Raw genomic sequence first — 144,179 nt, 5'->3', positions numbered from 1 at the left:
GACTAGTTGTCAGACCAAAAAACTAGCTGGCGGGAAGAAAAATGGTCTCCAAGGGGAAATACTGGTCTCCCACCCTTGTACCACCTTCCAAACAAGGAAAACAAGGTTTATACCAAAAACAAACCAAAACGGATGCAAGACGAAAGTTCGGGAGGCAAAGCGCACAACCGGAAGCCTCGAAAACTAGTCTACCAACACCAAAAGTGGTCTCCCGGACCACAGTGTCCCTCTAGGCAGAGGTAACAAGGCATGGTTCAAAAACCAAGCCAAACGGGGAACGTTAAGCGGTCCCGAGACAAGGCACACGGCCGAAGGCTCCAAAAATAAAAAACTAGTCTCCAAGCGCGAAAAGTGGTCTACGACCACGAAAAGGGGTCTACAACCACAAAATGGTGGTTTACAGACCACTCCCTCCCTTCAGGGAAGAGAAACAAGGCTTGGTCCACAGACCGAGCCAAAACACAAAGAGTTCAAAGGCCCGGAGGCAAGGCTCTCGGCCAAAACTCCGGAAACCTCAGAACGAGCACAACATGCACAATCACCGAGCACTCAATCGATGACGTCTGAGTCTTAAGGTCAGTAAAAAATGGGGTGTCTACAGTTGCCCCTCTTTGACAGAACTCAAAAGTCGAGAAGTGACGGGAGTGAGTGTCAAAGCCCAGAGACGACCCATTTTTGACAAGGCCGAAGACTTAGACAAACAGGCAAGATAACGAAGAGATGTGCCCGCAGGCAGGGGCAAGATGCAAAGGACATGCAAGATGCCAAACATAACTTATGATCATGTAAAGAAAGCTGTAATGAAGCAATTATGCAAAATAAATGCAACAGTTTAAGTGAGCAAATACGAACCAAACTACATTACATGTAGAAAGGATGTAAGAAAATTATACAATTCTCGCTACGTCTCATGCGGAGTAAATACAATACCGTCTGGTCGCGCCAGCCTCAAATGAACCGTACATACGATATCGTCTGGTCGCGCCAGCTTCAGATGAACCGTACATACAATATCGTGCCTGCATAAGAAAGAAACTTAACGGGTACAATATAGTTAGAAACACATATTCCACATTACATCATGGTACAATTCCAATGCGAGATAAACGCGTGCACATATGATGCCGATGGAAACATGCATAGCAATACAAGTGAAAAGTGTGTGACAACACAAGTGAAATGTGCATAACAATGCAAGTAGTGTGCATAACAATACAAGTGAAACGTGCATAACAATGCAAGCAGTGTGCATAACAATGCAGGTAAAGTGCACAAAATAGTGCAATGCGCAAAATAGCGCAATAAAATGCATGCACAATATAACAAAACAGTGTAAATGATATACAATGTAACGAAGCAATGCAAATGATATGCAATGTATTTGAGATGATCAAACCATAAGCAGTACAAAACCACACAAATATCATAAGGGATGGAGATGCAACATCAGACTACTTTTAACACAGAAAAGGCAGTGGGCACGAGCCGAACGACGCCTAACACAGGCTAAGTGCCTATATCCTCAGTACTGGCCTCAACCCAGCATGGATGCTTTCACATAACAGAACCGTGTTTCAACGTGAAAGGGGTGCAAGCACATGCAAAACTATGTGTTTCGCAGAGAGACCACAAAGTACAAGTAATTGGGTGGTATGATACAAGTGAGGAATGATCTGCTGAGGAAAGATCATGATCCTATATGCTGAATGCAATAAACTAAAATATGATGCAATTGATGCAACGGATGAAGTGAAAAAGGCGCGCGGCCAAACCACATTTTGCCTAGAAAAGGCATAGACACAAAACAAACCACGTCTAACACAGAAATGATGCCGTCACCCTCAAACCACAATTCCCTTAGTGGAATAGGCGCGTACACATAATCACATAACCATGCTTTAACTCGAAAAGTATGGGCACATGCCAGACTAAGCTCAACATGGAAAAGCTGCAGGCAATACAATGGATATGCAGTGAAAGCAACAAACTACAATGCAATATACTCTATATGGAGTGAATAAGGCACGCGGCCAAACCACATTTTGCCTAGAAAAAGCATAGACACAAAATAAACCACGTCTAACACAGAAATGGTGTCGTCACCCTCAAACCACAATTCCCTTAGTGGAATAGGCGCGTACACATAATCACATAACCATGCTTTAACGCGAAAAGTATGGGCACATGCCAGACTAAGCTCAAAATGGAAAGGCTACAGGCGATACAATGGATATGCAGTGAATGCATGCGATAGATGGACAATGCAACGTAATAGCAAAAATGCAATGGACACAACAAATGTGATGCAATAGATAGTACAATAGATGCAAAGGGGAACATATTCCAACGACGCTGGAATCACGAGAGGAGGAAAAATAAATCTCAAAACAACCAATCAGGAGCGTGCTCAACGCAACCTGAGACAAATTCCAAACACGCTAAAATCGTGTGAGGAAAAGAACACTCTAACCATGCTAAAATTATGAGAGGAGGTCCGAAAACAACCCGCCTAGGTGTGTGCACGACACAACCTGAGATAAATTCCAAACACGCTGAAATCGGGTGAGGAAATGGACACTTAAACCACGCTGAAATCGTGAGAGGAGGTCCGAAAACAAACTGCCCAAGCACGTACACGACGCAACCTGTGATAAATTTCAAACACACTGAAATCGTGTGAGGAAAGGGACACTCAAACCACACTGAAATCATGAAAGGAGGTCCGAAAACAAACTGCCCAAGCGCGTACACGACGCAACCTGAGATAAATTCCAAACACGCTGAAATTGTGTGAGGAAAGAGACACTCAAACCACGCTGAAAACGTGAGAGGAGGTCCGAAACAACCAATCAGGCGCGTACACAACGCAACCTGAGACAAATTCCAAACACGCTGAAATCGTGTGAAGAAATAGACACTCAAACCACGCTGAAATCGTGAGAGGAGGTTCGAAAACAACCCGCCCAGGTGTGTGCACGACACAACCTGAGATAAATTCCAAACACGCTGAAATCGTGTGAGGAAAGAGCCACTCAAACCAGACTGAAATCGTGAGAGGAGGTCCGAAAACAAACCACCTAAGCGCGTACACAATGTAACCTGAGATAAATTCCAAACACGTTGAAATCGTGAGAGGAGGTCCGAAAACAACCCGCCCAGGTGTGTACACGACACAACCTAAGATAAATTCCAAACACGCTGAAATCGTGTGAGGAAATGGACACTCAAACCACGCTGAAATCGTGTGAGGAGGTCCGAAAACAAACCGCCCAAGCGCGTACACGACGCAACCTGAGATAAATTCCAAACACGCTGAAATCGTGTGAAGAAAGGGACACTCAAACCACGCTGAAATCGTGAGAGGAGGTCCGAAAATAACCCGCCTAAGCTCATACACGACGCAACCTGTGATAAATTCCAAACATGCTGAAATCGTGTGAGGAAAGGCACACTCAAACCATGCTAAAATCATGAGAGAAGGTCCGAAAATAACCCGCCCAAGCCCGTACACGACGCAACCTGAGATAAATTCCAAGCACGCTGAAATCGTGTGAGGAAGGGGACACTCAAACCACGCTGAAATCGTGAGAGGAGGTCTGAAAACAAACCGTCCAAGCGCGTACACGACGTAACCTGAGATAAATTCCAAATACACTGAAATCGTGTGAGGAAAGGGACACTCAAACCACGCTGAAATCGTGAGAGGAGGTCCGAAAACAAACCACCCAAGCGCGTACACGACGTAACCTGAGATAAATTCCAAACATGCTAAAATCATGTGAGGAAAGGGACACTCAAAGCACGCTGAAATCGTGAGAGGAGGTCCGAAACAACCAATCAGGCACGTACACAACGCAACCTGAGACAAATTCCAAACACGCTAAAATTGTGTGAGGAAATGGACACTCAAACCACGCTGAAATCGTGAGAGGAGGTCCGAAAACAACCCACCTAGGTATGTGCACGGCACAACCTGAGATAAATTCCAAACACGCTAAAATTGTGTGAGGAAAGGGACACTCAAACCATGCTGAAATCGTGGGAGGAGATTCGAAAACAAACCGCCCAAGCGCGTACACGACGCAACTTGAGATAAATTCCAAACACGCTGAAATCGTGTGAGGAAATGGATACTCAAACCACGCTGAAATCGTGAGAGGAGGTCCGAAAACAACCCGCCCAGGTGTGTGCACGACACAACTTGAGATAAATTCCAAATACGCTGAAATCATGTGAGGAAAGGGACACTCAAACCACACTGAAAACGTGAGAGGAGGTCCGAAACAACCAATCAGGCACGTACACAACGCAACCTGAGACGAATTCCAAACACGCTGAAATCGTGTGAGGAAATGGACACTCAAACCACGCTGAAATCGTGAGAGGAGGTCCGAAAACAACCCGCCCAAGTGTGTACACGACACAACCTGAGACAAATTCCAAAAACGCTGAAATCGTATGAGGAAAGGAACACTCAAACCACGCTGAAATCGTTAGAGGAGGTCCGAAAACAAACCGCCCAAGCGCGTACACGACGTAACCTAAGATAAATTGCAAACACATTGAAATCGTGTGAGGAAAGGGACACTCAAACCACGCTGAAATCGTGAGAGGAGGTCCGAAAACAAACCACCCAAGCGCGTACACGACGCAACCTGAGATAATTTCCAAACACGCTAAAATCATGTGAGGAAAGGGACACTCAAACCACGCTGAAATCGTGAGAGGAGGTCCGAAACAACCAATCAGGCGCGTACACAACGCAACCTGAGAAAAATTCCAAACACGCTGAAATCGTGTGAGGAAATGGACACTCAAACCACGCTGAAATCGTGAGAGGAGGTCCAAAAACAACCCGCCCAGGTGTGTGCACGACACAACCTGAGATAAATTCCAAACACGCTAAAATCGTGTGAGGAAAGGGAGAGAGGGTGAGACATAGGGACGTATCCCAGTGTTTCGGAATGGCTCGAGCATTGGAACATATTCCAAATGCTCTTAATCGAAAAGAGAGAAACATAGGGACGTATCCCGGTGTTTCAAAAAGAAGGAGAAATTTCGCAGCGTATCATACGCGGGAGAGGAAAGGGAAAACCTCTCAGCGTATCACACGCGAGAAAGGAAAGGGAGAACCTCTCAGCGTATCACACGTGAGAGAGGAAAGAGAAAACCTCTCAGCATATCACACACGAGAGAGGAAAGGGACTGTGCAAGGAAACGGAGTCATCCAAACGCGTGTCAAACGCGAGAGGAGAAGGGTAGGTCCAAACGCGAAAGGAGAAAGGTATCCAAACGCGCGTTAAACGCGAGAGGAGAAAGGTATCAGTCAAACTGAACCAGAACTTCTTTGAATGAACAGTACATACAATACCATGCATGCATGAGAAAGAAACTTGATAGGTAGAATGCAAGATGTTTAAGGAATGCAATGAACAAACAAAGCGGCGCTTTAGAAAGCACCTCATGAGGTGAGTGGCGGTGAACCGCTCTGCTCCGACGGGGATCTCCCCTTTGTGTTCTTCGAACTCTTACCTTCAACTCGCAGTACAAAGGTCCTGAAATGCTGACAAGGAGCAACACCTACTGGGGAAACCACAGATGCCATTTTTCTTCATGATCACATTCACAACTTTCCCTATTCTTCAACGGGGTGACAGACTAGGTTGGTTCAGTATCCAGAATTAAGACGCGCATACGCTATCTCAACCTATGGGGCTTCCATACAGATTTCAAGCCGAGGATACACCCCTGGGTATTTAAACCAGACTTTAGTCTCGGAAATTCCAAACCTTTGTGTTCTAGGCATCAGCCATTCGAACTCTAGTTTCCACCGTCGCGGTTGATCTCTTAGGAACTCATTGCAAATACAACCAAGATGCCTTTGGCAGGGATTGGTACTCAAGAAGAGCACTTCTGATCACCGTTCTGGTATCAAAATAGTCAGCACAGTATTCTGTTTACTTTGAATACACAGCTCGTACAGCACACTGCTTATTCTGAACACACAGCTCATAACACAGCATTCTAGTTTATTTGGCACACAACTCATACAGCGCACTGCTCATTCTGAACACACAGCTCAAAACACAGTACTCGGCTTACTTTGAACACACAGCTCATATAGCACACTGCTCATTCTAAACACACGGGCTCATAACACAGTACTCGATTTATTTTGGCACACAGCTCATACAGCACACTGCTCATCCTGAACACACAGTTCTTAACACAGCATTCTAGTTTATTTTGAACACACAGCTCATATAGCACACTGCTCATTCTGAACACACAGCTCATTTTGATCATACGGGATGTAGTGACGAAACTTGCAGGAGTTGAAGCAAACTCAGATGCTCCAAATTTTCCCTCTTTTCTTTTGCTTTGCAGCCCGGAACCCATACAGCTTCAGATAAGTCCTGGTTTTACTGTTCTCACATGACCTGGGTTGAACCCTGTAGTTTTATGAAAGAACAAATTCTGTTTTGCACAAATGTGGAGAATGGCATAGCACTCTGAGCACAAAACGATTTTTTTTTAATTGAGAAATGAGTTATCGATCAGGTATTGAGCCTACCGACCACAGTCAAAACGACTCAGCAACGGGAAAGACAAGGGTAAACAACCTAAATACATCGAGAAACACTCGAAATGACTCAAAATAAGAATCGAGACAAACAAAAACACACACACAACACTCATATGTGTTCTAACAGCGAGAGACCTTTCAGTCCACGGGGAGCCCACAGCTTCTCCGGGTATTGTTTTCCACCATTTCTTATTTGTGATTCTCATATCACTTTGGCACTCAATCTCTATTTTTCTGAAAAAGCCCTTTTCTCACTTTTTCTCTGAGCACACATCTCTCTATTCTTCAATCTCTCATCTTTTTTTTTTTTATCCCTTCCCTGGGTGGTTGATGGATAAACAGAAAATTACGGGCCCTTGCCCTTAGCATTCCGCTAGACTCTTCTTCTTCTGCTCACAACAGTGAACTTCTCCCACAGGGGGGTTGCGACAGGATGTGCAGCAGATCCACAACTGACAGCAGTTGACAACGCCCTTGGCCAATATGGATGTGATCAGACCTGTCTAGGTGAGGGAGTAGAATATCCTGATCCATTCCAATTCGTGCTTCGCACTTGACTTGATACCTCGTTGCTCAGAAGATGAGAGAGCTTTCGGCCCTTTGCTGTTAGCTTCAGTTGTGCCTTTTTTTGGCAGATAGAGTGCCCTTTCTGGCAAGTAGAGTGCCCTTTCTGGAAAATGCATTGACAATGGGGAAAAGACAGAACACCTGACTCAACTGTGCCCCTAGTTCATCATTTTGACCATTTTTTGTTTTTGCTTTCTACTAAAACAATTTTGACCAATATGAGAGTTAGATTAACATACTTGTTTGATTTTCTTATTTAAAATCATGCAAGTCAGGCTATGAGCACTGGAAATTTTCCTTTTTTGGGTCCAAGAAATGGTCCAGTTTTGGAAAAAATGGAACAATTTTCGAGAGAAAATTAGTCAACCTTAGTAAAAATTCTCAAAAACTATTTTTGCAAATGGCCACTGCTCGACCAATACAGAATTTACTCTTGAGATGCACAACCTCAGATCCAAAACAATAGAAAATTGCCCCTTGTCTAAATGGCACTGCATGGCAACGGAAAGTTGGCCCTTGTCTGAATGGCACTACAGCACACTGTATGGCAATGGAAAGTTGCCCCTTGTCTGAATGGCACCGCAGCACATTGTAATCAGTCCTCAAAGTGACGATCACAACCGAATTCTCAGATACAGCGAAGACAAAGATGACCAGAACCATCACATGGACACAATCGATTTGGAAGTGTTTATGGCTAGACTTCATAATGAAATTGCCTACGTATCCCAAACATGGGAATCAAGCCTTACGTAGTTCGAGGTTAAGGTAAACTCGGGTATTTAATCTCTCCTTTTGCGCTCTAACTTTTGCCAAGGCCGCCCTTCCGGGTTTTCAACCTTGTAAGCTATGCTCTTCTTTTCTTTTCAATTCTTTTCATTTCTTTTTTTTATCTTTTCTATTTTTTTCATTTCTTTTTCTTCATTTTTTGCATTTTTCTTTTCTTTTCATTTTTTTCATTTGCTCTAACTTTTGCCTGGGTCGCCCTTCTGGGTTTTCGGCCCAGCGAGCCTCTCAAGGGTAAAAGTGTAGCTTTGTCCATGTCAAATGGTTTTAGGATCTCGAAGCCATCTGAATCCAGGAGAACGGCTGTTGTTCACTGATGATGTAGAAGTCCATCCAATGGGGGCTGAATTTACCCCTAGTGTTGTGGATAGGAACTTAGTTGTCCTTCAGCAATACTTTCTTCTTTCTTCCCTTCTGGGATTTGGCAATCTTGCCAATCTTCATTGATTTGCAGAATGATCCATCTTTGGCTCTTCGAGCACGTCTGATATTTTTTGCCCTTAGTCCGAGGGGTGCCTTTGATCTAGCTTCGCAAGCTTCTTTTGATGACATCTGATCTTCTTGATCTGACTTTTCTTGCCCCTAGTCCAAGGGTTGCTTTTGATCTGGCCATACAAGCCTCACATTGTGGTTGACCGTTGAACATTCTGAATCCAAGTTCAAGGTTTGAAAACAAGGGGTCGAGTCTCGAGGCTGAGAGTGATCCTAAGCTGCACTATCTCAAGAGCGATTCCACACAGACCTTCGCAGGACCGCGCAAAACATTTTTTGAAATCTTTTAAGAAAGCGACTAGTCGCTCACACTGAAGACAATGTAGAACCAATCTGGATCAAGCCAGGATCCTTCTCAGTACTCACATTAACACGCATGATTTCATTCATTAAGGGCTTAGCACGCCTTTCTTTCTCCCAATTGATCAAATTTTACAAAACCCGAGGAATTCCTTCCTCTTTGTTTTCATCACAATGTTTGAAAAAAGTTTTGAGAAAACTTAGGTCAAAAGCAATGATTTAAAGACACAGAAAAGTCAGGTGAAAAGCACTACCGTTCCATTCAGATTTGCTGGCACAACTAGCTCAAGGCAGAAACCAAACACAAAAGCATGAAAACCACTGCTGTTTCATTCAGATCTTCTGGTGTAACTGGCTCCACGGCAGAAACAGACTCAAAAGAAAGGGTGCAAAAGACAAACACCAAAACAAGCAAGTGATGTCCGAGGTAACACTCCCGGAATCACCCAACTCCTATACAACAGGACTAACTTGATACAACAAGACAAATCCCAAACAAAAAGACTGACTCAAAACAAAGAGACAGACTCAAAACAACACAACAGAACTGACTTAATACCCAAGCCAGAACGTAAAATACACAGCATTCGCAAATGCTCAAAACAGTGTGTGCCATATGCTACATCTGGAGTAAATTAAACGCTGCTATCATGACCCGAACCCGCCCCCGTGAGTTAAGGACATAACCAGCCAGTAATCATGAGATTACCTACGGCCTCAGACCAAAATAAATGTATTTTTAACAGAGATATTGGGGGCCAAACGGAAGCAGTTCAAAACTTTGTCCATAGAGCTGTGCTTACATGGCACATCCATACAACCAAACACATATACATTAATAACTCACAACAGAAATGTAGTAGCATAAGTTCTGTACAAACAGGATCATCCAAAACTAAGTCAACCCATGACAATTATATACAGACATATGTAAAGTCCTCGCCAACATGACAAAAATAAAATAGTATAGTAGAAAGGCGAAGACAGGTCTCGTGCGTGAGACATTAGGGCTGACTCTCCAAAACTCGATTGTTCCACACAGACTTCACTGGGGCTGGGTCTGGACCTCTCTTGGCTCACCTACAAACACATGAATGAGCGTGAACGATAGCTCAGTGAATAATATCAAATAAGAAGATACAAACAATATCTAGAACAACATACTCCGAACGGCCTTGGGCCCAATTCACATTTTTGTTTCACATTTATATTCGCAATTTAAGTCAAGTGACTGTGCCCATTTATCTTTCATTCCTGTCAAACGGCCTCTGGCCCACTCATTTATATCAAAACGGCCTCTGGCCTATCCATTCATGTCAAAATGGCCTTGGGCCCATCCATTCATGTCAAGACGGCCTTCGGCCCATCCATTCATGTCAAAATGGCCTTCGGCCCATTCATTCATGTCAAAACGGCCTTCGGCCCAATCATTTATGTCAAAACGGCCTTCGGCCCAATCATTTATGTCAAAACGGCCTCTGGCCCATCCATTCATGTCAAAACGACCTTCGGCCCAATCATTTATGTCAATCAGTTGTCCATAATTCAAACTACTGGACTGGTAGAGAAATAAGCAATTGGACAATTAACAAACTTCAAAATATCGATGTTACTCACAGTGATCGGTTGGTTGGTTTGCCTTGGAGCTCAACCCTACACAGTCCATGAACACAAAAGGGTCACCAACAATTCAATCCGTTCTTAAATTCACATTTTTCTCTTTAGGCTTTATTCTTATCTCTTTAACTCAATTACAATGCTCAATGCATGCCTAAGAGTACTTAGAAGTGAAAGAGAACAGAAAACGGAACTCAGAATGCATAAACAAAATTTTAGAAAATAGGGTCCTCGCTCGAGCGTGGACTTCCCCGCTCAAGCGGACGCTTGAGGCCTGCAAAAGTACTGGGAGCATCAAAATTACGCTCGAGCTTGAAGTCTAGCGCTCGAGCAGAAGGCCTCTCTTCGTGGCTCCCCGCTCAAGCGGACGCCATGTCTGCAAAAAGTGCTGGATGCATCATTTTTACGCTCGAGCGTGAACTCGGACGCTCGAGCTGAAGGTCTATCTACATAGCTCCTCGCTCGAGCGTAGACTTTCCCGCTCGAGCGAATACCCAAGTCTGCAAAAATACTGGGAGCACGAAATTCACGCTCGAGCGGCGGTTTCCCCGCTCGAGCGGACATCAAAATTCTGGAAAACCCAAAATTGTTCTTGGGCTTCAATTTCGATGTTCAAGGGGTTCAATTCATGATTTCAGTTCCAAAAACATAAAAACACATTATATTACACGAGAGTGTGAGGATATTACATCAAATTGTTCAAAGTCATCATCTCATTCTCAAACAACTCTCATTTCTTTATCATGAACAAAACTCATATATTTCAAACTTCACATAGGCTCCATTTCTTCAAAAATCAAACATGCAAGTAGGTTGGCTTCCAATTTGAGTTCAAATGGTACAAATAAGGTTCATGATCATGGAACTTATGAAAACCATGCATGCATGTGAGATTTGGTGCCCAATTCCTCTTGTTCAACATGGTTCATGCATGAATATGCAAAATTATAGCAATCATGCACATGCATGCTCATATAAGCCCCCAATTCAACAAATTCAACTCAAATTAAGCTCTTGATCACAAGTGAACCTTGAACCTACAAAATTACAAATTCAATTTATGAATTCAAGATCAATTACCTACCTAGAGGCTCAATTTCTCCAATCAATAGCAATTTCTTGAGTATGGCTTCAAAGTATCATGCTTCAAGACCAAAACCTTGATTCTCTCCCCTCTCTCTCTCTCTCTAATTTTGGGTCTCTCCTCCTCTAGAGAGTTAAATCAGCCAAGAGTGAAATAAAAGAGGGAATTGCACATATAATGGTCCCATATATAAGCCCACTAGGCCTCATTAATTTAATATTACATATTTGAGCACTTAGCACTAATTTAATCTAGTTAATTTGATCCGAATCAATTTTCAATTAAATTTCACCGTAGGCTCTAAAAATTATGCCAATCACAATGGCGCAACCAATTTTGGTTTCGGTGGCCGATAGGGCCTTCAATTTAATTCCCAAAACAGATAGTCAAACAGATATTCCTACGGTGAACAGATAGAAATTCAAAACCACATATTTTCACATAATGGCACACAAAATCATATTAAACACATAATCATACTCATATTATGGACCAATTAACATACTACGGAACAGGGATATCACAGCCGCCTACAGGTGGTTCATCCCCCGATCACATCACACTATCACCCAAGTTCATTGATCAAATGACGATAGACCTTGCTGAGCTGGTGGGAGGATGACCTTATTGTCAAACAAATCCTGTACTTCGTAACGAAGACCAAAGCAATTGTCGATGCTGTGACCGGTTTGTTGATGGTACGCGCAGTACTGGGTAGCATCATAACCAGGTAGAAAACGACCAGGGAGAGGTCAAGGCTCAAGAGGTTTGAGATGGCCTTTTTCAGTAAGGATTTGAAGTGCCTTGAACAAAGGCATATAGAGGGCATGGAAGACCCTGCGACTTGGGGGTAGATACTTCGAGGTTTGTGGATTTTTGCTGGGTGCACTAGAAAAGGGGTCAGCAGGTACTGGCTTGGTTTTCTAGTCTTTTCCGAGTGCAGGATTGGAGCTCAAAGGATTGTTTCTGGTACGACGACCCTTTTCCCAGTTTTTCTCTTGATTTGAACTGCTCTCATTTTGAGTGATGAAAGTGTCATCCACAGTTTTTGCAACAACTGCGAGCACTTGCTATTTGTTCAGTGTTTCGGCCTTCAAAGCCTCAACAAACCACAAAAAGTGTTCATAGGGATCGATGTCTGCCCCTACCTTGTTCCTTCCACTCGCCTCAGTTTGGTCAAAGGTTTGGGTCGCTGCATTGGAGCGGAGCCCTGTTATTGTCGACATGTCATTGCCCAAATTTGGGATGGCTTCAGGTTGGCTGAGTTCAATTACAATTCGCCCCAATAGTGGGGGCTCTTCTGGCATGAAATTTTCGGCATATGATGTGGTTGATGACGGAGCCGATAGCCCAAAGGCTAGATTAGCCACAGTTCTCTGAAGATCGCCGATCATGCCCATTAGCTCAAAAGTAGTGGGCTCATAGGTTTGAAATGATTGGGGTACCAAGATTGGATGTGTGGCAAGTGCCCCAGATAGGCGTTGTATTTCAGGGTTGGTCTCACCCTGCATGGCGATTCCCTGGTTTAATGCTGCTGCCATGACCACAATTTCTTCTGAATTCTGTGTCATCCTGACTCTGCTGGATTGAGCAGAGATAATGTAACTGGTGACTAACGGATCAGATGAACCGGTGAGCCTTGACTGGCCTTTCTCTGCCCTGCCTCAGCAAAAGAAAACACTGGCTGCTCTGAACTGAATCTCTAACCTGACAAAGTCTATCAGCACAGGTTTGGTGTACTTGGGGCATATTGGAGCCTTCTGAAGCTATGGTTCCAAGACTACCTAGCAAAAGAGAAAATAGGCAGCATCTCAGCCTAATTTCACCAGAACAGATATAAGCATAGCTGAATGACTGTGCTCTCTACTGAATTATGCCCCAAAAATTCTGCCTGTAAACTGATACCCTTAGGTAAAACTGATTCTCAAATACTGATGCCCGCAGGCCTGATACCCAGACTTGCAGACTGATATATGCATTCCCTGTAGAGGCACACTCTAACAGGAAATATCAAGTAAGTGAGAGCCAAAACACCCCTATGTTGGGGTAGGGTTTCCCTGTCCTATTTTGTCAGGAGCTAGGGTTTCACTATGCACACAGCGGTTTCAAACAACCTACAACTGGATAAGCAACCTGTCCTAGTTTGGAATGGTCACTATGGATTCCGACATGCACTAGGTCGAATGGTCAAAAAGGGTGCCTCGGTAACAACCGGGATTTGTGTTCCCATCGTGGCAGAGCCCGTAACCGGTCAACCTTATGGCACACAGCCTCAGGCTAACCGTTTAGGAATAGCAGGCGGCGAACACGGTGACTTAGGCGCACCAATGCAAATGTAATTCAAAGAGACACGTAAGTGTAAGCAAAACAAGATATCATGAGTTCAAGTCAAGCTCTCTAATTCCCCAACAGAGTCGCCAGAAACTATAGACCGCCCCGAGAACTCCCCGATATCCGCGCTGCGAGGGCGCGAAATCTCGTCTTGTTCTCTAGCTACTACAGTTCGGACTCAATGTCACGGTTCTGAATCTAATCTCGCAAAGTGCAATGCAAGACCAATAAATCACCAAAGAGTCTAAATCCAGCAAATCATTTTGGAAAACTGATTTTTATAAAAAAGTGCCAAACATGGACTACTTTGCCAGATACAGAGTCGCCACCTAAATATTTTATTTTGGGGGGAATTTAGGAAACCCTAACTCGTGCCTAAGGCCACGTGTCTATCATCACCAAAGTTGCCTCGGCTCGGGAACTTGGGTACGAGAGGGGAAGGTCATGCAATGAGCACCCCCGCTCGCCCGATCAAAAGATCGGCCTTTACTAAGCATGATATTTTGTTTTTGAAAACACATGTGCTCTTATTCCGGTTAATTAGCTAATCTTACTACGTGATGTGCACAACATACAAGTATAGACTAGATCGCCTAATTTGGAACAAAACATTGCATGTTCATTTATGAAAATGATTTGAAGTTTGCTACTCGTAAGTAGGCTGAATCGTGTTTTGATGAATTGTTCCAATTCAAGTAATTCAACCTTTACCTACAGGCATTCAGGCAGTTATATCAAATAAGCAGTTAGACTCATGGCAACATTAACACACATGCAGTATGCTAAAGCGTAAACACTCACAGTGTACTCCGAGCCAAAACAAAAAACTAGCTAGAAATTATGCATGATCCTAGTTTATGTCAAGATGGCTAATGCAACACATGTGAAAATGCAACTTAGATAGGCTCGACTATCCTAAGATGTCATGTGAAATGCAACTTGATAACATGCTGTTGAACACGTATTCAAGTAAATGCATTGAAATATAATACGGTTTGTATGATGCGCCGAGCCCAGTGCATGCAATACAGATGAATGGATGCACGCATGTAAGCATAAGGTATGCTAATCGAAATATGCCCTAAGACTAACCATCGTAAGCGGTTAAGTAAAAGGGAGAAAGAAATGGGGGTTGGAAGACATGCATCACACAGACGCACACTTATTACAACAATTAGCCCTCTCGACGGAGGGTCCGAATAAGAAGCTAACTAGCTAATCTAAGCTAATTAAATTAATTATTACAAACGAAACCAATTAACTAATCCTAGTTAACTAATTAAGCTATTACAAAACAAATAAGAAGCTAAACGCATTAACTACTTAATTACAAAACCAAAGCATGAACAAGCTACGTAAATTGGCTAAGTAAAGCAGTAAAATAGGAGCTTCAGAGGGAGAAGAGTGCATGCATGTCCGGTCGCCTCGTTCGGAAATCCAACGTGATGCCCCAACTTGCCTCTGTCTGCAACTGTTCTCAGAACCATGCACCAAGCTCCAGAAAGCTTAAACTCCACCATGGGAACCTGTGGGAGGATGGCTGACCAGAAAAGATGGCCCAAAGACCAAGGAGACCAGTTGTCAGACCAGAAAACTGGCTGGTGGGAAGAGAAGTGGTCTTCAAGAGGAAATACTGGTCTTCCACCCTTGTACCACCTTCCAAACAAGGAAAACAATATTTGTACCAAAAACAAACCAAAACGGATGCAAGACGAAAGTTCGGGAGGCAAAGCGCACAGCCAGAAGCCTCGAAAACTAGTCTGTTAGCACCAAAAGTGGTCTACGACCACAAAAATGGTCTCCTGGACCACAATGTCCCTCTAGGCAGAGGCAACAAGGCATGGTTCAAAAACCAAGCCAAACGGAGAACGTTAAGCAGTCCCGAGACAAGGCACACGGCCGAAGGCTCCGAAAACTAGAAACTAGTCTCCAAGCGCGAAAATGGGTCTACGACCACGAAAAGCGGTCTACAACCACAGAGAGGTGGTTTATAGACCACTCCCTCCCTTCGGGGAAGAGAAACAAGGCTTGGTCCACAGACTGAGCCAAAGCACAAAGAGTTCAGAGGCCCAGAGGCAAGGCTCTCGGCCAAAACTCCGGAAACCTCAGAACGAGCACAACATGCACAATCACCAAGCGCTCAATCGATGACGTCTGAGTCTTAAGGTCGGTCAAAAATGGGGTGTCTACAGGTATGTCCTCTCTCTCTCTCTCTCTCTCTTTGACTCCCTCTCTATGTCTTCTTCCATTCACATATACCTTCACACCCAACCCCAAATTTGACCCAGCCCCAAATCAACCCATCTTCCTAAAGTGGTGATTGGACTGCTCTTTGGATTTCACCGCTTGTACACCCGTAAACAATTAGAATGATGCTTCTAGTCGAGCTTGTTCATGCTCTCTAGACTTTCACCCCTTTATAGGGATGGCAATTTCAACTCAGCCCGACGAGGACCCGATCTCTCGACCCCGATTATAACGGGTTTTCCCCGAAAAGTATCCCTATAAGGCTGGGGATGGTATTAAAAATTAAATCCCCGACTATTTTCTGGCCGGGGACGGGGATAGGTACCCCAACCCCGGCCCCGGTCCCGGTCCCGAATTATCCCCGCATAACTCCCCGAATATTCCCCGGATATTCCCCATATATATATGTAATGTTTGACTCTGCCTCACTCTGAGTCACTCACATGCATTTCAAAACATGCATTTCGTTTCTCTCTCACGGTCTCAGCCTCCCTCCCTCTCTTTGCGCAGCTGCTCTCACGGCGTCGCCGTTGTCCCTTCATCGCTGATCTCCCTCCTCCCATCACCGCCGATTGTCAGCCTCTTCCCCATCGCCGTTGTCCGTTGTCCTTCCTCCCCACAGTTGTTGTCCTCATTTCCCCCTCCTCATCGCCGCTGTCCTCCTCTCCCCCTCTCTATCGCCGTCGTCCCTCCCCCCATCGCCGCGATCCTCTTCCCCCTCCCCATCGTCGTCCGTCACAATCACCCATCTTCCGCAGATCTAGTTCAAAACCCCCAGATCTAGTTCGATCTAGTACAAAAATTGACATTTGTTTGATTTTTTTTTTTATTATTTTTTGTTGGTGATAATGATGATGTTGATGATGATGGAGTCACTGATGTTGCCATGTTGGGTGGATTTTTTTTAGCTCATTTTACAGATTACTTAATCTTTCCTTTGAAAAATAAAATAAAATAAATCCGATATGCTATTTAATTCGGGGATTTTTTGGGATCGGGGATACCCGATCCCCGTTAGGGGGCGGGGATGAGGGCGGAGATGGGTTCCCCGCCGGGGATGGGGGGCGGGGGGACAGGGAATTTAGCACTTTCGGGGATCGGGGACGGGGAGTGTAGTCCCCGGCCCCAGCCCACCCCGTCGCCATTCCTACCCCTTGAACACTGTTAGTCTAATTAGAAGCAATACAGTAGCCTAATATATGATGTTTATGATGCCAACACCTCAATCTTTTAAATTGAATAAATGTGCTTCAATGCAAATGTTCCAAATCATATATATAGTTGAAATAGTTGAAATGGCATGAACAATATATATATATATATATTAATGTTATTTATCAATTAGTCAGTATAAACAAAATACTCAAAGTAGCCAACAATGGAAAGAAAGAGGAAGTGGAACGAAATCTCAATCTTTGACAAAGTTCTATGTATTTAAATGGTTCATTGCTATTTTTCAATAATTTTTGGTGGTATTAATATACTAATTGGGAAACTTCGAAATTGGGAGCTATGAATTAACCACAGAGATTACTTACACAGATGGGATGTAAAAAATTGTGTGTACTGAAAATTCTTCCCTAGGTTGGCATATCTAAGTTTATATTTTAAAGAAATGTACCCATGTGTTTTCTCTGTTTTCATTCTCTTCTCATTCTTATTTTATTGTTATTTTTGTAACTTTGTTGTGAACCGTGGAGAGACAGGTTGCTCGTTTATACTATGCAATTTGAATATGGGCTGCATGTAAGCGAGAGCCTTTTCTTTAAAAAAAAGAAAAGAAAAAAGATTCTGTTAGTTGCTAATGTGTTGTATATCAGAATAAGAATAGAGGCTATACATCAGATTTTGCAAATTGTTGCATAATAGGCGTAGATGGGTTCTTTGTATACCGAGGCCCACTCCGAGCCTTAGTCAGGCTTAGATAATGCATCCCTAACCTTCCTCTACCCCCAGTTAACTATACCCCAAAGCTACCTCCATCAGGGTTAGAGTAGGTCTGGGCAGATACATGGTAACCAGGTTGGATTGCCATCCCTGGTCATAGTATTAAAGTTAGAAGGATCAAAGGCATCTAATTCTGAAGAAGGTTTTCATTTACATACTTTCCTATACATATTGTTCTGTTGTCCGTTGCTCAACTGCTATCACCTTGTGCAGGTTCGGAAGTGGTGGATGGGCTTATGCAAGTATTATAGGAAATTTTGGACATAGAGCAGCCTAACGCACAAACAATGAACAACATCGTTACATCCTCTGTGGAACTAATTTATTGTTATGCCGAGTGTCTTGCTTTGCATGGAAAGGATGCAGGAGGGCATTTTGTTGCCCCTGCTGTTTCATTATTCAAGAAACTTATGTTCTCCAATGAGGCTGTTTAGACATCTAGCAGGTATACGTATGTCCTTAACTACTCGTTTCTTCTTTCTGTTTTCACGTTATTAACTTATTTTTTTTCTTTTTCTTTTACCTCACTTTCTCTTCAGCTTAGCTATATCTTCAAGGTTGCTTCAGGTTCCATTTCCAAAACAAACTATGTTAGGCACAAATGACATGGCAGAGAATGCAGCACCAATTCCTATGCTTGCCAATGTGACAACCTCAGCTACTGGAAATACTCAGATCATTGTTGAAGAAGACTTTTACATCATCAGTTCAATACTATTGTGATGGTTGTTCAACTGTTCCTATACGTAGGCAGAGGTGGCATTGCACTGTTTGCCCTGATTTTGATTTATGTGAGGCATGTTATGAAGTGCTAGATGCAGACCGACTTCCTCCACCACATTTTAGAGATCATCCCATGTTAGCAATTCCAATAGAAGTGGAAACATTAGGTGGAGAGGGCAATGAAATTCATTTCTGTACAGATGATTTAAGTGACTCAAGCTTGTTGCCGGTACACAATTCATTTCTCTACAAATATCACTACAATTCATTTCTCTACAGATGAATTGCAGGTACACACATTCACTGCCTTACTAGAATTAACAATTTTATTATTATTATGAAAATCTTGCTAATTCTTTGTAATGCACTAACAGAATCACATCGACAGAAATGCTGATATTACAATTTCATGTATACCAGTGGGGGATAGTTTAGTTGAGTCTTATGTTTATCCTTAATATACTTCAAAATTAGACATATCTTAGTCGCTTTTTATATTTAGGGCCATTTTAAATGTTCAAACTTCTTTGTCTACCTCACAACTATTGGATTCCATTTTAAGTTGAGTTTCACTTATTTTTCCAGTCATGCCTCGGATTATGGCTGGATGAAGATTGATCACCATGGACGAAGATGGACCATCTGAAGTGGAGTTTCACTTAGTTGAGTCTTATGTTTAATACTCTGTTATTATGGAATTATATTTTTGAGATTGGATTATACTTGGTTTGTACGAAATTTCTTTTGGAAATATTAATTTGATGTTAAATATGAATTTTTTTGATGGTTGAAAGTGAAATGTGTGCATGTTGTGGAATGGTTATTAATTTTATCAATATATGGATTATTTTGTTTATATACAGGGTATAGATTGTACTAATAATGGAATAAATACAGGTGATCGAGAAATTAATTAAAAAAAATTATAAAATTTTTGGCTACTAAATATTTTGGTAGCCAAAAATGCAAGTAAATGTTTTTCATGACTAAATATTTAGTAGTAAAAAAGAAACAAAAAACTTTTGGTGACCAAATAGTTAGTAGCCAAAATAAATCAAGATGAGAGAAGAAACTTTTGCCGACAAAAGATTTTAGTCACGAAAGAACATGGCATCCTTTGGCGACTAAAATGTTTGGTCGTAAATTACCATGAAATGAAAATATCTAATCTTTTGGCGACTAAAATGTTTCGTCGTGAAAAATAACGACTAAATATTTTGGTCGTTAAATGTATTATTATTAGTGAGTAAAATTGTTAGTCAGTAAATGTATTATTATTAGCGACTAAAATGCTTTAGTGACTAAATATTTTAGTCGCTGAAAGAGAATTTCATTTTGATTTAATTACTTTTGACGACTAAATATTTGGTCTCAAAAACGTTATGTTTGGCGATTAAGTTCATTTTAGTAGCCGAAAACCTCAGCACTTATTAGCGACTAAAATGTTTTAGCGACTAAATATTTTTGTCGCTGAAGGAGAATTTCATTTTGATTTAATTACTTTTAACGACTAAATAATTGGTCGCCAAAATGCTATGTTTGGCGACAAAGTCCGTTTTAGTAGCCAAAGATAAGATTATTAGCGACTAAAATGTTTTAGTGACTAAATATTTTAGTTGCTGAAAGAGAATTTTTTTTTGATTTAATTACTTTTGACGACTAAATATTTGGTCGCCAAAACGTCATGTTTGGCGACTAAGTCCGTTTTAGTAGCCAAAGATAAGATAATTAGTGACCAACGTAAATTTAGTCGCCGTTGACTATTGCTGGCTAGGCTTTGGCGACCAATGGGGCGACGAATAACTTTAGTCGCCATTGACTTTCGCCGACTAAAAAACAACCTTTGGCGACTAAAAATTTGGTCGCCAAAAGTGTAATTTCCTGTAGTGTAATCTACCATTGTATTGTTTTTAAGATGAAAAAGCGAGTAATATTTGACAAATGGCATGCACATGCATTCACCTTATAATTTTGCTAAGATTCATTTACTATGTTAGAGTATTTCTACTGGACTATGGCTTATACTATGTAAAAAACAACCTTTAGGTGCTGTTGATATGCCTCCACCAATGACGTAGCTTGGGACGACTTGGAGCTTAAGGCTTCATTTTTGGTTTCTTGATGTAATTATTTTTGTTTAAACCCAGGGCTTTATTGTATTGAGTTTAAACTCATTTTGTTGTAATCAAACATCGCCTTGGAAAGTTGTAGCCATTAAGGCATTTCATTAATTGGTTTTATTTCTCTTTTTACATTTGTATCCATGCCATATGCTATAGATTCAAAATCTAGAATTGGTGTATATATATTGCATATGTCATCTTTTGTACTGATCAAAGATATAATAAATAGAAATTATGAGATTATTGATTGATTGTAGCACTATTAAGAGTTGGGTTAATGTTAATTACTTTGGGGTGTTACACAATTCTTCTATAATTAAAGTTCATTTGTTAAACACACGATATGCTTTACTTGTTGGAAAATAACCAAGGAAAATAGCTTCATCAAATTTAGAATCAAATTTTTCCAAGTTATCTTTGCCATTGTTCAAAATAAAACATTTACACCCAAAGCCGTGAAAATGACTTACATTTGGTTTTCTTCCTTTCCATAGCTCATATGGGGTTTTCTTTAAAATGGGTCTAATCATAGCCCGATTTACAATGTAGCAAGCAGTATGAACGGCTACAGCCCAAAAATATTTTGGAAGAGAGTTTTCAAAAAGCATGGTTCTAGCCATATCTTCTAGAGTCCTATGCTTCCTCTCAACTATATCATTTTGTTGAGGAGTTCTAGGAGCCAGAAAATTATGGTCTATACCATTTTCATTACAAGAATTTTCAAAAATATTAATTATCAAGTTCTCTACCATGGTCCGTTCATATACTTGAAATAACAAAACCTTTTTCATTTTGAAGCTTCCTAGATTGTAACGCCCTCAAAAAAATACATAAAACCCATCATTTTAGACATGCAATGATGTACGAGAAATAAATATCTTTCATTAATCAGAGTAGCTCTTACAGAAATATTACATGCTACTAACAAACAAATGCCCTACGGGCTTACAGCTTTCCAAGTTAACACTTGGTTACAAAAAGAGAAGAGTACTAACTCAATACATTTTAAGCCCTTGGCTTGAATTTACATATAATACATCAAAGAAAGCAAAACAACAAAAGCAGTCTGTCTGCCTCTAGCCTCCCAAACTACGTCTTTGGAGGTGGCATGCTTCCTGTACCTGAAAATGGTGTCCCATATAGGGTGAGCCACAGCCCAGTAGAAATACACTAAACCAACTATAAACAATGACTAAGATAATAGCATTCAATGGTTGGTCCACACCTATATTCCAATTTATACCGTGTTACAGTTTCACGACAATCATGCCCATGTTATATTCACTTTCCGTTTCTTATCCAATTCTCAATTCATAACTGTGACTCAGAACCTGGTCAAACAACCTATATGAGACAGACACTCATATTAAGCACTTACATTTCGCAATAGATAAGCATACTAGCTATATCAATACATCAACAGATAATCATACAAGCTGTATCAATACATCAACAAATAAGCATATTAGCTGTATCTGCACTTCAATAGATAAGGATATGAGATGTATCTGCACTTCAATAGATAAGCATATGAGTTGTATCTGCATAACACAATTTCCGGTTTAGAGGTCCAGCCCCTTTCTTCCAATAAACCTTCCGGTTTAGAGGTACAGCCCCTTTCTTCCAATAAACCGTGGAGTACAGCCCCTTTCTCCTCCCACACAAATAATGTATATAAACAGTTATCATATACAATCAATCAATACATAAAGTTAATGTATCATTCCAATCGCTACATTCAACAGTACACTTAATCGATTAGTTTAGTTTGCCTAACCATCATGCATTGTCTACAACAATCGAGACTATCCTCCATCAATAGCCCAAAGTAGTTATTTCTAAACAGAAAATAAATGCGCCAAATGGGTAAAATATTGACATTTCAATTTGGTGAGTGATAAATAATCCAACTACACCATTTAATCCCGTATATTCCCAATTCCAACATTTTCAATTCCATTTCTCATTTCTCACATTTATTTCACAAATTAATTTAACAATGCAATTAGGGCATTTCCCATAATTAACAAAACAACCCTAAGGTTTCATTTCTATCAACAATCCAACATTCATCTCATTTCTCTATGCCCAACATGCATATAGGTAGTAATAAATAAAACCCCAACTTTTGTAAAAATTACACAGAGACCCAAACTTTCTCAAAACTACCCAACGACCCCCAACATATCAAAATGCTAAGATTCAAAGTCAAAACTCATAAGGAGGAGTAGGATATCCCTACCTCGAAGTTAGAGCTCAAACGGGGAAGATGACGAAACCCAAAGTGCTCCAAAACTCAATATGCTCAGATCAAAACGTAGCCCTCGACGATCAACACAACTTTTGTAAAGGCCAAAGGTGGGGGAAATCACTCCTACTAGATCAATACTTAGAGAGAAGTTGAGTTTTAGTGAGAGAAGCTCTCAAATGGCTTTTTCAGAAAAGTAAGAGAGAGAAAGGATGTTGAAATGTGATTCAAAAATGCACAGCTGCCAACTGATATACGCATGATCCGCTCGAGCGGAGAATAGAACGCTCGAGCGTCAAGCACAAAAACTGGACCCGCTCGAGCGGAAGAAGGCCCGCTCGAGCGCCAAGACACAAGAACAAAGTACATCCGTTCGAGCGCGAAAATCGGTTCGCTCGAGCGTAGATTACCCCCTCTCAGAACTTTCGCAGACAATGAACACCCCGCTCGAGCACCAACAGACCCGCTCGAGGGTTCCCCGCTCGAGCGTTCCCCGCTCGAGCGTAAGTAAACCCGCTCGAGCGTGAAAAACACATCTGTAGAAGTTTTGCAGAGGCACAGATACTGGAAGTGTGAAAACTCCGCTCGAGCGCAAGAATACTCGCTCAAGCGTACCACTAAAGAAATGAACTCCGCTCGAGCGCAGAATCATCCGCTCGAGCGTAACACCAAAAACCTAGGCAACAACACTAGAGGCCAAAACTCATCCTACCAGTTCGAAACACGCCCAACACATCCTAAAACTCAAACATACGGAATCTAAAGGATGACAACAAGACATACAACCACCAACTCCACGGAACCTACGACCGGAACACTGTACATAAAGGGGACAAACCCGGGATCGCTATAACCTCCCCCCCTTAAAGAATTTCGTCCGCGAAATTAAGGAAATAACATAATTACAAGGTCAACCGACCATAAAACACTCAACCCCCGAGCATTTAGGGAAGAAATTATACTCTCAACAAATTTGTAGTTAACTCTCACAAAAGAAAGGACTAACTAAGGAAGCACATTTCAAGACAACACTCAGGCACAAAAGACCTCAACAAAACTAAACTCTTCCCGAGATAAATCACCAAAACACCCGGCTAGTGCTCCCGTCTAAGTCACTTCTCAACAATTATAGTTCCAAATAAAACAACCAGCGCAAATCCTTTGTATAAATATAAGGGAAATCATTCTCTTGCTCATGAGGCGTATCTCAAAGAAAATCAAATTTTCAACGTTGGCATTCCAAAACAAACTTTGCATTTTCCATGCGAAACTTAAAAGTTTTGTAAACATTTTTCATAAACACGGCGTCATTCATAACACATGACCATCCACAATTTACTTGCCAAGTACCTCTCATTGAAATGTTTCATAACGTTTAGGTTAAATCAGTTTCTCAACAATATTACAATTTAATATTTAACAACCTGACCCATTACTGGTCACTTCATCCCCATTCAAGGGGCCATTTACAATATATGCTACAACATGCATTCCTTTCAAATCTAAAAACTTCCAATATACATGGTTCACAATTTCATACATATCATAGTCAGTGTTCATGATATATTTCCAGTTCTGCAATACATTCAACATATGCAATGTTACACAACTTAAGACATGTTCAATGCTCTTAAATTTTAACAATACAACAAAGATACAACAAGTGCTCAACAATCAGAGATAGATCCGAATTTTTCTCGCGGACCTGAAATTCACTCACCCAAGTGGTTCCCTCAACCTCCATTACGTTTTCATAATACCTTACGAATGGAAAAGTCCGGCCTAGCCAGACTCGATAACAATGATAATAGTAAGACACATTCAATCACTACAGTGTTCTGAGACATCCACCACGTCTCGACTACTCACAACACTCAAACCAGTATTTGGTACTAAGTATCCCAACAAAGGAAACACGGAAACGTTTGTACACAAGGCTTCCAGTCAACTCTCACAAAACACGTATGTAAGACGAAGCACGGGTAGTGAACAACATTACGGCACATTACTACCCCACTACTTCAAGGTCTCGCCAAAATCACACAGCATATAGCCAGCAACTCAGGCTAGGTCGAGTCTAACTTCCCGTAAAATATTCAGGTTCGTAAGGCTACCACTAAACACGTTATTTACATCTAGCCACAGTCGAATTCAAAGATTTCTCTCAAACTATTTTCCCGAAAATAAGGGTAACAAAACTCATGTTTCGATTCAAAAATCATTTTAGTTTACGAAGAGTACTCAATGACCCCTGAGTGAATCTCAACACAGCCAACCCACAAAACCCGCCATACTCACAGTGATGACGCAATGCCCAAAAACAGAACTTTCAAGAAGGGATTCCTAAACATTTGAAGTTCCCAACAATGCAACGACCTAAAGGGTAACATTGCACACCCTCGTGCCTTACAACGCATGAACAAGGCCCTAACGAATAAAAAAAAGATTCTAGCAGAGTGCCTCACTCACTCTTCACAACCTTACCACCTCGCTTGTGTTACCACTATCCAAACTGGACGACAGACACTTATGTCGAAGTGACCTGACTTAACTAAACATCCAACCTCTCGACTTCAATAAGAAACCACACCATTGCCTTATCAAGGTATTCACCTGGGATTTTCTAGGACTGATCCCCTTCTACACAGCATTTAATAAAAGCCTACGAACCACACATTAACACGTACCGCACTAGGCAAAACCTCCTTATTTTGCAAGCTATCTTACTCCCATACTGAGTCCCTCCATGACCCATAGGGTCCACTCTTCACCCCGCATCTTAGTTGTCACTCATCCAGAGAGTACCATCAAGAGGCCCAGCCTCCGTGCCAAACCACCAGCCAATGCTACCGCTAGACAACCACCATAAACCAAACCCTGACATCGTCGCCTGTCGCCGACAAGGCTTTCACAGATTCACCATTCTAAATTTCTGGGGGAGTAAAAGTCCTCAACCTTCTCATTACCATCCCAAACCTGTCTTCGCAAAGACCAAATCACAGTGACTCTACTCACGGTTCACACCCAAACCATGGGTTATACACCCAACCAATCCCCCTCGTTAGCATCACTTGACCTACCCGGTATTAAGGTACAAACCTATCGTATTCTACCATCAGAAAGGAGTCTGGGAACTTAAGAAACACCCATTACACTACCGCTCGGGATGTAACACCAGCTGCTCACCACACACCACTCCCAATGCCAATAACCATTATCTTATATAGGGTCTCACACTCTCTCTAATCAAACTACCAATCGGTACATATGCAAATTTGGTGACATTACCTATCATGAAGGGATAAATCTAGTCCTAACGAAATTATGCACTATGACTCCGCAAGGCATCATGTTAAATATATACTACACCTAGTATTAATCACACACTTCACATTCTCTCGAGGAGTTCTCCCGACAAGAGACCGAAATTCCTTACCAAACACATGAGATTAAATGAGTAGCGCCAAGAAGTTCCGTACACCTGGTAAGTATAACTACTCTAGCCCCATAATAGTCCGGATTAGGATACGCATCCCTCAAAATTCTTCCAAATTTGAACGTATGGCTTCTCAACCCTCATTTTTCCAATCCCAAGTCACATGCATATAACTACATTATTACCAAGAATTTTATGGTCATACAACAACTTATTACATTAATAAGACTTTAGTGCTACAACAAGCTCCAATCTACCCAATCCAAGGAAGTTAACAAACAAAGCATATAAATATAAATAAACATATAGTTCAGATGTTTCAACATTCCCAAAACACATTGGTTACACAACAAAACCCAATGATTATAAAACAATAAACCACCGATTACAAAACGGATTAGTCGAAACAAAACCAACCCATCGGTACTACCACTACTGCCGTCCCTCGCTGGACCGTCAAAGTTGATCATCCCCAAACATAAGATAACCTACGAGCTTACAAGCCACGGACAAGAACTACTGTTGTGCCCCAACTGGCCACACCTGGAACAACTGCGGACTTCCCCAAGTGGGACTTGGGAACTCGACTCTCCTGAGGCCCTCGAAGTCTGGCCTGTTTATCCCCCAAAATGGTATTGCCCCTGTCCAGTCAAATAAGGCTGGACCCGACTAGGTTGTAAAACCCTCAAAGAAGCCCTTCGCTGGGTACAGAAATGACTGATATGACCTGGCTGATTACACACCCAACAAGTAAACGGCTCCTTAGCACAAGACTGGTTCAAAGTCTGAGCTGATGAAGACCCCAACGAATGCTTCCCTATCGAACATTCGATCAGTCCAAAACCCAGCTGATTAGATGATTCTGATGGTACAACTATTGGTCAGACTGCCAACCCTGCTCTCTTTTTCTGTGGGCAAGCTAGGGACTTGTGGCCAAGCTGACCACATTCGAAACAAGTGACAACCTTACGTTCACCATTTCCCAAACCTAAACTCGGCACTGGAAAAGTAGAGCCGGGCTGAGCTCTCTGAAATTGTTGTGGATTAAAAACCCTCTGCCTCTTAAAAGGCCTACCAACACTCTGAATCACAGGAGTCGTCGAAGTAGCCTCCTCCCTAACCCGACCAACACTCAAAACCGTGGCCTCTCCCCTATTTTGCCCCATAGCTAGCACCGCTGCCTCCACATGAGTTGCAGCCCGGACAAGCACACTATAACTCCTATGCCATGACCCCGCAATCCTTTCACGGATGTCGTTACACAGCCTACTCTCAAATTCCGAACAACACAATTCCTCCGTCTCCACCAATTCTGGAGCAAACCTCGACAGGTTAGCAAACCATGTTTCAAACTGCACCAAGGGTGTAGTACCTTGGCGTAACTCCACAAACTATCTCCTCAACTCTTCCCATGCGGAAGGAGGGAAATCACAACTCCCTCGTCTAGGCATCCTAGTAAAAATAACAAGGTATTAGCACAATAACCAAGGTGCCAAAACTATTTCACTAGCGTCCTAACACGATGGACAGCTGTAATTCATTCCACATAAGCACATAAACACCTAAGCACTTACGAATTTCATTTCCGGATAATGATAGTCCCGAGGTGTTACTAGAGTTCCGGTTAGAAATAGCATTGATCAGGTACCTTTCCAACAGGACTCCCAGAAACCCAAGGATCCAATCAACATCCAAGAAACTGCATTCCATACCCACATAGTCACATAAACATGTTATCACATAAGCACATAACATTACATCTAAGTCTCTAACAAGCGAGACAAACCCATTATGATACTAATCATTCCCCACGTACCCAAAGTATTCGAACCCGATACGCTCTGATACCAAGTTATAACGCCCTCAAAAAAATACATAAAACCCATCATTTTAGACATGCAATGATGTACGAGAAATAAATATCTTTCTATTAATCAGAGTAGCTCTTACAGAAATATTACATGCTACTAACAAACAAATGCCCTACGGGCTTACAGCTTTCCAAGTTAACACTTGGTTACAAAAAGAGAAGAGTACTAACTCAATACATTTTAAGCCCTTGGCTTGAATTTACATATAATACATCAAAGAAAGCAAAACAACAAAAGCAGTCTGTCTGCCTCTAGCCTCCCAAACTACGTCCTTGGAGGTAGCATGCTTCCTGTACCTGAAAATGGTGTCCTATATAGGGTGAGCCACAGCCCAGTAGAAATACACTTAACCAACTATAAACAATGACTAAGATAATAGCATTCAATGGTTGGTCCACACTTATATTCCAATTTATACTGTGTTACAGTTTCACGACAATCATGCCCATGTTATATTCACTTTCCGTTTCTTATCCAATTCTCAATTCATAACTGTGACTCAGAACCTGGTCAAACAACCTATATGAGACAGACACTCATATTAAGCACTTACATTTCGCAATAGATAAGCATACTAGCTATATCAATACATCAACAGATAATCATACAAGTTGTATCAATACATCAACAAATAAGCATATTAGCTGTATCTGCACTTCAATAGATAAGGATATGAGCTGTATCTGCACTTCAATAGATAAGCATATGAGCTGTATCTGCATAACACAATTTCCGGTTTAGAGGTCCAGCCCCTTTCTTCCAATAAACCTTCCGGTTTAGAGGTACAGCCCCTTTCTTCCAATAAACCGTGGAGTACAGCCCCTTTCTCCTCCCACACAAATAATGTATATAAACAGTTATCATATACAATCAATCAATACATAAAGTTAATGTATCATTCCAATCGCTATATTCAACAGTACACTTAATCGATTAGTTTAGTTTGCCTAACCATCATGCATTGTCTACAACAATCGAGACTATCCTCCACCGATAGCCCAAAGTAGTTATTTCTAAATAGAAAATAAATGCGCCAAATGGGTAAAATATTGACATTTCAATTTGGTGAGTGATAAATAATCCAACTACACCATTTAATCCCATACATTCCCAATTCCAACATTTTCAATTTCATTTCTCATTTCTCACATTTATTTCACAAATTAATTTAACAATGCAATTAGGGCATTTCCCATAATTAACAAAACAACCCTAAGGTTTCATTTCTATCAACAATCCAATATTCATCTCATTTCTCTATGCCCAACATGCATATAGGTAGTAATAAATAAAACCCCAACTTTTGTAAAAATTACACAGAGACCCAAACTTTCTCAAAACTACCCAACGACCCCCAACATATCAAAATGCTAAGATTCAAAGTCAAAACTCATAAGGAGGAGTAGGATATCCCTACCTCGAAGTTAGAGCTCAAACGGGGAAGATGACGAAACCCAAAGTGCTCCAAAACTCAATATGCTCAGATCAAAACGTAGCCCTCGACGATCAACACAACTTTTGTAAAGGCCAAAGGTGGGGAAATCACTCCTACTAGATCAATACTTAGAGAGAAGTTGAGTTTTAGTGAGAGAAGCTCTCAAATGGCTTTTTCAGAAAAGTAAGAGAGAGAAAGGATGTTGAAATGCGATTCAAAAATGCACAGCTGCCAACTGATATACGCATGATCCGCTCGAGCGGAGAATAGAACGCTCGAGCGTCAAGCACAAAAACTGGACCCGCTCGAGCGCAAGAAGGCCCGCTCGAGCGCCAAGACACAAGAACAAAGTACATCCGTTCGAGCGCGAAAATCGGTTCGCTCGAGCATAGATTACCCCCTCTTAGAACTTTCGCAGACAATGAACACCCCGCTCGAGCGCCAACAGACCCGCTCGAGTGTTCCCCGCTCGAGCGTTCCCTGCTCGAGCGTAAGTAAACCCGCTTGAGCGTGAAAAACACATCTGTAGAAGTTTTGCAGAGGCACAGATACTGGAAGTGTGAAAACTCCGCTCGAGCGCAAGAATACCCGCTCAAGCGTACCACTAAAGAAACGAACTCCGCTCGAGCGCAGAATCATCCGCTCGAGCGTAACACCAAAAACCTGGGCAACAACACTAGAGGCCAAACTCATCCTACCAGTTCGAAACACGCCCAACACATCCTAAAACTCAAACATACGGAATCTAAAGGATGACAACAAGACATACAACCACCAACTCCACGGAACCTACGACCGGAACACTATACATAAAGGGGACAAACCCGGGATCGCTATATAGATTTTTGAAAAGTTTGGAAAAGCTTCATCCTTAAATCTAGAGAAATCATCAACCACTACAAGAATGTACAATTTGCCACCAAGACTAAGTGTCCTTAAAGGACCAATTAAATCCATGTGTAATAGTTACAGCGGTCTAAAAGTTGAAAAAATATTTTTTGATTTAAAAGAAATTCTAAGTTGTTTTCCTCGTTGGCATGCATCACGTAATTTGTCTTTTTCAAAAAATAAAATAAAATTAGGAAGTTCCAATGACTAAATCCTTTTTAGAAAGTTTTGAAATCAAATCCATGTGAGCATGACCAAGTCTTCTATACCACAACCAACTATTATCACTAAGTGCAAAGAGACATGTAATGTTAAAAGACAATAAATCAAAAAAATTAAAAACATAAACAATATAATGCTGGTGGCCAACAAATAAAGTCTTATTATCTTTGAGATTTTCTATTTTGTAAAGAGGTTTTTCAAAGATAACTCTATTTTCCTTGTCACACAATTGACTAATAGTAAGTAAATTGTATTTCAATCCATCAACAAGTAAAACATTTTCAATAATGGGAGAGGGCCTCTTACCAATACTACCTACACCAATGATTTTTCCTTTGTTGTTGTCTTTAAATGTTACACATCTACCATCTTTTAGAGATAAGGTAGTGAACGCCGATTTGTCTCCAATCATGTGTCTTGAACATCCAATATCCAAGTACCATTTTCCTTTTTCAGATTTTGCCTTGTAGCACACCTATAAAAAAATCAAGTATTTGATTTTGGTACCCATATCTTCTTGGGTCTGTAATTGTTAGTTTGTGAATTACTTGATTTTGGAACCCATCTCATGTTTGTTCCTAATAAATTTTTCTTGTAAAGACAAGATGAAAATGAGTGCCCTTTTCTAAAACAATAATGACAAGTAATATGTGGGCGACTAGATGAGCAAGCTCTAACCAAGAAATTTTTATAAAAAGTTTGTTTCTTGTGAGATTTGTATCCAATACCCGCTTTGTCGAAAACGCATCTTTGATTTCCAAGTAATTGATTTAAATTTTATTTTCCTTGTGTGAATTTAAAAATTATTTTATTTAAATCTTCTATATTTTCTTTTAAAGAATTATTTTTAATTTTGAAATCATTTAAAGAATTTTTCAAAGAATCATTTTCTTTTTTCAAACTTTCATTTTCATTGACAAGCAAAGTATTTGATTTTTTAATAGTAGAATTTTTTGAAATTATCTTTTGAAAATCTTCATGAAGTTCCTCAACAATATCTAGCAATTCTTCATGGGAAATAGAGTTTTCGATTACCTCACCATCTTCAATTCCCATGAAGCAAAGATTTGCCACTTCCAAGTCACTTGATTCGCTATCTTAGCTACTGTAGTCACTTTCTCCCCATGCTGTCATAGCTATTTTGCAATTCTTCTTTTCTTTCATCTTCTTTATGTTGGGACAATCATATTTAATGTGACTCGACTTCTTACACTCATAACAAATTATTTGGTCTTTCTTTTCTTCATCTTTATTGAATGAATTTTTGTGAAATCTTTTTTTAAATTGTTTATCACTTTTCATCAAATTTTTAAACTTTTTAGTGACCATGGCAATGTCACCATCCTCATCACTTGAGTTGTTGCCATCTTCATCTTTTTTTTGAGTTGATATTTTGAATGCGATTCCTTTCTTCTTCTTGTCATTGTCATCATCGTCGGTCTTCATCAAAATCTCATGGGTCATTAATGACCTAGGAAGCTCATCTAAACCAAGTGTGTTAAGATCATTGGCTTCTTGGATTGTCATCACTTTCAGTTTTCAATTCTTTGGTAAGCGCCTAAGAATTTTTCTTACCATTTCACTGTTAATATATACTTTACTAAGATTTTTCAAAGAATTTGTAATATTAGTAAATCTGGTAAACATTTAGAAAAAAAAATTCATCAGATTTCATTTTGAATAATTCATAATTATGAACAAGCATATTAATACGTGACTCCTTAACTTGATTTGTGCTTTTATGCGTGACTTCTAATTTATCCCAAATTTCTTTAGCAGTGTCAAATGCAAAAATTCTATTAAATTCATTAGGATCAAGTGCACGATATATTATATGGTTGGCTTTAGCATTTGCTTGAATACTTTTAATATCATTTTTATTCCATTCATCTTCTGTTTTAGGGACTTTCTTTGTATCTACAATTTTGAAAGGAATATTTGGACCATTTTTAATAATTTTCCATACCGTATAGTCTGTACCTTGAATAAATATTTTATCATCATTTTATTTTTTTCAATAACTATAATTAATTTCAGAAAAATATGGAGGCTTGGAAGGTGAGTGACCATCAATAATTTGTGCTCCTATAATGGTTGTCATTGATCAATTCTAAGACTGTTAAAAAAAATACTAGAGCCCTTGCCTTGAAACCAATTGTTACCCAGAAAGCAACCCAAGAAGTGGGTGAATTGGGTTTCTACATAAATTGCTAAATAAAAAAATTTAATCCAAATAATAAACAATTAACAATATGAAACAATAAAAATGAGTAATAAATTAAAAATTTATCCAAATGAGAAATAAATATGAAACAATTTAAATAAGACTAATAAAAATAAATTAAGCAAAGGAAGAGAAGAGAGAGCAAATATAGAATTTATAGTGGTTCGGCTCAAACCAATCCTATGTCCACTGCTCAAGATCCTCCCTGAGATTTCTTCACCATTCATCAAATAGAAATTACACTCCTAGCTTTACAGGTGCTAGTGAACCTTAATAATTAATCAACCCCGATCACTCCAACCAACTAGTTGTGAATCTAGTGCTAGTTACACCTAACCTAAGTGATTTTATCTAAAAAAATCACTCACAAAAATATAATTCTCTTTTACATGAAAAAATGATAAAGGATTGGAAACCCTTTTACAAAAAAAGCTCAAACACTCAACAAATTTCTTTCAAAGAAATTATATAGCTCAATGAAAATGCACAACGCAATGCTTTAAGAATTCTTGAATATCATGTACAATTTTTCACCACTTCTTTGTCTTTTCTTTTCTCTACAAAGCTTCTTTTATAGCCATAGAAAAACTAGCCGTTGCAAAGAGATTCTAGGTAGGCTCATCTTTCCTACTATTTTTCTTCCATTTGAATTCATTAGCCTTTTGGACTTGCATCATTTTTGCTAAGAAACACTTCAAATCAATCAAAGGATGAAATTGAATAAGAAAATATGTGAAAATGATTTGAATTGTTTTGTGTCAAATGATTGTAAAAAATGTATATTAAAAAATTGCAATTTATGTCATAATATTTTAGCCATCATCAAAATCAAACTATAGGATTAACAATTTCTAATATCATCTAGTGAGATAAAACTATTGTGGTAAAAATCACGTCCTACGATCCCAAAGTATTCAAACCTAGTAACTCTGATACCAAGTTGTAATGCCCCAAAATAATAACAACAAATGACGTGATATTCAATGGAAAAGCAACAATTTATATAAAATTAACCCGTCATCAATATTCTATTACCGTACAAAATATGGCATATGCATATATACATTCATAAATCATAGATCTTGAATCTATAGCACATGACATGTTTAAATGAATTGGAACAAAAGGAAGTACATATAAGTTTATACCCTAGTGACTACATCTTTCCAAGCTAATGCTTGGGTACAACAAAAGTAAGTTACACTCAAAACATAGAAAGCCCAAGGCTTGTACAAAATAATTACACAAAAGAAATAAAAAAAACTCTCGGCTCCAAGTCCTTCCAAGCCACGTCCTTGGTGGAGGCATATCATCAGCACCTGAAAGTTATTTTCCATGTAGGATGAGCTAAATCCCAATAGAGATTTTTGAACACAATGTATGAAGCTTAACAAAGTCATATAGGTATATGCATGCCATTTGCCAAACATTATACTTTCTCTTTCAAAACAATGTCATGTCTCAGTTATATTTATATCAATTCATAAAACAATTCTTTTAATATCAGAAAATAGGGCAGCGAATATAAAAACACCGGGAATCTTTAAGTACTTGTCTGCTAGTAGGCTATACAAGCACTATCAAAACCATTTTACCGGTACTAACCGGAAAGATTGGCATCTAATCACGTGGGTTTCTGGACTTTCACTAAGAACACATAGGCTAACAATACAACCCACAACCACATCCCCTAACCAGATTTACTAATACATCTCATTTTCTCAAAGCAATATATTTTCAACGTTTAAGTATGAAACAATGCTTAATGCAAGATGTATGAATATTAGTTTCAATTAATCTAATCCTCATGCAATTTCTACAACAATCAAAGTTATCCTTCACCGATAACCCAAAACAGATATCTTTATTCAACGAATAAATTTTCAACAACAGATATAATCATATAAATCTCAAAATGGAAGTGATAATATTATATATATATATATATATCCAACTTCACTTTCATCATCAACAAATATATTCATTTTATCCTTTCAAACCCAGCATCTTTTCCTTTTCTTCCATAAAACGAATATCAATGATTTTCTAATAAAACATCATTTTCATTGAAAAACACATTTAAAGAAGGAATTTTCAACATCTCAACACAACTCAATAGTATTCACACTCCCACAACATTTTTCAAGAACCCATTTTGAAAATCCCTCTTTTTACATTTTAAAACCCAAACCCTAAATCAAACCCCCATCTCCCAACTCACAATACTTGACAAGAAGCACATAACTAAGTTAAGAATCATACAAGAAGGTTGAAGAAATCCACACCTTAAGATTAGAAGAAGAGCAGAACAAGTGTTGAAGTTTGGTGGAATCAAAAATGAAACCTTCTTCGATTAGATTGATCTCATCCACAAGCTCTGTGTTTTACTCCAAGCACTATGGTGGTGGAATCAATGGATTAGGGTGTCTGGAAGGGTTTTAGGCAAGAACTAAAGAGAGAGTGAAGAAATTAGATTTAGAAATGTTTTAGAGAGAAGGAGAGAGAGAAAAATGAATGAAAAAGTGACAAAAAAGGCCTTTCCCGATCTGATATATGCATAGACCACTTGAGCGACCAAACCATCACACGAGCGTCAAAAACAAATAAGTGACACCGCTTAAGCGACCAAAACAGGGCTCGAACACACAATGACCCCCTCCCAAAAGTTTTGCAAACTGCAAAAGACCACTCGAGCAAAGAAAGGACCGCTCAAGCGAAGATCACCCTACTCCTACTAGTTTTGCAGACCTGCAAAAGTAACGAGAGAACTTAAAGACCGCTCGAGTGACAAAAGCATCCCTCGAGCAAACAAGAAAAGAAACATGCAGCAATTCTCTTAAGATACTAACTCCTAATTTGTTCGCTAAACAACCAACAACTCCAAACAACTAAATCTGAATAATAACAAGATAAGAACAAGTAAAGACAACAATAAATAGTATTAGATCCTGAATCCAAGAACATGAAAGGGTCGGGTCTAACCCAAGCCGCTATAATCACATATTGAATTCAATCTATTTAAAAATTACATGACATTCAATAATGTAATTAAAATCAACTATTAAATAATAATTAAGTAAAAAAATATGTATCTTGAGTTTTTGTTCTTCAAATGGGTCCAAAAGACCCTATCTACAATTGGTTTTCGTTATATATATCGACTATTATGAGTTAAAAACAACGCAGTTTATTTGTATGTTTATTAAGTAATTTGAGATGCATTCACTTGAAATGCTCCTTTGTGTAGAGGACTTTTTGTTGCAAAAAAGAAACATATCATTCACTACAAGAAATTGTACTTTTGGCGACTAAATTTTTAGTCGCTAAAAGTAAGGTTTTTAGTCGCCGAAATATTTTCCCAACTAAATATTTTGGTCCCCGAATTGGTCGCAGGAAGGTTGTCGGGGAAAGTATTGGCGACTAAAAAATATTTTAGTCGCCAAAAGTCCTATAAATGGCAACTAATATTTTTAGTCGCCAAAAATATAATTTAGTCGCCAAAAAATTTTATTTTCCGCTACTAAAACTTTGGTCGCCAAAACTTGTAGTATCTACGGCGACCAAAGTTTTAGTCGCCAAAGGGTATTTTTTCCATCTTATTTTATTATTATTATTTTTTTAACTACTAAATTCTTAGTCGCCTAAAATCTTTTTTTATTTCAGCTACTAAATATTTAGTAGCCAAAAGTTTTTTTCCATTTTATTTTTATTTTTAGCTACTAAATATTTAGTAGCCAAAAGTTTTTTTTCCTTTTTTTTTTAAAATTTTTAGTTACTAACATGATAGTTGTATTTAAATAAAGAATTAGCAAATTACAAGCTTGGGTGGGATGACAGTTCCATAGCTTGCGTGGGATTTATTCCAAACAATATCTAAATAAATATAATTTGTATACAGAACAAATTATCCACAATTTTTTTTTTCTGTCAATCCATAAATCAACACAATGAGACAAACTCAGAACATTTATAATCAAGTTGTGGGTGAGATTCCACCCCAGATCTCAATTAACCTTATCCCAAATCCAGGTGAACTTCCGCAGATTGGCCTACACTGTAAAGCCGTTTATCGAAAGATTAAAATGATAGCTACCTAAGAAAACAGTGGTTGCAACATCCTTAGTGTCCAAATTAATCTGAACCACTTTCATTCACAAGATGTTGCTCTCATCAGAAAACTTGTGCTCCCAAGCCACACAGCTGGACAAGAATGCAAAGCATAATCCACAAACTCAAAAACTACAAATCCAGCATTCCCTTCTTTATCATTAAGCAAAAGCAAGCAATCAGACGAGCATGTTGTTGTGGGTGCTGCAATTTCTGTCTCTTTGCCATCTCTTCGTTTTGTCGCTGCTGTTGCCTTTTTTTCTTTGTCTGGAACTCGTGCGATGATTCATATTTAGGCAAACTATGCAATCAAAGAACAGGAAAGATTAATTTAATATAAACAAAACTGAGACACCTTTATTTGACAAGCGGAGATCAGTCAAAATATTAATAGAGAGGCTTCAGGAAGCCTCAATTGGAGGTGTAAACATATGAAATGCAGAAGGTTTGGCACACTACGACTGAATTTTCCAAGTCTCGTTGAAGGTATATGATTATTACCAAATCTCTTCCTTAGTACAATGAATCAGTAAGTAAAATTCATGCAGCATAGCTAAGAAGAAAGATGTGAGACATACCTTCTAGGATCGCAAGGTAAGGGGTCAGTCCAAAAATATTCAGCATCAAGGGCATCCTTTGCAGATATTCTCTGTGTGAAATGGAAAAAGGGAAAAGGGGAAAAAAAATTCAAGGAATTGAAAGTTGTTGAACAAAAATGAAAAATGTATACATAGAACTGCACCAAATCTAATAATCTGTGCTTATATGTTCATGGCCTTTCTAATCGAGTTTTTGGAAACAGAAATGCAAAATGCAGTCACCAAAACAATCCATAAGCCACCAAAAATCAACAATCCCTGAAGACATAGAGATGAAACCATCATGATCCTCAACTGTATATAAAAATGTGTCATTAATTAGATGATTTAGGATGAATGTGTTTTGATGGGATATTGGAATCAAACTATTTTCAGATTATGCAAGCCACCTCAATTATTAAATTATAAGCTCAGAAGGATTTTACAATGAAGCGGTGGAATGTATCATTTCCCCAAATTATACTCGCAAAATAATCATCCTCCTGGTCCTTCCAAAGCCCAACATTGTTTGATATGCCTTAATTTCAAAGCAACTAGCTAATCCTTTCTCTGTCAAGAAGAACTCTCTAGCCAGTTGTAGCAACTAGGAGTTTCTTGCAACTAAGGTTTTAAATCCTATTTTATAGAGCACTATAAATACCCAATACCTTGGATACATGGTTGCTTACCCAACAAGATCTAAACTTTTAATTCAATTTTTATTTTATTTGTATACATGTAAATTTTTTATTTATTTTCTGAAGAAACAATTAGGGCATGAAAAGCATCCAAAATCATTATGTTCCATTTAAGTTAATGAAATATATATTTAACGTACTTAATCACAAAGTCAGTCAAAAAATGGATCTCGGTTTTATTTTTTAAAAGATTGAATTTTGGTAGACCTATAACAACTAATAAAGGGTTAGCATTTTCTCCACACCCTATTTGCAATAAGTCAAAACTCAGATTTATATTGTCATTTTCCAAACTAATAAAGTAAGTCATTTTATTGACATTGTAGTGTCAGTTTCTCCAAACTAATGAAGTAAAAAAATCATCATTTAGTTTATCAATAAACTAATCATTTTAGTCTGAAATTTATAGACAAACTAAAATCCTTCCACTCCCTGTTGCTAGACCTAAAACAAACTAACAAATTTTGGTACATCACATTATCGCATAATTGTGTTCACTGGCACACCTACATAAAAATGCTATGGCTATGAAGTGTCTGATAGTCTATAATAACAAGTTCACTAGGCCTGAGATTTATGTGTACCTGAGATGGATCAAGGGTTAGCATTTTCTCTAGTAAATCCAGTGCATGACGGTCAAAACTGCAAAGCAATATAAGAATTATGGATATCAAACTTCTTGCACTAAAATGGACACCAAAAAATCCAAGTCTAACTAACAACTTCAATTTGTATACTTACTATCTAAAAACCTCCCTCACTCGCCTCGTCATCGGCCTTGTTGGCTTGAACTTGTTATACTAGGGAATCTTGGAAACCCCAGGCCAAATAATCTCATCTGGAGATCCGCACAGCTCAAATATCTTGTTCAATTGTTCAGGCTAATGTTCTGAAAAGCGGTTGCGGTCGCCGTAACGGTGGCAGTGGCGCGGTTGCGGGGTGTAAAGGTCGTAACGTAACGGGTGTAGTAACCGGAACCGTGAATTTTTTTATTTTTCGCACAACTTGAAAAAAACTTACCGATACGCATATTTTTTTTCCATGATCCTATTTATTGGGTTTTAAAATAAATATTGATAAATTTTTGTAAATTTTTAAGTATGATCCAATATATTTCAAATTTTTAAATCACTATAAACTGAGTTTTTTACATTTTATTTTAATACTTAATGACTTTATATTATACAAAAAATCAATCACTAACTATTATATATAAGATAAACAATGACAAAAGTAAGAGAATAAATAAGAGCCTAAATATATATATATATATACATATTTTAATCAAGCCAAATAGAGAATGACCAATTTTTTATTATTATTATTATTTTATTATTATTATTATTATTATTATTATTATTATTATTATTATTATTATTTTCAAACAATATATAGATAGACACACACAAACAAAATGATTGAGTGATAGCAGCTGAATAGAATAGCATAGGTCTTAGAGCTTCAACAAACCAATAACATGTTCTTCATCTTCCCTCTTCTCTCTCTCTCTATCTCTTGCTTCTCCATCTTCCCTTTTTATCTTCCCTCTTCTCTCTCTATCCCTCTTCCTTCATTTTCAACTTTTTTTTTTGTGTTTTTTTGAAAGAAGAGTTCGGAACCGTTAACAGGCCGTTACGACACTGTTACGATCGCTATGGCAGCCGCTACGGCCGACATACCTGTGAATCTCCATCACACTGCAAAAGCGGCGGTAACGGATGGTGGTAACTATTACAACCGTTACGTAACGGCGTTACGTAACGGTTGCGGCCGCTTTTTAAAACCTTGGGATGTAGTAAATATTCAACAAATAGAACACTGCATTAATTATACATAACCTAGATGAAACTTAAATTCTATGTGAAAAGAAATAATAGCAATAAGACCATGAATAAAATATAGAACAAGTGGAAAAATTATTTTTAATTTTTTATTAAGTAAAATCTAATTTTGGTTTCATTTATTGTAAAATAATAAAATTAATGCTGCAATCAATTTTGAAAATTAATTTATGACAAGGTCGTGATAGCTAATCATAAGGTCAAGCATAATACACCACAATACAGTTATGAATTTTTCATCTTCAACACCCTGTTCCAGTTGATTACAAACTAAACCATTAAAGTCCTTCATCTTGGTAGGGTTGCAATATTTTATCAGGGCTTTAAAGATATGTCAAAAAATAAAGATTTCTTTCATCGCTAGGCCGGTGAATGTAGATATAGATCTTCTACAGGAAACTAAGGTGGCAAGGATAATTGGGGTACAATAAATGCATCTGCATTAAATAATCTGAAACTACAGAATTTATATTGGCACTTACACTGTGTTTGGATTGAGTGATTTGGAGAGAAAAGAAAAGAAATAGAGAGAAATGTATTTCTCTTCCTTGTTTGGTTATCTTAAGTGGAGAGAAATGGGAAGAAATAGAGAGAAATGGAGAGAAACTCATTTCTCTCATAACCCTTATTTTCAATCTTCCCAAAAGTGGAGAGATTGGGAGAGAAAAGAAATCCACAAATGTTTATATTTTTATAATACCAATTTTACCCCTATAAAAATAAAAGAAATAAAATGATTGAAAATATAAAAAGGTTATTTTGGTAATATAACATAAAATAATTTCTTTTCTTTTCTCTTAATGAAATCTAACCAAACAAGAAGGAGAGAAATCACAATCATTTCTTTTCTTTTATTTCTTACTTATCCAAACAAAAAGGAGAGAAATTACAATCATTTCTTTTCTTTTCTTTTCTCTTATTACTTAAGTAATCATTTCTTTTCTTTTCTCTCCTAAGTTACCAAACATAGCGTTAAGATGCATAAAAATTAAAGAACAAACACAATTAAAACATAACTGTCCGAAAAAATAAACCTGACCTAAAAATGATCAAGAAAAGGCCATAACAGGGCACACATTCAATCTTGATGGAGCTTCCGTGGGTGATGGAGATGCTTTAAAAGTCCATAACTTGTCAATCTTGAACCAGAACAGGGCACACATTCACAAATATTCACTAGTATGTATGCAGAATTTTCAAAAAAAACTGGAGAAGTTAATGCAATTAGGTTCAATGTTTGATTAAGAAACACAAATAGAAGTCCAAAACATTGAAATTAGAATGTAGACCAAATCAGAATCCAAAGCCTAAAATCTATAGGCCATAATATAACATCTCTCTAAAAATCCAAAACCTAAATTCACCATTTCTTTTCAATGAAGAGCTTGACAAGTGTAGATTTCCAAAAATCCAATACATGCATAGACAAATTGAAAGAGAGAGAGAGGTTACTGACTGAATAAGATCTGGGAGCTGTTGAGCGTGAGAGCGAGGGTTAATGCCCTTACGGAGGACATTGTCGTGCATATTATGTTTTGGACTCGATCTAATCCTTCACCCATCTTACATCCTCTGCTGTCAACGAGATCATTTCTCCCCCAGACACGACGGCTCCGGCGGTGGTTACAGCCGCAGGAGAGGGGCAAGAACAAGAAGGAGGAGGAGGAGGAGAGAGAGAGGACAAAGAAGAAGGTCGCGGCCACAGCAGCAGCAGCCGAGAGCACCAGAACAGGCACCGGAGAGGGAGACGGACGCTAGAGAGAGAGAGAGAGAGAGAGGCGTTGGTTTGTTTGGTTTGGAAACCAAATATATATATATATATATTACACCATTAGCGACAAAAACTTTTAGTCGCCAATTAATTTATTTTATTTAACCCTCCAGAATTTGAAAGGTTTCCCTCCAAATATTTTAGTTTTTTGGCAACTAAATTTTTTTTTTGTTGCTGAAAGTATGTTTTTAGCGACCAAAATTTTGGTCGCCAAAATATAAAAAATAACTCTTTATTTTTCATTCAGCGACTAAATGATTTTAGTAGCCAAAACTCACTATATCGCGACTAAAATATTTTTTGTCGTTAAAAATATGTTTTTGGCGACCAAACTTTTGGTCGCCAAAGATAACAAATAATTTTTTATTTTACATTTGGCGACTAAATCATTTTTAGTAGCCAAAACTCAATATACGGCGACTAAAATAATTTTTTTGTCTCCAATTCTCGTATTTTTAGTGACTAAATTTTTTTGTAGTTGCCAATAATTAATATACCCTGACTAAAAAAAATTGGTAGCTAAATATTATACTTTTGCTAACTAAAAAAAATTTTGGTCGCCAATTCCATAACTTTTGGCGACTAAATTTTTTTTAGTTGCCACTTTTAGTCGCCAAATGTGCATTTTGTTGTAGTGATTTAAAAACCTACTTAATTAGTGTACTCACTACATCTACACAAAGAAACAAATTTAAACCAATGAAGATCTCAAATAAAAATCTAACAATGTAAGCAAAAACGTTATAGAGTTACATAATTAAGTTTAGCTATATTTGGATTTAAATCGAGCATTCTCCTTATATATTAGAACAAAATGGAACACATAAATTAATATAATTGAAAAAAAAATATAATGAAATGTAAATGGGATTGAACCAAAATTTCATTCAAACTCGTGAATGTGTTCCAAATGCTCTTCTCGATTAGTAAAAATTTTCTCAAAATAAAATGTGTGAACTCCAATTGCATTTCAAAATATTACTTTTTGCATTGGCCTTTTAGCCCTTCGTTACCCACTTCTACTTTTTTCTTATACATTATACTTGTAAAATTTTTAAAAAATGAACAATAGATTTTGGAGGCACATTATTATAATTTCAACAATCAACTTAGATTATGAAGCCAAAATAATAATAATAATAATAATAATAATAATAATAATAATAATAATAATAATAATAATAATAATAAACTAAAACTAAAATAAAGAAAAAAATCTTTCAAAGAAAAAAAGAGAACAAAAAAACACAATGTGAGATTTCAAACATATGTTTCTTTTTATTTTTATTTTTTGAAGAATTGGTTATTTTCAAGAAGATGTCAAAATTCTTACATAATTGGTCAAATCACCTGTTTAATTCCTAGGATTCTTTTTCTTCTCCAATTTTTTTGCCCAATTTCATATTGTCATAGAAGTTGGGCTTTGAGATTTACAAGTTTAATTTTTTTGTGAAATATCTTTGGGTGAGATATAAATCTGGTAAAAGAATTTGAATTAGAATCAAACTAATCTTTTATATATAAAATATTTTAAAAATCTTTTATCCATTTCAAATTTAAATTTTGAAATTGATTAGTATGCTTTCCATTTGAAAGTCATAAATCAAGGGTATAAATGAATTAATTACTATTTTTTTAAGTGATTCTATAAAGCTAACTAATAGAAGATTTTTTTAATTATTTAAAAAATAAGAATTCTTAATAAATACATAAATAAATAAAAAAATGAGAATTTTGAATTTCACAAAGGCATTGTCATTAAAAATCCCACTTTCCTTATATATATATATATATATGAGAAGTGATTGGTAGCTCGAATTTGAGGCCCCCGAATCCCCCCCGAATTCAAAAACGACGTCCTTTTCGTCATTTTTGAATTTTTTTTTTCAGAAGAAGAAAATCAGAAGAAGAAGGAGGAAGAAGAAGAAGAAGAAGAAGAAGAAGAAGAACTGGACTGGAGGGGCCATCAAAATCGGGCTGGAGGCGAAGGCGGGGCGGAGGCAGAGGCAGAGGCAGAGGGCTGAGAGGCAGAGGCGGAGGCGATGAGCTGCGACGAGGTGACGGCGGGGCGACGATCGGGCGGAGGCGACGGCGGGCGGAGGGGCTGCCATCTCTTCCCCTCTCTTCCTCCTCTTCCCTTCTCTTCTCTTTCTCTCTTCTCTTCTATCTGATTCGGGGGATTCGGGGGGGCTCAAATTCGGGGAAAAAAACATTTTCCTATATATATATAGAGATTGCTTTCAAGTCATCAAAACTGGTGTTGACAATATCAATATATAGTATAGGTGTAGACTAGACTAATTTGCTATTGTACAGCGGAAACCGTACCATTAGAATAATAATAATAATAATAAATAATGCAAGCATATACGGAAGAAGGTGAAATTTGATTTAAAAACTTGGCACACGGTAATATGGGTATTAATATGTATTAAAATTGGGTGAAAATTGTTCTCAAAATAAGTACTCCTGCAAAAGTTGAAAAATGTTTTAGAATTAGTAAAAAATATATGTATTTTCTTTTTCTTTTTATATATACTTTTTTCTTGTGCAGACATAAAACTTCTAAAAATTTAGAGTGACTCGTGTCCACATATCAATATGAAACATATCACCATCTCCTATTATTGAAAGGAGAGCCGATTCATATTGTGGTTTACCCTGACTTTAATTTAGACTCTCGCTAGTAGACGGTAAAATTGGTACTTGGATTTAGTTGGTTCACTGAATGAGATACTGAGTTATTAAAAAATTATTGAAAGGATCCACATGAAGTCAAATTAACTAAATAATTTAGATAGATTACAATAAACCCACTTAAACCATAACTCATTTGTACTTTTCCCTCATGAACTTAAAAACTCAACAGTTAACCACTACAAAGTATTATTTTGTTACATGCAACCCTTTTTGTTGGGATTTTGTGAGGAATTTACATATAATCAAGTCATGTGTGAAGCATATGATAAACTTATTAAATTTGTAGAACAATAATTTATTTCTCTGGTGATCTCTGCAAAATGCAAATTATATCACAAAAAATATTATTCTAAAAAATTAATAAGTGTGTTACAATATCTAAGAGACAGAGAGAGAGAGCATTGTATTGAGTGTTTTAAAATATATACAAGACTCCGTCATATAAGAGGAAAGAAATCTAGTTTGGTAATCCTAAATATAGTAATGAATATAATATGATATGTGTGATAAACAAAATATATACTTATTATATTTAACACCCTTCCCCTCCCTTCTCAAACTCAAATAAAGATACCAACTAGAGTTTGGAGAGAGAAACTAAAACGTGAAAAAAAACTAAAAATAAAATAAAATATGGATAGATCCAAGGCAAATAGATTGCAAAGTTCGGATGGGAGCGTAGGGGCGCTTGAGATAGATCAAAAGCCAAAGCTAAAGAGGGGAAGCAATTTATAGTCGTATCGGACCGTTGAAGAAGAATGGGCGTTGAACCAGCAAATGTGACACATACATAATTTATGACATGGTGATGAACGATGATGACAATAGATGGAGGAGTGCACCAAGGGGCAGCTTGGAAGGGAACCATGTGCACCAAGGGGCAACTTGAAAGGAATCATATGTTCCATAAGGCGGCTTAGAAGGGAACCATGTGTGTCAGAAGGCGGTTTGGAAAGGAACAAAATGCGCCAAAGAGGCGGCTTAGGGAGTGGGCCAATAAGCGACTTAGATGGTGCGCCAAGGAGTGCAGCATGGATGGTGTGCTAAGGAGGTGACTTTGTTAGTGCGCCAAGAGGCGACTTAAGTGGTGTGCCAAGGGGACGGCTTTGGTGGCGCCAAGGAGGCGGCTTGGGTGGCTCACATAGTGTATAACCATACTCACTATGACATAGGTATAATACCCCCCTCAAACTCAAATAAGTTTGAAAATAGAAACTTATTTGAGGTTGAAGTAGAGGGAGATACAGAGTGGATCAGAAAAGAGAAATTTTTTTTTCTTCATGTTATATAAAAAAAAAATTTGGAAAGAAAGAAAAAAAAAATTCAAATGGGTTGGTGGAAGCAAGGCCATGTGGTGGTGAGAATAAAAATAAATAAAAATATATATAAAAAGATGAAAGTGAAGAATAAAACTTATGTATATGTAGTATAATATTGAGATGGCGATGGGTTTGTAGGTAGCGGTGTGAGACGGCGGTAATGGCTGGAGTTGGAAGATGAAGTGGAACTTCGACTGGTGATAAAGGAATATAGAGAAACCAGCAGACAAATGAGGAGATCACCATGAAACAATACTAAAAGGAAAATATGGCAGTGGATTGAGTTGATGTTCGGTGGGTGCCCAAGGCAAGACTGCCGCCCGCCGGTGAAGCGAAATTACTAGATACTTAACCTAACTTTGATACTATGTTAAGATATCTATGAGAGAGAGAGAGAGAGAGTGGGTGAGTGAATATTGTATTGAGTGTTTTAACAATATATACAAGACACCATTATATATAGTAGGAGAGAAATTTAAGTATGGTAATCCTAAGTATAGTAATTAACATAATATAATATGTATGATATATAGAATATATTATTACTATATTTAACAAAGTGTGTCATTTACTTTACAAATGACCTGATTCTATTTAAATCCCAGACATAATCTTAACAAAAGATATGAAATGTAACAAGATAGTTCTTTGAAATGGTTACTTGTTGAATTTCAAAATTCAAGAGACGAAATGCAAATGAATCATAATTTAAGAGAATTTACTGTAATTTACTCGAATAATTGCTCACAAAACATAACCTTTCTTTTATTAGGAGTTGTTTGGGACTTGACTTTTAAATTAATATATATATATATATATATATCAAACCATTAAAAACAATAAAAAAGTCACTAAATTATAAATATACTTTCTGAGTTAAATTACAAATTATTCTATATTATTTTAGAAATTACATTTCACCCATTCGAGTTTCTTATTGCATAACAAATGATATATTTTATTAATAAATCGTCAATTCAATTAATAATTTTTAATGATATCAAAAATATTTTTAGTTAATAATTTAGATAATTTTATTATATAGAAGAGTATTTAAAAATTTTATTTTTTCTGTTAATTATATTAAATAAAATATTCTAATAAAATTGTATTTTATAATTTCTATAATCATAAAAAATAATTTATATTTTAAGAAAATTTCTAAGAAAGCATTTGTAATTTATCTAAAAACAAATCAAACACAAAAATCAAACAAAAATGTTAGAAGTCTCAAAATTTTTAATAAAAAATTTAATAAACTTTTTAAATCTCTCACCTTACTCAAAATCAAAACCCTAACAACCTTTGGCTAAATGATGAGTCGTCAAATTACTTTAACTAATCGGATTTTGTTAATGCCTATCACGTGCAAGTAAAAAACAGTTCAATGACGGCTACAAACAGTGCCTCTCTTTTCAGAACACTTGACTTTAAAATATTATATTTAGACTGTTTTTGTAGCATAGCAGCCATCAATTTATACTTTGAGCATGAAAGGGCGGCTTAAACTCCACTAGACATTTTACTTTGTCAAAAGATAGTGGAAATGAAAAGTCAGTTCAGAAATAAATAAATAAACAAACAATAGTTTCTGAGAGTTTTGAGGTTTTTTTTTTTTTTTTTTAATTTTAAAATTTAAATTTAAAAAAAAAATTGAGAGATCTATGCAGCTTTTATATCACTTGTCTCTTGTTTTGATAATTTAAATTATTCATTTTGTAAGTCTTTCTGTTTATGTTATTTATTAAAAAAATTAGATTGATTCGGTACTCGTAGTCATTTTATTTTGTAGTATTTGTTTTTAAAAAAATAGATAAATATTTTATTGAAAGTAGACTTAGTTTTGTCATGAATGATATATATATATATATATATATATATATATATATGAGGGCCTACAAAATGAACGGTTCGAATTATCAAAATGAAATCGTCGCAAGATATTAAAAAATTCAAATAAATTACCAAATATTCTACACAATATTAACATGAGTTTGAATCTCATATGATATGAATCCCACACTCATATAAATATTGTATAAAATATTTACTAGACCATAAGCTTATTCCTGACGTTACGAGTCTCTCAACTTTTAATTTAGATTTGAATGCCAACTCAACTCACATCAAGTTGGTAAGTGGGAGGAAAGTTCTTTAAGTTATTTTTTAGGGCAATGGGCCAAAAGTCCAAAATTGACTTTTTCTTTGTTCATAAGGACTAGTTTCATCAAAATGACCAAATTGCCTCTCGAATATATATATATATATATATATATATATATATGTCTCATTCTAGAATCAAACCCTAACCCTCATAATGATGATGATGATGATGATGAATCAGATATAGAACAAATTTTGAGCATATAAGTGAGATTTTGTTCAAATTTTGAACAAATATAAGACAAAGTTGTTCAAAATTTGAGCAGATAATAATATAGTTTGTGAATTTTTATGTAATATTTGAGTGTTGGTGGTGTGTAATTCCAACAGATAGAAAAATTAGTTTGTGAATTTCAAACAGATAGGAAAAATGAACTTTCAAATTTGAGTAATAGATAGGGGTGCAACTCGGGCTGGCTCAACCCGAGCAACCCGAGCCCAGCCTGAGTTTTTTTAGGGCTTGGGCAACTATATCTTGTAATCTGGATGGGCTTGGGCAGATTTTTGATGCCCGAATTGCAATTCGGGCCGGGCTTGGGCAGAACCAATGGCCAACCCGAGCAACCCGAACCTGAATTGAATTTAATATATTATATAAATTATATAATATATAATATATAATATATATAATTTAATAAATTATATAATATATATAAATTAAGTAAAAGAGTTAGTCTTAATTTTTATTTTTTATTTTTTTTTGGTTAGTCTTCTACCATTAGATTAGCATCTTTTATGTCTACCCTTAGATCTACCTACAAATTTCTGGACTCAGGCAATTCGGGCTAACCCGAGTTCAAAATACAAAGCTTGGGCCGGGCTTGGGCAGCAATGCTCGGGTTCATGGTCGGGCTTGGGCGAGCTTGGGCACTGCCAAATACAATTCGGGTCGGGCTTGGGCAGACCCCCAACCCGACCGAACCCGCCCGAGTTGCACCCCTAGTAATATATAAGAAATCGTTATTTTAACAGATAAGAAAATTTGAACATATAGATAGAATTTAGGAAAAAAATTAAATAGATAGATAGAAATAACGAAAAAAAATGAACATATATGAGAAACAATTGAACATATAGATATAAATTTAAACAAATAGACAAAAAAAAAATGAATAGATAGATATAAATTTGAACAGATAGTCAACGAAAAGTCAAACAGATAAGAAAAAGTTAAAGGGTAAAATTGAAAATAAAATGTCCTTTTGGACTTCCCATCAAATTATTTCACAAAATATGGATCTCTCACTAATAAAATAAAATAAAATACTGGATCTAATATCTTATACTCTTCTTACATTGGATTTATCACAAATTATTTCTGTTTTTTTTTTTAAAGTAATTTGTTGGTTTTTAATTTATTATTGTTGACAATTTTGGTTTAACAAGAAGTTGTTTGGTTGGCTTTAGGACTTTTTGAATCTGGGTTTCATGTTGATTAGTGAAGAAAACATTATGGTTCTTTCTTACCTAACCAACTTGGAAAGCTTAAACCAATAGCCCAATAATCCATGGTTTAGCGAGTTTTTTTTTTTTTTTTTTATAAATATTCTATAAAAAAAACTATTTAGAGAATTGACCCCATTTTAAAACTATTTGGGAAAGTAACCTAGTTTTGAAATCGCATTTTAAACATGCACTTTTAAATTGAAATTGCATTTTCAATATGCAATTTTAACTTGAAGTTGCATGTTGAAAATGCGATTTCAAATCTACATGGACAAATTTGAAGTCTAAGTTAGAAGTCTACATGGACAATGACTTGCTGATGTGGCTTGAAATTGCATATTGAAAATGCAATTTCAATTACAGATTTCAGAATTCAAAATCGCCTCATTTAGATGAAGTACTTGCAGTCACTTGAAATCACATGTTCAACGTGCAACTTCAATTGAAATCGCATCTTCAACATGAAACGTCAAATGAAATCGCATTTTCAGCATGCAACTTCAATTGAAATCCATCCACCTTCAATTGAACCCCCATTCTCACCATGCGACAGTCTTGTGGATTTCAAGTATGATTTGAATACACTCACTTGAATTTCACCAGTCCTGTCTTGTAGATTTCAAGTACAATTTTGAATACACTCACTTGAATTTCACCAGTCCTGTGGGATTTCAAGTATGAAATGAATACACTCGCTTGAAATCGCATGTTGAAAACGCAACTTCAATTGAAATTGCATGTTCGACACGCAACTTCAATTCAAATCACATCCTTAACATGCAACTTCAATTGATGTCCCATTCCCACTATGTGATTTCGCCAAGTATTCACTTGAAATCGCATGTTCAAAATGCAACTTTAATTGATGTCCCATTCTTACCATGCGATTTCACCAAGTATTCACTTGAAATCGCATGTTCAACATGCAACTTCAATTGAAATTGCATCCTTAACATGCGATTTTACCACTCCCATGAGTGTTACCCACTTGAAATCTCATGTTCAAAAATGCAACTTTTCTTGAAATAGCATGTTGAACATGCGATTTCACTTGCCATGATTGTTACAATGATTTTGAAGTACGGCGTTTGCAGTATTATTTCTTTATTTTTTAAAAAAATTCTTATAATTTTTTTTATTAGTGACAAACTTGAAATTGCATGTTTGAAATGCAACTTGATTTGAAATTGCATGTTCAACATGTGATTTCAAGTGAAGCTGCATTTTAAACATGCGATTTCAAGTGAAATTGCATGTTCAACATGCGATGTCAAGTGAAGTTGCATATCCAACATGCAATTTCATTGGTAACACCCACCTCTTGTCAATGTCAAATCGTGAGGGATTTTTGAAAAATGTAAAAAAAAATAAAATAAAATTATACAACACTAAAATCATATTCTCTTAATTGGTAACATGCAAGATTCTTGTTAATGTCTATTCAAATCTATTTTTTTTTATTGCTTATTTAACTCCCAAAACAATGGTGAACGCCAAACTCAAACTCTTCATCTCAACATTTTCTTTCTACAAATACTATATTTCAACATGTTAAAGATGCAATTTCAATTGAAGTTGTATGTTGAACATGCGATTTCAAGTGACTGTAAGTTTTTTATCTGAATGAAGCGATTTTGAATTCTGAAATCTGTAGTTGAAATTGAAATTGCATTTTCAACATGCAATTTCAAGCCACATCAGCAAGTCATTATCCATGTAGACTTCAAACTTAGACTTCAAATCTGTCCATGTAGACTTAAAATCACATTTTCAACATGCAACTTCAAGTTAAAATTGCATGTTGAAAATGCAATTTCAATTTGAAAGTGCAGGTTCAAAATGTAAAAACTGGGTTACTTTCCCAAATAATTTCAAAAGTAAGTCAATTCTCTAAATAGTTTTTTTAAGAATATTTTTTAAAAAACTCTGGTTTAGCATGTTTCCTTACGGAACATGATTAATTAATGATGATAACAGGAATTCTATAAGATTACTTCGTTATTGAGCAATAATTAATAGGGAACATTAATTATCTTATCATACGTACCGACTAACAACACAACAAAAGCAGTCAAATATTGAATTATACAACGGTGACATGACAGCCAAAAAATGTCCAAAGTCCAAAAAAGTCCTAAACCAATTTGTATATATCACATTCTTGTCCATACAGACAATCCAAGGCATTCACATATATCGGTGTTCTATAGAAACACTATGGCACGCACTTTCTTTAAAAGATGTGCATTATATATATATTTTATAATTTTAAAAAATAATATAATTTTAATTTTTTAAGTTGAAATTAAAAAAACATATTTCATAATTAAACATAATATAAATCATAATTAAAATAATATCATAATTAAAATAATAATAATAATAAATAAAAAGTAAAATAATATATTAAGATTTTCCATGTTTTAATAGTCTAAGTGGATTGCCGCTTACTCACAATTTTTTAAACATGAGGCAGTTGTTATTGTAAGTTTTGATTTGTTAATTTGAATTATTAAGGTATTGTTTGTCATAATCTAAAAAAATTAAAAAATTAAAAAGTCTCTATCTTATTTAAGTCACATTACTTCTCTATCACATCACTTTAAACCCAACCCATATTTCATAAAAAGTCAAAAAATACACTTATTTAGATCATCTTAAACCACCCCGTAATTTGTTAGATATTTTGTGTATTTTATTTATATACAAATTAAATCGATTTGATAATAATAATTTATTTAATTTATCGTGTTGGTCATTAAAAATTGAATGATTTATTTTTAAAAATATAATTATTATTCATTTTTTTTAGTGACAAACACGATAAATTAAATATATTATAATTATCACTTCGATCTAAATTTTTTTTAATAAATGAAAAATACTAAGTAATCAACAAAAAAACACGATTCAAATGATCCAAAATAAGATGATAGCTCGCACTACTGACCCAAATTGTGCCCTCCAACCGACTCAAAGAATGCCCTCCAACCAACGATAGATCAAAGGCAATCCGCCTACATTTTAGTGATTTTCAAAGCATTGCAAAATTCAAACATCACCTTCTGTGAAGCACGAATAACCGTATGAGTACGGGTACTAGTACGATATAAATATGTCGATATAGTAAAATCTAAAAAAAATAAGGTACAAGTATGACTTGATATGCTTGTAAAAAAATGTATATTTTTAATTTAGAATAATACAAATATTAATTAAATAGTTTAATTTGTTAAGATCCAATTTAATATCAAAAGTAAAGGCATAATTCAAAATTAAATCTCAATATATTAAATAACTTACAAATTATAGTTTAGTTTTAAAATCATACTAAGCATACAAAAATTTAAAAAAAAAGTCTAGTAAAAAAAATTTTATCTCTGTAACAGAAGAAAATATTATTTCAACTAAGACATGGTACCACTTGAGTATATACTAAATACGTATAAATATATCAAAAATTAAAAAAAAATTTAGATACATATTTCGTCTGCCTGATATATATATGCAAAAATACTATACAAAATATCAAACACCGATAAATATCATATACAATATTTTTGTGACATACCTATGCTTCATAGATCACCATACTTCCATTCCATATTACTACTACTACTATTACTGCCATGTCTAACAGCTACTTCTATTTTGTTACATTATTCACATCTGTATCTGGATTGTTCGACTTTCTTTGTTTACTATTTTTCAGATCAGCTCTGGACTCATCTTCACACTTGTTGAGTTCACAAATAAGAATGAAGAGGAGGCTGACAATTCTTCATAAGGCTCTTGCATGAATTCTCATATACATATATATACAAATATGTATCTATATTATCTCAAAAATTTACTTCCCAGGAACGCTGCTGTGCTTTTGATTATTGGACTAAGTTGCTTCTGGTCATTGAGATTTTCTGAGTCAAAGTTACCACAAGATGAAGGTAAGAAGATTTCCCCATTTTATATTGATGGTTATTTCTGTTTGGGTGCCAAGAAAATGCAAGAAAAAGCAATCAAACTACAGAAATTTTGAGTGTTGGTGTTTCATTGTATGGGTTCAGTTAAAACGTGCCTGCCTCGGCTTTTTGGGTTAGTTTAGTTTGAGTTTGGGGGAAAATCAAAGAAATAGCAAACAAAAGATTTAGAAATTTTATTTTGTTGTGTCTGATTTTCTCGAATCAAATGGAAGACCTCTAGGTTGAGTTTAGGCCTTTTTTTTTTTTAAAACCAATTACAGAGATAGTGGGTTGCTGTGATTGGGAATTAAGGACCTGTGATGTCAGAAACAAGAAGGTTCATTCTTTCTATGAAATCACTACTAAACTTGCTTATTAAATTGATTTTCTTGAATATGCTAACATGCTTCACAGCATGTTGATTGGTTTGGAACCTCTGAATCCTAACTGCTCATAGACTTTTCGATGGGTTTTATCATTGGTTCACCAGAAAAATTTGCTGTGATTCACCTTTTGTTGGAATATTAACTTAAATGATGCACCACCAGAAAAGTGCAAATAGGAAGTAAGATTGACCTCTTTTTTGATTGATTCTTATTAAGGATCTGTTTCTGCATCTTGAATCTTGAATTGAGCATAATTCTCATTTTACATGAATGGTAATGAATTGCAAATTACAGTGTGAAAGGTGCATACCGTATGCTCTTTTGAAACTGCACCACAATGATTCGTAACAAAACAACAATGGTTCAAAACTTTTATCATTACAATAGTTTGTAACATTTTAATATTCGTAACATAACCACATTTGGAATGACAAATAATTAATTATTTAAAAAAAAAAATACATGTGTGGGTGGAATGTATACGAGTATAACTAGATTATATAAACTCCATGAATCTTTTACATAATATATAAGGATGTTGTGGAAGTTAGATGAGTATACGAGATGAGAAAAGGTTATTTAAGGCAATTCACGTTAGATGGCTTGATATACATTTCTGGACCCATCTCCCAACAACTTAAGATTTTGGGACAATTGGTGATCTACTACGGTATTAGAGCTATAGTTGTTGGAGGTCTTGGGTTCTAGTTTCTCTGTTTGCATTCTACTTCTCTGTTTGGTTGTATGTTTGTCTCTTCATGTGCAAGACAGAGTTGCACATGAAGGAAGGACTGATTTGGTTCAAGCTAAGACAAGAGAACGGATAAAAAAATAAAGACAAGTAGTCCATAATTTGATAGAAGACAGAATCCAAACAGAGCATACAAAATATTGTTTGGATGCCCATCACCTACTTCATAGTATTCAGATAAGGATCCATTTAACTTTGATGAGTTCATTGATAGTTCAGAACTTATTCACATATAATTGGTCATTAACTTCCTTACATATTTTTAATTATTTTGTGAACTTTCCTAGTGTCTCACACTGCATCTATTATGTTTTTTTTTACCAAAACTTCACAACAATACTGAAGGTTTTTGTTTGCTTAGGATTGATAGAGGGTGATGGTTTGAAGATCAGTGAAAATCACCTCTAATTTCTTGTGATTCTAATTAGCAGAGTCTGCAGTTAAATGAATTGCCTTTTCAACTTATCATCTACTTTTGGAGTAAATTTTTTATATTGTCTGTTTTTGACAAATTTATTTCAGTAATATTGGCTCAATTTTTATGGTTATTTTTTCGCACATGTTGTTTAGTGGATGCCCTCCAGCAAATTGCCATTACAATGGGTGCAAAATATTGGAAGTTCAATGGTGATTCATGCCAAGTTGAACAGGTCGGGGTAACACCACAGGCACCAAGTGGATCTGAGAGCACTGTTTATTGCCCATGCAACTTCACGAATGACATCTATTGTCATGTCACAACAATGTATAATTTCTTTGTCATATTACTAAAGATGTTTCTCTAAGTCTTCCACACAATTATGTTTCGTGTGATTCTATTTTTATTTTTATTTTTTTAGTAGGTTAAGTTTATTAACCAAAAAGAAACCGCCTTGAAGGGGGTGGACCCTGTACTCTCAAAACTAAAAAGGTATACATCAAACTCTGATAGAATTCCAAAGATTGATGTTATTACATTTGAAATTGACAACATAAAAATTTTTAGGAGGAGACTTAATGTTATGTTCAACATCCTTGACTTCCTTTTAAACTGTAACTGGCCATTGAGACTTTCATTCTGGTTACTCCTAATACACCATGTGCATTGTGCCTCCATCTTCATTAGATCAAATAGCTTCTGTCTTCCTAAAGTTCTTAGGTGAAAATGGATGTCATACATTGATCAGTTGAACATAAAGCAACAGCAAAAGGTGGTTCATAATATTAAGGAAGTGATGTAGCACCGAAGAACTGAAGAAGACTGAAAAGAAAAAAAAGAAAGAAAGAGAACCAATCCCAAATCAATATCTCAATAATCAATATCCAAAATCTAGATCCTATAGGCATCCTAGGAAACCATTATGAAAAGTTTACTAAAAATAGAACATTACAATAATTAAATTATAATAAAACTTTAAAACCCTATAAAATTATAAAATCCAATAATGCCAAATAAATCATTAAATCATTATCCAACTCCTTTGTGTTCCCCATCAGGAAGTCTCTTTCAGTTTTGTCTTGAACCCAATTTTTGCCATTATATATTGTTGTTAAAATTAATTTTTAATGCCAACCAGGTATGGACTTTAACAATTTCATTTTTCTTTTCCACATATTCAGTGTGCTTAAAGGTTTTAGTCTTCCTGGCGTGCTCCCGCCTGAATTGGTGAAGCTTCCTTATATCCAAACTATGTAAGGGTCTTTCAAATACCAATGTTCCAAAGTTTTGACATTAGATTTATACATGGTCCTCAAAATATGATATAAAAATCTTGGTATATTGAACGTATTTCATCCTTATCTCTTTTATAGTGATTTTGCATACAATTACCTCAGTGGTACAATTCCACACGAATGGTTTTCTATGCAATTGAAATCAATGTAATTTCTCTCTCTCTCTCTCTCTCTCTCTCTCTCTCAGAGTATCTCAGTGATTATAAGTTTCTCCTTTAACAAAATTAGACATGGAATTTTGATGCAGCTCTGTTCTTGCAAACCGCTTATCAGGGGAAATTCCGAAGGAACTGGGAAATGTTTCCAGTCTCACATACCTGTATGTTTCTACTGTTTCTTATCAATTTTCTTTCTGAAGAGTGTTGTGATAATTGAAGTCTGTGAAACTGAGGTCAAATCTTCAAAAATAGTATTGGAACTGAAACTGGACTAAGCACACCCTTTATCTCATTTTTAAGTGTGTTTATTTTTCTTAAAATCAACAACATGCTGTATAATTTTCTTCTCGACAGGGGCATCATTTTGGCCCATGGATTTTCAAGAAAATGTAGCAGTGATTTTCCTGTTTTTCTCTTTTAGTAATCTCAATGGAGATTTTGAACCAGGAATCTTGAAGCAAACAAATTTTCTGGCAGTGTTCCTCCTGAACTTGGGAAACTTAATAACTTGAGTACTTTGTAAGACATCTCATTCTTTTTTTACTAACGGTTACTCCTTGAATCAAATTTGTGAAGGATGAAAGAATATCTAACATGTTTGTTCGTCTGCATGACATTGGAACTTCAGGATGTTGTCCTCGAATCAGTTGAGTGGAAAGCTACCGACTTCATTTGCTGAGCTACAGAATTTAACAGATTTGTAAGTTTCTATATTATCTTCCTTGATTTTGCTATTGCAGTTTTGATAATGGCGTCGATTCAGCACCAGTCTCTTGCACAATGTAGTAGGATAAATGATAACAACTTCAGCGGAGCAATACCTGATTTTATACAGAACTGGAAGCAACTTCAGAGATTGTAAGATTCTCGTCTTCCGAAAAGTGACTCTAGAGATTGACTGGTTACATTTTGGTTTTCCATTTTGGATTTTGTTAATGTGTGCCCTTAGGGCATATGTTAAGAAGTTCACAGTGATTTTACATTTTTCATGAAAGTGCGTGTAATAAGAATGTACAATCATTTTAAGCTTGCTTAGCATGTGTCTTAAGAGCACACTTTAACAAGACCCTTCAATTATATATATACCCTTTAATTCTTATTTTTGTCAATGAAGAGAAATGCATGGAAGTGGACTTGAGGGACCCATTCCACAAAACATATCCCTTCTGAATGAGTTGACTGAATTGTGAGTACAAAATATCATTATATCAACAATGTAGTTTTAATTTGTGTATTTATTTTATGTGTTTATTTTATTATTAGTGTACTATCAATGGAATTTGCTCATGGGTCATCTCTTTAACCAGGAGAATTAGTGACATAAATGGGACAGCTCAGGAATTTCCTAACTTGGGCAACACCGCAGGGCTAGTAATATTGTATGTTTGATGTTTATATTGTTCAATATTTATATGTGTATATATGTGCATTTCACCCTCCATTAGTTGATGTAATTCAATTTTTGGATTTAGGGTTTTGAGAAACTGCAACATTTCCGGTGAAATCCCTGAATATATTTGGAAAATGGAGAATCTGCAAATGTTGTAAGTAAAAGCTTGTATAAGCTTTGGTGAATGAATTTTATTTGGCTTTCAATGTTTGCATGGGTGTACAATTGAGTACATGTCTAAATGATTATTTTGGATGGAATTACAATGTTAAGGTACTAAATAGCAAATAAATGCATTGTTTTGTTTTCTCATAATCCCCAGTCATCGATGAGTTGAATGTCTAGACGTTGAACTTTCTTCGAAGGAGTGTGTTGCCTTGCCCACTTGATGATTGAAAATATTTGCTATTTGTTCAGCCTCCTGTGGTGAAGAAGACTTGGCTTTTCCCAAATAATTGAAAACAAGCAGCAACAGAAAAAGAATCAAATGATTCCTAGAAATAACAACAACATTATAATCAATACAAATGACCATCAAACTTTAGTATCTGAAATAATGCAACTTCAATTACCACTACTCTGTCTGTCTGTTTATTCCACAGAATAGTTAATGATACCTTTTACATGCCTTTTGATTAATGTCTATAATCAGCTTGTCCAAGTTGTATTTAGTTTCTTTTTTCCCATCTTCCCTTTGCATAAAAGAATGGAGAGAATTATTGGGCTTACCTTTGAATGAGGCAGAGGGCATGTATATATAACATATTTATGATACAATTTTAGAAAACAATATAAATAAGAAGAGAGATTCCTACAATCAATATAAAAATATTCTAATTCTTATTCTAAACTTAATATTCTAGTCTGTATATTCAACACTCCCCCTCAAACTAGCGTGAAGATATTCAACAAACGCAGTTTGTCAATGGAAGACTGGAGCAAAGTTGGTCCCACAGATTTTGTGAACATATCTGCCAACTGCTGAGAAAAAGAGACAAATGATGGACGCACAATGCTAGTCCGAACTTTTTCTCAAATGAAGTGTATGTCAACCTCGATATGGTTGGTACGCTCATGAAGTACAGAAACAAAAGATAACATAATGGCAGACTTGTTATTACAAAATAAAGAGAAAGGAACAGTCTTCTCAAAACCCAACTCTGCCAGAATAGATCGAAGTCAAAAAATCTCACATGTCCCATGTGCCATAACTCGATACTCAGCCTCTGCAGAAGACCTAGAAACAGAAGAATAAAAGAATGAATTGGCTTGATCTCAATTGAGGTCAGCCTATGAATATATAGATCAATATGTACAATATTAGGAAACTTTACAAGATAAGAAATAACATAGAAAAAGAAATAAAATTAAGGCCTAAACAATGGCCATAACGAAAAAGGGTCCTATTCTAGAATATTCTGTGTACTATATTTCAACACTCCCCCTCATGCTGGCGTGAAGATATTTGATAAACGCAACTTGGCAATGGATGACTGAAGGAAAGATGGTCCCACGGATTTGGTAAAAATGTTTGCTAACTGCTGTGAAGAAGAGAAAAATGATGGATTCACAATACCAGTCTGAACCTTTTCTTTAATGAAATGTATGTCAACCTCAATATACTTGGTACGCTCGTGGAGCAGAGAATCAAAGGATAACATAATGGCAAACTTGTTATCACAAAGTAAAAAGGAATTAGCAGTCTCAGTAAAACCCTACTCTATCAAAATAGAGCAAACCTAAAGAAGCTCACATGTTCCTTGTGCCATAGCTCGATACTCAGCCTCTGCAGATGACCTAGACACAACTGCTTGCTTCTTACTTTTCCATGATATAAGATGATCACCATAGAAAGTATAAAAGCTAGATGTGGAACGTTGATTAGTTCTAGATCCCGCATAATCGGCATCGGTGAAACAAGAGAGTCCAGATTGATGACCAGCTGTGAAAAATAGTCCCAAACTAGGAGAAGTCTTCAAATACCTCAAAATATGACGAATTGCGTCAAGATGCTCCGTACGAGGTGCGTGCATAAATTGACTCACAACACGAACCGTAAATGTCAAGTTAGGTCTAGTGTTGGTCAAATAAATGAGACGCCCTACAAGACACTGATACATGCTAGGGTCATCAAACAATTCACCCGACTCTGATGTGAGCTTGACATTAGGATCCATAGGAGTAGAAACAGGTTTACACCCTAAAATACCAGTATCCTTAAGCAAGTCAAGAGTATACTTTCTTTGAGACAAAGAAATTCCCTATTTTGAGCATGCAACCTCAATCCCCAAAAAATACTTGAGACTTCCTAGGTCCTTGATATCAAAAGTTTGACCCAAGTTCTCCTTTACTTGACCAATGTCGGTAGAGTCATCACTTATGAGAATAATATCATCTACATAAACCAACAAGATGATACAATATCTCGCAGAATTATGCTTGATGAAACAAGTATGATCTGAATGGCACTGAACAAAACCCATGGAGATGATAATAGAACTGAAGCGATCAAACCATGCTCGTCGAGACTATTTCAGACCATATAGTGATTTGCGTAATTGACACTTTCCCCAAATGCTCCCCCTCAGTCCGAAAATCGAGTGGAGGATCCATATAAATCGTCTCAAGTAAATCCCCATGAAAAAACGCATTCTTGACGTCAAGCTGATGAAAAGGCCAAGAATGTGATGCTGGAAGAGAGATGAGGAGACACACAGAAGTAAGCTTGGCAGCAGGGGCAAAGGTGGCGGAAAAATCCTTGCCAGGAATCTGTGTGGAACCTTTGGCCACCAAGCGGGCCTTGTAACGGTCAACTGAGCCATCTGCAAGATACTTGATAGTGAATACCCACTTGCAACCAACGATGCTTTCCTCACGAGGTAAAGATACAAAATCCCAAGTATGGTTCTGTTATAAGGGTGCCATCTCAGTCTGCATAGCCACTACCCATTTTGGATTCTGAAGGGCCTCTGACACAGAACGAGGAATAGACTCCGAGTCAAGTTTGCCAAGGAAAGAGAGATTAGAGTAGGAAACCCTGTCATAGAAAAGATATTGGGAAATGGAATAATTAGTACTACTCAAATAACTCAAACGAGGCAGAGGGTGTTGAGCCCAAGCTGGGTTACGATGGGGAGGTGGAGGAGGTGCAGGAGACGGAGGAGATGGAGAAGAGTTACCTGAGCCAGAAAGCGGAGAGGCGGCAGGGGGCAGCTGAGAGCGTGGGCGATGAGAGTATACCTGCAGTGAGGGAGGGGAAGGTTGAGGAGAAGGAAGGAAAACAACCTCAGCCTCAACCTCAACCTCAACCTCATCCAAAATAGGCACCGGACGAACACTAGAAGAAACGAGTGTAGGAGCCTGCAAAGGAGGGTTAGTACCAAAGTATGGAACATCTTCACAAAAAGTAACATCCAAAGTATGATGAAAATGATGAGACACAGGATCATAGCATCTATACCTCTTGGACATGGAAGAGTACCCTAAGAAAATACACCGAATGGACATGTCATCTAATTTAGTGCGAGTGGGACTCCAATTTTGAACAAAACAGGTACACCCAAAGACACGAGGTAATATAGGAAATAGAGTTGTAGTGGGTATAAGAATATGGAACGGAGTAAAACCATGCAACACATGACTAGGTGTCCTATTAATGAGGTAAACAGCAGTGAGGACAACCATATGCCAATAAGATTTGGGAACATGCATTCCCCGAAGGAGACAATAGACAACAGACATAATGTGACGATTTTTACGTTCAGCAACATCATTTTGTTTAGGGGTCCAAGAACAAGTAAGCTGTTGAAGAATACCAGTCTGATTAAGATGGGAATGAAATTCATTAGAAATATATTTCTCACCATTATCAAAACGGATATTCCTAACAACTGCCCGAAATTGAGTTTTAATCATTTGTAAAAACAGAACAAAAGTTGAGAACACTTCGGACTTACGATGAAGAAGATAGACCCAAGTGCACCGAGTGTAATCATCAATAAAGGTTACATAATATCTATAACCAGAAAATGTAGTAATCGGGGAAAGCCCCCACATATCAGAATGTATAAGGTCAAAGGCAGCAAGAGCACGAGTCATGTGACGGACATAGCTAGTACGAGTATGTTTAGACAGCTCACAAACCACACAATGAAATTTAAAATCTTTGCAAGCTTTATTAAAAGGCAGAAAAAGCTGACATAAATACTGGAAATTAATATGACCTATACGAGCATATCAAAGTTCTAAAGTTTGAATATTAAAAACACAAGACAAAGAAGCAAGCAAAACAGAGGCCTGGAAACTAGCTAAAGAAGAAGTAGAAGGCTCGTCCGATGGGTCCCTAAAGTAGTAAAGCCCATCACGTTCATAGCCCTTACCAAATATCCTCTTCGAACTCAGGTCCTGTAAAAGACAAGAAGAGGGTAAGAAGATGACAGCACAATTAAACTGTTTGGTAAGATGACTAACAGATAAGAGATTATATGCAAAATTGGGGACATGTAAAACAGATGATAAAGTAAGGGTAGGAGATAAAGACACGGCACCCTTATGATGAATAGACGCTGAAGAACCATCAGCAAGGCAAACAGATTGGGCTATGGTAGTAGGGACTGGAGAAGAAAGAAAGGAAAACTCACCCGTTATATGATCATTAGCCCCAGGATCCAGAACCTATGAGGGACTAGTAGACTGAACATGGAAAGTAGTAGATGTACCTGTAGCAAGGGTGGCAGCTGTGGAAGGTGATGGGCCACGAGAACTAGCAAGGGATCCAAGCTGAGACTGAAGTTGACCAATCTAAGTTTGTAACTCCTGCAAGTTAGGGATAGCAAAAGGCGCAGGGGCAGGTGCAGCTTCCACTAAAGCAGCTGTGCGGGGGGTACCAGGACCATGCGAACGAGTAGAACGTTGCCTCAACTCAAGATGAAGTTTGAAGCAACACGCCTTGCCATGCCCAGAAGCACTACAATGATGGCAAGTAATGGAACTCGAAGAACCTCGAGAGCCAGATTTGGCAAGAAGGGCCATCTGATCAGATAAAACTAGAGAGATTGAAGGAGAGCTTGGTTGAACCAAATGCTGGCGACGCTCATCACTATCAATGGTAGCGAATGCCTCATAGAGGGACGCCATATGAGAGGAATTTAAAATCTGAGTTCGAAGAGCTTCAAACTCAGAGTCTAAATCCATCAAAAAATTTTAAGTTCGCTGGCGAGTAAGATGTTTGGACACGAGAGAAGCAGCAGCAGCGGGTAAATAAGTCAAGGGTTCATATTGAGCCAATTCTTCCCAACGAGCCTGAAGGTATCCAAAGAACTCGGACACAGAAAGGCCTAAGGCAGACTGGGAGGCACGAGCAATATCCTAATAAAGCTCAAAGATGCAAGCATCATTATGAGCATGGGCATACTTCTGGGACAAGGCATACCAAAGGCTAGGGACTGTGTCGCAATAAACAAACATGTGATAGATACGATCCTCCATAGAATTAAACATCTAACCCAAAATAGTGCAATTATCAATATCCCACTGGGTCCGTTTAGGGTCGGTCTCATCAGGCTGGGTAGTAGAAGACAAGAGCCAATAAGCTTTGCCCTTGCCCCTCAAATAGAGTTTAAGGGAACGGCTCGAAGTGGCAAAAATTTTCCCCATTTAGCACCACACTCGTAATGCGATGAACAGGAGTGTAGTGAGAAAGAAAAATCAAAACTCATGGGAATATGTTTAGTGGTCTCAACAGAAGGAGCAACAGGAGGTGTCTTATTAGTCATGGTGATAGGTTTGAAAGAGACACACAGTCACAGCAACACAGTCCAAAAAATGAAAGCCAGAGGCCGGAAAAACTCAACGGCCTATCCAATTAAATGTGACCAAATAAAGCCAGTAGCCCACTCCACAAACAGGAGGGACAAAAATGCTCAACACATTAACTTGGAGTACCCAAACAAGGAAAAAGGGTATAACAAATCCTAGGGACAGAACCAAACCAGTCTCATTCACATAAGAGGCTGGTTGGCATTCATATAGCCCTCGACAGGGGTTTCTAGGGACTGCTGAGGGTCAAGGGTTAAGGAAGAGGGGCTGTTGGCTGGTGGGTAGGGGCTGGGAAGGAGTTTTGGCTGGTAGGCAGGGGCTGGGAAGGAGTTTCGACTTGCTAGGAGCGGAGGAGAGAGGATTTTAACTTGGGTGGTGGCTGGAAAGGGATTTTGGTGGTAGTTGGTTAAGAGAGAGAGGAAAAGAGGATGGGTAGGGTTTTTTAGGCTCTGATACCAAGAAGAATAAAAGAATGAATTGGCTTGATCTCAATTGAGGTCAACCCATGAATATATAGATCAATATGTACAATACTAGGAAACTGTACAAGATAGGAAATAACATAGAAAAGGAAATAAAATCAAGGCCTAAACAATGGCCATAACAAAAAAGGAATTCTAGAATATTTTGTGTACTATATTTCAACAAAAACAACCACCTGCTTCTTACTTTTCCATGAGATAAGATGATCACCATAGAAAGTACAGAAGCCAGAAGTGCAATGCCGATCAGTCCTAAATCCGGCATAGTCGGCATCAATGAAACAGGAGAGCCCAAATTAGAGACCAACTGTAAAGAACAATCCCAAGCTAGAAAAAGTTTTCAAATATCTTAAAAAATGATGAATCGCATCAAGGTGCTCTGTATGAGGTGCATGCATTAACTGACTCACAACACTAACCGCAAATGTCAAGTTAGGTTTAGTGTTGGTTAAATAAATGAGGCATCCAACAAGATGTTGATACATGCCTGGGTCATCCAACAACTTACCAGACTCTGGTATGAGCTTGACATCAGGATCCATAGGAGTAGAAGCATGTTTACACCCTAACATACCAGTATCTTTAAGCAAGTAAAGGGTGTACTTTCGCTAAGACAAGGAGATCCCCTCCCTTGAGCAAGCCACCTCGATTCCCAGAAAATATTTGAGACATCCCAGATCCTTAATATCAAAAGTTTGGCTCAAGTTCTTCTTGACTTGACCATCAATAAAAGTTACATAACATCTATGACTAGAGAAAGTAGTGACAGCGGAAGGACCCCAAACATCTAAATGTATAAGATCAAAAGTACTAGGAACCTGAGTCATATGAGGGATATAGCTAGTACGGGCATGTTTAGACAACTCACAAATCACACAATGAAGCTTAGAATCTTTGCAAGCTTATTAAATAAAGGAAAAAATTGACACAAATACTGAAAATTAATATGACCCATATGAGCGTGCCATAATTCTAAAGTCTGAATATTAAAAACACAAGAGATGGAAGTAGGCAAAACAGAAGCCTGAAAACTAGCTAAAGAAGAAGAGGAAGGCTCATCCGATAGATCCCCAAAGTAGTACAGCCTATCATGCTTATAGCCCTTGCCAAAAATCCTCTTCGAACTCGGGTCTTGTAAAATGCAAGAAGAGGGTAAGAAGATGACAACACAATTAAATTGTTTGGCAAGACGACTAACGGATAAGAGATTTTATGCAAAATTTAGATCATGTAAAACAGATGATAAAGTAATGGTAGGGGATAAAGACACTACACCCTTATGATGAACAGAGGATAAAAAACTATCAACAAGACACAGATATGATTGGTGAAGAAAGAAAGGAAAACTAACTTGTCATATGATCATTACCCCCAGAATCCAGAACCCATGAGGGACTAGCAGACTGAACATGGAAATCAATAGAAGTACCTGTGGCAAAAGTGGCAGCAGGGGAAGATGATGGGCCATGAAAACTGGCAGTAAGAGATCCAAGTTGAGCTTGAAGCTGACCAATCTAAGTCTGTAACTCTTGTAAATTAGGGAGATGAACAGACCTAGGAGCAGGAGGAGCGGAATCCACTAGAGCCGCAGTCCGAGAGGTGCTAGTACCATGAGGGCGAGAAGAACGTAGCCTCAACTTAGGATGAAGTTTAAAGCAACGAGCCTTAACATGACTAGAAGCTCCACAATGATGACAAGTAACTGGACCAGTAGAACCCCGAGAACTTGACTTTGCATCAAGAGCCATCTGATCAAATGAAACTGGAGATAGAGAAGGAGTCGGCTGAACCAGACGCCTACGACACTCATCACTATCAATGGTGGCAAAGGCCTCATAGAGTGAAGGTATGGGTGATGTGTTTAAAATATGAGTTTGAAGGGATTCAAACTCAGAGTTTAAACCTATCAGAAACTGGTAAGGATGCTAGCGAGCAAAGAGTTTGGACACAAGAGAGGCAACATCTGCTGGAAACTCAGTTAAGGGCTCATATTGAGCTAATTCTTCCCAAAGGGCCTAAAGGTATCCAAAGAACTCTGATACAGAAAGACCCAAGGCAGATTGGGAAGCACAAGCAATATCCAGATAGAGCTAAAAGATGCGAGCCTCGTTATGAGCATGAGCATACATCTGTGACAAGGCATGCCATAGACCGGGAACGGTGTCACAATAGAGAAACATGTGATAAATACGGTCTTCCATGGAGTTGAATATCCATCCCAAAATAGTATAGTTATCAATATCCTACTGTGCACGTGTAGGATTTGTTGCAGCAGGCTGGGTAGTGGAAGATAAAAGCCAATGAGTTTTTTCCCTTGCCCCCTAAACAGAGTTTAAGGGAGCGGCTCTAGGCGGCAAAATTTTTCCCATTCAACACTACACTCGTAATACGATGAACAGGAGTGTGATGAGAAAGAGAAAAATCAGAACTAATTGGGACAAGCTTGGTGGGTATATCGGATGAAACAACAAAAGATGGATCGGTCATGGTGGAAGAAGAGGGGCTGAAAAGCACATAGGGATAGCAACACAGTCCAAGAAAAAGTAAGGAGTCGAAAAAAACTCAACGGCTTATCCAAATAAATGCTACCGAACAAACCCAGTAGCTCAATGAGCAAATTAAACACATAAAAGTGCTTACCACATCAAAACAAGGGGTAAAACTACCCAAAAAGGGCAGCCACACTAGACCCAAGACAGAGGGGGTCTAGTCGGCACCTAAAAATCTGGTGGGAGCAGTTTTGAAATGCTGCCGAGGGGTTGGGAAGGGAGAAGGGTGGTTGTCGGCTAGGGTAGAAGAAGAAGGAGGGGCTATCGAGTGGCTGGGGAGGGAGAAGGGTAGCTGTTGGTGAGAAGGGTTGCTGAAATAGAGAGAGAGGGTGGTGGGTGGCTAGGGTTTGGTAGCTCTGATACCAAAAATAATGGGGAGAATTATTTGGCTTACTTTTGAATGAGGTGGAGGCCATGTATATATAACATATTCATGATACAATTTTAGGAAACAATATAAACAAGAAGAGAGATTCCTACAATCAATATAAAAATATTCTAATTCCTATTCTAAACATGATATTCTAGTTTCTATATTCAACAAATATCTAGATTGCTAATACTTTGTTTTGGGTAACAGCTGGCCGAATCAATTGATTATGCACCTGTAATAAAATAAAATAAAAAGCAATAGTTGGATTCAGTTGAAGAAATTATTATTTTGAGAAGTAGATGTAGACAGAGTGGAGATTGGTGGCCTTCTCTTCTCGCCTAGCACCCAAAAAAAAAAAAAAAAAAAGAAAAGAAAAAGGAATAAAGAATAAAGAAGAAAAAAATACCAATGTGCTTTCCCTTTGATTGGAGGAGGCTAAAATTAGGATTTTAAATTATACCATTCTACAATGTCAAATTTGTGATGTGCAAACTGGATTGACTAAGGCATTAGGTGTGACCCATGAAATTATTTTGACATGTTGAACACAGAAGGGTTGTTTGATCTTTCTCAGAGCGTGTCTAAACATATTTTGGTTTACTAGTTGGCCAATTCTTATTGTATTTTTTGGTGAAGAGGTTTATGATCACTTTTTGCATTTTCATAGAATATCACATGTCACCTTAATTCTCTCTGTTCTTGAGTACTTGTGAAGAATTACTATATGCTGGCCAATTGGTTTGTCTTTCCTTTTCCTTTCTCCCCTTCTCACTCTTCTACATTTGTTCCTTCATCCTTAAAGTTCTTCTATTTCTTTAGAAAACATGTATAAACGAAGGTTTTATCAAATAAAGTTGACTGTTAAAAAAACTTTGGATACGGGCTGTTTTTCTCCTCCTTTTTAACTCATCTTGTATTGTGATTTGGACAGGGATGTCAGCTTTAACAGGTTAGTGGGAGAAATTCCAAATGACATAAAAGGAAAGAATTTGATATTCGTGTAAGTATGAAACCAAAAGTTTAGGATGTATTTGGTTCTGTCGTAAATAGTACTTGAGTGAAATTTTTCCCCATGAATCTGAGAGTTGTGTGGGCTGCTATATATCACCTATTTTTTTCATTCTTTTATTTCACACAGAGTATATAGCCAGATATCATATGCATTCATTAATTTCTTAATAATTATCTTCAAACGAGGAAACTAATCATGAGAATCCATGTAGATTGTAATACAAAATGGTGACAAAAACCGGTGATATATAGCATTTCTCAAAAGTTGTTAAAAACAAGGCAAAGTGTTTCCGTGGAAAAATATTCTTTTACATTTAAATTTCTCTTAAGGTGCCAACAATTTTTATGTTATTAATTTCTTTTGATCCGAAATTGCTAATCTATTGGATTATTTCATCGTTATCATACACCATTTTATAGTATATTAACTATATGGCATTGCTTTGAATAGGTTTTTGAGTGGCAACATGCTAAGTGGAAATGTACCAGATTCAATCTTGAAGGATGGACGTAGTATGTATGTTTTTAACTTGAGTGCTTATTTTCAGAAATTTGTATTTGCGTGCATGTTTGTTGTTCATCAAGTTGAGTCGCAAATTATTGTAAATTTTAATCTTTGTGGTATTGTTGGGCAAAATTAGTAGTTGAAGTACAGAAGTAAGCAAATAATTAACTATATTTGGTATTAGAAGGAAATTTTTTTCCAGTGGATTCAGCATTCACAATGCATTCTCCCAACTGATGTTCGCAAAAGAAAGTTGTATCAGCTGTACACTCCATCTAGAAGCCATGTTTTTTTTTTTTCCCCTGAATCTGTAAGTACTTAGTGTTCTTTCTGACTTTCTCTCTGCAGTTATGGCCTTCTTGCATTAACTCACCTTGTATTTGTGGCTCAAAGGGTTCTGTTTTGCATATTAAACCATTTCAATAGTAAATCATTATTGGGCAAGGCTTTCCTCAGTTTCTGATCTCAGGCTTTATAATTTCCACTAATCCATTCAACACTATTGACTAAGCTGTGCATGTTACATGAGTGGTTGTCACAATCAATAGCCCATCATACTGTTACGCGTAAAAAGTTCCTTCCTTGGAAGCAAAACTGTACATCAACCCTGCTGCCACTTCTTATTCTATTGACTTAAGAAGTACGGACATGGACACGTGATTGGAAATGGACTCACCAACACAAAAATTTTCAAAAAATATAGGACGCAACACGTGGAGTGTAATTTTATATATTTATTATATGTCGTATATATGAATATTTAAGTCAAAGTTTTGAAGTCAAAGGAGGAGAATGGGTATAACTTTACATTGTTTTTGTTTTATTATTGAATTTCAAGTTATTTTATTCAAATTTGTAATGTGTTTCATGTGTAGTGTTGAGAAGTGTCCAACGAGTGTCATGTCGATACCTTATTAGAAGTATTGACCAAAGCTCCCCCAATTTCCCCTTGTGAATATTCTAATTGGGGTACCTGAATTGGTTTCTCTGAATTTTCATTTTTTTAAATTATTGATTTCTGTAAATTGTCATCGCTTGATATTCAGTCCTGACTATCACTTTTGAAATGCATTTAGTACTTGCTTTCTTTGTAACAAGGAGGAAAACTTATGAAAAATATTGGGAACTTTTATTTTTTGATCAGCAACCAACAAAGAAGAATATGGGAACTTTGTCTTGATATTTTTTCCTACTTATTTAATGGCTTTGTGACTGAAAGAAAGGTTAAATCTTCTCTATCTGCTTCCTTCTAGATTTTTCTCTAGTTTTGTTTTTTGGTGCTTATTGAATTGATTGCTAACCAGCTGCAATACTTTTATTGCACATTTTTCATTAACCATGGAAATTTCCTCACTTTGCTATGTTTCATAAATAACTATTTCCAATGTCAATATTTTTTGTCACATCACTTCCAAAAACTAATTATCTTACTGCAGCAATGGGAAGAACAACCTGACTAGTATTTACTTTATTGAACCCCTCCTGATTATGCCTGGAATTAGAAAGTACTACTTTTATCTTTGTAACTTCTCATTTTCTCCTCTGTAATTTATGAATGGTCATCATCCTAGTAGTAACACCTTATTTCGCATAAAATATATTATTCCTATATGCCCATTTTATATTATTGCATAAACTGAAGTTGAGTTGCTTGATCAACTGAGTTTTAGGCCTCGTTTGGGAACAGGCTAATTTAGTAACTTTTTGGCTATTTGGCTAAAAAAATAGGTAAAAAAAACTTATATGTTTGGGATGACTTTTTGGCTAATTACGAAAAGATGTGCAAAAAGTAGAGAGAAAAGAGAATCTTTGACTTTTTGGTATGAGTTGTTGGCTTTTTGGCTAAAAAGGTAACTTTTTGGCTTTTTAGCTAAAAAGGTAAGTCCCCAAACGAGGCCTAAGTTTGGGATTTAAAGCATTTATGTAAAACCCTGCTATTTGATTGGTCCTTTTAACTTGGTTATACTTCTATTACTAATTTATCATATTTCTATCATTACCAAGATGATAACACCTAACGTTAATGATTTCCCACAGTGATTTTTCCTACAACAACCTTACATGGCAAGGTCCTGATCAGCCTGCTTGTCAGGAGAACATGTAAGAATACTTTTTTCTACTTTAGTTTTTGTTCCTGCTATATACTTCCAGTTAAGTGGCAATTTTTTTAATTTTGACAATTATCTTTATTTTTCATTTTATTAGGAATCTATACATAAATTTGTTTAAAAGCTCTCTGAAGGAGAACCCCTTGTAAGATGCTCTTTTATTTATTTTTTATTTCCTCATTTTCTAAAGTTTCATAATTGGCTTCTACTTTATCAACTGAAGTAGAAGGAGATTTCTACTTAGGGTAGTCATTTTCTTGCTTAGTGTACATTTATGCTAATTGTTGTTTGGCTGATTCCATAACAGAAAGAGAATTCTTCCATGTATGAAGGATTTCAATTGTCCAAGATGTAAGTATGTTCTTTTGAAGCATCAGTGGTGTGAACTATCTTTATTTTCTTGATGTCTGACAGCACTATAATGATTTTAATCCTGAATTTCTGTGGGTTTTTATTGTGTTTTAAAGCTGAAAATCAGTAAGAATTTTAGGGTTTCAATTAATGTATGAATGACCTAGGTTTGAGGTTGATAAAAATGGGGAAAAGAAGATCAAAGCAGGGGATTCAGGAGTTTTGAATAGAGCTTGTGAATAGTAAACGGGAAAGAAAAGGAAAAAAAAAAAAGAAAAAAGAAAGAAATCTAGGCATCACACCTTATTTACATATGCATTCCACCTAGGGTTAGGGTTGCATCGATGAAAACTTTATAAAGGCCTCATATGGGAATTGACCTTTTTAGTTGTTGTAGAAATTTAATGTATAAAGAGAAATAGAGAGAATTAATTATGTATAGAGAAATAGAGAGAATTGTATTATTGATTGATATATATTGATTTCTATTACAATGATTCATGATTCCTATATATAGAAGAGGGTGAGTGTGTAGTAGGTAAGGAGTAGGTGAAGTGGAGGTGGTAGTGGTGTAGTGGGTTAGGTTTAGTGGAGTAGGTGAGGTGGTAGTGGTGTAGTGGGTTAGGTTTAGTGGAGTAGGTTTAAGTGGGTGAAGTAGGTGAAGAGTATGTGGATTTTAACAGTCCCCCGCAAATTCAAGGGGGATAGGAACTAACCAACTTGAGTTTGGAGAGAGTAACAAAACAAGAAAATACATAAAAATAAAAGAGGATAGGTGACACTGTATGGTCGTGTCAGACCATTGGTGAAGACACTGGATGGTGGTGTCATAACGTTGTAGAGGACACTGTATGGGGGTGTCATAACGTTGTAGAGGACACTGTATGGTGGTGTCATAACGGTGTAGAGGACACTGGATGGCGGTGTCAGACCGATGTAGAAGACAGTTTATGGGGTCATGTCGGACCGTTGTAGCAGACAATGCTGTGACAGTTGTTGTGACAGTTTACGGAGTCTTGCTGGACCCTTGTAGAAACTAACCGGAATCAATGTCGGGACAGTTTACAGAGTCTTGTCGGACCCATAAAGGAGCTAACCGGAATCAATGTCGGGACAGTTTACAGAGTCTTGTCGGACCCATGAAGGAGCTAACCGGAATTAATGTCGGGACAGTTTACAGAGTCTTGTCGGACCCATGAAGGAGCTAACCGGAATCAATGTCGGGACAGTTTACAGAGTCTTGTCGGACCCTTAAAAAGTCGCACTCTCAAAAGGTGTGCCCAATCTTTCAAAAAGGCGTGCCATCAAAAGGCGTGCCAGATCCATAAAAAGGCGTGCCAGATATGATGGCGAGGCACGTGAGTGCCTTGGCTGGCGCGCCCGTTTGTCGTCTGGCGTCAAGTGGGGCGCGATACGTGTGGCTGCCTCGGCTATTTAACCAAGGTTGATGCTGAGGCTGAGGCAGACAAAAAACTTCTGAAAATCCTCTGAAAAAACTCTTCCTTTGCTGAGAGAGAAACTCTGTAATACGCTGTAACCAACCCGTCTCTGAAACACTCAGCAACATGGCCTCTTCTTCCCGTCCAGCTACCCAGAACATGGCCTCCTCTTCCCGTGGTCTGCTCACGCTCTTTCCAGAACTGAACGAGTCCACAAGAGAAATAACTGGTGCGGTGGCCAGTGAACCTCAACCAAACACCTCTGGTTTTGCTCCGTTGAACTTTCCGATGCGGTCGGTGGAGCAAAAAATGGCGGTGCAAATTGATATTGAGGCCAATCAGTATACTCTGAAGTCATGTGTGGAAACCATGACTGCGGTCACAAACTTGTCGCACCGGCTGCAGAGCAGGACAAATGAGGTGCAACAGTTAAACTCCCAGCTGGCTTTGCTCCAACGCATGTATAAGGATGCGCGAGCAGAGATAAGTGTGCTAAAGGCGGAAAACAAGGAGCTGAAACGGAAGGCCACCGTGATGTTCCGATTTGGAGGGCCGCCATATGCTGCAGTGGAGGAGCAGGGAGTAGTGATCATGCCCAGTGGAGTGGGAAACACGGAGGCAACACCGGCAAGGGCCGCCCAGGACGGAGGCAAGAAGAAAAGACCGGCGGCAGAGTAGAGAAGAAAAAATCCCACCTGTGAATGCGGTTGTTTGTTTGTATTTTTTTTTTTTTTTTTTTTGTGTAAAATTGTGATCGGGGTTGATCCCTGAGATGAATAAACTATGGTTTGGTGTGCAAAGTTAGATGGTATGAATGGAATTGGAAAAAGATTAAAAATAAGGTGAAAGAAAAATAAAGAAAGAAATAATAAAAATATATTTGAAATCAAAAATGAAAGATGGGGGAAATAAGGAAAGTGGTTTGGAGAAAATAAATAAAAATAATGGAGTTTGAAATCAAATGGAGGAGAGATGATGTTTGTTTTTTTTTGTTTTAATATATAATAAAAAGAGATATATATATATATATATATAAAATAAAGAAAGTGGGGAACAAGGAGTGCACCAATTAAGCTTTAGAATAAAAAAAAGTTTGGGCGGTGGATGATGATGAAGCAGATGCAGCAGCGGTGGCCATGTGCCCAACAGAGTGGGATGGAAGCTTGACCAAGGGAGCTTATAATAATCCATGTGTGTGTGGTGGGGTTGAAGTGTATGAAGCTCTGTGAGAGATAGAGAGAGAGGTTGATGCCGAGAGTGAGAGAGAGCCGTGGGTCTCCTTGGTTGGAGTTTTCCAAATCAAATAATGTCTGTGCAACTGTCTCTTCAAATTCAGTGGGTGCCGCATCCTGATCTTTGTGTATCTTCTTCCTCGAAGTGTACATCGTAACAGATCTTGAGAGGTGAAGCGAAGATCGTATCTGATCTATCTGTACCAATGAAGGAGGCCCCCGGTTCGGCTTCAACTCCAGGAGAGTGTAAAAGAAATTGAGAGAGAGAGTAGATGTGAAATTTGTGGCAGCGGAGTGAAGGTATGTGTAGAAAATTTTAGCGGAATTGGTTGAGGTCCGGCGGACGGCTAAGGTAAGGTTGCCGCCCGCCGGTGAAGCGAAAATATTAGGTTCTAAACCTGCTCTGATACCATGTAGAAATTTAATGTATAAAGAGAAATAGAGAGAATTAATTATGTATAGAGAAATAGAGAGAATTGTATTATTGATTGATATATATTGATTTCTATTACAATGATTCATGATTCCTATATATAGAAGAGGGTGAGTGTGTAGTAGGTAAGGAGTAGGTGAAGTGGAGGTGGTAGTGGTGTAGTGGGTTAGGTTTAGTGGAGTAGGTGAGGTGGTAGTGGTGTAGTGGGTTAGGTTTAGTGGAGTAGGTTTAAGTGGGTGAAGTAGGTGGAGAGTAGGTGGATTTTAACAGTTGTTTTTTTGATTTTTTGGCTTTTTTATGAGGTCGAAAAAATTTAATGTGTTTGGGAATAATTATTTTTAATTGTATCGAAAACCATGAATTACTACTAAGATGTTTGAACCCTTTTTTTATTGGCTTTTTTAGTGATTTTGTTTTACGTTTTGGCTATCCAAAAAGCTAAGTTGCCAAACAGTGCCAAATATCAACTCCATTAAATTATAACTAAACTTTAGACTTTCAAAACCAATCTAAGACCAAATAAAACCCATAAATAAAAGTCAATTAAATAACTTGATCCACAAAACAATCCATGTAAGCAAATCTGAAAATGACGAAAATACCCCTAACCTTAAAACTGACCAGCGGCTTTCTGAACCCAAAATAAACATAAATAAGACTATCAAGACTAGAAACATAATTTAGATGGTTCCAATTGATCCCAATTGAATTCGGCTCGAAACCAAGCAATTTCCAAACATGAATACTTCCTTAATTTTGGTTTTCCTTGCTCCTATTGTGGATTGCATCATTTGTCCTTGTTAAAAAATCATTAAAAATTAACCTCGTATTGTAATGCATAGTTTTAGAACTGCCTTATTTTCAGAACTTAGTATACCTAACCTCCAAGCTTTTGGAAAGAACATGTCGTGGGATATTGTTACCAAAAAGAAGTGAATTCCGTGAACTTTCGAATCAAGCTGGTGCTATTTTATATGCTCTCTAATTTGACACAACCTTACTACTTTTATTTTCATTTCGACCCTAGAAGTCATTTTAGATTATATAAAATAAAAAAATATATATAAAATATTGCAAATTAAGAATTTGAAAAGTTGTCCATAATACTACAGTCTAGTAGGAAACTAAAATCCAACCTAACCAAAAGCTTAATCTCATAATTAATGTCTCTTAGAAAAAATCATAATGTGTCTGGTGCATCTTATGCTATTTCCACCAATATTTCACTTATTGCAGAGTCTTTATTAAATGCAATTTAAAATTGCATTATGGTATTGTTTATATTTTTTCTTTTTGTGGCAGATGGATGTTCGTTACATGTTAACTGTGGTGGAAATGATTTGACTACGAAAGAAAATGATAAAAAGGTTTTGTACGAAGGAGATGCACAAGTCGACGGTGGCGCGGCAAAATATTTTAATAGTATAAATAGTTATTGGGGTTTCAGTAGCACTGGGGACTTCATGGATGATACTGATTACCAAAATGCACGTTTTACTAAAGTTGTTCCATCAACAAACTTCTCTGAATTGTATAGGACGGCACGCATTTCGCCTCTTTCACTCACTTACTTCCGTTACTGCTTAGAAAATGGGAATTACACTGTTAGTCTGCACTTTGCTGAAATACTTTTTACAAATGACAATACATATAGCAGTCTTGGGAAGCGAATATTTGATATTTATATTCAGGTAATTTTGTCATGTCCGTAAACATACACCCTTTTTTTTTTCTTTTTTAATTCAAGTTATAAGGAATGCTTAATCAATTTTCTTTTTGTCTTAGGGACAATTAGTTAGGAAGGATTTCAATATTGAAGGTGTGGCTGGTGGGGCTCTAAAGCCAGTGATAGAACAATTCAATACCAGTGTGACAGATAATATCTTGGAAATCCGATTTTATTGGGCTGGCAAAGGGACTACACGTATTCCTAAGAGAGGTGTTTATGGCCCCATAATATCAGCTATTTCGCTTAATCCTAGTAAGTAATTTGTATAGCTTTCTTTCCTTCTTTTTGCTTATTATAATCTGGTTATATAATCTGTGTGTACATATATAATTCAAAGTATGCTTTCCCAAAACACGTTATTTTAAGGCCCAAAGGTACTATTGTTTTTATGGAACTAAGTTGCCAACCTCTTTGTGCCACACCAAAAAATTAAAGGCCATAGTGCAGTATAAAGCCAGTACAGATATCCTGTCTCTAATCAGTGTTTGTCATCTGAGAGTCTCTTGAATAGTTTTAGCATTTTATTTTTGGATATTGAAATGCCTAGAACTATTTTGATGCACCATTAGGCTTAATCACTCACATGAATGGTGTTGAAGGGATTGCCAGTTTTGTCCAAATATGGGTGTAAATACACCATGCGATGTTCCAAAGCTATGCAAACACGGGCTTGACAACCTGTGATTGCACATGTCCTTTGTGGATTTAATTTTAATATTTGATGAGATCTTCTTTCTTTTTACTGTTGTTGGAACTAGCAGCACATCCTGGGCTGGTGCACTGAAGACCTTCTCATTCGTCATGACCTTGCAATATTGTTTAATTGGATTTCATACGATCATTGATCTAGACCATGAATGGACTAGAAGTCAACTATCATTTGGATCCATATCACTTGGTTGCTTAATATTTTTTATTCATTACCCTCATAGTAAGTGCATGAACCAAATAAAATCAAGTTGCAATTCTCAAGCTCTACTTTTTCCATCTTTGGTTTTCAGTTTTTTTTTATTTTTATTATTATTATTATTTTTTATTGCAAGTCTTATTTGGTTTTCAATTTTTTATTTTTTATTTTATTTATTTATTTATGAGTCTTATTTGGTTTTTAGATAGGTTTAAAGGGTCAAACTCTTAGTTTCCAAACAGGAAGTTAAACTTGAGTTCAAAATTTTTGAAGCAATTTTAAAACCTAGGTGTATTTATCGAAAACAAAAATCTAATCCTAGGTGTGATGTCTACAGAAATCTAGGTGGAATGCCTCGTTTTATGATTCCTTTCTTCTTCTTTTTCTCTGTTGCTATTTTAATCCTTTTAATCCTTCCTCTTCAGACTCTGTTACTATTCATGGAGTACTAGTCATAGCCCCTAATCATCCTCTATTTTCTTCTAATTACAATACTCAAACCCTACCTTTTTGTTATCCCATAAAAACCTTACACATTTTACATATTTTTTTACCACCCTTTGTGCCTCATAAATCATCAATTTGAACCCTAAACTAGATCATTATATTGTGGCCTCACATTAATTTTGGACTTAATTGACGTAGAGGGCATTTTTAAGTTATGATGTTAGCAGTAGTATAGTATCCTTTCCTCCAAGCTGGCTGATGCTAGCTTTGAAAGGTCTTAGGGAGGCCTCAGCTATGGATCTTCATCATTGCTTGGTGGTGGGTGGTTGTTGATATCTTACTCCCTTGTCTCTTGGGAATATTGTTGCATTTTGAGAGACATTGCTCCCCACTTACAACTTCAGCCGCTGAGATTAGATATATCTCTATATCTGTGAGTGGGAATTTCTCACTTCTGTGTCATCCCCTTTCTCTCTTCCTTTCATTGATTTGAAGGATCTTTCATCCTTTATTTCTGTTGTTGTTGTTGTTGTTTTTTTTTTTTTTTTTTTTTGTGGTGTGTGTTTTTTTGCGCGCGCGCGCGACAAGAAATTTTCTTACTTTAGACAGCTAAAGAAGGAAAAGGATTCTTAGAGTGAAACACCTATAGATTCTTAGAGTGAAACACCTATATTGAGATCCTTGATAAAAGTTAGAGCCACCACAATCATATTGGAATTATAAACCAGAGCAGATGCTAGAGTTCGAAATCCATTAACTTATGCATGAGGTAAATTGCAACAACCTCCCCTGAGGTTCGATATGTCAGCAAAAAAGCCTCTGTAGTTTAAAAACTTATAGAAACTGCCCTGGCATTATGAAAGCTAACAAATGAAGGGCAAACTAGTAAAACATAAAATATTAAGTAAATAATCAGAAATAAGATGTTGGGTTGGGTTGGGTTGGATTGGATTAGATATATACCACTCATTCTATGCAACTTTAGCATAGCCAATTACTCAATGGTACATGGAATACAAGTCAAAAAGTACTAGTACTACTAAACCACTAATCATATTCTAGCAAAACCCAAACAAAATGTATACCTCTCCTCTTTATCTGTCTACCAAATTTGTTCCTCTTTCTCTCTCTCCACATCACCGTGAAGCACCCACACACACCCATCATCACCACTATCATTGACCATGGCCACCATAGCCCACAATCACCTCTAACCGTCACCATCTCCCTTACCATCTCTCTGAGACTTATCTATAATTGTCACCACCATTGGCTGATTCACATCCCAACTTGTCAATTATTGGATGGCGAAGGGTTTGATACCTATCTCAGATTCTTTTGATCTTTCTGGCTTGCTTGGTCTTGTGGTTTGCATCGGGTCTTGAAACTAAGTTTGTAAGTGACCAAGTCAATCCAGGTGAAGATGGTGATGATGACAATGAGTTGAAGTTGCTCTGAAGTTTGGAATTCTGAGGCTCAGTACTCAATTTTTTTTGTTAACAGTTATTCTTCAAAATATGCATGTAAATATTTATATATGCACAGGGTAAATGGCATTAACAACTTATGGTACTTGTGGACACTATTTAACCCAAACTAAGGTGGGATAGGGGAGGTAGCAAGGTTTATTAATTTAGTATTATATGGTTCATAAAATTATTATTATATGGTAGTTACAGAATGAAGTTAAATAATTTATCAATTTATGAACGGTGTGTATTATTTATTCTTATACAGGTTATTAGGATGATATTGTATGGATAATTGTATAGGGAAGTTAGTTAATCTATTAATTTATAATTATTAGTCATTGCGTTGGGTTATAATTATGTGAGCAAGGCAAATATGTCATTTCATTTTCACCATATGGGTTACTATTGTCAATTTGTATTTTGTACTGTTGTTAAACAGCTTTCAAGGGTAAACTGGCATTTGTGCTTGGTAAACATGGTCAACAGAATTTTTTATTTTAAAAAATAGCAGGAGATGTCCTTGCCATTTTTGAAAGCTGAGGTTTTTTTTTGTTTTTGTGTGTGTGTGTGTGTGTGTGTGTTGCCCAAGGCCCAAACCTAAGGGAGCTCGCTGCAATTTACCCACACATATTTGATATTGGAATTATGTTGTTAGTAAATTTTTGGTCTTAGGCTCTCTTTTTGTGTGTCTATCTATTTTCATGCACAGGTGAGAGCATGTTTTCTCTTTGTAAGTGTTTTTGGCAAAGAATATATGCTCTATGAGCGTTAGTTTTTCCTCTAAGCTATCAAATGAATGCATTCTCTGTTCAAAATTTTGGTTGTGCTCACGTCTATTTTTTTCTCATTAGCATAGTTGTTTGGGTTTGTTTTTTTGGGCAGCTTTCAAATCTTGTTCAGAAGGTAGCAAGAAGGCAGCAGCTACTGCTTATATTGCTGTTGGAGTTGTGGCTATATTCGTTATTTTTCTAATAGTCAGTATCCTTTTGTGGAAAAGATATTTGAAAGGCAGAAAAAAGATTGGAAAAGGTGAGCACTGGATGAAAGTATGCGCTTACTGCTTCGTGTTGATTTATTCTTATTGTAGTATACCAGCAATACTTTTGTAACTTTCCGAGGAAAATATTGAAGGTTGTGAGATCTAAAAACTTCTCTTTTGATCCAATTGTTCAAGGCATGAGTTCATTTTTCTTTCACCCCTCACGCAAAACAAATTATTAGTTAACATGAATTAGAGGCTCATTCTACATTTCATTCCTGGACAGATTTCGAAGGTCTAGAGTTGCAAACAGGTTCTTTTACTTTGAGACAAATTATAGCTGCCACTAAAAATTTTGATTCTGCAAACAAGATTGGAGAAGGTGGCTTTGGTCCTGTCTACAAGGTGTTCTAGCTATCCCTATAATAAACCTAGGTTACTGCATAGACTTTATGCATGGAATTTAAAGAAATTGTTGGATGCAGGGTCTACTGTCTGATGGTACTGAAATTGCAGTGAAGCAACTCTCCTCTAAATCAATGCAAGGAAATCGCGAATTTTTGAATGAAATAGGGATGATTTCTTGTTTGCAGCACCCAAACCTTGTTAATCTTCATGGATGTTGTATTGAAGGGGATCAATTGTTATTGGTGTATGAGTACATGGAAAACAATAGCCTTGCACGTGCTTTGTTTGGTAAATTTTGTCATTTGCTTGACAGCCACACGCTTTGATGTGAAAATTGTTGACAGTGATTTTATCAGCCACTTATTTTAATTGCTTTACTAATGTTCAAATGTTGGATAATGTTCAAATCCAGATGACAGACTATTGATACTTGATTGGCCAACAAGGCTTAATATCTGCATTGGAATTGCTAGGGGTTTAGCTTTTCTGCATGAAGAATCAAGATTCAAGATCATTCACAGAGACATTAAAGCTACTAACGTGCTGCTTGATAAAAACCTAAACCCTAAAATTTCAGACTTCGGATTGGCTAGGCTTAATGAAGATGAAAAATCCCACATTAGCACTCGAGCTGCTGGAACTGTGTGAGTCACTTTGTCCTACCCGAAACATAGTTAAATGCTCACCTTGTTCAATATATGTAAGTAACTTTTGAATATTGAATAAGACATCAAAATCTTGATTTGTAGAGGATATATAGCCCCAGAATATGCACTGTGGGGTTACTTGACCTACAAGGCAGATGTTTACAGCTTCGGTGTTGTGGCTTTGGAAATTGTTAGTGGGAAGAACAACAACAATTACATGCCGAGTAACAATTGCATTTGTCTGCTAGATTGGGTACTTGAGGACTTCCTTTCTTCTTCAATATTTTACTGTTAAGCTAGGCCAACATTGAACATTCTTGCCAGTCATTTCTTTTCTTCCAAAATTTTCTTTTTCTTGGAAAATGAAACTACTTACTTTGAATGTAGGCCTGCCACTTGCAACAAGGTGGAAACTTGGCGGACCTTGTTGATTCGAAGTTGGGGACTGAATTCAATAATGTAGAAGTGGAAAGGATGGTTAAAGTTGCACTCTTGTGCACAAATGCATCACCATCGCTTAGGCCTACAATGTCTGAGGTAGTGAGCATGCTTGAAGGCCAAATGAGTATTCCAGAAGTAATCCCAGAACCTAATTCCTACACTGAAGATTTGAGGTTTAAAGCTATGAGAGACTTTCATCGAGAGAAGCAAAACCATAGTTTCAGTGGAAGCCAAAGCCAGAATTCAACAACAATCCGAACAGGTTTTGGTTCTTCCTCTACATCTGTTGACAAATCTCTATGAAATCAACTGGGATTCAAAGTCCGGTACAGATTTTCTTCCAAGTATAGTTGTCCTAGTTGTGCAGTTGTTTTGTTGTTCTAGAATGGACAATGGGTACTCCTACACAGTAGAACTTACAGCTATTTATTAACTTCTTTATTCATGTTGTTTCCACATTTGTATATTGTTTTCAATAGTGTATATTTTTCAGGGAATGGGTGAACGAAGTGACCGGGCCCATGGGCTCAGATTGAACGTGTCTATGTCAATAGGGACAATATAATCTCTTTTTTCATTTTATTATTTTAGTTTGAGATAAAGGAGAAGTATGATGTAGAATTCTTCTTCCTTCTACTCTCTTGGGGGAATTTGTTGTATAATCTCTAAATTTTTGATGACATCAAATACGTAGAATGCTAGTTTCAAAATTTCAATAGATGATTCTAAGTTTCAAAATTTCAATAAATGATTTTATATTTCTGTTAAATAAAAATCACTTCATCACATAGGCCTCATGTTCAGTTGGTCATGTTATAGAAACAGTAAACAAATCCTAGTTTGAAAGGGCAAGCAAAGACAATAAGTTCGTTGATGTGCCACAAAGTTAGAGACAAGTCACAATATTGTAAGCAACTAGCTAAAGAAATATAAGAAATAATGAGGCACAACTATGCATAAGATTTGTACAAAATAAGCTATTTGGTTAAGAAAAAGATTGTATGACAACAAGGTTACAAAAATGTTGCACACAAGCTTAGACAATAGCCTAAGAAGAAGTAATTGTAAGCTTAAGAACTAATCTACTCAATATAGCATTTTAAGCCATTTACAAAGTGTAAAATGAGAGAGAGAGAGAGAGAGAGAGAGAGAGAGAGAGAGAGAGAGAGAGAGAGAGAGAGAGAGAGAGAGAGAGAGAGAGAGAGAGAGATCTGGTTTTCAAAAAAGAGAGGTAGCTCTGTGGAGAAGAGCCCCCCCAAAACTGAAGAGAGTTGGCCTATATTTATAGAGAAAATTAGGGGGCTAAGCAGAGAAAAAGAAAAGGAGTTGGGGCCAAATTGTAATAAAAAGGCCCAAAAGCAATAAATCAAAATCGGCAAGGGTCAAACTAGAAATAAAGTATGAACTCGAGGAGGACGGTTGTATTATCCTTGGGGTTGAAATGAAAATACAAGAATGAGAGGGGATGATGGATAAATAAAAAGAAAGGCGTTGGACATTGACATCATGATAACATCGTGACATGTGCGCATGGACATATCAGATTACATCTGAGGGCCATGATTTGAACCACATGTCGCCAGATTACAATTTTCCACCATTTAGATGAGTGGTTCAAATTGTGCCATGCGTTGCCTGGCAACAACCCTAACATATGTGCTAACACGTGTGCTAACATCAAATGTCGATGCGTACGTTGATGCATTCTTTGACATCGACGTCGTGCGCCATGCGCATGTTGACATGGTTCTATGCCATGTGTCATTGTATGATTGGTTAAAAGCTATTTTATACTGATTTCCTTGACATTTGAAAAAAAATAAATAAAAATACAATAAGTCTTACAAGTTTAATATAATTGTATTGATTTTCTTTTTAGTAAGGGTAAAATAAGCATAACTAACACAGATGATATATAAAATAACAAAACTATATATATTTCAATGTAAAAGAATTGAAAAAATTACTTTTTCATTCATATTATAACAGTATAACTAATGGTGAGAGGAAAAAAGTTTATGATATGTTAAATCTTAGGAAAGTATAGTGTAATTGTACCAAGCATGTGAGACTTGCTATTTTCTTTCTAATTTTTAGGGAGGTTAGTTTAATTTACCCTAGAGTTAAACATTGAAGTTTTTGTCACAGCCCAACTTGCCCCTAAAAGTTTGGGCATGACCATCCTGAAAATCAAGTCTCGGAGTTAAATATCCATAACTATATTTCCTGTGGGGCCTGAACAGAAGCAAAGATAATATCAAAATAACCAACCATTGAGCCGTGCCTATATGCCACGATCATGTCACATTATACATCATATATATATATAGATACATGGAGTCCATACATGAGCGTCTTGTACATAAAGGGTGGCAACCCGTAGGCTATACATTAAAACCAACTAAGACAATTCTCCCAAAGCTATCAAAGCATGCCATTACCTATACATATATGGGACCTCCCAAAACAAAACGAAAAGGGTTCCAATTATACAACAAATGTCCATTCGGGTAGTTTATGAAACAAGTCTAGCAAAAGGCTCCTGAAGCCGACCTAGGGTTGACCTCCTCGTTGATGACCTACACATACATACATAAACATAAAGTGAGCAAGGCTCAGTGAATAATAGCAATGGAGAAAAGATAATTGCATAAGCATGAGAGTTAGAGACTATATATAAACCAGGTACATATTTTAGTTATAAACATACTTCAAAATGGCCTCAGGCCCATAATTCGATACAGAACGGTCTCAGGCCCACATAGGTTACAAAACGGCCTTAGGCCCAATACAGTTTGGAATAGCTTTAAGCCAAACAAATCAATAGTTGTCTAGATTAATGCAGGGTAGATGGAAGAACATCGACATGTCCCCACCTCCCTTGGCCTTAACGCCATTGGTCACATGTGATCCATATTGTTACAAAGAATATGAAACATCGACATGTCCCCATCTATCTCGGCCTTCGAGCCATATGTCATAAATCATTAACAATTCATATCATAACGACCTTGGGCCCACCTTTATTCTAAGGTTCTCAACGACCTTGAGTCCATGATAGTGACATTGTGCAATTATCTCAGTTAGTTCCAATCACATAGTCGAATCCATCACATATGCTATTCATAAACAAAAGCATGATCATAGCAATAAGCAAAACATAATTTTATACTACTATTACTCACAGTGATGTGGTTGCACGCTAGCCTTGTCCGGTATGCGACCTACACAGCACACACTTGTAAGCATTCTCTTCTTCTTTAGTTTCTTCTTGTTCACTTGTTATTCGATTCGTTAAGTTCCGTTTAATTATACACATTACAAAAGAGTCAAATGGACAATTTAACACATTTAAAGGGTTGAGAGAAGCATAAAAAAGTCAACATAATTTTCCCCCTCAAGCCGTACGTGCGGAAGTCCCTAGCCGTACGTGCAGGAAGGTGCGCCGCACGTGCTTTTATTTCAGAATGCCATCTTCAAGTTCCCCTGTTTTCCGCACGTGCGGCTATGAGCCCCACACGTGCAGCTGTGTCCCGCACATATGGCCATGGGCCTCGCACGTGCGGTCGGAGCCTCTGTTTTGTGCAATTCGAAGTTCAACAAAAATCCAACCTTTCCAAGGCATCTCAAGGCTCAATTATAAGCAAAATTCCTTCATTATCACAGCATATAACATACTAAACATAACTTTGACAAATAATTAACTCATAACTCATGCAAAAAGGAGTACCTACAATTTGATCATACTTTATTTCATAGCCACAAGAGATGTAAACACATATAGAAAAGAGATACAACATAGGAGGATCATAGTATGTAAAACTTGGAGATTGAAAGATGAATCTCCTTAAGCTATCTCAAAGTAATCCCATATGTCATCATTTAACCCTTAAAGTAAGCAAATACAAGGAAAATTGGTGAGTCTTATGTTTATCCTCTCAACCACATCCAAAACGCCAATCTAAAAAAGTGAAAAACCTCCTTCAAATACTTGAGAATAAAGAATTAAAAGTAGTTTTAGAGTAATTAGGTTGCCTACACTTACTTGGAGTTTCAAATCGTTGAACTCTTCCTCAAATCTACCAAGCTCCTAGTTGATTTGCCTTTTTCTCTCTTCTTTTTCTCTTCTCTTCCTTTCTTTCCTCCAGGAGATATTTTTTCTCTCTTTTTTTTTTTTTTTTGATTCTAAGTCCTCCACATTTCCTATATCTATCCATGTGCTTAAGTCATGAGTCCAAATAAGCTTAATTTGAGAATTGGGTCCAATTAAATCGATTTAATTTGTTATGAATCAAATTTTTATAAAAATTCACATGACGACTTAAAAATCACGGTGATCAAAACTGTAAAGTCAATTTTAGATTACTGCACCTCTACGGCTTTCGATTTCCAATCTAAAGGTCTCGATTTTAACAGGTTTTTCTCATAACCGACAGATATAATTCTAAAATGGAAACAACGCACATAATTAAACACGATTTCGCGTGGAATTTCACATCAAGCAATAAGTACCCATATATTTAAAACTTAAAGCATATAAGAGGGTTGGGTTATTACAGTTTTTCATAAAGAGAATGCTAACCACCGCTCTAAAGGCATCAATTAGCTTGGGAATGTGTGAGAAAATTAAGAGTGAACAAGAAATAAATGATAAAGAGAGAAAAACGAAAGGTAGAGAGAGAAAAATCTAATTTTTAGGGAGGTTAGTTTAATTCACCCTAGAGTTAAACTATGAAGTTTTTCATAAAGAGAATGCTAACCACCGCTCTAAAGGCATCAATTAGCTTGGGAATGTGTGAGAAAATTAAAAGTGAGCAAGAAATAAATGATGAAGAGAGAAAAACAAATAGGGAGGTTAGTTTAATTTACTCTAGAGTTAAACTATGAAGTTTTTCATAAAGAGAATGCTAACCACCGCTCTAAAGGCATCAATTAGCTTGGGAATGTGTGAGAAAATTAAGAGTGAGCAAGAAATAAATGATGAAGAGAGAAAAACGAAAGGTAGAGAGAGAAAAAAAGGAAAATGGAGACCCTTGTTGTTCCTTGTCACCTTAATGGGCACGGGACCCCCACGACTCCTCTATAATCACTAGTAGCAAGCCCTTTCACATTTCGACATCCCTTGTCCCTCGTCACCTCAACAAGGGATTGTAAACCTTTTGTACCTTTGTTAGTCGCTAACTAGTCGACCTAATGATATCTTTTATTGCCCTTTTTTTTCTTATGAGCTTGAGAACTTTTGAACATATTAATTTGCCTTAGGTGGCTGTAGACACCCCATTTTGACTGCCCGCAAGACTTAGGCACTTGGTTCGATACACTCGATAATAAAAGTTGAATTGTGTGCTTTGAATTCACAGTGATTTGGATTCAGTCAGGCTCTCGAAATAACCTCAAATCTTCAACATTTACCTTGTTCGAACCTTTGAGTCTCATTTTTGGACCTTTTACCACCCTGAGTTGAGTTTGAACCAAAAAACAGGAGAGGGCATCAATGCCCGACCGTGCATCAGTGATGGTCGGCCATGGCTATGAATGGCCGGCCGGGCCTTGGTGGCGAGAAACACTGTTTTGGGCAGGAGACCGCCAGCTGTCCATTTTTGAAGATATTTATGATATTTTTGACTCAAATTCTATAAAAACGAAGCTGTGTTATTGTTTTGTGGGTTGAACAAAATTTAGAAAGCCTATATATATCTTGAGAGCTCCTCCCTCCTCCTTCTTCCATGGCAAGCAACCTTTGAGCTAACCTAGCTCTCTTGTGTCATCTCCATACACCATACACAACCTTGTCTCACAATCTTAGAGTCTTGGTTGTTCTTTGAGAAGCATAATTCAAGCTTGAGAGCGGGTTGAGACTAAGCTTGGATCATAATCAAAAGCTAACTTATTTGCAAGGTGTAAGTTTTTTATCTTCCTTTTTGCTTTCAAATCTTTCATTTCCTACTTAGTTCCTATTGTTTTGTGTTGCTTTGAGTATATTCTAAGTGTTTAAGATTGGGTTTGAAGAGCTACCAAAAGAGTAGAGAGAGTTTTCATTCTTTCTATATCTTTACCTATAGCTTAAACCTTTGTTTTACACTCATTTTCTTTGCTCTTTGCACTGATTTTCAGAGTTAAAAAAGGGCTAAAAATCATGCTTTGAGGTTTCAAAAGTAGGGGGGGTTAGCCACCCCTCCTTCTTCTTGCTTACTAGCCTTGTTCCCCTTCATCGTTGTTTAGTTTTTTTAGGCTCTTTTAATTAACTTTGAGCCTTTGTTTTTCATCTAATAAGGGTTGTTTGAGGGTTGTCCTAAGTTGTTTAATTGGTTCAAGCTTTGGTTAATTCATTTGTTGTCTCATAAGTGTGCTTACATAACATGTTATATATTGTTCTAAGCTTTTCTTCAATTTATTTCCATGTCTGAAAGTCTAATTTTAACAATCAATCCACCAACTATCTCTTTCATGCTTGAGAATGATTTCAACCGATTGATTGCTCAAAACATGTAAGAGAGACTTCTACCTAATGGCTTAATCTTTTCGGAGATTCATTGTCAACGGTATAGTCTCTCTCTCATGTGTTAGAAAAACCTCTCGTTTGACATTACTTCTTGTTTAGCGGACTTTAAAATCACTATGGACAAATGAACTAAAGAATGGCAAGGCTTCATAAAATTGGCTTAAAACTTGGAACAACCCATATAAAAAAAATGGTTAGACTCGTTTGAACTTGGCCGGATGTTATGCCAAGTTCCTTGTGTCAAGAGTCATCACATGCTAATTCATGGCATTTTGATGATTCTTGAAGCATTGCAACCTCCCTCTTTGAGCTCACTCTATGACAAAAGGGAGGGGTGGTCTTATTCATTGCATTCATTGACTTTTGTCCAAACTTGTGTCCGGAATCATCAAACAATCAATTTGCTCGTTGATGGTTTCGGGACCAACTTCATCCTTCTATCAACCCTCTCCATGACAGAGAAGGAAAGATGGGACAAACAGAGCTTGAGAACACTCTGTCTGCACCAGTTCACCTTAGAACACAAAAATAGAGTTTCGCACCAAATTGAGGCACGGCCGGCCATCTGTAGACCAGGCCGTCCTCAATGTGTGGCCAACAGTGCAGTTTTGTAGAAAACAGAGGTAGTGGCTGAAAGTGAAACAAAGTTGGCTTGGACAGACATAGTAGCTTTCAGGCGCTGCGCATGCAACCCTCATCTATCTTTACTTACGTCTTTGTCGAACGCGATTAATTGTTTCATTAGTGTTATAATTATCATAGTTGTAAATTAATCTTATTGTACATAGTATTGTTGTAATAAAGTAGTTAATTAGCGCAGTTAATTGGTATAACTAGTTAAATTGTTGTAATAACGTAGTTAATTAGCCTAGTTAAGTAAATTATTATTCATTCGCCCAGTTTTGTAATAGTTAGTTAATTCGGACTTTCGGACATTGATTCGCACCCTCCTGCGTAAGGGATCAAATGTTGTAATAATGTGTATGTCTTCCAACCCCACGTCTTTCTCCCTTTTATTTATTCGCTTACGATGGTTAGTATAGAGCATCACATTTCATTAGCATGCTTATGTCTCACATCCATTTGTCTTGCATGTATATAAGGTTCAGCTCATCATGCTAACCCGATATCAAATGTTCAAAATTCATTACTTGAATACGTGCTTTCTCGCGTGTCTTGAACGCAATCATATGCCATGCTCATAGCCGAGCCTTTAAAATGCATAATGTGTGGCATTAGTCATATTGCATTTAATTAGGAGTATGCATATTTTTCTAATTATTTTGCATTGTTTTGCTCGGAGTACTAGGTGAGCTTTTATCGTTTTAGCATTTTGCATCGGATGTTTGTGTTGCCATGTCTAACACGCTCGCCATGAGGCTAATTGCTTAAATGATTAAATGCTTGAATGCCTGTGGATGAAGGCTATATGCTTGAACTGGGATGATTTGATTAAATGTCCATTTTAGCCAACTCTTTCAAAGTGGCAAATTCACAAAACAATTTCAAAACAAAACATGAGATCAAATGTTCCAATTCTTGCAAACTAGTCTATACCTTGTGTGCGCATCACATAGTAAAATAGCTAATAAATTGGAACAAGAGCATATGATATAAATAAGAAACACATCAAGATTAGTAGAGGCCGATCTTTGATCGGGCGAGTGGGGTGTTCAATTCATGACCTTCCCCTATCGTACCTAAGTTCTCGAGCAGAGACACTTTGCTGATGACGAACTAATGGCCTTTGGCACGAGTCTTGGGTTTCCTAAATTTTTCAAAAATATTTAGGTGGCGACTCTGAAATCTGGCAAAGTAGTCCATTTTTGGCAATTGATTCAAACATCGATTTTCCAAAAAGAATTGCCGAATTTGGACTCTTTTTGTGTTTTCACTATTTCACATTGTACTTGTGAAATCAGATTCAGAACCACAAGTGGAGTCTGAACTGTAGGGCTATTCGCCTTCCGAAAGGAGCGCAGAAAGCCGGGCTACAGTGGCCCTTTCTTTGAGAATGATCTTAAAAGTGGCAAACAACATAAACCCAAAATGAAGAAGAAAAAAAACATTTGGACTTTCTCTTTCTTCTTCCTCTTTTATAAGGGTGTGTAGAGATCCGACCCACCCGTCCAACCCGCTCAGTCCGCCCAACCCGATCCAAAAAATGGGCAGTTTCGACAAATAGTTTGGTCGGCTGCGGTTCTATAAATGTTGATTTTTTGATTTTCGGTTTGGGGAGCGGTTATGGACCTACCAAATCAATCGAAACCGACCCGAACCAAAATTATTTGCCTTAGAGCATCTCCAACCCTGAACCAAAGTTTTCATCAAATCTGAGTAAAAAAATGACTTTTTCCTCAATCTGATACTGAGTGCTTCAACGGTTGATTTTCGTCAAATTTTCATCAAATCTGTGCCAGGATAACCGGTTGGTCGACCGGTTAAGCCAAATTTTTTTTTTTTTTTTTGAACTTCGATCGGTAAGGCAAAATTTTTTTTTTTCAACTGTTTGACCTTTTTTTTGGAACTGTTTGAACCTTTTGGAACTGTTTGAACCTGTTCTCATTTTGGTGAAACGTTTGGTGAAATCTCAATTTGATATCAATTTGGTGAAACCGTTGGAGCATAAAAAAGTATTTTTTTTACCAAATTTTAAATTTGATGCCAAATTTAATTCAGGATTGGAGATGGTCTTACAGATTTTTTACACCCACACATTGGTTTTGGAGATATAATTATTACCCTACCTACCTATTACCTAAGCCATCTCACATCTCTCAAGAATAGAGAGACGTTTTGGTTGCCTTACACTTTCCAACATCTAAATTTCAAATTCCAAGATACAACCACAATGAACCACTCATCACTATCTTTTCTGATTTTAGTCTCTTTGTATCTCTCTCTCTCTCTCTCTATATATATATATATATACTAGCGTATGCCCGTGCCTGAAGGCACGACGTAAATAATGTTGGGATTAAAATATAATTATAATGTTCAGGGTAAATAATATCAATTAATTAATTAATTTAATGCAACCTCAACATTTAATTAACGGCAGTGATAGGTAGCTCGAAACCGAGCGGCTCGAAATGGCTCGAATTCAAAAACGGATGACCCGTGCCTACGGCACTCTAGTGGATGACCCGTGCCTACGGCACTCTAAGTTTTTTAAAAAAAAAAAAAAATTCACATTCAAGTTAATACATTTTGACCAATAAAAAATAAAAGTTAAGACAAACTATTGAATAGTTATGATCTATTCAATTCATTAATAATTCTTCATATTCAAGGTTAAACTCCTTGTCACAGTGTATATGAAACTTTCAGTATACACATATAGACAATTACAGTCATTTTTAATTCCCTTGTCCTTTTACTTTGTAATTACAATATGAAATCAGGAGAGATTTACTTAATACATATAGTTCATAAATTAATTTGAAACCAAAACATAAATAATCATACATTCTATATGTATAGCCTCAAGTGTAGTCCCACTTTAAACTTGATTCAACATCTCTATATGCATTTTAGATCTGATTATTTCTTATTGCCAATAGCACACCACCATAAATGCTTGATGCTTGAAAAAGATCAAAAGATCCATTTGCAAATCCAATTGATCTTTCAAAGGGAATTACAATCTCACAAACAAATATCTTTCAAATGGAACCATTTGATCTATTCACGTTAAATAAACTCATTCTATCCATTACATTATACGCATACATATGTGTATGCATTTATAGTATTTAAAGAAGGAATGACAGTAAAAAGAAAAGACTTTTTATGTTAGATACGTATTGTCTCCCAGTTGTGCAATCCATGTCACCCACTTGTATATTTCATCACCTAATAACCTGTAATTCAAGTGATGAAAATGAACAATAGAAGGGGGAAAGGAAAAAAAATCAAAGAAAATTTTAAAGAGTGGAGAGTAGTATTTTAAGAAGAGCCATTTGAGGAAGTAGTGCTTACATACCGGCAAAAAGGAAAGACGAAGTGGGTGCAGTGGCTATTGGGCATGTCAACATTGTTGATTCCTCTGTATCAAACTGATAAACATCAACCCAACTTCGATTTCGGTGGCTGAGTACATGAGAGAGAGAGAGAACTTAGCCATTCAAAAAGCACCAAAATGGTTGTTACTCCATAATTTTTCTGAAATCTTCTTGTTACTCCATAATGGCACATTAGGAACTACAAATTAAAAACTGAACTGATATTCGAACTGAACATCCTGTGTCATCACCTAGATGTTAACAAAGAAAATTTTGGAAGAAGAAATGATAAAGTTCACAAATTACAATTTAACAATCAACTTAATGATAAAAACTTAAATTCCACAATTTAGGAAAGAGGGCAAAACTACCAGTTATGCCAAATCCACTTGGGAAAAAATAATAGTTCAAATATGATTCTGTGTTTATTCAAAATTCCAAAAAATGTAATTAGCATAATTACGCTTGTATCAAAAATGTGATCTAATCAAAACCCACAAATGAAACCAAATAAGTAGTAGAAAATGCTAGAAAAGTTATGATGAAATTCAGTCAATAGTGGCAAGTACTCCAAAACCAAATTTCAGTCATGACCATAACATCTCACACCTTCAATTCAACTTAAAAAAATAAAAAATTTATATTTTGAATTCCACACAAATTGAATTCAAAACCTAACCAGTATAAAAATTAAAAATTAAAAAGCAAATTGAGATTTAGTTGAGAGAGGGAGGAAATGAATCAACAACTATTAACAACTCTATTGAAACTCTATTCAAAATCACGTAATAACAAAGGTTACATGCAAAAATAAAATTAAATGTCCCAAATGACCAATACTCAACAAAACAGCCCCATCCACAAAACTTTTTAGTTCAAACTTCCCAATTTCATTTGATTATTCAAGTAAAAATGATAAAATTTACAATGAAGTCATGAAAATGTCCTATTTAACCCAAAAGACAGTATATATTCATTTTACTATTACCCAATACTATTAATTTAACTAAATTGAATCAATCTGACAAAGATATGAGCTATTGCACTATGTTTTTCTACGCATTTTGTTAGTTTCTTTTGATCAAGAATCAAACCATCTATTTCAAGCAATCAATCAAAACCACACACATATACAGATGCCAAACTAATAATATAAAATTTAAGCTAAAGATGCACTGTTTTATGTCAATATCAATAACCTACCAATCAGTAATACCAAGAACAAATAGAGATTAGATTCCACAATGAACATAGTTAAATCATTACACTATGAAAAAAAAAATAGAATTTGGAAATCAAATTGAAAGCAGGCTAACAAATAGAATGCTTCTCTGTTAAACCAACTAATAATGATGAAATTCTAAATAACCAATTAGAGGATTCTATGTAAATAAGAATACTTTTGTTAATGAGATTAATCAAAAATTGAACTGGATGATATTACAAATCTAAATAATTAAGTTATGAAATTCAAAACCAATTAATTGGAAAAAAAATTTCAAATATTAATCATTAACACAACTTCTATAAGTAAATAAAAACTTGAAATTAAGTCATGAATTTGAATTTTAATAAAAACTTGAAATTAATCATTAATCATGAATTTGAAATCTTAGTAAATAAAAATTCCAACTCAACTTCTATAAGTATAAAACAAATTAAGTCATGAATTTACCTTTTATATCTATAACCCATGTCTCAACTTGAAATTGCTTCCATTGGTAAAGTTTCGAATTCCATGAAAATTGAATAGATTTGTACCAATTAAAAAAACCAAAATTATATTTAGATATAACTAAGATAGGGGGTGGGAGTGAGTGGGAATCATTCCATTATGAATCTTCAGCCTAAAACAAAATCCAAACACACGTGGGCTCAACTGGTGGTGTATGATGAGATTACAAATGTACATTAACTATTGGGGGGGAAACATAAAGGTGAGAAAGGTTCAAATGAAAACCTCTTTGTACAATAATGCAATAACAACATACTAAAAACCCTAAAATCCCGTACTAATATGCCAATAAAAGCACGAAATAACAACCTATTCACATGAAAAATATATCTAAAAATCTAAGTTTGGTGCTCACCATGAAAAAGTTATTGAACCCATTAAATATAAATCTTGAGAGAGAGAGAGAGAGAGAATCACCACAAATCAACTATGTAGAGCATGTGTTGGGCTTCAAAATCAAAGAATCATGGAAAATTATTGAAATCAACTTCCAAACTGCCCATAATAGCTATCGACATTGGTGGATAAAAGAAAATAATTAATTATCCAGAAAAATGAAAACCAATATAATGGCTCATAACTCTATATAAGCAAAGGAAACCAGACAAAAACCAATGGATTTTAAGTGAAAACAAAACAATGCCACAACAAATTATAAAACAGAAACCTCAATGGATTTTAATTGCCTTGAAAAATTAGACTTTCATTTGGGTTTAAAGTTCTATGTATGGTGGCGAGGATCATCACTTATATTTGAACAAACTTGCATATGCTCAAATCATTAGAATGTTGTTATTGCAACCAAAAATTGGAAGTTATACCTTACCTTTTGAAGAATTTATGGATAGGCACAGAAAGATATTTGAATTGTTTTCTAAGGGATGACCAACAAAAGGAAACGTTAAAATGCTTTAGTAAGAATGCAAATTAGATACTTACCACAATGTTCAGATGCGAAAGGTTCTTCCTCAAGCTCTCTAATGTGAACCTAATAAGCAAATTTAAAGAAATGATTCAGATATATAGGACCACAAACACAATACTTCATATACAAATTACCATAAATGTAAATAAAGCAATTAATCTAGAAGTGATTTTCAACTTTGAAGCACTCTTACTGCAACTAAAACATTCTTAGATATATACCAAAAAATAACAAAAAATATACATTATCATTCAAAAGAATCACTATAAACAAAATATATCTTTTAGAAATGAAGGAGCACCAAATCCAAAATCTGGGAGAGCACTTCTCAAAATAATAATAATAATAAAAAAAAGTATAAGAACATTATCCCAAAACAAAACCACTGCTCACATCTGTTGTGCACCACAATTCATCATCATTCTGCAAATCACCACTAAATAATGTTCTAGATAAAGCTTAAGTAAATACAAAAGTATTCAATAAATACCAAAAATAAAAAATAAGTTAACAATCAGGTTAACCTTAATGTTCACATTAACCCATTTAATGTTAACAATCCTCAACCCATTTGACTACCATGAAATAAAAATGGGTATTAACATGAAACCAATTTCTTCCTTTAACCCCCATTTGATTTGACAGAGAGTGAGAGCTTTGTTGGTGATGGTGGGGATGATGGGATGACAAAAAACAGATTATCCAAATTTGTAGGGAAAAGATAAGTTTATTACTGATTCTATTCACAAATAAATTCAGCACTGACAATTGGAAAAGAAATTTTAAATCACAATAAGGAAAAGGAAAAGAAATTTGTACAAAACAATTAATTCGTCCAATTGACTTGTAACATTAAATAATAATTAAATCATACTTGAAAAATTATTGAATACTCTTCGAATGCCATAAAAGTATATACAAATAGTACTTCTGATCAATGAGATTGCAAAAATAAAAAATGAATGAAAATGGCTTTATCTCTATCAATGAAAATGGTACTTTTGACAATTTTTTTTATTGTACAAAAAGCTCAAGTTCAGGTTTGATCTGTTTTTGTATAATTTATTTTTTTAATTCTAACCCATAATTTATTTGTTTAAGGTTTCAATCTTGTTCTTTGATTTTTTTATTTTTTTTAATGCATTCTCTTGGCTAAATATTGATTTCTCATATATTAGGGGAAATTAATAATGTCCACTCGTAAAAGGATGCAAATCATATTAATAAAGTTTGTTTATTTGTCAAAAAAAAAAAAGGATGCACATCATAAGATAGTTATGAATTTTTATGATGAAAATTACCAATGTGTGTGGTGTGTGGTGTGTTAAAGTCAATTTGTGTGTGTGTAAATTTCATTGAAACATTTTATCAAACACTTAATAAGCAAGGAAGATAGAATAGTTATCAAACATTTTTGTAACAACCAAATAATAGTAATGGCACAACAACCATTCAATAAAATAACTCAAAACAATAGTCCCACTAATTCCTACTAAATCAAAGTAAATGGGTTTCGTGGAACCCAACCAACTCTTCATATATATGTGTGTATATATATATACATAGATAATATATATGAATAAGAAAAATCAACAAAACCCATAAAAGTATACCCAAAATCCTACATGCATCTAGAAAATTAAAGAAAAACAATACTCACAGTTTGATTTTGGGAATCGTTCTTTCTCTATTCCACTAATGATCAATTGATGGTCTCTATGGCTTCAAAGAAAAAAAACAAAAAAAATCTGTAATCAATATATATACACACAATAATCTATTAAGAAAGAGATGAAAGTATTACCTTTACTTTGCAGAACAGAGCATCAAACAAACCCAACAAACCCATAATTTATTTGTTTAAGGTTTCAATCTTGTTCTTTGAATATATATATTTTTAATGCATTCTCTTGGCTAAATATTGATTTATCATGTATTGATTTCTAATAAATTAGGGGAAATTAATAATGTCCACTCTTAAAAGGATGCACATCATATTAATAAAGTTTGTTTATTTGTCAAAAAAAAAAAAAAAGATGCACATCATAAGACAGTTATCAATTTTTATGATGAAAATTACCAATGTGTGTGGTGTGTTAAAGTCAATTTGTGTGTGATGAGTTATTATTAAATTTGTAATGAAAACTCTCTCAACAACACTCACTCTGTGAGGTACCACAAATAGTCTGAGGCATCTCGGGTCACGTTTATTTGCTCCCATAGTCCATCCATTGCAACCGTGTCTGGATCATCGGTAGAGACAGTTTCTTTGATGTATGACTCCCAGAATGCTCCACTAATTACAGGTACCATCTTTATCTATGAACTTTGGGAGCTTATCTGTAAAAAAATTTGATTGGATGTTAAAACCCATTTTTGGGAACTTTTTGAAAGAGATGTTCATTGAACAAAAGCTAAACCTTAATTTTGTCAAAATTAAATCAAACTTGACACACTGAACAAAAGTGAGTTCTGGGGAGGGCAAGATGCATGCAGTTTTACTCCTATTTTCTAATACTTTTTATATTTACAAAATTATGACATAATGAAAGCTTTCTATAAATGAAATTAAAAGGGTGATGCTACGCATACAAAAAAAAAAAAAAAAAATTCCTACAGAATGAATGATGTGTCTCATTTATATCAATTCATTGGAAATCAAAATGCTTGTCACTTTGGTTCATAATTGCAAGAATGTCATTGCCACATCATTCTTATCTTAAATCTCGCATGAAAATAATGTATGCATATCCAAATTATGATGTTAAAATATGACTTGAGAAGACATCAAATAGCACCAAAAAAACTGAATAGACTTCAAATAAATGTGAAAAAGACAAAAAAAATTGAAACAATTAGAGGACACTATTATTTTTCTTTCCTTCTTCTTCTTCTTGATTTTTTTTTTTCAAAGAATGTTTTTTAAAGGGAAAACCCTATTTCCTTACCCTTGCGGTGTTGAAAACCGCATTCTTGCAATCGGGGAGAATGCTGACGGACCAAGGAGGGAGGTCATATCGCATATTTTGGAAGGTCACTGTTGCTGAAGATTTTGTGTTGTAGTTTGCAAGGAATGCAGCACAACCAGACTTTGAGTTAAATACATGAACCTGGAAAATGAAAAATAATGAGAAAAGGAGCTAATATCGATGATTGTCAAAAAGATGCACATGAAGAAAATTGTAGTAGATATGCATAGCTTTCTTGTAGCCTCAGAAGAGTTAATCAAACCTGGAGATTATTGCCTGGCCAAGTCACTGTAGGATATGTAGAAACTAAAGCCGGTTCACATAGCTTGATGGCTTGATGCAAATCTCTCAAATGTCCCCATTTTGGTTCCCTTTGTAATCCTTGCATATGATAAATTACCCATCATAAAAATGCCGAAAATATCATTATTTGCATCAGAAAAGCCCTACCATATAACATACATACAGGCAGAATATCATGGGCAGAGCTAGCAAATGGCAACTGGCAAGTGTGCAAATTTCTCAAATGCCCCAACTGAACTTTTAAAAAATTCTATTTTGACATATATTTGTGAAAAAAGTTTCCAATTTTACCCTTTCAGATTTTATTTTTGCCCATGAATCTTATATTGTCCACTTTGCTTCAATGAAGTCCTTACAATTGCTTGTATGTTATTTTGCTAAGTAAGAACTTTTTCTTGAGATTATTTTTTCTTTTTTATCCTTCCCTCATTTCTCTTTTACTTCTTTGTTTTTCTCTCTATTTCCTCTCTTGTTCCCCAAATATGAGATGCTCTTGCAAAGGTGAACCATTCTTTTCTTCCCATCGATGCTCAATCTCTTTCACTCTCTTGCCTGTTTAGTTTAAAAATTATATCTGGGGATTGAACGATTGAATAATACTTCTATGTGATTGGTGTTTATGTGATATTGAATTGTGTATTGTCAATAATACTTCAAATTGTTTACTTCTTTTGATTGTCAATTATGAAAAAGATCATTTATAGTCCACAAAACAAAAATCTTTATTCTGCTCCCAGGTAGAATAATTGTGCTAATGATCTCATGTGCTACATTGTACGGTCCCATTCCTTCCATGCAATGTGTGTTTGCACAAATAGACTACTTGTATGCATTGGCAACAATCTTAAATCTTAATTGCTTAAGTAAAGATTGTAATACAAACAAAAACCTCAGCATAATATAATCAAGTTATTTTCATGTGTATGCATACCATATTCGTCAATTGGGGCATCATAATCATAGCTAGTGGCAATGAAGAGACCAGCAGTCGTCCGTCCAAAATTTGTTCCTCCATGGTACTAATGAAAGAAAAAAAAATAAGAAATATAAAAAATATACTTTACTTGATATAAGATAAACATACAATTAAGAATTAACTTACCATATAATAATTAATAAAGGAACCATTATTCTGTATAAACCTTGCCACTGAAAATGCCAAGTCTTCAACAGGTCTCTGAGGAATTGGACCACCAAACTTTGTATACCTAAGGATAAAACAGAGGAATCCAAAGACTGAATTAAGAAATTCAGAAAAAATGTAACTGAGTTCCGTTGTTTGAATGATGAAACAATTTATAATTAAAACAACAAAGAAATAGGGGGAAAAAAAAAGTTTTTAAGTTAAATGGGTGACATATGTGTGACTTACCAGCCAGTCCAAGCTTCAGTCCACATTTTGGGTTATGGCTCTTTTTTCGGTCTGAAGGCTTCGCGGTAAAAACCATTGCAAGTGTCTATCTGCCATTGTACAATTCAAGAAAATGAAAATTCAATGCAAAATATTTTTGGGTAGGTACAATCCAAAATATGACTATCAAGAAAAAAAACACATTATCATATTTTCATTATTTTTCTAAACCACAGATAGATAAAAATCCAAACCCATTACCCCCTCCCAAAAAAAAAAAAGGAAAAAAAAAAAGTTGATTACGTTGATTATCATCTGATGAGACATTAAAATTTGGGCCACTGATTATTCAAAAGATTCACTCAAGAAATGAACTGCCCCAGCTCCACTCAAAATAGTTAAGCAAAAATTAATGGCAGAATCATAATCATGATCATTCCCAAGAATATTTAACATTCAAAACTAATATCTCACATTTAATGTGAATCTCTGAATCTCCCATCTCTTAGTCATATAATGTCGTAACATTCAAAACAACTCTCACTTCGATCCAACAAACACCCCATATTGGAATCATATACATCCATAATCATATATAAAATCTATATATACATCCATAATCATATATAAAATCTATATATAAAATCTACATATATATACATATGCATCCATAATCATCCATAATCATATATAAAATCACATAATCATACATAATACATACAAATGCATATATATACATACATTTGGTCCCATCTCTGAATCTCCCATCTCTGAGTCATATATATAGTTGCTCCATTCGGTCGAAAGAGAGACGATGACGATTAGGAAGAGAGAAGGGAGGAAGAGAGAAGATGAAGAGACTAATAGGGGTTTTGGGTTCGGTTGCCTGCAAGGGTTGATGGGGAGAGAGAGAGAGAGAAGGTGGGTCAGATTTCAAAATTTGAAATCAGAAACAAAGAGATGAGAGTGTGTGTCTGAGAGACGGGCTGTGGGTTGAAAATGATCTTGGATCAAATAGAGTGAGACATTGTGAGCCTTTGGATTGAGTTAAATCCAATGGTTCATATTTTGACAAACAGAAAAAAAGAGTTGTTTTGTTATATAGATATAACCTCAGCCATTGGATAGATATTACAATTGATCTAGACCATTGGATCAAATGTATCTCACACACATTTTTGACATAAATTCAAAATCCTTCTTGCCTTATTATATAGATATATAATAATATTTATCTATCGTATATCTACATACATATTGCTACATCTTTCCCACTCTCTCTCTCATTTTATTGTATAGTTGTGTTCAAATCCTCTCACTCATTCATCACTCTCTACTCTCAATCTCTCCATTGTTTTGTGATGAGTTTTGAAGGTTAAAGCCCCTCACAATCTTCTTTTCGGTGGATGGAAGCATTTTTCTTTAGAATCTTCAGATCAGACTAACAAAAACTCTAAGGTAAGGATTCTATATTTTCATTTTAACTCTTTCTGTATAGTTCTCTTATCAATCGGTTCTATCATTTTCAACCCTAGACTTCTGTATTTTTATTTTAATTTTTTTCTTAAAATTTCTTTCATCAAGTAGGTCTATGATCCACTCGTCTTGTGTATACTCTCTGTTTTTATTATGTAAGCATGTTCTAATGCTCTTGGTTTTTTAATAATAATATTTCCTGTCACGTAAGCTTTTGTTATGTTACCAGAAAATTTTTTTTTTGTTATATTATGTTCCTCTCATACTCTGTCTGCATGAATAATATTTGCTTTCGTTGAAAAAAAAATGCTCTTTGGTTTTTAATTTTTTATTCTTTTTGAACCAAACTCTTATTTATTTAGCTATTATACTTGGCCTTTTTTTTTTTTTTGCAAAAATAAATTTATATATATTTTAGGTTAAAGTTTGTTCATTTCTTTATTTAGCTTTTATTTGAATTTGATTTTTTATTTCATTTTTAAGATTACTATTTTTTAACATGATATGTTTTGTGTTTGGGATATATACTTTATTTTCTTGTTATTTAAGCATGCTCTCTCCGTACTTCGTAGAAAATAAAAAATAAAAAAATTTGCACGCTCTTTGATCACTTTATTCTTAATTATCATTGCTAATGATTTATGCTCGTTGTAAATTTGCTGAAGCATGTTATGATAATTGTTTTTAGTTTAACCATGATTTCATTATTTTGTTTAACTATTGTTTTGTGACATGCTATTTTTTATGTTATGGTGGGGATTTTAAAATGTATTCTAACGTTTTACTTGTATTTTGGTATAGATAATGGATCCTCCTCTTTCTACAATTGCATCTGTTGCCCAACCTACTGACCTTCCCCTTCTGAAAAGCCTCTAATACCACCCAATGACAAGGGTAAAGTTAGGGAAAAGGGTAGTGGGAGAAAACCATCTAGAGCTTGGGATCATTTTGATAAAATAAAGAGTGAAGAAGATGGGAAAATGAGGGTAGTTTGCAAATATTGTCAAAAGGAATACCTAGCAGATTCAAAAGGGCATGGGACAAGTAATTTGTTGAGTCATTTGGTAGTTGTCCAAAATATCCCTATAGAGAACATGGTAAGGGACAACATACCTTATCTTTTCAACACAAAGGATGGAGAAAAGGGTGTTGAACTTGTGGCAACAGCCTTCACGGTAAAAGAGCTCTAGCTGAGATGATTTTACTAGATGAATTACCATTTAGGTTCATTGAGGGAGCTGGTTTTTGAAAATTTTGTAACGTCTTTCAACCTAACTTCAAACCAATCCCATGTCGTACCTCTATTTCCAAATATATTGTAACAATTTTTAACCAAGAGAGGGATAAGTTGAGGAATGTGTTGAGAGGTCATAGGTGTGACTTATCACTGACACATGGACATCCATACAAAATTTGAATTATATGTCTGCCCATTTCATTGATGATGAATGGAAATTACAAAAACAAATCATAAATTTTAGTCAAGTTGAAGATCACAAGGGAGAAACCATTGATAAAAGAATTGAAATGTGTTTGCTTTAGTGGAATATTGGTTGTGTTTTTTCTTTGACAGTTGATAATGCTAGCTCTAATAGCACAACCATTAAATACTTGAAGAGGAAAACAAAGGATTGGAAAGGGACTGTCTTGGGACATGAGTTCTTACACATGTGTTGTTGTGTGCATATTTTGAATCGCATAGTGAGTGAGGGTTTGAAAGAATTAGATGCATCAATTGCATGTGTGCGTGATGTTGTGAGATATGTAAGGTCATCTCCAAATAGGCTAGAGACTTTCAAGAGATGTATGAAGAGAGAAAAAATTAAGTCAAGGTCTCTTCTATGTCTTGATGTACCCACTAGGTGGAACTCCACTTACTTGATGTTAGAGGCAGCTGAAAAATTTGAGAAGGCCTTTAAGCGGATGGAGGATGAGGACTCCAATTATAAATCTTGCTTTTCGAGTGATGTGATGATGGGGAAGAGGGAAGTGGGAAAAAGAGGGCTCCAACCAAGAGTGATTGGTGCAATTGTAGATTGTTTGTGAAATTCCTAAGGTGGTTCTACAATGCTACCAAGCGATTTTCAGGCTCACTTTATGTTACTCCAGATTGTTTTTTTGATAAGATGTTTGTTATTCAATCCAAAATTGAGCAATTGTCAAAAAAAGAGTCAAAAAGGATGAATTGTTATCTTTAATGGCCAAAGGCATGAAAGCAAAATTTCATAAATATTGGGGAATGGAGATAAAATAGATATTTTATTGTATGTTGTGATAGTGCTTGATCCTAGAAAGAAGTTGAGGTATGTCAAGTTCTATTTTTCACAATTGTATGAGGTTGGAATGGTGAATCAAATAACGGGTTAGGTGAAGGATTGTTTGACTCGTTTGTATGACCATTATATTGCAAATGATTCAAGTAGTGTGGAAGTGACTAATACAAGTGAACAATCTGCCATGAATGTGGATGATAATTGTGATGATCCAAAATTGTTCATATCATCTCAATTTAATTCATATTTGGATTCTGAATATTCTATTTTGTGCAAATCTGAGATGGCTGCATACTTAGCTGAGCTTTGTCAACGTACAAAAGAAGAGAATTTTGACATTTTAAATTGGTGGAAGAATAATTCCTCAAAATATCGAGTGTTGTCCCAAGTTGCACATGATGTGCTAGCCATGCCTGTTTCTACAGTTGCATCTGAGTCGGCATTCAGTACTGGAGGACAAATCCTTGATCCATTATGTAGCTCATTATCTCCTATGATGGTGGAAGTACTTGTATGCCTACAAAATTGGCTTCAAAGCAACATACCGATTTCTCTTCACAAGGCAATGGATGATGTTGAACAATTTGATCAATCTAACTTAGGTAAATAGTATATAGTTCACTTTGTATACATTTTGAATTTACTGTGATCAACATGGACCTTTGGATTACTAACTATTGTTTGTCTTCAGCTTTTCAAGGATCAAACACAAGCTTGATCCCATGCTCAACCCCAGCAACAAATACTGTTATTAATGTCTAGCATTGGAAATGACTTGGTAATGAAATTGTATAATGTATTTTGTTTATGTAATATGAGGGTTATATTTCTGTAACTTTTTCTTTTATATGTAGTACATGAAATCTAATTTCAATTTTATTTTTGCAGGAGGAGACAAGTGCATGCAGCAAGATGGACACATAGCTCTTGTTTATTGCACAACATTTTTTGTTATTAGTACTGTACATGTGGATGAATGCAATTAACACTAAACAGTAGCAAACTTGGTCACTTTCTTTTTAACATTTGTTTTGTTGCTACCAAGTGGTATTGTGACTGTTGGCTATTATTTTTGAATTTTTGTGGTAGGTTGCATTGTTCAATGCATCATGCCTTAGCCAACAGCTTAGTCTTGCCACTTAGCAAATGCTAGAGTATAGTTACAACCTCACAGGTATAGCTACATCTATAGAGAACCACAACACTTTAGGATTTTGGATATTGGGTGTGTTTGGTAACGTTTACGTTTTCAGTTTATATTTACAAAAATTTTATAAACTGGTTTTTATTTATTTATTGTTTATTTTGTAGAAAAACATAAACTACAAATGCGTTTGGTAATTAGCAAAATGTTTAAAAAATTTTAAAAATATAAAAAAGAATGAGAAATGGCAAGTGGCGGCGGAAGACGGTGGTGGAAAGTGATGACGGTGAGTGGTGGGTAGCTAGTAGTGGTTGGTGGTGGCGGGTGGGTGGTGGTGGTGGTGGTAGTGGTGGTGGTGGCAGGTGGGTGGTGGTGGCAGGTGGGTGGCGGATAGCGGGTGGTGGTGGTGGTGGTGGTGGTGGTGGTGGTGGTGGGTGGGCGGGTGACGGTGGCGGTGGTGGGTGGTAGCGAGTGGGTGGCGGGTGGTGGTGGCAGGTGGGTGGTGGATGGCTGGTGGTGGCGGGTGTGTGGGTGACGGTGGCGGGTAGTGGGTGGTAGCGAGTGGGTGGTGGGTGGTGGGTGGCAGGTGGCGGGTGGCAGATGGCAGGTGGTGGTGAGTGGTGGGTGGTGATGGTGGATGAGTGGGTAGGTGACGGTGGCGGGTGGTGGGTGGTAGCGAGTGGGTGGTGGTGGTGGTGGTGGTGGTGGTGGTGGGTGGGTGACGGTGGTGGGTGGTAAGTGGTAGCGAGTGGGTGACGGTGGTGGGTGGTAAGTGGTAGCGAGTGGGCGGTGGCGGTGGCGGTGGCGGTGGTGGTGGCGGTGGCGGGTGGTGGTGGTGGTGGTGGCGGGTGGGTGGTGGGTGATGGTGGTGGCGGGTGGGTGACAGATGGCTGGTGGTGGTGGGTGGCTGGTGGTGACAGGTGGTGGATGGTGGTGGCAGGTGGGTGGTGAGTGGTGGTGGCAAATAGGTGGCAGGCGGTGGATGGTAGTGGCGGGTGGTAGGTGGTGGCGGGTGGATGGTAGGTGGGTGGTGGGTGGTGGTGGTGGTGGCGAGGGGGGGTGATGGTGGCGAGTGAGTGGCAGGTGGGTGGTGGTTGGTGGGTGGTAGTGGCAAGTGGTGGCTAGTGGTGGCAGGTGGGTGGTGGTAGGTGGTGGTGACGGAAAACGGTGGTAGAAAATGGTGGCGGGTGGTGGCTAGTGTTGGGTGGTAAAAAAAAAAAAAACTCAAAACTCAAAACGGAAACACATTTTTTTTATTTTCATTTTTTGGCCAAATTTATAAACTGAGACCACTGATTTATAAATCAAAAATTTTACCAAATAAGTTTTTATTTGAGTTTTTTAAATTTTTGTAAATATAAATAGAAAACTGAAAACGTAAGTGTTACCAAACGGCACCTTAGCTTTTGAATTATGGAATCTGAATGATATTTATCCCTTATCAAATGGTGGATATTTATTTTTGGTAGCAAGATAATTGGCTTTTTAATGTTGTTTATGTTATTTTTGAATTTTGGATATTGAACAATATGTTATGTGAAAAGATATTTAGTCTAGTGATTTTTTTTTTTTTTCATATTGAAAAATGAATTATCTTTTGGTGGTCATGTTAAACAGATACTGAAATTGGCCTAAAATTGGCCAAGGGAAAAAGTTATATTTGATGTTAACATTATTAGGGGAAAAAGATAAAGTTGGCCCAAAATAGTCCAATATACTTCAAAATGGGCTCACTTTTTGTAATAAACAGGGGGGGGAAAATGAAGTTGGCCCAAACTAGGCCAATTTACTTCAAAGTGGGCTTACTTTTTGTAATAAATAAGGACAAAAAAAATGTACATGCCCAAATTTTAGAAATCTAAAAATGTAAACCCGCCACCCACCTGGACCTGCCCGCCAACCCGTTTGCCATCAGCGGTCAATTTCAAAAACATGAACGGTCAAGATTATTTTACAAATGTCTAAGCTGATCATGTTTGATTAGGTTTCGGGTAAGGGTCAAACCCGACCTGTACTGACCCGTGCAGAGGCCTACTCTTCTATTTTGTTTTTCTCGCTCCTTAACATACGAGAGGAACTAACTGATGTTCTAATTCTTAACCCTTATTTCTTCTTCAATAAACTTATTGGCTAATTAATTTAGTTTTCACTTCTCTTTCATAGTTAGTTAATATGAAATTTCCCATTTTGAGAAAGAAAAGAATCCATAATAAATTACACGAGAAAAAACTTATTTCCATTCCCAGATTCTATAATTGGGCAGTCAAATTAGATATTTCAATGACATGTGCATAGATTCAATGCGTACCATCGAACTTTATGGTGGTTGTCACGCCCCAAATCCCGTGACAACGCCGTACATTCATCTAAGTGAGCAAGCAAGGCTAAGAGTCCAATCAAATAAACCAACAATGTAAAATACTCAAATTAAATCTTTATTTATCATAATGACAAAATTTATAAATAATAAACAATTCTTATCATATGAAATTGTCCACCAAATCCACAAATAAAAACCACTAACAAAATAGCAATCCAAGTAACTTAAAATCAGTGTCGTACACTCGACACTCCCACAAGCAAAACCCGCATAGCTCTACTCCTTAGAATCTAAAAAACAATAAAATAAAGGTAAGCTAGACAACCCAGCAAATAACCAACCATCACTGCTAGTTGGATCAAGTATACAAAAAAAAATAGTCGATAACCAATAAATTTATTTTTGCTACAATTCAATAAATGAACAATTATTTTGTAAGATGGTTGCATAGCTAAAAATAAACACTGTAGCAATACATTTTAATTGAAAAGATAATAAGATACTTCGAAATAATTTCGTTATTTAAATCGATGGTTCGATATTTAGACGGTTCAATGATTGGATTCACAAAACTCAAGTCTTGGTGACTACAATCACTTAGCCCGCGACAAGATCCAGAACCACACCTAGGCCGGTGGCGAAGCCCCAAAAGAAACTAGTTTCTATGCCAATAAATAAACCCCATTGGCTAGGGTCCAAGTCATAATCAGACTAGAGTGATGTTCAAAATTCAAACAATACACAACTTTTAAATAAAATATTTGATATTTTTAGAATAAACATTTGGTACAACTTTCAAAATAGTTTAAAAAAATATTCAAATAATTTTCAAAATAATATTCGATACTATTTTATACTAGACTTATATTTTATTTTAAGAGAACATGAAGGCTATAAATAAATATTTATAATTTCAAACGATTCGATAAGAATAAAAATGAACCAATAGAGATAGAGGATTACTTACCTCAACAACTAAAATAATATTCCAAAGCTAACTCCAAATACCCAACTCCACCACTTCAATCACACGAACCTAATAAATATAACCACAAATAAATTAATACTTTTATGTGTTTCACACATCCACAAAAGCCCATTGTATATATGCAATGCTTTAATATACAACAAATACCAAATCAATTTCCCCAATTTAATAGCCATACACACCTTACCCAATATACCAAATTCTATTGTCAAAACTACACCTGCACAACTACTATTGCATTGTTTTCAACGACTCGCACAGTACATGTTGCACCATACATCCAATATCTCAAAACTTAGGCATCCACACAGATTTTCTATCCCATAATGTTTAGACCTCCTATTGCTCCATATAAAAACAATAAACAATGGTGCAGAAAAGTTTTACCTCAATCAATGGGTATATCAAGATATCTTCAATGTTCTGCATCCTTAATTCCTACCACAGCTTCTCCCTTGAATCCTCTGCGAAATCGTGAGAATAAAATAATATTTTTTTTCTCTCTCTTTTTCTTTCCCACGCACTCTCACTGTTGCAAGATATAAAAGGCGCAAATTGACTTAGTAACCTAATTCTCCAAAATTAAAATGTCACCCATTCTAAATTACAAAAATACAAAATCACCCATAACTAATTTCTTATTATTCTACTTATTGTAAAACTAAAACTCAGATTTCACATTCTCCACATCTAATAAAAATTTCGTCCTCAAAATTTGATATACCTGAAGTGTCAAAAAAGTTGTGGATATTTCCGTCTCATTTCATCCTCGAGTTTCCAAGTAGTTTCTCTTTTCGAGTGATTGCTCCATTGAACCTTAACGTAGTGAATGACTGGATGCCTCAAAACTTGTTCCTTCTTATCAACAATTCGTATAAGGTGTTCCTCATAGGTCAAAGCCTTCTTAAACTACAACGGTGCATGATCAATCACATGACTAGGATCCGGTATATACTTCCTCAGCATCGAGACATGAAAGAAATTATGAACTACAGGACTCAATTTACCACGAACACCAAATCTATAAGGTACCTCCCCAATTCGATCTAAAACCTCAAATGGCCCATCAAATCTAGGACTCAATTTACCACGAACATCAAACCTTGTAGACACCCCATTTTTGACCGTCCTCAAGACTTGGACGTCACCGTTTGAACACTCGGTGATCATCCATGTTTGTGTTCGTTTGGAGTTCCCGGAGGCCTCGGCTCGCGTGCCTTGCCTCAAGATCTCCGAACTCGACCGTTTAGTGTCTGGTTTTGCACCAAACACTTGTGTCTTGCCTTTGAGAGGCAGGGTAGGGCTTGTAGACCATCCCCACCCATCACCGGCAGTGGCTAGAGGCCACCGGCTGGTTTTTTGCTGCCACCGGCTATTTGTTGCCGGTTAGCACTATTTAGTGCCGGCCGGCACTCTTTTTGGCCAAGATGGCATTTTTGGCCGGCCGATTGCTGTTCATCTGCTTTTGCAGATATTTTTAGACAGCTGTCTTGCTTTTGCATCCCTCCATACACGTGTATGGAGGAATCTCCCTCTTGTAAAGCTTGTCTTGTAAGCTTTACAAGACATATAGAGAGAGGCTCTCTCTTGAGGCAAAAAAGGGGACTTAGGTTAGAGACTTAAGATTTTTTGAGAGCAAAAACAGCCATTGTTGAGCTCTGGTTCTAGGGTTTGAATTAGAGACAATCCCTATATCTCTTTCCCTCTCTTTTGTGCACTAGGTGTTTTGTGTCTTACTATTGCACACAAACACCTAGTGTTTCACCTTCCTTTGGCTCTTGAGGTTCTAAAGGACTGGTTTTGAAGTTTTGGTGTTGGATCCAAGCTAAAGGAGGCCATTGGAGCACCATTTGTGAAGGGATCATCAAGGGTAAGAAACTTACACCTTTATTCCCCATTTTTGCATTGATTTTCTACCTATCTTAGAGCTGTTTTTGTGCTTATTGTATAACATAAAAAAGTTCTGTTTTTAGGCCCTCTTTATTGTTTATTAAGAGTGTTTTGTTGTTTGAGGGTGGTTGACCCCCCTTAGGCCTTGAAAGGCCTCATTTTGTGCTAGCTCCGGGATTTTGGTGTTGGGGTCTCTTCACCACTGAAATCTTGAGGGATTTCAGTGGTGAAGATGATGCCTTGAAGTCCCAAGAAGGAGAGGGCCACCCCCTCTCCTTGTTGTCCTTGAAAAGGGCATGTTTTGGCCTCTTGAGAGAGCATTATGCTTGAGTGTGTGTTGAGCATGTTTAGGTTGTTTTTCATGCTTATATATCCATAATATAACATGATTTTAAATTGGTTTTGGTACTCCATGCATGCTTAGCATAGTTGCCTTGTAATGCCTTGTTATGCCTTAATATGCTTTAGGTTGTTAGCCTTTGTTTTAGCATGTTTTAGGCTTAATCTTGTGAAGATTTTGTGCATGTTTTGCCATGTTCTAGGTCTGTCCTAGGTTGTTTGAGTTGATTTTGGCATGCTTGATATAGCTCCTTTGTATTTGGGCTTGTTGGCCTTGGGTATGTGCATGTGTAGCATGACATCTTTGCATCGATTTGGTGATTTGGGGTCTCCCCACATGTTATTTCAGTCCCATTTCCATGCTTGTTTGATTGCCTTGCATGCCTCTTTAATGCTTTGGAAGCTTGTGTAGCAATGCTCCATGTTTTGACCATTTGTGCATGCCTTTGTTTTGAGCCATTTAGATGCCATCTAAGTGGTCTTTTGGGCCTTATGTTATGTGCTAAAACTCTGTTTTTAGTCATTTAGTCCATGCCATGTTTGGTCTTACTAAGTGTAGTTCAATGCCCCATTGGTTTGCTTTGAACACTTGGACTATTTGTTGCATGTTTGGCTTGATTTATTGCTTGGTTTGGCACCATGTTTTAGCATGATTTCAATGCTTATGTCGCATGCTAATTAGTCCATGATTCCCCCTTTCAAATGTGTTTGAGGGTTGTTCAATTTGTGCCTAAGGTTTGGACCATAACATGTGTATGTGTGCATGTGTGTTTAGCCTCCACTTTTGGGCATTATGGCTACTGTTTTGGGCCATATTAGAGTTGCCTAATTCATGTTTAAATCCATCTTCGCACCCATTTGCATCGCCATACGTATGCTTGTATGCTTGCATAGGTTAGTTACCCCATGCCATGTTGCATCCTTAGCTTGTATGCTTAGGTTGCATTGTATTTTGCATGCATTCCTTGTCCCTTGATTTGGTGATAGGGATTAGGACTTTGGTTTGATTTGGTTTGCATGCATTTGAAATCAAAGTTGCATACTTGGTTCTTTGGGCCATCATGCATGGAAATGCGTGATTGGTGGTCCGAGAATCGGGGCACATCCTCCTTTGAGTCATTAACATGATAAGGAATGTGATAGGTGCATAAATTGCTTGAATTGCATTGCCATGCAAGATTTTTCCCTCTGCTGCTGTGAGTTGCAGGTTCTGCAGGAATTTATTGCCGACCGACATTATTTAGTGCCGATCGGCAGTCAATCGATGGCCGGTGGATCTATTTTGTGCCGATGACTAAATGCTACTGCCGGTGGAAATTCTGCTCAGCCGATGATATCCCCCAGTGTCCTGAGAGGCATCCCTGAGACTTTGGCAGTTTTCAGAGGAGCAGAGCAGAGAAAACATAGGCAAACTATGCATGGCGGTGTGATTCCGAGCTAGTCCCGAGCATGTGTTGCATCTGGCCCTCGCCCCGAGGCGGTTTACTGTTTTTAATTAATTTATTTAATTCGTTAATTAAATTAATTTGTTATATTAATTAGCTTGCGTAGTTAATTAATCTGTAATATTTATTCGATCCCTCCGAGTGAGGGTAAAGATGTAATAAGTGTGCGTGAGTGTGTGTATGTCTTCCAACCTCACGTCTTTCTTCCCTTTTATTTACCTGCTTATGATGGTAGATTAGGGCACGTTTAATTTAGCATACCTTATGCTATGCATGCGTGCATTCATGCATTTGTACTACATGCATTAGGCTCGGTACATCACGCTAACTGCATTTGTACTTCAATTCAAAAATTGACTATGTGATAGTTGATCGCATTTCATATGCCATGTTTAGGATAGCCGAGCCTATTCTAGCAACACTTTGTATGCGATGCATTAGGCACTTAACATGGACTTGGATCATGCATGTTTGCTAACGAGTTCTTTATTTTGGCACGGAGTACGATGTAAGTATTTCCGCTTTAGCATATCGCATGAGTGTGAATGTTGCCATGACAGCATGCTTAACATGTGGCTAGATGCTTATGTGTTAAACTGTTTTGAATGCCTGTGGGTGAAGGTTGGATTGTTTGAGTTGGAAGAACTCATTGAAATCCGTGTTTTAGCCTACTTGCGAGTAGCAAATCCAAAACATTTTTCAAAACAAACGGATATGCAATGCTTATTTCCAAATTAGGCAAATCTAGTCTATATTTGTTTGCTGCGCGCATAACATAGTAATTCTAGGCTAATAATTGGATTAAGAACACAAAACATTTTCAAAATTGGATATCACGGTTAGTAGAGGCCGGTCTTCGGACCGGGCGAAAGGGCTCATAGCTGACCTTCCCCGATCGTACCCAAGCTCCCGAGCTGAGACAACTCCGGTGATGACGGACATGTGGCCTTCGGGACCGAGTCAGGGTTTCCTAAATTCTCCCATAAAAAAATATTTAGGTGGCGACTCTGTATCTGGCAAAGCAGTCCATGTTTGGCACTACTTTTTCAAAAATCTGTTTCTCAAAACGATTTTCCAGATTTGGACTCTTTGGTTCAGATTAAGAACCGTGACACAAATCGAGTCCGAACTGTAGCACGAGGCCCACGCGGGCGCTGTTACAAACCTCATTACTCATTTCATAGGAGACACCTTAAGGAACACATGGTCTACAGCTCCAAACACCAAATTGCGTCTCTTGTTATCTGCATAACTTTTTTTGTCTACTCTGTGCAGTGTGAAGTCATTCTCTAATAAGATTGATCTTGTCCACTGTTTGTTGCACAATCTCAAGCCCTAATAACTTCCTTTCGCCCACATCATCCTAACAAATCGATGATCTGCACTTTCGTCCATATAAAACCTCACATGGTGCCATTTGAATACTTGCATGATAACTGTTATTAGAAGAGAATTCCACTAAGGCCAAATACTTATCCCAAGAACCTCCAAGATCAATAACACAAGCCCTCAACATGTCTTCAAGGGTCTAAATGGTTCTCTCTGATTGTCCATCAGTTTGAGGATAAAAGGCAGTGCTAAAATTCAAGGTAGTATCCAAAGCTGCATGCAAACTCATCCAAAACATATATACAAATCTACTATCCCTATTAGACACTGGTTAACGAAATACCATGCAACCTCACAATCTCCTTGATATACAATTTTGCAAATCACTCTATGGAGAACCCAACCTTAAAAGTTATAAAGTAAGCAAGTTTGGTTAATCGATCAACGATAACCCAAATAGCATTGTTACCACCTTGGGTTCTAGGCAACCCTGTCCCAAAATCCATGGCAATATGCTCCCACTTCCACTTGGGAATAGGAAGGGGCTGCAACTCATCTGCAAGTCTTTGATGTTCAACTTTCACTTGTTGGCATACCAAATACTAAACAACATACTGAGCAAATTCCCTCTTCATATTATTCCACCAAAAGTTCCTCTTAAAGTCTAGATTTCTCTCTTGAGCTATAAATCATTAGGCTCACACAACCTCTCTTCAAATCTCAATGTTTCATCATCATTCATACAAAATTCAATCTGTAACTCTATTTCCAGTTCAACTTTAAGTTTTAGCAACTGAGGATCTCTTCCCTAAGCATTTTTAATTCTATCAATCAATATGGGTTGAACTCTAAGGTTTGCCAACTGCACTCCATGGTTGTGCCATCTAATCTCGATACTCAACCTTCACAAATCCTCCAAGATATTCTTCTGATTAGTGATCAAGGTAGCCAAATTACTCAGCGTCTTTCTACTCAAGGCATCCGTCATTGCATTGGCTTTTCTTGGGTGATAATTAATAGTCAAATTATAGTCCTTTAATAGCTCCAACCATTGCCTTTGCCTTATATTCAATTCTTTTTGAGTGAAAATATATTTCAGACTTTTATGATTAGTGAATATCTCACATTTTACCCCATACAAGTAGTGCCTCCAGATTTTTAATGCAAACACCACTGTAGCCAACTCCAAATCATGCGTAAGATAATTTCGCTCATATGGCTTCAACTGTCTAGACGCGTATGCCACTACCTTGCCATTCTGCATTAGGGTGCAACCCAAACCCATCTTCGATGCATCACTATAGATGGTAAAACCTTCATCCCCGAACGAAATTATAAGTACTGAAGCAAACACCAATCGACTCTTTAGATCTTGGAAACTCTTCTCACAATCATCAGACCACTCAAATTTAACCCCTTTCTATGTTAAACGAATCAAATGCATAGAAATTCAGAAAAATCCATCAATAAACCTTCTATAGTATCCCGCTAAACCCAAGAAACTACGAATTTCAGTGACACTAGTAGGTCTATTCCACTCTACAATAGCCTCTACCTTCTTGGGGTCAATAGACACCCCATCTTTAGATATCACATGTTCCAAAAATGATACACTCTCTAGCCAAAATTCACACTTCTTAAATTTAGCGAACAATTTATTTTTCCTCAAGATTTGCAATAATATTCTCAGATGCTCTTCATGCTGCTCTTTACTCTTCAAGTACACAAGGATGTCATCAATGAAAACTACCACAAACTGGTCTAAAAATGGTTTAAATAGTCTGTTCATTAAATCCATGAAAGCTGCAGGCACATTGGTCAACCCAAACAGCATCACTAAAAATTTATAATGCCCATACCTAGTTCGGAAAGCTGTCGTAGGTATATCCTCCACCTTATTCTTCAACCGAGGATAGCTAGAACGAAGGTCAATCTTAGAAAAGACTTGTGCTCCTAGCAACTAATCAAATATGTTATGTATTATGGGCAAAGGATATTTATTTCGAATTGTCACATTCTTTAACTCTCGATAATCAATGCAAAGGCAAAAACTACCATCTTTCTTTTTCACAAATAAAGCAGGCACACCCCAAGGAGAAACACTAGGCTTAATAAAGCCCTTATCTAGTAACTCTTACAACAGTTTCTTCAACTCTACTGGGGTTATCCGATACAGAGCCTTGGAGATAGGACTCGTGTCGGGTATCAATTCGATGGCAAACTCAATCTCCCTATTTGGTGGCAACCCTGGTAAGTCTTTAGGGAAAACATTGGGAAATTCATTCACAACTAGAATATCTTCTAGCTTCAATTCAGTTTCATGGATATCTCTCACAAAAGCTAATATAACCCTCGCAACCATTCATTAACAACCGTCTTGCTTGCAAAGTTGAGATTAGTAGAGGAGAAATGTTAACTCCACTACCCACAAAACAAAATTCTAGTTGATCAGGAATCTGAAATACCACTCTTTTGTCTCGGCAATCAACAAAAGCATAATTGGTTTCCAACCAATCCATCCCAAGAATTATATCAAAGTCCTGTACATCTAAAACAGTCAAGTCTACATGCAATTTCCTGCTATCTATACTAACCACACGAAATTTGCAAATTAAGTCAACAACCATAACACCTTCTATCGGGGTTTCAACATATAAGTCGATCTCTCTAGAGACACATTTCCATCCATGTTTCTTAACAAATGCTATAGACACAAATGAATTTGTAGCGCCAAAATCAAATAACACGTGCATCAACAGAAGACACTAAAACAGTACCTGACACCACCGTGTTGGAAGTCTGAACATCTTGTTGCATGAGTGCTTACACTCAGCCCTGAGTCTTTGGCTTGTGACCGCCATTTTTCTTTTGATTCTTAAAGACACTTTGTTTGTTGAAGCTTCTTTATTTGTCCATGCTTTCTGTTCAGTCTCATGCCCCTTTTAGTTAGGGCAATCAACTATCATGTGCCCCTGTTGCCCGTAGGAGAAACAAGCCCCAACATTTCAACGACACTCACTATCCTGATGAAACCCATTATATCTAGTGCACCGTACCCTATCATTCTACTTGTCAATACTACCAGCCACAGTTCAACTTCCCCAACTCCCAATCGAAGAAATGTTTTGTCTATTAGCATTGCCCTTCAAACTGTTATTAGTTTGGAAGTTGGAAGAACTAGGTCTCTTCTTATAATTCTTTTTTTTCTCTTTTTGGTCTTTAGTGAGGCCACTCTCAATCAACAATACCTTATTCAACATTGCTCCAAAAGTAGGTAACTTGAAAGGAACCACATGTTGCATAATGTTCGTTTTTAGCCGACCTTCGAACTTTCATGCTCTACTATCCTCGTCTACTACAAATGCTGGTGCAAATTTAACTCAGCTTCATATTATGCAACCATCTTATTTCCTTGCTCCAACTTCAAAAATTCCCTCTATTTCTGTAGCCGAACACTCCTAGGGAAGTATTTCTCATTAAATGCATTCTTAAACCTTTCCCATGTATATGGGTTAGCATCATGCTCATGTATGCGTTTCTATATTTGTCACCAATCATAAGCTATCCGTTGTAGCATAAACGCAGGATAAGTTACCTTCTGATCGTCCGTACACTCAAAAATAGGAAACAACTTTTTCCATTTCTGTCAACCATTTTTCGACCTCCAAAGGGTATGTGGCTCCCTCAAATGCCAAGGCTATCTTCTTAAACTCAATAATGTTACAATGTGGCCTCAGTTGTGACCGAACACCAGGCTACATTCGTTGTTGTTGTTCCACAAGTCTGGTCAAGTCATTCTCTATGGTGGTTTGTTGTTGCACTACCCTCTAGACACCCCATTTTTGACTGCCCGCAAGACTTAGGCGCTTGGTTCGATACACTCAATGATGAAAGTTAAATTGTGAATTCGCAGCGATTCGAATTCAATCAAGCACTCGAAATAATCTCAAATCTTCAACATTTACCTTGTTTGAACCTGTGAGTTTCATTTTTGGTCCTTTTTCCACTCTGAGTTGAGTTTAAATCAAAAAAACAAGGGAATGCATCAAAGCCCAGTCATGCATCAGTGATGGCTGGCCTTTGGTGGTGAAAAACACTATTCTGGGCAGGAGCCCGCCAACTGTCCATTTTTGAAGATATTTATCACTTTTTGAGCTCGAATTCTATAAAAACGAAGCTGTGTTATTGTTTTGAGGGTTGAACAAAATTTAGAGAGCCTATATACACCTTGAGAGCTTCTTCCTCCTCATTCTTCTATTGCAAGCAATCTTTGAGCTAACCTAGCTTCCTTGAGTCATCTCTATACTCCATATACAACCTTGTCTCACCACCTTAGAGTCTTGGTTGATCTTGGAGAAGCATAATTCAAGCTTGAGAGTAGGTTGAATCCAAGTTTGGATCACAAACAACAAGCTTACCCCTTGAAAGGTATAAGCTTGTTTTCTTCTCTCTTGCTTTCATTTCTTCCATTTGCTTCATAATTCTTACTATTTTGTATTTTTTTGAGTCTATTTGAAGTGTTCAAGGTTGGGTTTGAAGAGCTACCAAAAGGGTAGAGAAAGCTTGCTCCTTCTACACCTTTACCTATAGCTCAAACCCTTCATTTTCCACTCTTTTTCTTTGATATCTACACTGATTTTCAGAGTTTTTTAAAGGGCCAAAAATCATGTTTTGAAGTTTCAAAAGTGGAGGGGTTAGCCACCCCTCCTTATTCTTGCTTACTAGCCTTCATTCCTTTCTTTATTGTTTAGCTTTTTAGGCTATTTTCATTAACTTTTAGCCTCTGTTTTTCATATGTTAAGGGCTGTTTTTAGGGCTGTCCAAGCCTTTTACATTGGTTCATCCTTTTGTTGGTTCATTTGTTGTCTTATAAATTAGTATACATAACTTGTTGCATGTTATTCCAAGCTTCCCTTTACTCATTTCCATGTTTAAGAGTCTAAGTTTAACAATCAATCCACCATCCATTTCTTTCATGCTTAAGAATGATTTCCACCGATTGAGGTTGTTCAAAAAATGTAAGAAAGATTCCTACTTAATGGCTTAATCTTTTCGAAGATTCATTGCCAACGGTATAGTCTTTCTCTCATGCTTTAGAAGAACCTCCCATTTGACATTACTTATTGTTTAGAGGACTTTAACATCACCATGGACAAATGGACTAAAGAATGGCAAGGCTTAATAAATTGGTTTAAAACTTGGATCAACACACATAAAAGAAAGTGGCTTAAATTGCTTCAACTTGGCTAGACGTTATGCCAAGTTCCTTGTGTCAAGAGTCGTCACATGCTACCATGGTATTTTGATGATTCTTGAAGCATTACAACCTCCCTCCTTGAGTTCATACTATGACAAGAGGGAGGGGTGGTCTTATTCTTTGCATTTTATTGACTTTTATCCAAAATTGCATCCGAGACCATCAAGCAATCATGTTGCTCATCGATGGCTTTGGAATCAATTTCAACCTTCTCTCAAGGCTTTCCCATGACAGAGAAGGAAGAAAGGGACAAACAGAGCTTGAGGACACTTTGTCTGCACTAGTTCACCTCAGAACACAAAAACAAAGCTTTGCACCAAATTGATGCACAACCGGCCATCTGTAGGCCTAGCCAGCCATTAGTGATGCACGATCGGCCCTCAGTGTATGGCCAGCAGTGCAGTTTTGCAGAAAATAGAGGCAGTGGCTGAAGGTGAAACATAGGTGGCTTAGGCAGACAAAGTAGCTCTCAGGCGTTGTGCATGCAACCTTCATCCATTTTCACTTACGCATTTTGTCAAATGTAATTAATTAGTTGTGGCTAGTTAATTTTGTAAAGTGTTGTAAATTAATTAGTGAGTTAATTATTTATTCAAATTTCATTTTGTAATTAGTTAGTTAACTAGAATAGTTAGTTAATTCATTTTATTTGTGATAGTTAGTTAAGTAAATTAGCTAGTTATTCATTCGATTTTGTAATAATTAGCTTAATTAGCTTAGCTTAATTAGCTAGTTTATTCATTCGGACTCTCCTTCGTGAGAGCATAATGTAATAATGCATATGTCTTCCAACCCCACGTCTTTCTCCCTTTTATTTACTAGCTTATGATGGTTAGTTTAGGGACATCATGTTTTGATTAGCATTCTCCATGTTTGCATCCATTCGTATTGCATGCACCGAGGCTCAGTTCATCATTCTAACTGCATTGTCGTTTCAATACTTCTTTGAATACGTGCTTAGACCGCATGTTATCAAATCAATTCATATGCCATGATTAGTAGCCGAGCCTATCTAATTGCATATCGCATACGTTGCATTAGTCATATTGCATAAAGTTAGGATCATGCATTTTTCTAACTCTTTTGTTTATTTTAGCTTGGCGTACTAGGTAAGCCTTTACTCGTTTTAGCATAATTGCATGAGTGTTGATGTTTCCATGTTTAGCATGCTTGCCATGAGGCTAATTGCTTGAGTGCTATAACTACTTGAATGCCTATGGATGAAGGCTCATTGCTTGAATTGGAATGATTTGAATAATGTTCATATGCGATCACTTTTTCAAGTGATACATATTTCGAAACAATTTTCAAAACAAACATGACTCGGAGTGTTCCAATTCTTGTGATTTAGTCTATACTTGTGTGTGTGCACATCACATAGTAATGCTAGCCTAATAAACCGAAACAAGAGCATATAATATTGATAAAAATCATATCATGATTAGTAGAGACTGATCTTTGATCGGGCGAGCGGGGGTGCTCAAATGTATTCATGGCTTTCCCCTCTCGTACCTAAGTTCCCGAGCCGAGACAATCTTGGTGATGACGGACACGTGGCCTTTGGCACGAGTCATGGGTTTCCTAAATTTCTCAAAAATATTTAGGTGGCGACTCTGTATCTGGCAAAGCAGTCCAATTTTGACATTTTTTATTCAAAATCAATTTTCCAAACGATTTGCCGGATTTGGACTCTTTGGTATTTATCAATTTCACATTGCACTTGTGAGATTAGATTTAGAACCGCAGGAGTCCGAACTGTAGGGCTTATTTCAAGCTTCCAAAAGGGGGTGCAAAAAAGTCGAGCTACAGTTTCTGGCGACTTTGCTGGGGAAATTAGAGAACTTGACTTGAAATTCATGATATGAAATTTTATTTACACTTATATGTTTATTTGCATTGCATTTGGATTGGTGCGTTTGAATCACTATGTTTTCCATTTGCTATTTCTAGACGGTTTGCCGGAGGCTTACCTAAAACGCTTGCCAAAAGGTTGACCGGTCGCGGGCTTTGCCACGATGGGAGCACAACCCTTGGATCTGGACTACCGCTGTATCATTTGATCCTCCTTTCACTTCTCGGTGTTAGGTGTGAGAGTTATATTAGGTAGCCTTGCTGAGGTACCCTTTTGACCATTTGGCATAGTTGCATATCGGAAGCCATAAAGACTGTTCCAAACTAGGACAGGTTGCTCACCCGAATTCAGGATTGTGTGAAACCGCTTTATTTGGATAGTGAACCCTAGTTCCTAACAAAACTAGGACAGGGTAACCCTACCCCCTCATAAGGGTGTTTTGGTTCTCACTTAACTGGTATGTGCTTTACAGTGAAACTGTACAGGAACGTGCGTATTAGTTGCAAGTTGGGTATCGGTATTTGGGGGCAGAATTTAGTGTTGAGTGCAGTCCTACAGCTTTGATTACATCTGTGTGTTGTTGACATTTGAGTCGAGATGCTGTGCAATTTTTTGATATCTGCTTTCTTTTTGCTTTATTTCTTTTTGCGAAGTAGTTTATCACAATAGCTTCGGAAAGGTCGAATATCCCCCAAGCACTCTAGACTCGTGTCAGGAGGCTTTACAAATCCGAAGATCTTATTAGAAGACAACCTGTGTTTGCTTCGCTCCCACCGGTTACTAGATGGAGAAGAGTTAGGCACAATTCACCAGTCCAACGATCACTTGTACCTAGTCAGACTCAGTCTTCTACATCAAGCACAGTATGAGATTATTTGCCTATTCCAATGGCACAATATCCTCTAGTTAGCATGGAAGACGTGATCCACCACCTTCAGCAAATAGTTGAGACCATGCAGCAAGACGCTGCTCGTCAGGCCGAGGTCACAGCACGTTAGGCAAAGGTAATAAACAGGCTGCAATAACAACAACCACAACCGACAGCGGCTTCTGCATCTCATGCATCTCCGACGGGTATTCCAGCACCCGCAGCCACAGTCCATACTGCTAATGCCTAGGCTGAGAATTAGGGCAATCCAACAAAGCCGATCCCACCACAAACCTCCAAAGTGCCTGTGTATCAAATCGAGGCTCTATTTGAGTTTGAAGTTGACCCAACTGTGCTTAAGGTCAACAAGCTAGAGAAGTTTTTCAAACGAGCACAAGGTGTTAACTCAATCCCCGACATCAAAGATGGATATACTGACTCTACAGTAACCTTGCCAGACTGGTTCAAAATGCCACACATCGATCGGTTCGACGGTTCTGGAGACCCCATGGTTTATCTTCGGCTATTTTCAAACATTCTGCGACCGATTAGCTTTACTAGATTAAAGAAGCTCTCCCTTTTTGGTAGGACCCTGTCGGGTATAGCCACCATCTGGTACGCAAAGTTGGAGGACTCCATGAACCAGAGTTTAGAGGAAATAACTGGGGCCTTTATTGCACAGTACCCCTACAATACACAAATCGAGGTCACAACTTGTGATCTCGAGGCGGCGCACCAGGAGCCAAAGGAGGGCTTCTCAGAATTCTTGACGAGGTTGAGGGCCAAAGCTTCAATGATGACTACACGACCTTCAGAGAAAGACCAGATAAGAATGGTAGTTCACAATCTGCACAGGAAATTACTGCAGAAAATGATAGTCCTACCGTTGTTCACGTTCACCGAGCTCCATGAGATGAGAGTTCAAATTGAAGACGCTATGAAACAGGGGTTAATAACTGATGAGAAAGAGCAAGCCAAAAGGCCTTTTGTGCGTAGTTCCAATGCAACCACTAGTGGAAGCACAGCTGTGCGACCGTTTGATGTGAGTGTTATTACCACCACAACCAAGACTGCCAATCCCTTCACCAATATAACTCCACGAACTTCAAACAACCAGGCCCGATCCCAGAGGACCTTTATCCCACTCTATATGCCTTTATCCTAAGCCCTGAGGGTGCTGATTAAAAAGGGACACTTCAAGCCGTTAGAGCCTTGCCCACTACCTCACTCTCTCCCACTGAAACACAACCCAGCCAAATACTGTGTATTTCACCAGCATCACGGTCACGACACCGACCAATGCTTCAGGCTACGTCATGAGATTCAAGACCTCATCAATAACAAGGTAATCGCACCACCCCAAAAGTCAAATGTGACTACCAACCCTCTCCCGACCCACAATTAAGTTCCTCCACCTCATGACCTAAACCTAATCCATACACTGGCCTCCCCCTATGACCCCAGCGTATATATTACCCCTTCCCACCTACCCAGGCCAATCATGTTCATTCCTGAAAGCACATATTTGTGCATCATGGGCACGTCCACATTTCAACCTGAACCCGTGGTGGTGACAGTGGCAGAAGAAGGGAGGCTGCCCTTAGAGGAGAGTACGAGTCCATTGCCTGAGTGCTCTAAGGGCTTGTCTAATGGGGTGTATAATCTGTGCTGCTACATTGTGCCAGTTGATCAAGCTAAGCCAGAAGTGGTATTGCCAACTGCAGTGGAGGTTAATGTGGTTAGAGAAGATGGCCCGAGCTAAGGTTTGGATGATTTGACAGAATTAGAGGAGGACATAAACAATCTGCAGTTCTATGACAAACAAGATCACGCAGATATACAGATTGACTGGTTTGATTTGAATGGATCGATGGACAACTCTGGGTGGTTGAGTGATGAACCTGACAGGGAGGAGGCAACTGAGACAAAACCAGAACAAAAGGAAGCAAGAATCGCTATAGTGGCTTGAATGGCTATTGAAAAGGAAAAACTGCCGAAGAGCACTGGCGTCGAGAATTTAGCTCAAGAATCGGGCACTGTGAGTACCGTGGTCATCGAACAAGAAGCTGTGCTGAAGCAGTTTGCCCAAAATGATCAAAACAAACAGGAAGTTGGAATGGCCCAATACCCCGTGGGGGATACTCATGATGTGAGAATAATCAGAACGGAACCGGACAATTGTTTGTCAGTTGCCAGAGGTGTATGGTAGGAGGATGATAATCTACTTCTGGTCCACACCGATAAAGACTGAGGTGAGTCCCTTCCAGACAATACCTGGTACTCTGATGAGATTGGCCATATGACGAGGAGTGGGCGGTATTTCAAGCCTCCGCACTTAGACCAAGTCGAGGCCTCAGGGAAAGATGAGGTTGAAAAACAAAAAGAAAAGCAGTTGGAGGAAGAAGCAGTTTTGAAGTAACTAAAGAAAATTCAAGCCGATATTTCGATCTGGGGGATACTCGTGGCTTCTCGAGTGCATCGACAGGCTATATTATCAACAATGGACAAAGCCAAACTGTCCATTGACACTACTTCTGAACAGCTTGTGGGATTAGTTTTCCCAGGTGGTGCCAGTCAACCCTAACCTTTTCCGAGAAAGAACTGCTGGTAGAAGGCTCAGCACACAACAAACCTCTGTACATATCTGTTGAGTGCAGAGAAAAATGGGTTCCAGTGGTGTTGGTCGATACTGAGTTGGCTATCAATGTCTGTCCATCGGCCTGAAACCAGCAGATTTCGTGCCTACAGCCTAAGTGATTCAGGCATATGACAATACAAGCAGGACTTCAAGCACTTGGCGAGCAAACAAACTCATCATCGGGTGTACCTGCAAGGATATCCAAGTCGTAAGCGCTGTCAAAAATAGGGTGTCTACAAATAGGTCTAAAAGGATTTCTAGAACGACTAACCATCTTCGTAGCGGCAACCCGTTATTTTTTATGTGGTTATGTGATTTTATACTACTTGATGTGCATATGTTGAGTTTCGTGTTGGAACCTGAGAATGTATCTCAGTGGGAGGTGTTCATGCTAAACGTTATGAATGGTATATATATGACCTTGCATGATTGTGAAATTGTTCTATCCAGTTGATTATGTGTGGAGTTGTTCTTGAAACCTTGGGTTATATACCCTTGTGTGTTTTTGGGAAAAGGTGTGGCCTCGACATGGTAAGGATTCTGAATGGTGGTAAAGGGCGTATTTCCCAAGAAAGATTGACTATTTTGAGATTTGGTTGTAAAATTTATAAAGTGCAAACTATGTAAAGTTTAAAGATGAGATTTGTAACGGACAATATTCATAATTGTTGTTACCTTTATTTATTTAATTGTTTTGTCCCTGGGTGTCAAGGAGTAGGGGATTGTCCAACACTCAATAAAAAGAATTATCTTAAAGGGAATGAGTTGTGTTTTGAACCACAGTTGTATTTTCCTTTGGGGACATCTTGTGTCTGGTTGGTTAGTCTAGTGGTTTCCGAATGGAGTTTTGGGATGACTCTATAAGTGTGATGGTTTGACGGTGTAATCTAGATTTTAGATTGTTTCGGCTATGTGTAATTTGGGTAGCTTTGAGAACTAGGTTCTCTTTCCCTTGTAATTGGGTGAGTTAGAATGAATTATGGGCTTGGTTGCTAAATTTTGGAGGGTGTTTCCTTGTGCTTAATGTGTGATAAGTCCTACAAGAGAAGTAGGATCTCTTGTTGGTTGGCCAGCGGAATGGCACTTTTGTTTTAAGTATCCTGTGAGTTTGTATTAGTCAAATCATGGTTACCTTTAGGGTGGACCTTGTGAGTCACCGTACTACTAGTGTAGAGTTTGTGTAACTCGGAGTAAATCTCTTAGAAGTTTAGTTGAATTAGCTTTAAGCTTGAGGGCCATGTATTGTTTGGGTGTTTACCTAGTTGTGTTGAATCTTGCTTAGACTTAAGACATATTGTTTAAACCATTTTGTAAACTCCTCATCGGAGTGGAACCTTAATGTTGATTTGTAGTCTTTGTGTAGAGACCCTAATTTTTGATAATTACACATGAAACCCTGAGCCTTAGTTTAATAGCATTTCAGCACCTAGTTTCGTAAAAGTCTACAAAATGTTCCAATAAAGAATAATTTTCCTGTATATTATCAAAATTAAACTGAGAACACCACCTTACAATTGGAAATACCCTAAAACTTGGTTTTTATTTATTTACCTCTTAGTTTATAAATTAATTCATACATTTTATTTTTATTTTTATTTTTGTCTTTGTTGTTCTTTTATTTATTATTTATTTGAATATTTATTATTTATTTGAATAGAAAACTATTGTGTATTTGAATATATACATAGTTTAAATATATATATATATATATATATATATAATATGTTGGTGGAAGAGTTGGTTGGATAACAACAAAAAAATAAATAATAAAAAAACAAAAAGCAAATATCTAGATATTTATTTAGTTCCCTTAGCAATTAAGCTACCTTATACTCTATAAATTGAGGGCTTGTCCTAATCCACTCCCACGTTTTTAAAAAGCCCAAGGAGAGGGTAAGAGAGGGAGAGTTGGCTCAAGGGAAGTAGAGAAGTAAGAAGAAGAAAAAAAAAAGAAGAGAAAAAGAAGGAATTCTTGAAGGTAAGAACATAAATCTCCCTTAATTTCTCCAATCCTTTCATCATCTCATTCTATTGTCTAATATGTCTCTTGTGTTACAAATTAATGGTCAATAGGGTTTTTGGTGTGTGTGAAAGTATGGGTATGATATAGTGTCATTGTCTTGCAAATTTGTGAAATTAGGCACTGCTGCAACTTCTCTAATTTAAAAGAAATATCAAATCTATCTAATTCTCAAATCTGAATTTATTGTAGGATATTTTATGTGTTTAGAGCTTGTGACAATTTTATTAGCTCCTAATTGTGTGTTTTTAGGGCTTGGGTAATTTGTTGAAAAATCTGGTCCAGAGTCTCTGAAAAACAGTCCACTTTTAGAAATTTTATAAAATTCTAGAAAAATCATCTCATGTTGGTTCTACTGTCAAAATTTATAACTCTGAGTCCTGTTTCCAACAGATTTTATTTGAGTAAAAACCGTTGGATAGATTGAGAGAAAAGCTAGTTTTCCCAAAGGGTGACAAATCTGGACAGGTTTTCAAATATAGTTTGTAGATGAATTTTTGGAGGTGCTGTGCAACTTTTGAAAATTGGAACTGAAACTAGACAGATTGAATATTGTTTCTGTGCAATTTCAGCCTCTAATTTGACCTATAAGTATTTTTACCAAAGCATTCTTGTCAGCCCTGCAGAACCGAACTGTGATGGAAATGGTGTTTTATTGTGTTATTTGTCTCTAAGTATTTCAAAGCATGCCTAATGTTATTTGCTTGCCTTACCATACTTATGTATGCGTAGCATGGGCTATATTTCTCCTCTTATGTTTGTCTCATGCTCTTTTATATTACCGAATTACCGAATGTGACTAACTTGCTCGGCAAAAGATCCAATAAACGGGAAATGATAAGGGGTTGACAATGGGTGACGTTCACATTAGTGTTGGAATAATTTATACATATGAATGGCATGAATTATGATGGGATTAAAACCAAATGAGTTAAGTCTTGCGCAAGCGGTCTAAGCGAGCCCCTAGGTTGACATGGATGTATTCAGACTCTATGCGATGGTTTCGGGGTGTAAGCGAGCCCTTTGGTATGGTATGTTATGTGCAGGGTGTAAGCGAGCCCTAGGCATGATTTGGTATGGTATGTGTAGGGTGTAAGCGAGCCCTAGGCACGATTTGGGTGTAAGCGAGCCCACTTGTTTGGCCGTCCCTTTTGAGGTCCATCAATGTCACTGACTGGTAAATAACCAGGAGGTGGGCATAGGTGGTAAGGTCTGCAAAGCAGCAAAAGGGGGAGTTCTGAATAGTCCGGTGTTCAATCCATGTGGTTGGGTAGAAGGATCTCTTTGGGGGATTCTAGATGCCTAGTCTAACTACTAATTCGTAAAACCTTATTGTAAGTACTTTATGTATTCCAATTTGTTCTGTGTATGGTTGATTGGTTGATAGAAGATATGGGGGTGTGTGTTTTTACTGGGCATTCCAAGCTCATGGCATGTCATGCCAGGTGATGAAGCAGTTTACAATGGTGAAGGTTATTTCGAAGGCAAACGAGATGAAGTGTTGGAGCTGTGGTTCATTTGAAGACTTAGACTAGTTGTTTTTTTTTTCCTTTTGACTTTTGGTTTGGCAATGTTTTGGTAATCCTGTAATGGAACATAAACGAATTATCTGTGATATTAACTCTAGTTATATATGTATATTAAGATGTTCTGGTCATCTATCATACTTGTGTTGTATTCTTGTGCGTATTTAACAGCCCGGAAGTTAGGATGTTACACTTTGTTGATGGGAATCCTAGCTCGTTGTTCGAATTGATTTTATTTCGTTTGGGTTATGGGGTGTGGCACCACCCTAGTGTTCGTTGAGTGTTGTTCGTCTTGTGACGGTTGGCGGTCACTTTTTGAGTTGGTGGTTAGTGCTTTTGAAAAGGTATTGTTTGTTTTGTTAAGGTTTCGGAGTAATAGTGAGAAATCTTATGGAGTGAAAGTGAGAAAATTTGAAGAAAATTTATTCATAAAGTATTCTATTAAATTTTGTTTTTGGGTGGTTAGATTAAGTAAAAGTTTTTTAAATATTAAATTTTAGACATAATTAAGTATGAGTATATTAACAAAGGCATTTGGCCTAATGATTATAGAGCACCCTTTGTGTTGTGAAGTATCGAATTCAACTCTTATGTAGTGAAGTTTAGTAATATTTATCGTGTTTAATTTTTTCGTGATAGACTACATGATATTTAACAATGAAATTCATAGCAAAAAATGACATCTTGATTGGTGGCCTGCCTATTATACCTCCTTGGAACAAGGGTAGGGATGTAATAATGGCTCGGGCTGGCCCAAGCAAGCCTCGCGGGCTTCTACTTTTTTAGCGGGTCGAGCTGGGCCGACCCATGGGCCGAAAAGTGGGGCCCAGGCCCAAGCCCAGACCCACTCATAATAGGGTCAGCAGGCCTAGGCTCGGGTCGAGGGCCGAGCCTAGTCAGGCCCTTTTTAAAAAAAAAAAAAATGAACAATAAATATATTATCTTTGTAAATTATTTATTAGAGATAAAAAATAAAAGAAAAATTATACTAGAGTATTTTAGTTAAGATTAATGAGATGTTTTGTTTGGTTATGTTTTATGGTGGTATTTAAATTTAATTCTATATGACTTATGTTTTTTTATTTATGAACTTATAATTAAAAAGTATGCAATTATGTAATTTTTTTCTTTCGAAATGAATAATTTTATATATATGAAAATAAAACTTTCAATATTACAATATTAAATTAACTATGTAACATTTATTGAATGAATAATTTTTATTTCAAAATGAAATAAAAATTTATATCATTAAATAAAATAGGTGTGGATTATTGATGATGGTAAAACAATTGCATCACTATAGGTCAAGTACATCCTAACTAGGTTGGCACCTACTAGTCTACCAATCATTTGCATTATACTCCACTTCAATAATCTAATACCAAAAAACAAAATAAAATAGTAAAAAAAAAAATTATTGATCAATCATCGAAGGAGACAAACATTTCAGTCACGCTACCCGAGGATATGTCATCCAAATCATTTTGAATTCACTCATTTTCACTGTAATTTTGTCTTTTCGTGAGCACATGCATATGATCTCTGAATATCATCAGTGCCTCAACTATTTGGGGTGAAAGCCTGCTGCGGTAATCACTCAGCGCCCATCCACCTACACTAAAAGCCGTTTCTGAAGCAACTGTAGAAATAGGAATGTATAATATATCACTGGTTATCTGTGAAACCACAAGCCACATAGTTTCATTTTGTTTTCACCATTCTAAAATGTCAAAATCATCAAAATCATCCATTGACGGACTTTCCAAATAACGTTGTAGTTCAAAACTATTTATGTTTGTATGTTGAAATATTTTTCTACTTTTTATTGCTGAAAAAATACTTAATCTCCCCCCTCAAGATGAGACTGCTAGTGTAGTGTGTATAGATGTATTTACAAATGCGGTTGCCCTGTATTCTTCAAATAATCTGTTATATGTTTGGATAATAGGGACAAACTGTGTTTGATCAATAAAAATATGTTCTAAAAATTCTTGTAAACCAATTTCTTTACACTTAGGATCAATTATTATGGCTAAACCTAAAAGATGAGGCAAATGATCAAAATATTTATCAAATTTTACTTTCATTGAAGTAATAATAGTTACACAATATTAATTACCCATATATTTTACGAAAACTTTAATTATTTCTGCTAGCATATGTAAAACAAATGGTGAAATAGGAATATATATATATATATATAAGAAAATAATTTTGTTGAAATATCAAAAAATTTTATTTATTTTTTTTATACAAGGCTACTTGGCATCAATTAAGTTCTGCGGGAGTCAGTACTCCTCCTATTGATGTTGTTGCAAAAAAATAAATTTATTGTTCTTCTTTGTTTACAAGCTCTTTTTAACATATTATACGTTAAATTCTACCTACTATCTATATCTCAAATTAATTTTTTAAATGACATATTTTCTCGTTGACAAATTTTTCTATATTCCGAAATTCGATTTGCAGAAGACATAATAGTAACAACTGCATTTTTTATTACAAGTACAGAAGTCTCGTATACATGTATAACTTCTTTAACAATCAAGTTTAAAATATGGGCACAATAACAAGCATGAAATAAATCACCATCAACAAGTAATTATAAAGTTGATTTTAAATGGGTTATAGTTTGATTATAATATGCTGTATTATCTAAACTAATCGTAAATATTTTATTTTGTAAAGTTCACTCATATAATACATTTTTTATTTCTACACTAAGCAAATGACCAGTATATGGAAGTTCAACTAATTTAAATGAAATAATTTTTTATTTAATTTCTAATCATTATAAATAAATTGTGTAGTGATACATTAATATTCTAAAACATTATTTGACCACAGATCAGATGTTAAACAAACTCTTCCATTCAATTTTTTAAAGGTGTCAAATAATTCACTTTTAACATCCTCAAATTTCTTTAAAATCATGTTTCTAGTAGTACTTCTTGAAAAACTTCGATATTGCGGTGCAAAACCTTCGTGAATCATTTTGGTAAAATCGAGACATTTACTAGTAGTAAAAGGTTGTTCTTTTTTAATAATATAATCAACTACAGAATTTTGTACACATATAGGATCATATGAAAATGTTTGCAAATTACCAGTTGATGAGATCCCTAATTGCATTTGACCTCTAATATCAGGTTGTTGATTTTGTAAATGTTTGTTAGCATGCCTTTTTAGATTACTAGTACCCCCTGTAGATGCAACACTAAGTAAATATGCATAATATTTACATTTTGCTTTAAATGTAATTGTACCATTATGATTATTTATAGATATTTTTTCAAAATGTTCTCAAACACTACTAGTTGTGCCCCTAGATGATGATCCAACTGTTGGAAAAGATATTAGAAGGAGAATCAACAGATTTATGTTTTGTAGTATATGTATCAACATCTACATAAACATTAGGAATATTAAGATCCATAGTAATGAAAATAAAATAATATATAAGAACTAACAATTAATTTAAATAATGTGTAAATATAATGAATAAAAAATAATAATTAACGAAAAAAATAAGTAGCTAATAAATTTAATTAAACTAATTAATGTTATCGACTGACGAATGCGATACAAAAATTAGCTTCTTCTGATAAAAGTTTCTTGTTGTACAATTACAATTGCCACTTAAGGATGACATTTCAAGATTAATTGATAGTTGAGAGAGATTGAGAGAGTTTAAGAGATAGAATTATTTGTGAGATTTATTTTAGAAAATGGAGGATATTTATAGTAATTTGAAAGGTTGAAATAAATTTATAAAATAAAATAAAATATTACCGTTTTATTCAACAGTAATATGACCATTAAATTTTTTTTTTTTTTAAAAGTCTACAGAGGTGCAGATATTTTTATTTTTATTTTTTTCATTCATTCATTGCAACTTGATATAAGTGAAAAGTGAGTGATGCATAGCATAGGGGTAGGCGGATGACACAGTAGGGGCGGGCAGAGCAGTCTAGCAAACAGAGGTTCAGAATTTTTGGTTTTGTTTTTGTTTTTTTTTGTTTTGTTTTGTTTTGTTTTTGTTTTTGTTTTTTTTTTTTTTTTGCCATTCAATTGCAACTTCAAGTTGATGTGAGTGAGAGACTGAGTGATGTGATGATGCATGCAAGGGAGAGGTAGGGCAAGGGGTAGTGTAGGTGGGCGGGGGCAGGCAGTAGTCTAGGAAAGAATTATTATTTATTTATTTATTTATATTTTTTTGGTTTTCATTCATTGCAAGTAAATAACCGTTGTGTTGTGTTGTTTTATTTTTTTATTTTTTTATTTTTCCAAGATCAAGTTTTTATTTTATTTTATTTTTTATTATTTTTTTAATTATTTAACCGTTGCAAGTTGCCTTTTATTTTTTATTTTTTGAAATTTGACCATTGGCAAGGAGAGGGCCGAGTAGGCTAGGTCGGGCTGCCCATAGGGCCCGAATTTTTTTTGGGCCGAGCCTGGCCGAGCTTCAAATGGAAGGCCCGAGCCTATGGTACTGGGTTAGGCTTAGGCCCAAGCCTAACTGGGCCTAAACGGACTGGGCCCACCTCAAGTCTCGGGCGGGCTTCGAGCCGCCCACAGATCTCGGGCCATTTTTACACCTCCAAACAAGAGCAAGGGGAGTGTAGCGATGACTGGTAGTTTAATGACATACATTGAAAAAAGATACACATATTAGATAGTATTGGTGATGAGGTTATTGCAAATCAATTCTAAAATCTGAAATCTCGTTAAGGACAATTATTACAATTTTTATGTTTTATTATTTATCAAAAACAATCAATATCAATATATTGAAATTTCTTTTTGTTTATTATTGAAAATTTTGTGTTTAAATTTAGGATTTGGTTTTTTTTCAAGTTGTCATCTCAATTTGAGAGTGTTCAATTTTGGTAAGTCTATTTTTAGACCGATTTCAATGATCCAAACCATTCACTTTTTAAGACTCGTTGAGTAAAATATTCATGCAAAATATCAAGATGATTAGACATCGATAGCTATATGTTTGAAACATATTTGTTTTATAAAAATAGACAACAAATATAATTTTAATAATAGCCGTACATTTTTTGTAATATAAATTTGATCCAAACATATAGCTATCAATATTCGATCATCTTGATTCTTTACATAAATATTGTACTTAACGAGTCTTACAAAGTGAACAGTTCAGATCACCAAAATCTGTTTCAAAATGAACTTACCAAACTCAAACACTCTCTCAAATAAGTCAAAGGCTATGTTTGACATAGGCTATTTGAGCTAAAATAACCCCCCCCCCCCAAAAAAAAAACAAAATAGACTAAAAAGTCAATAAGATAAAATGTCACATCCAAAAATCATAATCATTTTATTTTTTCTCACAAAAGTCAAAATTTAAAAAGTCTATTCCAAACGAGACTTTTTAACCCCAAATTAAAATAGTAAAAAAACTAAAAAGTCAATCCATATACTAAATGTAAGGCTAAATTTATACGTGACCCATGCACAAAATTTCTAGAACCTGCATTATAATAGTGACCCACCACGTAATAAACATTAGACATTATTTTGAATCTAACAATCACTAAACCAAACAATATAACTATCAACCATTAAATCTTTTCTCATGGTGAAGACAAAAAAGAAAAAAAAAAAATCCATGATTACAATATTTGTAACGTCCAGAAATAATACAATAATTCAATAGAAAAGACATATAAAATGACATAAACAGAGTATTAGGCTTTAATTAATCAGAGTCCATTTACAAAAGGGCACATGCATTACACATTCATAAGCTCTACCCTGAATCTATAGCATGTAGCACCAAACTATATAATCAACGAAATAAATGCCCTACGGACTTACAACTTTTCAAGACGATGCTTGGTTACAACAAAATAAGTCAGAAGCTCAATACAAAATAAAGTCCTAGGCTTGTACAAAGGTAAAGACAAAAAATAAATAGAAGTGAGCTTTCAGCTCCACAATCCTCCCATGCTACTGCCTTGGCGGAGGCATATCACCGGTACCTGAAAATGGTTTTTCCCAAATAAGGTGAGCCAAAACCCAGTAGAAACAATCTAGCACAATATATGAACTTTAACAAGGTTATAAACATGATGCACATGGCCAATGCTCAAAGTAAAATCATTTACAATTCGTTTTCCAAAACCATATTATGTCAAATATTATATCCCAATCCATTTTAAATCAATTCGTTTAATGTCATTTCATATCTCCCCAATTCATGAGTCATATCCATTGTTATCTAGATAACCCAACTGAGATTACAGCTCAGTGATTTTCTTACCACGCGGCCATTACACATAAACCCTTCAATTTACCATTTTACGAAAATTTCATCCGCGAAAATCGACACCCATGTATACACAATGTTTACAGGACTTTTACCCTAGACGCATAGGCCAACTTAATTCAATGGAGTCCATCTCCTTTTTCCTCCCAAACATCATACATATACAATGTATTAAACACAGTCATATTCAATGATAATCAATAAGAGATTAATTCCAATTTACCTAATCCTCATGCAATTTCTACAACAATCATAGCTATCTTTCACCGATAGCCCAAAACAGATATTTCTAAACAGATATACAATCTTCTCAACAAATAAATTATTCAAATTTCCATAGGTGGGAGATGATACACATCCCATTTCACCATTGAGGTAAACATTCATCTAATTTCATTTTCCCATTTCCCATTTCATTATTTATGCAAAATAATTACTTGAACATGGCAAAACCCCATTTCCTTCCAAATCTCATCCCAACCACCACATCATCTATTTTAACACAACACAAGTTCATATTCATTTCCATGATCATTTCCAAGGCACCCTTTTTGAAACCCCTCTTTTGAACTTAAACCCCAAACCCTAGGTTTGTTAAAATCACATCAAAACCCAATGTTTCTCATACACCAAAAAATAGCCAATTTAAAACCCATAGAGAGTGTAAAGAGTCCCTACCTCAAGCTTAGATGACCAAAGTAACAATGGAAGAACTTCAAGGATGCCGAAACCAACTTCTACTCGGATTAAAACGGAACTCTTGAGACGCTCTACCTTTTTAACATAGAGAGTAGGGTGTAGAAACCACTAAATCTAGGTGAAAAAGTAGAGAGAGTGTGAGTTTTAGAGACAGGAGCTCTAGATATAGGGTTTTGGTGGAAAAAGATATGAAAAAGTGATGTAAAAAGGTGCTGCTGCGAACTAATATACACAAAATCCGCTCGAGCACAAGAGTTAACGCTCGAGCTTCAGACACAACAAGTTGTTCCGCTCGAGCATAGAATATACATGTCCAGTAGTTTTGCAGACAGAAGAACATCTCTCGAGCACAAGAATGGCCGCTCTAGCACACACCCGCTCAAGCATAGGAAACGCCGCTCGAGCGTAGAATACACTCTCCCAGTAGTTTTGTAGACCTGTAAAAGTACTGAGAGTTTTCAAAACCCACTCGAGCACAAGAAGTACCGCTCAAGTGGAAGAGCAAAATTCTGGGCAACAAGAGTTGAGAAAACAAACAACCAACCTGTTCCAAACACAACCACAACAATCCCAAAGCCAAGTTTAAGGGAAAAGAAGATAAGCAAGACATATTCAACAGTACGAAACCAAGAAACCTATATTCAGATTACAACGAGGGTCGGGTCAAAACCAGAATCGCTATAACCTTTCCCTCTTAAAGAATTTTGTCTCCGAAATTTCAAATCAAGTTTCACAGTTATATTTAAACCAAACACAATAACGATAGATAACGAATTCCAATACTATGACCCGCTCCCCGGTCATCCATTTTCATCAACTTGATACACAAGTCCCAATATTGAAGTAAAATCCACATTTTCCAAAACATTTACAATGTTTCATTAAATTCATGTTTCCAAAGCATACACAACATATACAATGTTCTCATATATCCAAAACATATACAATGTTTTCATATTTTATTAACATAACAAAATTCCATTACAAGTTCAGACATCAACAAATAAGTCCAAATATTTCTCACGAACTTCCAACTCACATTCCCAAGTTGCTTCCTCAACCCCGTGATGTTTCCATAATACTTTCACTAAGGGAATCGTCTTGCCTCGTAAGACTTATTCTGGGTATCCAAGACTCTTACCGGTCTCTCTTCATACGAGACATCTTCATTTACCTCTAAGTTAGTCCAATTTAACACGTACGATGGATCTAGCTCATACTTCCGAAGCATGCTAATATAAAACACATCATGAACCCTAGAAAGCTGTGGCGACAAGGCCAAACGATAAACTACCTCCCCAATCCGCTCTAGGATCTCAAAAGGCCCAATGAATCGAAGGGACAACTTTCCACTCTTTCCAAACCTTATCAAAACCCTCCTAGGTGATATCTTCAAGAACACATGATCTCCCACCTCAAAGACAAAGGTCTCCTCCTACAGGCAGCATAACTCTTCTGGCACCTTTGGGGTGTAGCCAACCTCTTACGGATAAGTGTAACTTTTTTCGTCATTTTTCGGACCAACTTTGGACCCAATATAGGTGCATCACCCACCTCAGCCCAGTACACAGGAGATCTACACGGTTGGCCATACAACGCCTCAAATGATGCCATACCGATACTCGACTGGAAGCTATTGTTATAGACAAACTTCATGTCACGCCCCAAACCCGCCCCAAAAAGTTTTGGGCATGACTTATTCAAAAACGGACACTTAACCTGATATACGTAATATATGGGGCCTGGACGGAAGCATTAATAAAATTAAATAACATAAAACATCATCCATTGAGCTACCACTACTATGCTAGGACCGCAATCATTACATTAGGTAGATAATACACAGGAAGCATACACTCGAGCTTTAGTTACAGTCATTCACATTCATACAAAAGTACTAAAGAAGAAATGGGTTATTTACATTCAACCATAGGCAGACAATCAAAGCATAAACCGAAAACCTAGTTAAAGCTTTACAAAATGCACAGGTTCCGTCTTAAGTGCCTGGACACACTGAGGTTGACAAGAGATAGACAAGTCTCAAGGGTTATGACTGGCTTTCCAGTTGGTTACCTACAGAAACAGACAAAATACAGAGTGAGTAAAACTCAGTGAATAATAGCACATAAATAATGTAATGGCTAACTTAAATAACAAAGCATATAACTGTGGAGGCATATGATTAATTACATTCTGTAGTCATTTCTAGAATGGCCATGGGCCCAATTTCCTTAACAGAGTGGCTTTAAGCCCAGTAATACACAGAACAACCATCGGCCCAGAAATAACAGAACGGCCTATCGGCCCAGAAATAACAGAACAACCTAGCGGCCTAGAGATAACAGAACGGCCTAGCGGTCAAGAAATAACAGAACGGCCTAACGGCCCAGAAATAACAGAACGGCCTAACGACCCAGAAATAACAGAACGGCCTAGTGGCCCAGAGATAACAGAACGGCCTATCGGCCCAGAAATAACAGAACGGCCTAACGGCCCAGAAATAAATATGTATGGACTCAAGAGGTGGCTCATACGGATTCTAGAGGTGGCTCCCACCAAAGTGTAGCACTTAGTTCCGTACAACACTTTGTTCCATACCAGAAATCATCAGAACAGATTAACTTCAGAATCGTACAGAAAGTACATACATTATTCCCATTATTCACATGAATTACCATCGGTAATATAAGTTTAACAGAACGTTGCTGATAATTGTTAGCAAAAGGGAACCACATTCTAGAGATATGTAGATACCATAGTTTCATAATGCACATACATCTCATTTGCTTGTCATGTACCAATACCACTAACTTACAGATAATGGAATGTCAACATTAACTATCAACAGTAAACAAAACGTATGATCCAACGATGCACTTAGATTTCCTCATGGTTCTTTGTAGGTCGACATACTTGTCTCGTAATTAGCAGAACATTAATATTAACAATAGTCCGAAGGTAAAGGTACCATTACCTCAATAGGTCAGAACAATTCATATCATAACATGAATCACGTAACAATGTTATCGAGACTCAATTCCTTTCTATTAACCAACTTCACAGTGTTAATAGTTTGTATGCAATTCTTATACAGAATCATGAGTAATTCATAGGATGGTACATTCACGATAATCATTAGCCATATCCAGAATACAGTGTAGGTTCAGAGTCATATCAATGTTCACAAAAATCTTTCACTGTCCACACTGTTTCCCAATCAACATAATATTAACATAACTACGTCTGAAGCGTAAAGCGTTAATAAAAAGAATTATTAACGGTAATCATATGTGCGATTACAGTACTATTACTCACAGTGATCGGTTCCCGGTAGTAATGGTATGATGTCCTCGTCTCGACCTACAAACACAGTGCACAACACATAATATAAGATTAAAACCAATCTCTTGTTATTCCTTACTCAATAGCTATGGTGGTGCTAGACTCATTAGTCCTCCATAGGTTATAACCCATGCCTCAAAAGATAGGAGGAATCGATAGGAGAAAGGTTCAGACGAAGAAACGGTACAACCTTAGTAAATAGAAAGTGAACAGTCATCATTAAGTTGTGAATAACTATTTTTGTACTTATAATTTGGGGGTGAGACCACCTCCATTGGAAACTAGACTTCCTAGGGTTGATTTTAGGCTCAAGAATCACTCAAAACGGAGTCCGGATGCAAAAGATATGCTTGTTCAAAGTTACAAGGTGTAAACTGAAACAGGGTTGGCCGCTCGTGCGCCCACTTTGGCCGCTCGTGCGGCCCAATTCCGCTCGAGCGGAGAAACTCGGCCGCTCGACCACCCAAAAACAGAATGAAAACCTTCTTTTTTCCTCCATGCTCCGCTCGTGTGGTGCCCGTGGCCGCTCGTGCAGTCTGGGCAAAAAAAACCAGTCTGAAAATAGCTCCTTTGCTCCAACACTTGGTTCTTTCCATTATAAGCTTGGTTCTAAACATAAATCACTCCAAAACATATAGAATTGACCCACAAGGTGATAAACTATCAACACTCAAGTATAACCCCGTCTTAAATAAATCAATCTTTGCCTCAAAATAAAAATTCAAGTCCCATCTTTCTATATAATCAAACTTCCAAAATAGAAACACCAAAATCATAAAAATACATCTTACATATGGTTGGATTTCACACCAAAACTTGTTATTCCACAAATCATTGTTAAGATTGGCCCCAAATCAAACAAATTTAAGGAAAGCAAAGTTCAATTCCTTGAATTCAACCCATTTCATCCAAAATCCCAAAACACTAGCTCATTTACATTTTAAACTTCCAAGTTAATCCTTGATTTCATGTAGTAATTGAATCATTTACAAAGATAATAGTTAAAACCACATACCTTAACCCAAATCCTTGAATTTCCCCTTTAAAGCTCTTCAATCTCCAAGCTTTCCTTCCTTTCTCTTTGAGTGCTCTCAAGAACTTTCTCTCTCACGTGGCTTCCCCTTTCTCTAGATATTTTTGGTTCAAATAGATGAGTTCAACAACTCCTAAGGCATCCATGTATATAAATATACACACACACACAAGATTAACACAAGGGAGAGCCAAACATGGCCTCACGAATCGTACGAAATTAAATTTCAATTAAACTTTTCAGATGACTCTAAAAATTACACTGATCATGAATATGCCCTCTATTCTGGTTTCTGAAGCCTCTAAGGCTTTCAATTTGCAGTACAAAATTAACCACCCAAACGTGCATTAACGAATCAGACGAATTAGATTTTCAATTAATTTTCCCAATTAGTTCTAAAAATTCCCATTAGCATAACCAAGCACTCAATTTCGATTTCTGAACCCATAAAGGTCGGTAACTTCAATTTTTAAAGTTGCGACTCAACAGATAATTCCTTAATTCGAACAGATATCATTAAATTAAAATGTATTAACCCACGAGGACATAAAAGGAATTTCAGATATAGATTTTGAGGTCGTCACACTCCACTAAAGGCAAGTGTCTTTCCCATAAACCCTCAAAGTCAAGAACACAACCCCGAAGCATATCCTCAAGGATCTGAATAGTACATTCAAACTGCTCATCAGTCTGAGGATGATACGCGGTGCTAAAAGTCAATTTAGTGCCAAGGCACCCTATAGGCTCTGCCACAACTGAGCCGTAAAACGCAGATCTCTATCTGATACAATCATCATTGGGACCTTGTGCAACCTCACTATGTCCCTAATGTACAGGTCGACAAGATAATCTATCGAGTCACTCACACGCATAGGTATAAAGTGCACCGACTTAGTCAATCGGTCAACTACCATCCAAATGGCATCACTACCCCGTTGAGTCCTCGGAAGGCCCACAACAAAATCCATTGTGACATGCTCCCACTTTCACTCAGCTATAGGTAAGGGTTGCAACAAACCTGCTGGCCTCTAATGTTCGGCCTTCACTTGTTGTAAGGCACCTCGATACAAACACGGCTACATCCTTCTTCATACCTCTTCACCAAAACTGGCGACTAAGATCGTGATACATCTTCCGACCTCCTAGATATACCGCAAGGCGTGAATGGTGAAACTCTCGGAGTACTTCCTTTCGGTAAGACTCCGGTACGAACAAACGGTCACGATATCTCACACTCAGGCCGGGATACACATTCAAGCCTCTCTCCACCTTCCTACTAGAGATCTTCTCCTGGAGGGATTCTACCTTAAAGTCACCCTTCTGTGCTTCTATCACTCGGTTCATAAGTGTAGGTTGTGTAACTACAGAAAACAAGGCTGTAGACTCAATGAAATCACCAAGATGCAAGTCAAACTCCCTAATAGCATCCAACATCTCCCATTCTCGGATGGCAATACAAGCTACGCTGCTAATAGATTTTCTATTCAAGGCATCGGCCACAACATTGACCTTTCCTGGATGGTAATGTAGCTCAAAGTCATAATCCTCTATAAACTCCATCCACTTCCTCTACCTCAAATTCAAGTCTTTTTGTGTAAACAGTTATTTTAGACTCTTGTGATCAGAAAATACCTCAAACTTCTCACTATACAGGTAATGTCTCCAAATCTTTAAGGCAAAGATCACCGTCGCTAACTCAAGGTCATGAGTAAGGTAGTTCCTCTCATGTGTTTTTAACTGCCGCGAGCCATAGGCTAATACCTTTCCCCCTTGCATCAAAACACAACCCAATCCTTCCTGTGAGGCATCACGAGGCATCACAATACACAGAATAGCCCAAACCCCTCTCCAGAATAATTAATACTGGAGCAGTGATAAGTCTAACCTTAAGCTCTTGAAAAGACTTCTCACAAATCTCACTCCATACAAACTTAATCCTTTTCCTCGTCAGTCTAGTCAGCGATGAAGCTAGCCTAGAGAAATCTTTCACAAATCAACGGCAATACCCGGCCAACCCCAAGAAACTATGGGTCTTGAAAGCATTCTTAGGTGGCTCCCAATTGCACTGCCTCTATCTTGGATGAATCTATAGTCACCCCTTCCGCAGATACTACATGGCCTAAGAATTTAACTTCTCTTAGCCAGAATTCACACTTCCCAAACTTAGCATACAGTTTGTGGACTCTAAGTAACTCAAGTACAATTCGCAAGTGTTCCTTGTGCTCCTCCTCAGAGGGTGAGTAAATCAAGATGTCATACACAAAACGACCACAAAACAATCTAGGAACTCAGAAAAAATCAGGTTCATCAAGTCCATAAACACAGCTAGTGCATTGGTGAGCCCAAGGGGCATCATTAGAAACTCGTAATGGCTATACCATGTACGGAATGCAGTCTTCGGGATATCCTCCTCCCTTACCCTCAACTAGTGATAACTCGATCTTAGGTTTATCTTAGAAAAGCAACTAGACCCCTTCAATTGATCAGACAAATCATCTATACGAGGCATTGGGTACTTGTTCTTAATAGTTACCCGATTCAACTTCCGGTAATCTATACAAAGTCGCCAGGCACCATCTTTCTTCTTAGCAAAAAGAGTCAATGCTCCCCAAAGTGATGTACTAGGGCAAATAAAACCCTTATCTAATAATTCCTGGAGTTGGATCTTCAGCTCACTCAACTCGGTAGGTGTAAATCTATATTGTGCCATAGAAATCAATGACATACCAGACACTAAATCAATAGAGAACTCGATCTCTCAATGAGGTGGTAAACCAGTAAGGTCATTTGGAAAAGCATCCGGGTATTCACAAACTGCCCTTGGCAACTCAACTCGGACTTCATCACACTCAGTACTCAGGAAGTTAGTAAGAAGGCAACTAAGCTCACTCTGACCATGCGGATCATATTGATGATAAGACTTTATCCACCAGGTCCCCCAAGAAGTAAAAGCAATCACCGTTCAGGGTACATATAGTAACCCTCTGACGGAAGCAATCTATAATAGCTCGATATGAAGAAAATCAGTCCATACCCAAAATGACGTCAAAGCTAGACATATTAATCAATACAAATGCAAATGGAAGTCGGCGACCGACAACCTCTATGTCACAACCCTGACACCCCTATTTCAAAATCACCTCACCACCGATAGGTGACTCTACACAGATAGAAGATGCTAGTTGAGCTAACTCAAATCCCAAAACTGATGCAAATGCAGACAAGATAAATGAATGGGATGCACTCGTATTAATCAACATATTAGCAACTGAATTACAAAATAAGAAAGTGTCTCTCACTACTGAAGGAGCTGGCACAAGATTCGGCGCGGTAACAATATACACACGCCCTGTCGGCTTCTGATCTACCTGCTCACCCCTCGGAGCATAGGTCTAATGCACAGACTAAGCCGAAGAGGTTCCCTGATTGGCCCTTGAGGCCTGCGCTGACTATGCTAGCTGGTGACTTTATGTCTGTCTCGAACCAGATGCACCGGGTGTGCCACCAAACTATGGGCAAAATCTCTTCAAGTGCCCCGCCTGCCCACTGTAGCAGCGCCCGCGTGGGACCTCATGCTACAGTTCAGACTCGATTTGTGTCACGGTTCTTAATCTGAACCAAAGAGTCCAAATCTGGCAAATCGTTTTGAGAAACAGATTTTTTTGAAAAAGTAGTGCCAAACATGGACTGCTTTGCCAGATACAGAGTCGCCACCTAAATATTTTAAAATGGGGGAATTTAGGAAACCCTGACTCGGTGCCAAAGGCCACGTGTCCGTCATCACCGGAGTTGTCTCGGCTCGGGAGCTTGGGTACGATCGGGGAAGGTCAGCTATGAGCACCCCCTTTCGCCCGGTCCGAAGACCGGCCTCTACTAACCGTGATATCCGTTTTTGAAAACTTTATGTGTTCTTAAACCAATTGTTAGCCTAGAATTACTATGTCATGCGCACAGCAAACAAGTATAGACTAGATTGCCTAATTTGGAAAGAAACATTGCATATCCGTTCATTTCGAAAATGCTTTGGAATTTGCTACTCGCAAGTAGGCTAAAATGCGGATTTCAACGAATCTTTCCAACTCAAACAATCCAACCTTCACCCACAGGCATTCAAAACAGTTTAACACATAAGCATCTAGCCACATGTTAAGCATGCTGTTATGGCAACATTCACACTCATGCGATATGCTAAAGCGGAAATACTTACATAGTACTCCGTGCCAAAACAAAGAACTTGTTAGCACACATGCATGATCCAAGTCCATGTGAAGTGCCTAATGCATCGCATACAAAATGTTGCTAGAATAGGCTCGGCTATCCTAAACATGTCATGTGAAAATGCACAGTTATCACATATTCAGTTTGGAATTGAAGCATTGATGCAATTAGCGTGATGTACCGAGCCTAATGCATGCAATACAAATGCATGGATGCACACATGCATAGCATAAGGTATGCTAAATTAGACGTGCCCTAATACTAACCATCAAAGCAGGTAAGTAAAAGGGAAGAAAGAAGTGGGGATTGGAAGACATTCACACCACCCACACACGCTTATTACAGATTTGCCCTCGCTCGGAGAGACCAAATAAATATTACAAATTAATTAACTACGCAAGCTAATTAAATATTACAAATTAATTAATTAACAAATTAACTAATTAATTAAAGCAGGAAAACGCCTCGGGAAGCGTGCCACCATGCGCAAGCTGCCTCTGTTTTCCTTCCTTTCCTCCTCTAGAGGCTGTCAAAGCCTCAGGACTGCATCCTTGGACAGAGGGGATCATCACCGGCTGAATGAAACTTCCACCGGCAGTGTAGTATGGCCATCGGCACAAAATAGGGTCTGTCGGCAGAGAAAATTGTGCCGGTCGGCACATTACACTGCCGGTCGGCAGAGTATTCCTGCAGAACCTGCAACTCACAGCAACAGAGGGCAAAACAAGGCATGACAGCACATTTCAAGGCATGTATGCACCAAACATGTCTCTTATCATTGTAATGACTCAAAGGGACATGTGCCTCGGTTCTCGGGCCACCAATCACGCATTTCCATGCATGATGGCCCAAGGAACCAAGCATGCAACTTTGGTTTCAAATGCATGCAAACCAATCAAACAAATTAGGCCCAATTCCTATCACCAATTCAAGGAACAAGGCATACATGCAAGATGCAATGCAACCTAGGCATACAAGCTAAGGATGCAACATGGCATGGCAAAACACTTATGCAAGCATACAAGCATGCATATGGCAATACAAATGAGTGCAAAGATGGACTTAAACATGAATTAGGCGACTCTAAAATAGGCCTAAAACAGTAGCCAACAAGTGCTGAAGAGTGAGAGCTAAATGGCATGCACACACACATGCACATAAGGGCCAACACTTAAGCACAAAACAAGCAACATTCAAGCACACTTGAAAGGAGGGATCATGGACTAATTAGCATGCAACATGAGCCCTAAAATCATGTTATAAAATGATGCCAAATCAAGTTATAAATCAAGCCAAAACATGCAAAGAAATAGTCCAAGTGTTCAAGGCAAATCAATAATGCATTGAACTACACTTATCATGACCAAACATGGCATGCATTAAACAACTAAAAACAGATTTTTAGCATGTTAAAACAAAGCCAAAAGACTCTTTAGATGGCATCTAAGTGGCCCAAATACAAAGGCATACACCATGGCCAAAACATGGAGCATTGCAACACATGCTTTCAAAGCATTAAAGAGGCATGCAAGGCAATCAGACAAGCATGGAAATAGGACTGAAATGGCATACAAGGTGACCCCAATTCATCAAATTCATGCAAAGATGTCATGCTACACATGCACATACTCAAGGCCAACAAGCCCAAATGCAAAGGAGCCATATAATGCATGCTAAAATCGACCCAAACGACTATGGACAGACCTAAAACATGGCAAAATAAGCATATAATCTTCACAAATACAAGCCTAAAACATGCTCCAACAAAGGCTAACAACCTAGACATGTCAAGGCACAAACATGGCATTACAAGGCAACTATGCTAAACATGCATGAAGTTCCAAAACCAACTTGAAATCATGTTATATCATGGATATATAAGCATGAAAAACAAACCAAACATGCTCAACACACACTCAAGCATAGGCTTCCTTAAGAGGCCAAAATGTGTCCTTTTCAAGGACAACAAGGAGAGGGGATGGCCCCCTCCTTCTT

General features: G+C 37.0%; 4 protein-coding genes and 2 long non-coding RNA genes across 18 annotated transcripts; 2 read left to right on the top strand and 4 right to left on the bottom strand.

The window, feature by feature from the left end:
* Positions 1 to 37,096: 37,096 nt before the first annotated feature.
* On the bottom strand, positions 37,097 to 42,123 carry LOC114282850 (cyclin-dependent kinase C-2-like). The gene is made up of 5 exons (XM_082887587.1): positions 41,808 to 42,123; positions 39,252 to 39,391; positions 39,095 to 39,152; positions 37,813 to 37,883; positions 37,097 to 37,535 (listed from the first exon to the last, which is right to left on the bottom strand). Exons 2-5 carry the CDS (start codon positions 39,281 to 39,283, stop codon positions 37,367 to 37,369), a joined length of 330 nt encoding a protein of 109 aa, XP_082743713.1. The 5' UTR covers positions 39,284 to 39,391; positions 41,808 to 42,123; the 3' UTR covers positions 37,097 to 37,366.
* Positions 42,124 to 53,277: 11,154 nt separating this feature from the next.
* On the top strand, positions 53,278 to 82,153 carry LOC114282836 (putative LRR receptor-like serine/threonine-protein kinase RFK1). Of its 10 annotated transcripts, none has more exons than XM_082887578.1 (25): positions 53,278 to 53,694; positions 55,417 to 55,591; positions 56,446 to 56,517; positions 56,638 to 56,706; positions 56,807 to 56,878; positions 57,165 to 57,236; positions 57,346 to 57,417; positions 57,504 to 57,575; positions 57,832 to 57,903; positions 58,025 to 58,096; positions 58,190 to 58,261; positions 68,260 to 68,328; positions 68,791 to 68,856; positions 69,029 to 69,154; positions 70,882 to 70,944; positions 71,050 to 71,097; positions 71,260 to 71,303; positions 75,710 to 76,098; positions 76,193 to 76,388; positions 79,845 to 79,991; positions 80,228 to 80,346; positions 80,427 to 80,637; positions 80,762 to 80,993; positions 81,099 to 81,249; positions 81,384 to 82,153. In XM_082887578.1, the coding sequence occupies exons 1-25, from the start codon at positions 53,547 to 53,549 to the stop codon at positions 81,738 to 81,740; spliced, it is 3,186 nt and encodes a 1,061-aa protein (XP_082743704.1). In that variant the 5' UTR covers positions 53,278 to 53,546; the 3' UTR covers positions 81,741 to 82,153. The 10 variants fall into 10 exon arrangements, with proteins under 10 accessions (XP_082743704.1, XP_082743706.1, XP_082743711.1 ...); XM_082887577.1 differs by having other exon boundaries at positions 53,318 to 53,694; positions 57,507 to 57,575; XM_082887580.1 differs by lacking the exon at positions 69,029 to 69,154 and having other exon boundaries at positions 53,285 to 53,694; positions 57,507 to 57,575.
* A 9,390-nt stretch (positions 82,154 to 91,543) lies between these two features.
* On the bottom strand, positions 91,544 to 100,156 carry LOC114302009 (beta-galactosidase-like). Of its 3 annotated transcripts, XR_014341184.1 has the most exons (11): positions 99,968 to 100,156; positions 99,248 to 99,336; positions 98,978 to 99,083; positions 98,807 to 98,894; positions 97,835 to 97,953; positions 97,552 to 97,713; positions 96,768 to 96,943; positions 96,264 to 96,325; positions 94,618 to 94,666; positions 91,925 to 92,031; positions 91,544 to 91,802 (listed from the first exon to the last, which is right to left on the bottom strand). XR_014341184.1 is itself a non-coding variant. In XM_082888715.1 (7 exons), the coding sequence occupies exons 2-7, from the start codon at positions 99,271 to 99,273 to the stop codon at positions 96,923 to 96,925; spliced, it is 522 nt and encodes a 173-aa protein (XP_082744841.1). In that variant the 5' UTR covers positions 99,274 to 99,336; positions 99,968 to 100,156; the 3' UTR covers positions 96,674 to 96,922. The 3 variants fall into 3 exon arrangements, 1 of the variants encoding a protein (XP_082744841.1); XR_014341185.1 differs by lacking the exon at positions 99,968 to 100,156 and having other exon boundaries at positions 99,248 to 99,345; XM_082888715.1 differs by lacking the exons at positions 91,544 to 91,802; positions 91,925 to 92,031; positions 94,618 to 94,666; positions 96,264 to 96,325 and having other exon boundaries at positions 96,674 to 96,943.
* A 312-nt stretch (positions 100,157 to 100,468) lies between these two features.
* Positions 100,469 to 104,190, top strand: LOC145799170 (uncharacterized). Of its 2 annotated transcripts, XR_014341183.1 has the most exons (4): positions 100,469 to 100,684; positions 103,401 to 103,577; positions 103,667 to 103,753; positions 103,864 to 104,190. It is a non-coding gene; the product is annotated as an uncharacterized LOC145799170 (long non-coding RNA). The 2 variants fall into 2 exon arrangements; XR_014341182.1 differs by lacking the exon at positions 100,469 to 100,684 and having other exon boundaries at positions 101,069 to 103,577.
* Positions 104,191 to 106,613: 2,423 nt separating this feature from the next.
* Positions 106,614 to 107,947, bottom strand: LOC114282839 (uncharacterized). Its single transcript, XR_003636401.2, has 3 exons — positions 107,815 to 107,947; positions 107,407 to 107,475; positions 106,614 to 106,729 (listed from the first exon to the last, which is right to left on the bottom strand). It is a non-coding gene; the product is annotated as an uncharacterized LOC114282839 (long non-coding RNA).
* A 4,866-nt stretch (positions 107,948 to 112,813) lies between these two features.
* Positions 112,814 to 114,792, bottom strand: LOC145799722 (uncharacterized). Its single transcript, XM_082889354.1, has 5 exons — positions 114,569 to 114,792; positions 113,986 to 114,211; positions 113,680 to 113,850; positions 113,133 to 113,238; positions 112,814 to 113,013 (listed from the first exon to the last, which is right to left on the bottom strand). The coding sequence occupies exons 1-5, from the start codon at positions 114,790 to 114,792 to the stop codon at positions 112,814 to 112,816; spliced, it is 927 nt and encodes a 308-aa protein (XP_082745480.1).
* Positions 114,793 to 144,179: the final 29,387 nt, after the last annotated feature.

The sequence above is a fragment of the Camellia sinensis genome, chromosome 9, assembly GCF_055761805.1.
Source record: "Camellia sinensis isolate YWXY chromosome 9, ASM5576180v1, whole genome shotgun sequence".
Taxonomy (NCBI): Eukaryota; Viridiplantae; Streptophyta; class Magnoliopsida; order Ericales; family Theaceae; genus Camellia; species Camellia sinensis.
Note: the sequence above shows the minus strand (reverse complement) of the source record. Positions and strands in the feature narration are given on the sequence as shown.

Excerpts from the sequence above, each read along its gene's own strand:
- LOC114282850 (XM_082887587.1), bottom strand. The coding sequence starts at position 39,283 with ATGACGAGGCGAGTGAGGGAGGTTTTTAGATA. Across the intron at positions 37,884-39,094 it reads TAACCCTTGATCCATCTCAG|AGAATATCTGCAAAGGATGC; the intron begins GTACACATAAAT and ends CATTTCACACAG. Across the intron at positions 37,536-37,812 it reads TTACCTTGCGATCCTAGAAG|TTTGCCTAAATATGAATCAT; the intron begins GTATGTCTCACA and ends TTGATTGCATAG.
- LOC114282836 (XM_082887578.1), top strand. The coding sequence starts at position 53,547 with ATGAATTCTCATATACATATATATACAAATATGTATCTATATTATCTC. Across the intron at positions 56,707-56,806 it reads TCTATGCAATTGAAATCAAT|CTCTGTTCTTGCAAACCGCT; the intron begins GTAATTTCTCTC and ends ATTTTGATGCAG. Across the intron at positions 71,304-75,709 it reads GGATTTCAATTGTCCAAGAT|ATGGATGTTCGTTACATGTT; the intron begins GTAAGTATGTTC and ends TTTTTGTGGCAG.
- LOC114302009 (XM_082888715.1), bottom strand. The coding sequence starts at position 99,273 with ATGTGGACTGAAGCTTGGACTGGCTG. Across the intron at positions 98,895-98,977 it reads CCTTTATTAATTATTATATG|TACCATGGAGGAACAAATTT; the intron begins GTAAGTTAATTC and ends TTCTTTCATTAG. Across the intron at positions 97,954-98,806 it reads TGCCCCAATTGACGAATATG|GATTACAAAGGGAACCAAAA; the intron begins GTATGCATACAC and ends ATCATATGCAAG.
- LOC145799722 (XM_082889354.1), bottom strand. The coding sequence starts at position 114,792 with ATGGTTGCGAGGGTTATATTAGCTTTTGTGAGAGATATCCATGAAACT. Across the intron at positions 113,239-113,679 it reads CCCTAATGCAGAATGGCAAG|GGAAGAGATCCTCAGTTGCT; the intron begins GTAGTGGCATAC and ends AAAAATGCTTAG. Across the intron at positions 113,014-113,132 it reads GAGATTTGAAGAGAGGTTGT|TGAAAGTTGAACATCAAAGA; the intron begins GTGAGCCTAATG and ends TATGCCAACAAG.